At 39.7% G+C, this 144,179-nt stretch overlaps 2 protein-coding genes and 1 long non-coding RNA gene across 12 annotated transcripts; 1 reads left to right on the top strand and 2 right to left on the bottom strand.

The window, feature by feature from the left end:
* Positions 1-11,722: 11,722 nt before the first annotated feature.
* On the bottom strand, positions 11,723-42,772 carry LOC100621260 (phosphatidylcholine transfer protein). The gene is made up of 6 exons (XM_005668954.4): positions 42,602-42,772; positions 29,030-29,147; positions 17,663-17,742; positions 14,615-14,786; positions 13,427-13,494; positions 11,723-12,312 (listed from the first exon to the last, which is right to left on the bottom strand). Exons 1-6 carry the CDS (start codon positions 42,743-42,745, stop codon positions 12,247-12,249), a joined length of 648 nt encoding a protein of 215 aa, XP_005669011.3. The 5' UTR covers positions 42,746-42,772; the 3' UTR covers positions 11,723-12,246.
* A 35,171-nt stretch (positions 42,773-77,943) lies between these two features.
* Positions 77,944-123,863, bottom strand: PCTP (phosphatidylcholine transfer protein). Of its 10 annotated transcripts, none has more exons than XM_021067255.2 (7): positions 123,696-123,863; positions 107,539-107,656; positions 105,051-105,130; positions 101,500-101,671; positions 100,297-100,364; positions 80,640-80,696; positions 77,944-79,710 (listed from the first exon to the last, which is right to left on the bottom strand). In XM_021067255.2, the coding sequence occupies exons 1-6, from the start codon at positions 123,834-123,836 to the stop codon at positions 80,682-80,684; spliced, it is 594 nt and encodes a 197-aa protein (XP_020922914.2). In that variant the 5' UTR covers positions 123,837-123,863; the 3' UTR covers positions 77,944-79,710; positions 80,640-80,681. The 10 variants fall into 10 exon arrangements, 8 of the variants coding, with proteins under 8 accessions (XP_020922914.2, XP_084839250.1, XP_084839254.1 ...); XR_002337189.2 differs by having other exon boundaries at positions 79,571-79,710; positions 80,582-80,696; XM_084983125.1 differs by lacking the exon at positions 77,944-79,710 and adding an exon at positions 80,397-80,523.
* A 176-nt stretch (positions 123,864-124,039) lies between these two features.
* Positions 124,040-130,824, top strand: LOC102166553 (uncharacterized). The gene is made up of 3 exons (XR_306512.4): positions 124,040-124,211; positions 125,044-125,118; positions 126,307-130,824. It is a non-coding gene; the product is annotated as an uncharacterized LOC102166553 (long non-coding RNA).
* Positions 130,825-144,179: the final 13,355 nt, after the last annotated feature.

Raw genomic sequence — 144,179 nt, 5'->3', positions numbered from 1 at the left:
CCTCCCTGGTAGGCCCTCTCCAGGGACCAGGCACCTTGGCTACAGTAACATCTCCTAGTTTGTAATGGAAAATGAACGCTGTTTATAAGAGCTTGAAGTAGCTGGAATGGAACATGAGCCAAGCAGTGCAGTGGAGGGAGAGCTCCTACTTGGATGCATTCAGCCATCCAGTAATTATTCAATGGAGGCCTGAAATAAAGGTTCCTAATGAAGAGTATCATTCATTGTCCCTGGGAAAATGAAACTCCACATTCATTGTGAAGCAGAATCCAGGACCACTTCGAAACAGACCCAGTTCTTCCAAAGCTCTCTGACATAGAACAAAACTGAGCTCTAAGTACTGTTTTTGTCCTGCTTGGATTCCATTGGCTTTTTCTCAGTTTAGGAAGCACTAGACAGGAATTGGGTAAAATAAACATGAGAACAAGGGTGTGGTGGCTTCTCCCACTCCTACCAACCCCCATATCTGACCCTGGGGAATTAAGTTTTTAATCTGGGATCCTGACCTGCAAATGATAAGCTCTACTCTTCTTGCCCTGCTTTCCCTCCTGCCTCTCTTCCCTTTCCCAGCTACATCAATAATAGTTTTTTAGTTTACTGACTTCTAAATGGCCCATAAAAATCCTCCAAATGTGTTGAATCAAGGTAAAAAAAATTTAAAAAATAAGTAATAACATAAAGCAAAAAAACCTAAAAGACAAATAATTCTAGCTCTAAAAAAATTCTAAAAATTCATTTGTTCTTGAAGTTCTCTTTTTTGGTAAGATTTAGGTGGAACACAAGATGAAGTATAAATTTTGTACCCATTTTTCTCCATAGGGTCACATTCATATCCTGGTGTTCCTGTTCTACCACTTGTTCAGTCATTCTTTCAATAAGAAGTCTGAATATTTTGTGTCTTCTCTCTACTGAGTGTATACCTAGAAACAACTCAAAATTCCATGCTGTCTTGGAGTCTTAATATGTATACAAGTGTGAGGATGAAATGATCTAATTTTTGAAAGTGCTCAGTCTGTGTGTGGCATTTAGAAAGCAGTCAATATGTGTTTGTTATTATTAGCTGTTATCCTCATTTGCACATATATATCTACCTCTTAGTCTCCTGCCTCTGTGCTTTGCCTCAAGCTGTTCCTTGTACATCCCTAATTTTTTTTTTAATGGCCACACCTATGGCATATGGAAGTTCCCTGGCTAGGGGTTGAATCAGAACTACAGCTGCTGGCCTACACCACAGCCACAGCAACACCAGATGCAAGCCGCATATGCAAACTACACCATAGCCCATGGCAGCACTGGATCCTTAATCCAGTGAGCAAGGCCAGTGACTGAACCTGCAACCTCATGGATACTAGGCAGGTTCTCAACCCGCTGAGCTACAGTGGAACTCTTCATAGCCCTACCTTTTGAAGGAAATCTTCCCCAAGTTTTGTTAAATTCAAAACTTGTTAGAAGGAATTGGCTTATATGATTATGTAGGCTTCAAAGTCCCTAAACGGTTTTAGGAAATGTTTTTAAACAGATACAGCATGAAACATAACTGTTGTTGAAAACTTTATTTACAAACTTTTATTTTATTTACATCTCTTTAATTTCCTTCTTAACAATTATGTTTAGATCAATCATAAAAATTTTATGAGACACTAAAAAGCTAACCATCAATTTAAGCTATCTTTCTTAGAGTTCCCATCATGGCTTAGTGGTTAATGAATCTGACTAGGAACCATGAGGTTGCAGGTTTGATCCCTGGCCTCGCTCGGAGGGTTAAGGATCCAGCATTGCCATGAGCTGTGGTGTAGGCCTCAGACATGGCTTGGATCCTGCATTGCTGTGGCTCTGGCATAGGCAGGCAGCTACAGCTCCGATTGGACCCCTAGCCTGTGAACCTCCATATGCCGAGGGAGCTGCCCTAGAAAAGGCAAAAAAAAAAAAAAAAAAAAAAAAAAGATATCTTTCTTCGTGATAAACTCTATAATCTGAGATATCATGAGCTTATTTGACTTTTAATAGACATAATAAATATGCTATAATAAATAGGTATAATAAAGGTATAATAAATATGCTATATTTCATGTTAAAACTCTGAAGATACACCTGTTTTAATTAAACCAATAAACTTAAAATAGCTTTTATTTACCAAAATCTCCCTACATCACAAGAACTTGGAACGTATTCAGGTTAGTTTCCATATTTCTGAGAGTATACTTGATTTACACAATGCTTGTTTGTCTTTAAGCCAATTAAATAGAGCACTTTAGGATGTAATTTTGGTAATACCATTTGGAGGAACAACAAAAATCACAAAAGAGTATAAATATATAGACGTACATAAACATACTGATGCAAACTGAGATCTTATAGCCTTCACTTAAAATTTTAACCATAAAACATATGATAATGCAAAATTCAGTAATTTATAAAACATAAGCTGGGTCCATTGTGTTTCTGGCAAAAGGCGTAGTTAAGTTTACCTCCTCAGATAGCTTTTTACTAATATTTATGAAGGAGACTGAAATGGAGCAGGACACTGTGGGCCCCTCCTGGGTACAAATCCTTTCTGTGTCCCCTGTTTCTTGTTTGTAGAAAATAGGCTTCATTCAGCCTCTTTGATCTTCCCTGACTTCCAAAGGGCAGATTCAATCAGTTTCTTATCAGGGAAGGGAGGGAAGGCAAAAAAACAAAAGAGAAGCATTCAAGAAGCAATAGTGCAGCCATGGAGCGTGGTCCTGGTTCCTCTCCAAGGAATGTATATATAACAAAGTACCTCTGATTTCTTCTGCTAGAACTAAGGCCCACACCCAAGTGAAGGACTGTAACTTCAGGCTGAGCACAAGATTCCTGAAGTACTGCTCTGTTACCTCACCACCAATCAGTTGAAATTCTGCGCACAGTTGAAGACAACAAAGACACTGATCCCCTCCCCCAAATTATTCTCCCTTTAAAAACTTTTATGATCAAGCAGGATCTTTGGAACTGGATTTTTGGACATAAGTCTATCACCTCCCTAGATTGCCAGCCTTGAGAATAAAGCAATCTTTCCTTTACAAGCAACACTTCTCTTCTTTCAAGCAGGAATCAGTTGAACCCGAGTTAGGCAACAGATTTTGCTGTCCAATATGGGGCTGTTCTCTTGCTGGGTCTGGCTCCTCCAGGCTTCCTGGAGCAAAGCCACCAACCATAGCTATGTGCTAGTACAATTGTGATGAGCCAGCTGCTTGTGGGTAACAGGCCTTGGAGGGGAAATCTGTGGGGTTGTCCCAGTAGCTGCTGAAACGGTTGTTTCGAGGATACTCCCAGGCTCTTCCCTGCCTGAAACCAGATACCATTTTTGCTTTTGGTTGGTGGGAATGGACACATGCATTTGAGACAACCTTACCAGTTTTAGGACCAGGTGAGTCTGCCGGGCTGCACATGGGCAGCTTTTCTATTGTGGCCAATTGATTCTGATGTGCATCTGCCATTGAAGATCCTTTGTAAGCACCTGGTACTATTTGGACCAGGGTGCTATTTGAGCCATTTGGCTCTGAAGAGCATCTGACATTAAGAGCTATTTGTGTCTTAAGGGAATATCTGTTTCAGACTAGGACACCATATGGATTTGTTTTGGCCATTTGTACTCTCTTGTTTATAAGCACCAGGTAGTATTTGTGACAGCCACTTGTGTCTTGTGTCTTGTGTTTTGTAATTACCTTTCTGTCTTATGAAATGGGAAATTCTGATTCTGTGTGTTTCTGCCTCCATATGATATTTCTGTTGTACCAAGGTTTACTAAAGACCAAATACCACTTTATTATAATGTCTGCTGCAAATTTGTCAACAAGAAACATAACTTGATTTGATGATACTTTAAGTAAGTGTGAGATAAGAAGGGGTTTTGATGGACTCATTAGGAATGATTATGTTTGGGGAATGTCTGCTTTGGGGGTGCCTCTTCAGATTTTGGTAGTTTGAAACTAAACTGTTGAATAGCAAGAACTCATTGACTGTCTAAATCATTTCAAATAGGATAAAATATTGGAATAGTAAATTGGTTGGTGGGTCTAAGTTTACTTGCCTTTACCTTCTTAGGATAGGAGACTAAAGCACATGTTTTCCAGTCTGGAAATGTTGGTATAACAAACCGGCTTCTTGGGTTTGGGGAAGAATTAAGGTTTTTAAGGGTTAAAATTATAATACATATAATTAAAACTACTAAATGAATACACAACATATTTCAGTATGTCAGGAAAGTAAAACGTCTGTTTTCCGGAAAAGAAGTGCATTTATTGGGAAAAGAAAGGTGATTGTGTCCTAGAGATGGTTGTTTCTGAATGGATAAGAAAATAAGGGACAAACTAACCCAGATGCAGAGATTTGCAGAAGGTTTGCAAAAAAAGGAATGCTGAGAAAAGTGTTTTGTGCATAATCAAGATTTTATAAGATTGCATTAAACTTTAAATTAGATAAATGGATTTTGTTAGAAGTATAGCAGGACAGGACTCGATTTAGTTTCTTCGTTAAGAAAACAAAGTTTTGAAGTTGAAGAGAAAATGAATCTGACTAGCATCCATGAGGATGAGGGTTTCATCCCTGGCCTTGTTCAGTGGGTCAGGGATACAGCATTGTCATGAGCTGTGGTGTACATCGAAGATGTGGCTCAGATCCTGCATTGCTGTGGCTGTGGTGTAGGCTGGCCACTGCAGCTTCTGTCCAAGCCCTAGCATGGGAATTTCCATATGCCATGGGTGAGGCCAAAAAAAAGTAAAAAATAATTTTATTGGAATGCTGCTTTTGATAATAGACTGTGTGAGTTCCCTTGCCAATAAGTGATTTATATTTGCTTTTGAAATATTTTGTCACTTTGGTTAAGTAAATAAATATTATTTCACAGTGACCTGTGATCCTATTTGACCAAGTATTTTGGAGCTTTTTTGATATTTTTGACAAACTCCCCAACTATCAAATTCCAACTGAAGTTCTTTTGACCTCCAGCTAACTTTGAGATGCTTCAAAGGAAGCCTGAGGCATCTCAGAGAGATCAAAATTGAATAGGATTATTTGGTATAGGAAAATTCTATCCACTCCATCTGGGATTACTTTTCTATCAAGGAGTGAGCAATCTGGGCTCACTGTGAGCCACCCTGGGAGCCTCAAACTGGGATTGGAAGTAGAATTTTTAGACTATTCCTCCTCTGATTTTCTACCTTCATAACTGTGCCTTATTTATCGTTTGTGTTTTTGTGCATATGTTTTTGGAGTGAACCACTGAGGCTTGTGCAGGCTGCGAATTCTACCCCTTTCATCTGGATTCACTTCCCTTGCAAGGAGTAAGACACTTTGGTCTCATTGCTAGCCAGTCTGGGCCCATTCTCTAGAGAGCTGGGCCAATTTGTTTTGAGGCCTCTGTTTGAGAGTAGAAGTGAAATTTGTCTATGCATTGTCTGACATTTTGTTTGTGGGAACACGTTTCCTGTTTGTGTGTGTGTGTGTGTGAGAGAGAGAGAGAGAGAGAGAGAGAGAGAGAGAGAGAGACTTTGTTTACTATAGGAAATGCGAATCTCTAGCCCACTCCTTAACTGAAAAATGAATGAAAGGAATGGGACTTAGTCTAAGGAAAGAGAAGGACAAAGAAACTATAAAACTTAACAGGACATTTCCAACCCTGAAACCCCTATTGGACAAGGACTGATATAGGTAATTGAGCAAGGCCAATGGGAAAAAACCCACATCTTTCTGGACCCCACAGTGGTGCCCCTCCCCACCTTTAAGAGATAAAAATCCCTAAAGGACAATAAAGAAGGGGACTCTTCTCCTCCCTCCCAGCAGCCCTGAGAGCTATTTGGTTTCCTTTAATAAAGTCTTTGCTTGCTTGATGCCTGTGTGTTCCTGGAGTTCAGTCTTTGACTGCCATGAACAAGAACCCAGAAATCAGTATCAATACCACTTTGGAAGTTAAGACCTACTTAAATAAAATTAGACCACTTACTACATGGCTACAGGTCTCCTTGAAGTGACATGTCTAGATTGGGCTTCAAGCCTATTCTCCTGAGTTCCTCATTGAACGAGATTTATTTTGCCCATTAACATTCAGGTTACCACTCCTTTTGCTTCTACTTTGGTCTATTGCACCAAAAGGGCAGATCAAGGGATTGAGATTTTAATCACGCAAAACTTCAGGACTTGAAACTTGAGAATACTTCCAATTTGGTGTCTATTTCCCAAATTGAGGCAAGGAAGTAGCCATGGCAGTTGTCAACCTGTTCCTTGAAAGATTTGGAAAAAGTTGAAACGGGAGTGGAGATTGAAACTGAGTTCTCCTAAAACTGAGATCCTCTGCCAAGTTTATGATTCACCTATCTATCCAAACCAGTATTCCTTTTCTTGACCTATCCCTGTTCTCCTTAAAAATGAGGAGTATCAAAGAAGAGGGGGATTAAAATATAGCAGGACTCTATGGAGCTCCCTTGATTATAAATACTTTCTTGTGTCCCCTGTTTCCTGTTTGTAGGAAATAGGCATCATTCAGCCTCCTGAACCTTCCCTTAGTCCCAAAGGGCAGACTTATCAGGGAAGGGAGGAAATTCAGAAATGAAGGAGAGGCAGTCAGGAAACAATAGTGTAGCCACAGGGCAGGGTCCTGGCTCTTCCTACGGGGTTGGGGGGGGGCCTTTTTGGTTCCTTCTGCTGGGAACACCAGAGCTGTTAAAATATAAACTGAGACATTTAAAATCCATTCAAATCAGGCAGCATACAACCTATCAGATAGAAAGAAGCTCTGGAAAATGTACAAAATGAGAGACCTTTTTTTTTTTTTTTTTTGGCTTTTTGCCATTTCTTTTTGCCCGCGGCATATGGAGGTTCCCAGGCTAGGGGTCGAATCGAAGCTGTAGCCACTGGCCTACGCCAGAGCCACAGCAACACGGGATCCGAGCCACATCTGCAACCTACACCACAGCTCATGGCAACGCCGGATGCACAACCCACTGAGCAAGGTCAGGGATCAAACCCGCAACCTCATGGTTCCTGGTCAGATTCATTAACCACTGTGCCACGATGGGAACTCCGAAAATGAGAGACCTTTATAGGCAAGAGGGAGCAAGAACAAGGAAGTCATATTAGAAAAAAAGCAGTTGATTATTGCAAGGTTACTTTCCCTTAGGTAGGGAGCTATTGGGCCAATTAACTAGTGCTCATCAGACAACCCCTGATTGCCTAATTTAAGACTCCATTCTGAAAGAGACAAAACTGTTCATAAGTCTCAATTTGGGGATGTAAGGCTTACCACGAGTGACTCCACTTGGGGCATGTTGTCTTATTTTTAATAGCAGTTAGCCACAGGCTTCTAAAATATTGTATGTTTTCCTTCCATATGGTGGTGATCACATTCCCTCATTATCATAAACTGTGCACATAGTCCACATTCTCTATAATCTGCTAAATCATTAAGGGAAGCATTTGTTCACCTTTATGAACTTCATTGCCTAGTGCTGAAAATGGCATATCATGTAGAGAACTTGAACAGTAACTCCATAGCCTGGTGATTAGTTGTTGTGTCATTATTTATCTTACGAAATGGGGCATATATTATACATACCCAAGCAGACTTAACGCAAAATGCATGTAAATAGATTAGCAACATAAACACTTTTTCTGAAGCCTTCCTATTTTGGTGGTTCTAAACTCAGAGGACCTAAGCAAAAAATGTGTGTGTGTTTTTGTTTGTTTGTTTTGCTTGTACTAGGGGAGGAATGTAGAAAAAGGAACCTCAAGGAAAGTAGATCTGCTTATATTTTTTACGCCTTTCCTCTTCCTCTGCTACTTTTGGCTCCTTCAACAGCTCTTCTCTGATGGGCTGCGTGATGTGGTCACACTTGAGGGGACGCTGACAACAACAAGGTCGGGGAGAATCAGGGGTCATGTGCATGGATATTCCCTCCTCATTTTCTCTGGTTAAAGTTCAGAGGTTGATGCTCCACTTTGATCATGAGGTTTGGGTGTGGGCTACTCAGAATGCTGGCTTACAATGGGGGGTATTCAGACTGACGAGGCATCCTTCCACCATCCCCATTGGAGAGCACCCCCATGGGGATGGTAGAAGGATGCTGGAGATAGTGGAGAACCATGCAGACAATGAACAGCTGTTACAAATGAATATGTCTTATCCAGTCATTGCTCAGCCTAAAATCCTCAACTCTTACTGGTATTCTGGGTACAAAGTCCAAAATTCTCGCCATAGCTCTCAGGATCTCCCAAGACCTGACTGCCTCCTTCTTCAGCCACCTGAGAGATGCCCTCCTCCACCTTCATTGCCAAGACATCCTGACCTTTGGTAGTTCCTCAGACCTAACTGGGGTTTAATGATCTGACTGAGGGGTTTTATGGGAATTGTTCCTTCACGTGGATCAGTTTTTTTTTTTTTTTTCCCCAAACTTCATCAAGCCAACTCTAACATGCTCTTCCTGGCTCCTCAAACTTGGTTAGTGGCCCCAGATTTAGACTCTGGCACCCTTCACTTACCCATCCAACATCTCATCAACCTTCCAACAGCTTGTCCACTATGTTCTCTTCAGAGGCTCCTTCAGAGCAGACATCAAACCTGTCTTACCCATCCCAGAACTGCCATGTTGGACACCAGACCATTAAGAAATATCTTCTAAGTGAACAAACATATCTCAAAGCTGTTAAAGATAATTCTCTGAGCTGACTGGGTAGTACTACTGGAAACATGAGAACTGAATGGGCTCTTCCTGCTTCTCTCTCTCAAACCCAGTTGGCAATCAGGCCCTTTGAAGGGCAGACATTAGAGATGGGGTTTCTGGTGAGGAATCTCATCCAGGGAACCAGGCCATCACCCTTGCTGTGAAATAGGAACATTTTCAAGGGAAATGTTCAACATTCTCTGCTGGAATTCCTAAGTTACAAGGTGTTCATTAGCTTTAAACAGTTATGCAGCATGAATTATCTGCCAGTGGAAAAAAGTTAGCACTTACGGTAATGCTACTTTGTGATGAAAATCCTGAAATCCTGACTAATCTCAGTGGCCTCAATCACACTGTACCATTTCTCTAATATTAAAGCATAATCCATAACAACACCAGCAAAGCTACCCCTTAACAAACAAAGGACCGAGTGCTTTCAATGAAAGCCCAATGGGATCCCAAAGAATCTGGAACCCCTAAAATGATGACTTGGGAAAATGATTTGACTTGAACTATACATTAATACATTTAAAGTAATATTTAACATAATCAAATCAAATCTCTGTATCTGAATGGGTTTAGCCTTCTAGGTGTGTGTCATTTAGTCCATCTTCTCAAAACCATTAGAGTCGCCACTGGAGGCCTAGCTACACTCCCTTAGGGGCCAGTAATCAAAGTGAAAGAAGAATTTCTACCCACGAAGAACTTATTATCTATTCAGAAAGACAGACATAGTTAAAAAATGAAAAAAAAAAGAGCTAGATGAAAGTTAATATACTTCTAGCTTTCAAATTCCAAGTGATACTTTCCGCCCATGTGGAGAGGAAGACCCCCCAAAGAATCCAGCACAACTTCCAAAATACCGGTTCTACATTTTTTGGGTCTCTGGCATTTACTATTAGCTCAGGGGTTCTCAGTTTCCCTGGCAACTTCATATATCATTGCTGTGTAAGACTTATTTCTCTGAATTAGCAAACATGAATATGAAAAGGTCTTAATTCTACAAATTATAGCAAGCTTAGTGAGTTTTTAAACTGCTTTACCTAAAAACTAGCATTCTTAGTATTCTTAATATTCTCAGCATATTATCAAACACTGTTTAAAGATATGGTTTGTATGGTACCATTTCATGTCAATTCTCTGCTCAGATTGTCGTCCTAGTGCTTGTGTTTCTATGATTCTATACATAAAATGTCAACACGACTTCTATTACATGAGATTTTTGGGTTTTGTTTACCTAAAATTTCAGCTACATTACTCATAATGATATTCTAATGATCAATTTATGAAGTATTCACTTATTTGCATAGTTCTATCCATGTGCCCACAATGACTGGGGCAGGAATTAACACATGGTTTAAAGGGAATCATGGGATGGTTGGAATCTACTGGAAAGAAATGCTGTCTTTTTTTGACTAGGCATGAACCTAGGAAGATGCAGGTCTGCTTTTTGCTCTTAGAAGCAATCCAGCCACCAAATGCACCCCAATTTCATATATAACTTTAAGAACAGAGCTGATTCCTCATGTCAGTTTGAGTACCTGTATCAACCCCTACTTGAGACCATTCTATACCTGGCCTTGCATGTAAGTGAGCCTAAGATCCCTTCTTATGTTCAAGTCCACGAATAAGACCTCAAGATTCCACCATCCAAGACCATGTCCCAGCTCCACCTCTCACCAAACTTCACCACCTCAGGTGCTGGTGAGAATAATGCAGCCACAAGAGAGCTCAGGCATCAAGGTGGCAACTGAAGCAACTGCTGGTGAACACTTTTCCTCCTTGAATCCTTTTATTTTCTTTAGAGCAAAAAAGGCTAGGAATGAATAGCACCAATTTGAATGAGGAGATCCTAGACGCATCTGAATACCCCATGATGAATGCCATACTGCATGCAGACAGAGATTCTCACAGGAGAGAAATAAACCAAAAAATCCTGTGTACCTCTTATTGAAGCAAAACTCAAATTAATATCTTTTCAATAAAAATAATATGCTACATGCCATATTTTTAAAAAATATGACTTGGATCATGTTTGGACTTGCAAACCAAAGAGGCCTAACAGACTCATTCTCACAGAAGGAAAGGTTAGGAAGGAGACTGTGCACAGGGCAAGTGTAAGTCACTCTGTGTTTGTTTGTTTATTTATTTATTTATTTATTTATTTATTTATTTATTGTCTTTCTGTCTTTTTAGGGCCATACCCGCAGCATACGGAGGTTCCCAAGCCAGGGATCCAATGGGAGCTGTAGCCGCAGGCCACGGCAATGTGGGATCTGAGCCACATCTACAACCTACACCACAGCTCATGGTAACATGGGATCCTTAACCCACTGAGTGAGGCCAGGGATCAAACCTGAGTCTTCATGAGTGTCAGTCAGGTTCATTAACCACTGAGTCACAAAGGGAACTCCTTATTTGGTTTTCAATACACTTTCCTTTCCAGAGAGAAAACGCACAGTTTGAGGTATCCCATTAGAATAAATTCCCTGCTGCTGGCTTTACATCCTGAATTTCTATGCCTATTAGTCAAGTTCCATACCATCATATGCAGTGATTAATATTTTTCCCTGAGATTATAAGGCTGTGCCTTTGGCCGTAGAACCTCTTTCCCTCCAAAACTCAGGAGCAAAGTAGGAAATAAGAAGTCTTTTGGTGATGAAAGAGGCAGGTAACTTAGGTAGGGTTCCTGAGTAAAAGTGTAGAGTCAGTCACCCCTCTAATTAGTATATCCTAGGTTGTGAACGATTATCCCTTCAACATCCCCAAACATTCTAGAAGAGAAAATCATTTATTGCATATAAATAATCTTTATCTCAATGGTATGTGCAAAGCAAGTTGGCGTCTGCTAACTGCCAGAGATATCCTGATGCTCTAGAGTTCAGTAAAATGCAGAGCTAGTGAGTAACCGAAAGTCTTCCTCAGTGACATATGGAAAAGAGAAAAACTGAGACATATATGATGAGAAATACTGTTATCACACTATGTGCTTCATGAGGCCAACAGTATTTTTCAAAATGGTTTGAAATCAAAACAGCTCATGATCCTCCAGAGCAAGAATGGGGATAGATTTATTATTTCAAATTCCAGCCAAATAAAGTCAGCAAAGCAGAAAGCAATTGAACATCAGTATGTGTCTCCTAGTCTAAGTGCACTGAGAGTCAGCCCTGAAGTAAATGCAACTTCAGCAGGAAATCACCCTCCTGGGTTGCAAGAAATCACATGTGGGAGGGAGCCAGCTTGCAGGGATCAGTCACTTCCAGGGGATGTGGTCAGTCATCCAGCCTCCACCCTCTCCCCTCCCCAGAACGGCAGAAGGAATGAGCATGCACCCTATGGAGGACCTCGCTTCTTAAAAACAAACAAGCAAGTGTTCCTCTAATCTGACCTATGTTCAACAGCTGGTCCCAGTGTGGGGAGAGTGGGAGAAGAAGCCAGGCATCAGGCAAACACACTCGGGGACAATGTACTAGTCTCTGAGGATGGGAAAGCAATAGGCAGGCTGAGTTTTGGTGGTCGTGGCACTTCTGGAGACATCATTCCATGGACACATGGCTCCCAGTTCCCTCCACTAGGATCTTCTGGGATAGTTATGGCAGGCATTCACCATGTTTTTCAAGTAGGTAGGAAATCCACTCTGCAAAGGCAAGAAGACTATCACTTCTATGTCCTCAGTGATCACTTCTGATTCTTCGCAATGTGGCGAAGGCAAAGGGAGGTGGCTTTGGGAATAAGAAATACGGCAATAGGATCCAGAACATCGCCACAGGTAATGACGAAAGGTAAGACACGGGGCACAAGTAAGATTAGACTGGGGGCGGGGGGACACTGTTATAAAATATTGTTGTATATTTTGGCTTTTCCTAATAAAAATTAAGATATTACTGAGACACCATTTTTGAAAATAAAAAAAAAAACCAGGAAATGATATTGGGCTAGGCTGTGAGATTCTTGCAAATAAATGAAAGGACTTGCTATACAGAATTTGTACAGAATTAGGAAATGGTAAGGATCAGGGCTAGAGGCATGTATGTCATCCTTTAGTTGGCACTGAGCGTTGCCCAAGACTTTTCCCTTCTCGGCAGGGTGGGAATACCCATCTCCAATTTTAAAAGGGAAGAAATTAATGGCTTCCCTAGATTACAATCAGAAGCAGGACCAGGATTCAAAATACCATGTGTTTGACACGAAGCCTATGTGTTTTTTCACGCTCCCAGGGAACCTGGTGAACCATCCAGTCAGCAAGTAGGATCAAACAAAGCAGGCTGAAGGTCACCGTGATTCCAGGCTCCTAGGAAGTCTCTAGTGATCTGGGCCACTACTGCCATTCCTCGTTGTTCAGAAAAATAAAAACAAAGATAAAATCAGAGGCTTCCCCAGTCTTGGTTGTCTTCTGAGAGGTCAGCCTGACTCTTCTGTAAGCAGATACAGGGTCGACAGACAACACCGTTTGGACAAGGAGAAGACTATTGCCCCAAGGTTCCAGAGAGTAATCCTCAGAGGAGACGGGGGTGGGGGGGGGTGTCTCTGGGAAAAGCAGGGAGGGGCTGGAATTCCAGCTAAAACTTCTTTGTTTTTGGTCCCAGCCTTCATCCTGGGTTTTGGCAACCCCAGTCCTAACCATAGTCACTCAAACAAGCTGCTTCATAAAACGGCCTCATTAGGCCTGAGACAGCACCTGTCTTCAGCCTCACAGCCCCCTGGGCTAAGTCAACATTTGTCTAACACCCTCCTGCCCCTTGAGAGCTCACCTTGGCAGCCCATTTACAGATCCAGTCAGGAACTGGGCAATCCAGATTATCTGAGTAATACATGAAAACTAGAGAGGGAACAAAAAGACAATTCAGGGAAGAAATGTTAGAAAGATACAGCAACAAACCCAGCAAAACTTCCACCTTTATATTCAGGCCCAGGTAGTAAAGAGAGAGGTAAAATGGAATTCAAGCGGACGCCCCCCTCGGCCTTGCCTTATGGGAGACATATACAAATATTCTGGAAAACAGCCAAGGCACATTCTGCTGCTATTTCTTTTTTTTTTTTTTTTTTTTTTTTTTTTGCCATTTCTTGGACCGCTTCCGCGGCATATGGAGGTTCCCAGGCTAGGGGTCGAATCGGAGCTGTAGCCGCCGGCCTACACCAGAGCCACAGCAACGCAGGATCCGAGCCGCGTCTGCAACCTACACTACAGCTCACGGCAACGCCGGATCGTTAACCCACTGAGCAAGGGCAGGGACCGAACCCGCAACCTCATGGTTCCTAGTCGGATTCGTTAACCACTGCGCCACGATGGGAACTCCTGCTGCTATTTCTTAAACACCTGGCAAGGGCTAGACATTTGGATATAGTCTCTCATTTAATTACTTCTCTCATTATTTGTCTTAATCCTAAGGAGTTGATGAAATAAACCTCAGTTTGTAAATGATAAAATGGAGACTCAGAAATGTGGGACGACTCATCCAAGGTGGCAGATCTAACACACAGCAGAACTAAGATCAGATTTTGTCCACCTTCCTAGAGGACAGCAGGGGGCTGCACGGCCCACTCCGAGCTTCTGTCCTGTGGCTGAAACTCAAGGCAGGCAGGTCCTGAGTCCCTGGGCTTTTGCTGAACAGAAGCTGCATTCTCAGAGACAGTCCTGACAGCCTTCCTGCCCACCCTCAGCCCAGCATGTTCAGGACCAGCCTGAAATGAGTTCCTATACCTTCTGGTTCACTGAGCTGTCCTAATTCATCGGGACAATGCAAGAATCAGTAAGGAATGGACTGAGTCAAATATAACATCCACCTTGCACTCTACCTAGTCTCTGAGGGTGAATGGAGTCATTTTTTTATGGCAGCAAGTCCAGTCTCTGACCTCAGGGAATAAGCATCCTGCATTCTACTTGCCTTGCAATCAGGTGGCCCTGGCTGATGCACCAGTATGAGGTACCCTGATTTTACCTTTGCTCCCACGGCCACCATCGCTCTGCACAGCCAGCTTCTGTGTGAATTTCTTCACGCGGATGGCGCTCGACTTCTCAGGAAACTGTGGCGCGGAGGTACTCTCTGCCAGTATCACATGGACCTTCTGCCCTTTAAACTCCAGCTCTCGGTGCTGCTGAACAAAGACGTACTACAACCCCAGTCAAGGCACAACATCAGACCAGTATCTCAGATGGGCAGAAGGAGAGCCCACAAGCCAGAAACACAGGGAGGTGATTTTGCTCCCTTGCACTGTTGCTTCACCTCCTGCCCTGTCTGCCTACCTGCCCTGCCAAACCATGGTCCTCTCACCTGAGTATCTCATTTGAGAATATGCATTACTCCCCACCAGGGAATGTTTCCTTGCTGCTTTTCATTATGTGGGGAACCCATTCCTCCTTTCTCCAAGAAAGCAATGACATCCCAGAGGACTGGTCATTTATCAGCTGTGTGATCCCAGGTTGGTTATTCAGCTTTTCTGAGACTCAGTTGCCCTATGCAGGAAAAGGAGTCACACTGCCTGGCAGGTAGGTTTGGTGGGGGCACCAACTTCTCTGCACAAAGGATGATCAGGCAAGGTTACTTATACCTGGCTGGTGATCAGAGGAAGACATATAAATCCTGGGATAATCTGTAGGCAGATGTCCTCCCTAGTTCTGGTTCACCAAGAATAACAAAGCCGTTTCATCTCAGTAAACACTCTCAGAACAACCACTATGTCTATGGTGCTAGTACAGGGAAATAATTTGACCCAAGAAACAAAAGGAATCACCATTTACTGAGACCTGACCATGTGCAAACATCATGTGCTTTACATTCAGCATCAGTACTGATTCTGAGCAAGCCCCCGTGAGTTTCACATAAGTATCTTCATCTTGTAGATGGCAAAACTGAGGCTCAGAGAAGTAAAGAAATTTGCCAAAGATCCCATAGCCCACCTGAAGGGAAGGAACCCGAGTTTGAACCCAGATCTTGCCCTAAAACCTGGTAAGGCTGTCATAGCTGCACAGAATCAACTATTTAATGTGTTCATTAGACTTTCCAATGTCTGAATTTTAGTATTTTCACTAGAAGGAATTAAAAGCCTAAAACAGTCCCAAAAAATTACTGTAACACAATTACACTTCCCACACCATCCACAGCCACAGTCCCAGGCCACTTCAAAGTCTTTATGACACCCGTAGTGCTGTCCTTCCCCCAGGCACTCTGCAGGATGGCCTATCAACTCCACTCTCTATATACTGGCGAGTAAAATTCTTAAAAGATTCAGGGAAGAAATGATGTTGCTTGAGCTCTGGATGTCCTCTCTCACAAGCCTTTTATTTTATTTTTTCCTCACAGAAAATGTCATCCCACAACTTGCTCAGCTCAAGCGGTAGACATCACCTGAAACTCCACTGAGGAAAAATTCACTTCATGTGTTGGGTACCATTTGGCAGAGGTCTTTGAAGAGGTGGAAGGTCCAGCATGCCACACAGTTTGTGTGTGGAGAATCAACAGTTCACTGAGGCCCAGAGAAGTGAAGGGCCTTTTCCAAGGTCACAAAGCAAACCAGGAAACTAGCCCACACCCAACCAAGTATTCCCTCCAAAACTAATGCTCTTTTCTACTACACTGTTCTTTGTTTTCAAAAACTGAACAGCCTTTATTGGAGAGACATATGAGTACATATGACTAAGAGGTTCTTTATGGGATTGTGTGGCAGTGGAAAGCTAATGAAACCAAACTTCAGGGAACCCCAAGGGTCCACTCCTGAGAACACAGCCCTACAGTGTCCCTGTGAGGTCAGAGGTGGGGTTGCCCTGGTCCAGGTCACCTTCTACAGACACAGCTGGACCTGGGCCCATGCCTGCCTCTGCCACCCACTAGTGGTGTGAACCTGAGGAGAACCTGAGCAAAGCACTCCACTTCCTTTGCCTCAGGTTTCTTCACATCTGATGGGGATCCTGGCACCTGCCCGGCAGAGTTGTTGCCAGGATGAGAGGAAACCACACAAAATCTAAGGGGTTAAGTAACCATGATTTGCTGAAATACAATCTAACTGTATACAAACTATACAGCAGTCTGTGGGAATTGTGACCAGAAGTAAATCCTTATGGAGTTTATACTCTAGCTGGGGCCAGGGTGAACACATATACACAAACAATACCCACAAACACACCCCAAACTCCCTCTCTTTCTAGAGAGCAGTTATTTGGAATATACAGACTTACAGAATGTTAGAGCTAGACAAGATCCCAGCAATCATCCACTTCAGTGGTTTCCCAACTTCAAAAAAAAAAAAATCCTTTGCTGAACAGATCCCTTATGGAAATTTAAAATACTCAGCTGCTATAATTGAAGAGGACAGTAGAATCAAAGTCTCACCTCTCAACCACGCCCAGCAAATGTCTATCAAACCCTCCCAGACTGGTCCTAAGAGGGCTTCATAGGACCTAGGATTGTCACCTGAAACTCCCCACATCCCATTCAACTGCTTCATCTCATAAACGAGGAAACTGAGAGGAGGAAGCATAGTGTTCACATTCAGTAATCAAGGGAGAATCTCCGAGGGGTCATCCAAAAGGAAGGGGTGATGGAGAAAGCGGTAAACATGAGACCCAAGTTCCAACCCACACTCCGCCATGAGCCACCTGTCCCTGTGGCTCTGTCAGTCACTTTACCTCTCTGGGTCCTCACTTCTTCCTCTACAGATTGAGAGAGTGTATTGTACACGCTTTACAAAAATTTATTTTTTCAGGTCGCCACATCTGTGGCCCAGCAATGTCAAACTGTATAAAACTTCTCAGGAAAGTATAAAGTGCCCTCCTGTGACCAAGAGCTGCAAAGTCTGCACACAGTCAGGCCCAGAAAGCACCCTTTGAGGTCTCAGAACACCACACAAGAAGCAACAGCTTTAGCAGATGCCTCTGCAATCATCAACAGCAAAGTTATCCACCCCTGATGGCCGTACCACCATCGCGTGATGACCATGGGGCAGAGAAACACGTAGAAAGGTGAGTGATGGTGCCCCTTTGGAAAGGATACATCTCTGTTGAACCTGGGAGAAGGGCACTGTACTTCCCAGTAGATCACGGTCTCTCCATTGCAATCTCTTGCATACAGTTCTAAAGAGGATTTAAAAAGAAGTGAATGCATCTGGAAGCCTCTTTGGCTTTAATTAATAAGAAGCTTTTGCATGATGGCCTTTTAAGGAATGATGAATCACTAACATATAAGGCACAGAATTCTAGAAAATGACAGATTCATTACCCCGAAAGCTTATTGCCCAGGGACAGTGTCTAGTAGATATAAAAACACAGTAAAAGTAGATTTTTTTAAGACGGTGGAGGAGTAAGACGTCACACTCACTCCCTCACACAAACACATCCAAAAAAAACCAACAACAACAACAACAAAAAAAAAACGTCTATATGTAAAATGACTCACACAGAACATGAACTGAATGCTGGCAGAGGAACTTAAACCTCCAAAAAGGGCAAGAAACTCTTGACATAACTGGGTAGAACAAAAGAAAAAGAGAGAGAGAGAAAAAAAATCAGGACAGGACTAGCATTCCTGAGAGGAAACTGTGAAAGAGAAAAGGAACCCACATCCAGGGAAGCCACCTAACCAACGGGGAGATCAGCTGAGACAGAGGGACCACAAAGTCACCAAGAAAAGCACAGCAGCTGGACTGAAGAGGGCAAAGTAGAGTGAGAACCACTCAGATCATCTGCACTACTGCCCCAGACACCACAGCCTGAGATGCTCAGGCAGGGGCTGGGCACTGAGACTTATGTTCCAGAGGTCAGTTCTGGGGAGAGGACTAGGGTTGGCTGTTTGGTGACAGCCTGAGAGGCTAAGAGAGTGGTGTGCCATGGATGTGGGAGTGGGGGGCTATGGGCTGAGGAGTGGAATGCCACAGAAGAGGAAACCGGGAGAAGGTCTGGGCCCACAGGAAAAGCAAGGCACATTGCTGGTGAGTGTCAGAGGAGGAGGAGGGGTGGACAGCCATAGGAATCTTCCTGTCCACACACGGGCTCTCAGAGGGCAGGGCACCTCTGGTGCAGGCTACCAGTGGTGAGAAGCCACTTGCTTGGGCTACGAGACACTGGGCGCTTCTTGTGCAAGCTACTGGTGGCTGGGCACCTCTTATGTAGGCTAAGGGCAGCAGGGGCATCAGTGCAATGTGGTGCCTCTTGCATGATCTACAGGCAGCAGGGATGGACTGCAGCAGTCATCTCAGAGGTCAGAGGGAGGCGTGACCTGCCATCACTGGGGGCCTGTGAGTGGGCTCCACCTGAGGCCCCAATCATCTCAGGGGCTGGCAAAAAAAAAAAAAAAAAATAGTAGGTACAGCAACCAAGCACCACACCTTGTTGCTCTCACTCCCCTGGGAACACACTTTCCCTGCAGCTGTCACTGCCAAATGCTCTGGGCAAGGCCCAGACTCTCCATCACTTTCCCTTCCCAAGACCCTACAACTAGGAGGAGCTGGTTAGCACCTCCTGTGTGGGCTAAGAGGAACAGGCTGCTCCTTGCATTGTCTGAAGGTGGCAGGGGCAAACCACTGTAGTTATCTGACTCAAGTTGTGGGTGAGGCCCACTGCCACTGGGGATCCCTGAACAAGAACCACTTGCAGCCCAAACCACCTCAGAGGGCACCACAGAGGACAATGTGACAGAATACCACCTGTTTTTGCTCTCACTCCCTGGGAGCACACCTGCCCTTCTGCTACCACTGCCAAATGCTCTAGGCAGCACCCAGATGCTGGATCATTGTCCCTTCCCAGGGACCTACAACCAGGAGCAGCTGATGCAGCACCTCCTGTGGGGGCTAAGCAGGATGAGGTGCTGCTTGTATGGTCTGCACGTGGCTGAGGCAAACCACCACAGTTATCTTTGTTTCCAGAGGTGGGCATGACCCACTACCACTAGGGGTCCATGAACAAGCACTACTTGCAGCCCCAATCACTTCAAGGGCACCACAGAGGAGGGCATTGTGACCAGGCACCATCTGTTGTTGCTTTTGCATGCCTGAGAGTGCACTGGCCCTGGACTGCCACTGCTGAATGCTCTGAGGAGTGCCCACACGCTTAATCTCTGTCACTTCCCAGGATTCTGAAACTAGAAGCAGCCTGTGCAGCATCTCCTCTGTGGGCTGAGATGGGGTGCTTCTTGCATGGTCTGCAGGTGACAGTGCAAACCATTACAGTTATCACTGACTCCAGAGGTGGGTGTGGCCTGCTACCACTAGGGGTCCCTGAACAGGCACCACCTGCAGCTCCAATCACCTCAGAGGAGGGCATTGCAATCAAACACTACATATCTTTGCTCTCAGTCCCATGGGAACACACACACACACACACACACACACACACACACACACACCATGCTGCTGCCACTGTCTAATGCTCTGGGCTCCTTGTAAATCTGCCTAAGGCTAATTACCACTTCCCAGGGCCATGCAACTAGGAGTAGCCTGTGCCAGCTTCTTGCAGGTCCTTGACGCTGTTGAAAGCCCAGCAACCAGGCACTGACTACTAGCCCTACTCATTACCTCTTCTCCCTGGAAACACACTCAGCACCCTGGGGATAACAACCTGCTCACACTGAAGAAAGAGACAGAAAATATTCAAACTCCCATGCTGGAAATAAATAGAAATCACCCACAAAATACAAAGGGTTTCTATTTCATAGAAGTAGCCCTCCAAGACTACAGTTTGGCTTCCCTGAACTCATAGAAAAACATAAGCAAGATGAAGAAACTCAGAAACCATTCCCAGTTAAAGGAACAGAATCCATATGAAGCAGAAAACAAGGAAAAGACCTCTGCAGTCTGACAGACATTGAGTTCAAAAGGGAAATAGTGAAAATACTGAAGGAATTAAGGCTGAATATCAAGGAATTAAGAGAAGATACAAACAGTAATGCAGATTCCTTTAGAAAGGAACTAGAAAATATAAGAAGGAACATAGAAAAATTAGAAAATTAGTTTGCAGAGACACAAACTGAGCTACAGCCACTAAAGAGCAAAATGGATAATGTGGAGGAACGAATTAGTGACTTGGAAGATAGAATAATGGAAATTACCCTATCAGGACAGCAGACAGAAGACCAAATGAAAAAACATGAAAGCAATGTAAGAGATCTATGAGATAGCACAAAGTGGGCCAATCTATGCATAGTAAGAATTCCATAAGAGAAGAAAAAGAAAAGGGGATTGAAGAAATTATGGCTGAATAATTCCCAAACCTAAAGGAAACTGATATCACGATACAGGAAGCACAGAGAGCCCCAAACAAGTTGAACCCAAACAGGCCCGCAACAAGACATATTATAATGACAATGGCAAAAGTTAGTTAAAGATAAAAAGGATTCTAAAGGCAGCAAGAGAAAAACAAAGCATTAATTACAAGGGAACCCCCATAAGGCTATCAGCTGATTTCTCTACAGTAACACTACAAGCCAGAAGGGAGTGGCAAGATATAATTGAAATGCTGAAAGGAAAAAAATTGCAACTTAGGATACTCTATCCAGCAAGGATATCATTTAAAATAGAAGAGGAAATAAATAATTTCTCCAAAAAACAAAAGCTAAAAGAGTACAGCAATAGTAAATCCATTCTAAAAGAAATATTGAGGAGTTCCCGTCATGGTGCAGTGGTTAATGAATCCGACTAGGACCATGAGGTTGCAAGTTTGATCCCTGGCCTTGCTCAGTGGGTTAAGGATCTGGCCTTGGCATGAGCTGTGGTGTAGGTCACAGACATGGCTCAGATCCCGTGTTGCTATGGCTCTGGTGTAGGCCAGTGGCTACAGCTCCAATTCAACCCCTAGCCTGGGAACCTCCATATGCCACAGGAAGTGGCCCTAGAAAAAAAGGAAAAAAGACAAAAATAAAAAAAAAATTACAAAATAAAAGAAATATTGAAAGGGCTTCTCCAAATAAAAAAAGAAGTAAGAAGAAATAGGATGGAGGAAACCATGACTGGAAAGCAATTTACTTTAAATCACTTATTTTATCACTTAAATAAACCAGCATACAGATCTAAAAGAGGAAGAAAAAAAAAAACTACTGTAAAAGCAATGATCAACACAAGGAACAGCAAAAGGACAAACATGAAGATGTTAAAAAAGGACTTCAAAATCATAAAATGTGGGAAAGGAGAATAAGAAAATCTAGACTCTTCTTTTTTTAATAATGTGTTTGAGCCTATATGACTATCAGGCTAAAGCAAGCAGATACAGGAAGAGGTTAACATACTTAAAAAACAGGGCAGCCACAAATCAAAACCAAACATTACATTCACAAAAACTAAAAAGAATAGTACTCAAGCATAAAATAAATGGAAATCATCCAACCAAAAAAGAAAGGAGAAACCTAGAATCAACTGGAAAACAAGATTTAAAATGGCAATAAATACATATCTATCAACAATCACCTTAAATGTCAATGGACTGAATGCTCCAATCCAAAGACACAGAGAGGCAGATAGATAAAAAAGCAAAAACCTACAATCTGCTGTCTACAAGAGACTCACTATAAGGCAAAGGACACATATAGATTGAAAGTGAGGTGATGGGAAAAGATATTTCATGCCAATTGACAAGACAGGAAAGCAGGAGTTGCAATACTCATCAGACAAAATAGACTTTAAAATGAAGGCCATAAAGAAAGACAAAGAAGGACACTATTTAATGGTTAAAGGATCCATTCAAGAAAAGGATATTACACTTGTCAATGTATATGTCCCTAATATAAGAACACCTAGATCCTACAAAAAAAACAAACAGACATAAAAGAAGAAATTGATGGGAAGACAATCATAGTAGGACACTTTAACACCCCACTCACATCAATGGACAGATCTTCTAGACAGAAAATCAATAAAGCAACAGAGATCCTAAAGGACACAATATAAAAGTTAGACTTCATTGACATTTTCAGGGTATTACATCCAAAAATATCAGAATATATATTCTTCTCAAGTGCACATGGAACATTCTCAAGGATCGATCACATACTGGGGCACAAAGCTAACCTCAACAAATTTAAGAGTATAGAAATTGTTTCAAGTATCTTCTCTGACCACAATGGCATGAACCTCAAAATTAACCACAGGAAAAGAAATGAGAAAAAACTAACTGCATGGAGACTAAACAACATGCTACTAAAAAACCAATGGGTCAATGAGGAAATCAAGAAGGAAATTAAAAAATACCTCGACATGAATGATAATGAAGACACAAGTGGTTGTGTCTTCCCAAATCTATGGGATGCCACAAAAGCAGTGCTCAGAGAGAAATTCATAGTGATACAGGCCTTCCTCAAAAAAGAAGAAAAATCTCAAATTGACAACTTAAACCACCACCTAAATGAATTACAAAAGGAAGAACAAACAAATCCTAAAGTCAGCAGAAGGAAGGAAATCATAAAGATCAGAGAGGAAATAAATGAAATAGAGAATCAAAAAACAATAGAAAAAAATTAATAAAACCAAGAGCTGGTTCTTTGAAAAGGTAAACAAAATTGACAAACCTCTGGCCAGACTCACCGAGAAGAAAAGAGAAAAAACCCAAATAAACAAAATAAGAAATGAAAAGCAGAAAACACAACAGATACTTCAGAAATACAAAAAACTGTTAAGAGAATACCATGAACAATTGTATGCCAAGATATTTTACAACCAAGAAGAAATGGACAACTTACAGCCTGCCAAAACTGGATCAAGAAGAAATAGATCAACTGAATAGACTGATCACTAGAAATGAAATTGACCATGTAGTGAAAACCACTCCCTATAAATAAAAGTCCAGGACCAAATGGTTTCATGGGTGAATTCTGCCATAAACACAAAGAAGAATTTATACCCATCCTCCTTAAACTTTTTCAAAAGGTTGAAGAAGAAGGAAAACTCCCAAAGACATTCTATGATGCCACCATCACCCTAATATCAAAACCAGACAAAGACACCGCCAAAAAAGAAAATTATGGGCCAATATCTTTAATGAATATAGACACAAAAATTCTCAAGAAAATATTAGCCAACTGAATCCAACAACATATCAAAAAGATCATATACCATGACCAAGTGGGATTCATCCCAGTTTCACAGGGATGGTTCAACATATGCAAATAAATCAATGTCATACACCACATTAACAAAAGAAAAGTCAAAAACCGCATGGTCATCTCAATAGATGCAGAAAAAGCATTTGACAAAGTCCAACATCCATTCATGATCAAAACACTTACAAAAGTGGGTATAGAGGGAACATACCTTAACATAAGAAAAGCCACTTATGACAAACCCATAGCCAATACAATACTCAATGGAGAAAAGCTGAAAGCCTTCCCACTAAAATCTGGAACAAGACAAGGATGCCCACTCTCACCACTGTTATTCAACTTAGTATTGGAATTCCTAGCCACAGCAAACAGACAAACAAAAGAAATAAATGGCATCCAAATAGGAAGAGAAGAGGTAAAACTGTCACTGTATGCAGATTACATGATACTATATATAGAAAACCCTAAGGACTCAACCCTACAACTACTTGAACTGATCAACAAATTCAGCAAAGTAGCAGGATATAAGATTAAATTTGGAAATCAGTCACATTTCTCTATACTAACAATATAATATTGGAAAAGGAATATAAAAATACAATACCTTTTAAAACCACACCCCCAAAAAATCAAATACCTTGGAATTAACCTGACCAAGGAGGTGAAAAATTTATATGCTAAAAATTATAAAACATTAATCAAGAAAATTAAAGAGGATTCAAAGAAATGGAAAGATATTCCATGCTTCTGAGCTGGAAAAACTAATATTATAAAAATGGCCATACTACCCAAAGCAATCTACAGATTCAATGCAATCCCTATCAAATTACCCATGACATTTTTCACAGATCTAGAATAAACAATCCATAAAGTTACGTGGAACCAAAGACCCATAATTGCCAATGCAATCCTGAGGAACAAAAACCAGGCAGGTGGCATAACTCTCCCAGATTTCAGATAATATTACAAAGCTACAGTAATCAAGGCAGTGTGGTACTGGTACCAAAACAGACATATGGACCAATGGAACAGAATATAGAACCCAGAAATAAATCCAGACACCTACAGTCAATTTATCTTCAACATAGGAGGTAAGAATATAAAATGGGAAAAAGTATTTTCAGCAAGTGGTGCTGGGAAAACTGGACAGCTACTTGTAGGTCAAGGAAACTGTAACACACTCTCACACCATGCACAAAAATAAACTCAAAATGCTTAAAGACTTTAATGTAAGACAAGACACCATCAAACTCCTAGAAGAAAACATAGGCAAAACATTCTCTGATATCAACCTTACAAATGTTTTCTCTAGTCAGTCTCCCAAAGCAACAGAAATAAGAGCAAAAATAAACCAATGGGACCTAATCAAACTGAGAAGTTTTTGCATAGCAAAGGAAATCATAAAAAAAAATACAAAAAGACAACTTAGAGAATGGGAGAAAATAGTTTCAAATGATGCAACTGACAAGGGCTTCATCTCTAAAATATACAACTTGTACAACTCAACAGCAAAAAAGCCAACAACCCAATGGAAAAATGGGCAAAAGACCTGAATACACATTTCTCCAAAGAAGATATACAAATGGCCAACAAGCACATGAAAAAATGCTCAACATCCCTGATTATTAGAGAAATGCAAATCGAAACTACTATGAGGTACCACCTCACGCCCATCAGAATGTCCATCATTAATGAGCCACAAATAATAAATGCTGGAGAGGGTGTGGAGAAAAGGGAACCCTTCTCCACTGTTGGTGGGAATGTAAGCTGGTACAACCACTATGGAAAACACCATGGAGATACCCTAGAAAACTATACATAGTGCTACCATATGACTCAGCAATCCTACTCTTGGGCATATATCCAGACAAAACTTTCCTGAAAAAGATACATGCACCCCTACGTTCATTGCAGCACTATTCGCAATAACAAAGACATGGAAACAACCCAAATGCCTATCAACATATGATTGTATTAAGAAGCTGTGGTTTATATACACAATGGAATACTACTCAGCCATAAAAAAGAACAAAATAATCCATGCAGCAACATGGATGGAACTAGAGACTCTCATACTAAGTGAAATAAGTCAGAAAGAGAAAGAAAATACCACATGATATCACTTATAACTGGAATCTAATATATGGCACAAATGAACATTTCTACAGAAAAGAAAATCATGGACATGGAGAACAGACTGGTGCTTGCCAATGGGAAGGAGGAGGGAGTGGGAAGGACTGGGAATTGGGGGTTAATAGATGCATACTATTGCCTTTGGAAAGGATAAGAAATGGGATCCTGCTGTATAGCACTAGGGACTATGTCTGGTCACTTGTGATGGAGCATGATCATGTGAAAAAAAAGAATGCATACATTTATGTGTAACTGGGTCACCTTGTTGTGCAGTAGAAAACTGACAGAACACTGTAAACCAGCTATAATGGAAAAGAAAAAAATATTAACTAAAAACCCCCAAAGTTATGACTTTTTCTTGTTTGAATGGAAGATATTTTTAAAAATAAATAGTTTTGAGTTCCCGTCGTGGCTCAGTGGTTAACGAATCCGACTAGGAACCATGAAGTTGCGGGTTCAATCCCTGGCCTTGCTCAGTGGGTTAGGGATCCAGCGTTGCCGTGAGCTGTGGTGTGGGTCACAGACAAGGCTCAGATCCCGAGTGGCTGTGGCTCTGGTGTAGGCCGGTGGCTACAGCTTCGATTGGACCCCTAGCCTGGGAACCTCCATATGCAGCGGGAGCAGCCCAAGAAATGGCAAAAAGACAAATAAATAAATAAATAGTTCATAGACATTGCATACTAAAATAATTAAATAAATGAATAAATAAACAGTAAAAGTAAAAGAACCCAACAAAACTCATTCCTTGTATACCACAATCAACATTCTCAGAATGCAGTGAAATGAAATTAATTTTCAAGTTTAAATACCAGAGTAACCACTAGATGTCACTAGAACACCAATAGTTTTGCTGTTGTGCCTTTAGCCACCGCCCCTCAACCCCTTTTAGACTTCCTGCTCTATTACAGGTAGTCTGGGACTGAGTCACCCAGTCTGGTGTATTCAGCCAGGAAATAAAGGTTCAAGAGCGGGCAGTGTCCTTCCTAACAGCTAAAAAATGGCTTGACCGTGTCTCTCTAATTTTCTTGCCTCTTTCCATGTTGCTTTATATCACAGCTACAGGGACCAAATCTGCTTAATATCCATCACACTACTGCATGCAAAAAGCATCGTTCCTGACAGGCACAGCCTCTGCCCTCAAACTCTGCAGGAAGCTTCTATCTAACCATTTTGAGAAGGAGCTACACCAAGGCTGCTGAGGGAACAGAGTCCCTTGAGGAGATACTGAGGGTGGAATTTATTAATTTAGCTTTTGAGAAAGGAAATTCTAGTATAATAGACCCTGGAGTAAAGTTTGCCAGCCCATTTGTACAAGAGGTTTAAGATGCCTTTGAGGAGTTCCCATCATGGCTTAGTGGTTAACGAATCCGACTAGGAACCGTGGGGTTGAGGGTTCAATCCCTGGCCTTGCTCAGGGGGTTGAGGATCTGGGTCACAGAAGCGGCTCAGATCCTGCGTTGCTGTGGCTCTGGCGTAGACCAGAGGCTACAGCTCCGATTGGACCCCTAGCCTGGGAACCTCCATATGCAGTGGGAAGCAGCCCAAGAAATGGCAAAAGAGACCAAATAAAAAAAAAATGCCTTTGAAAGGAAGGGGAGGACTGGACATCTGTTGCTTTTGCCTGCTTAGCTTTGTCTTTCCACTTGTTGGACCAGTATCCCATTGTCCTTCAGGGTGTTATATTTCCCCTCCTTCACTGTGCAGTTTAAGCTGGACTGATGTGGCCTAAATATCAGGATGGAAAATTGGGCCAGACATGGCTGTGGTGATTAGGTCAGGGCTGGCACATCTGGCCAGATTCTTGGCTTGCCATGCTAGCAAATTTAGCTCAAAAAGTGGTTTCGTGAAGGCTCTCAAGTAGCACGTAGGAGATCAAGGAGGATTAGAGTTAAGTTTAAAACATGAAGATTGTTCCAGAGAAGCCAAACTGCTGCTGCCACTGGACTCTACTCCATGGCATGAACTACTGATGCCAAGTCCCACACATCAGAGGTTCTGCCAATAACTATAGCACTCGCCTGAACCACAGCTACCTGGGAGGTGGACAGAGAACATCTACCTTCTCCCTTGAATAGGTAGCATCACAGCTCGCCCAAGATAGGAAGGGTATTTGACAACAGTAAGGGACCCAAAACTATGACATACGTGCCCAGGAAGTAAACACATGGTCCACGCTGAGGTGAGGTGATGAGTGTCAATCCTGGGACCTTGGGGGCATCAGTAGGAAAGTTCTTATTCCTCTAGGTTACATACATGGTCAGAATGTATGCCTGCATCTCTGGTGGCCATCTCTGCTGTGACACAAGAATCTGCCTGAGAAGTAAGTCAACACAGAAGAAATCAGAGTCAAGATGGAGAAATGAAGTATTGAATCCAACCATCCTGGAAGCCAGACCTTCATGTCCTTTTCAATGCCAGTAAAGGCTGGTTTCTTTCTTGTTGTTAGCTTTTGGTTACTTGCAGCCAAGTGTCCTGACCACAGCGAGGGTCTGTCAGAGTCTTTGTGCCCCTGGGCTAGCTGCAGATCTAGTCCACTGTGACTGGCATGGAAGAGACCAGTTTCTGCTCTCTGTGGCTCTACGTGGCAGGAGGATTCCCTAGCTAATGCTGCTTACAACTCCCCATCACCTAGAGGGAAAATCTAAGAACTGTACCTGGTGGCCAGCCTAGGCGCTTAAACAGCTGAACCATCTTCCCACTCTAGTTCCAGATTCTCTCACCCCAATAATTGAAAGGAACCTAATTGCTCACAGTGTTTTTAACATTTCATGTTGTTTCATGCCTTCCTTACTTTACTCATGCTGTTTCCTGTGCTTCAAATGCACTTAAACCACTCACACCCTCACCTCTCAGGTCCTCACATACGTGTGTTCTTGCCGTCTCTAAAGCCTCGATTCAACTTCTAAAACAAAGCTTAGGTACCACCTCCTCCAAGAAGCCTTCCGTGGCCACCTAGGTACACGGGATGACAATGAACTCATAGCAGGGAGTAAGTTAGCCCTCAGAGCAAACTGGAGAGTGAATCTAATAGGATGCAAGGAGCAGGTCTAAGAAGAGCAAAGTCACATTTTAGCCTTGTGCTTTAAAGGCTTATGCCAAAATTTAAAATGAAAAATAGTAGATATTACACTTCTTGCTTTCTAATGGCTAGAATATATAATAGATGCCACTTCTAACTGATTTTTTTAAATTATAGATTTCACTTACCTTTAACAAATTCATCCCAGTTTTTTCTATAGTTGAGGTCCAAATAGACATTTATAACTATATCCGGTGAGCAAGTCTCCAGAACGCCAAAGACCTTATATTCATAATGTCCAGTTGACTATAAAAACACAAGAGACAGAAACAACCTGTTGATTCCCAAGTTGAGATCACACAGCATGCGAAAAACAGCGGTTCATGCAACTGTTGCTGTTGAGCACCTCCTCTGTGGTCTTGGTGACGCAGTGGTGAAAAAGCAGATGAGGATCCTGCTCTCATGGGTTTTAGATGACCTGAGGCATCAATGCTGGTGAGAACTATGTGCTATCCAGGTAATTAATGTAGGATAAAAGAGGGGCTATGTGATAAATGATGCCTGGATTTGGAAGGCAAGGGATTCAATATTATCAAGTGGTCAGGAAAGGCCTCTAAGAAGGATAATATTTATCAGAACAGTTTGTTCTAAATATTAGAAAGACCTTTCCATGGGAAGATGAGGAAAGTCATTCCTGCTGGGGAGAGGGCTTTTGGGTGATGAATAGGCTGGTCCAGAGAACCATGATGGGGGAGAATGATCCCTGGAGCTTTGTAAACCAGAGTTCAGAGAAAAAAGACTTCAAATAGAGGAGATTTTTTTTTTTTTTAGGGCTGCACCTGCAACATGTGGAGGTTCCCAGGCTAGTGGTCCAGTCAGAGATGTAGCCGCCAGCTTACACTAGAGCCACAGCAACGCAGGATCCGAGCTACAGCCAAGGCCTATATCACAGTTACATGGCAACATGGGATCCAAGCACATCTGTGACCTATGCTGTAGCTTGGGGCAATGCCATATCCTTAACCCACTGAGCGAGGCTAGGGATCAAACCAGGATCTTCAGGGACACTATATCAGGTTCTTAACCCACTGAGCCACCACAGAAACTATGGAACTTCCATAAAATTGCATGTAACCCCATAATCCACATTTGACATATTAGTAACATTTGATATATTTCTCTTAAGTAAATATTTTTACATGTTACAAAATGCAAGTAATTTAGTATAAACACAGCTTGTGTTCTTATTTCCAAAAAGATTATTTTGAAACTATGGAGAGATCATACCCAGGTAATTTATTCTTATAATTTATTTCTGTTTCTGTATATTTTTACAATTATAAGCATTGCTGGAACAATTATTCCATATGGACAACTTGGTCCATAATTATAATTTTTTTCATTAGGACAGCAGAAAACTATATTAGAGGTATATTTTAGGGAAAAGGACATTAACATTTTAGGCCCTTTATACTTTCTATACAACTTTAAGAAAGTTTTTACCAATTTATATTCCCACTAGTGGCAAAGGACCATCTCACTAAGACTGGGCACCATTGTTTGTACAAACAATTTAATAGGAAAACACATAAATCTTTGTCTTTGGGGGCAATGTTTTTATTATTGATGTGTACGTCTGTTTGAAATTGGAGCTATAATCCCTTTGCAACATTTGTTGAAGATGTGTGTCCAAGCTCACTAACATTTCAATAAACAGCTCCAAACAATTTGACTCAAGAGGTTCTTGTTTTTTCCTGAAGCTCCTCCAGAAAACCATTTCTAAGAATGATTCAATTTCTCCATATAAATTAAAACACACTGCATGCTTTCTAATTCTTCATTTTTAGGATAGTTAATTTTCTACATTTCAGATAGTAAAAGCTTTATTCAGTGGTGGAGCATCAATCACTATTATGTGTAGAATGCAATTCCCAGAAGACATACATTTGTTATAACATATACTCCTTTTCTTTCCTGCTAAGAGAACCCCTATAAGCACAGCTAATTTCTTTCCTGGTCTCTTATGAATGTAGAAGTGCCTATATGCCACCTCCTTCCTGTTTTGAATATGGACATGATACTTGGAGCTGCCGGCGTTATTTTGTAACTAAGAGACAACAAGGATGAGAAAGCAGAGTGAAGAGACTTAGAGTTTTACTGGAATGGTTGATCAGCTACACCATGCCAGCCACTGCCTGCATCTGAACTATTCCTTATGTGAGAAAAATAAACCCCTCTTTGTTAAGTCATTAGTAATCCAGTTTTCTGTTACTTGCAGCTAAAAGTAACCTTAATTACTAAAAGTGGTTCTTACTGATAATTAATTTTTCTAGAGTCCTGTGATCCTGGAAAACAGTGGAGGTTAAGAAATTCCCCCACCCTTTGTATCGCAGAAAGCAGCTTTAGCACAAAAGAACCACCTTCCCTGCTATGACTTAGACACCCTTGTTTATCACAAGGCCAGATATAGTGCCTCTAAATTCCCTTTCATTGCCTCATAAATGATCAGCTATCCTGCTTATTCCATTGATCAGTAGGAACAAGATAACTTGGTAACCAAACTAGTTAAAAGTCTCTCCTTCCTCCAGGTCTGGAAACTTTGGCCCAGCCTCAGCCTGAGCCAGCATGCAGCCCCTCCTGAGGATAGCCTGGTCTCGGGGTAAAATATTCTCTGCTCTGTTCTCCACTCAGGGCGCATTTCCTCTTCCTTCCCTGCACATGGCTTGTGGCCTTGCTGACTCCTCTCTCTAAAACAAAGACTTTCCTGCCTCACTCCTGAGACACTCATGGACCTTATAGTCAAAGGATTCGCCCTATTACAATAACCCCCAAACCCTGACAATAATCCTTTGGAACAAAGTCTCTCCTTACTAAGTCCAGATCTGGCTTTTATTTGGCATTACTCTAAAGTAGAAAAGGACACTAACAAAATAATGCTGATAAGACTTATGAACATTTACAAGGAAATAGGATTATATGTAAATTCATTAAAATAGTACAGAAATATGTAAGCATTACTAAAATGCATTTTCAAGGAAGAGAAGTAGGGCATAATGGACATTAAATGGAAGTATATTTAATTATGCACAGATATATATGAGACTCCACACACTGTTATAGACAGTTCCACCTCCTTCCAGTATATAACTCAGAAAAAAATGTATGCACTTGCTGGGACCCTCTATGTTCTTGGCCCTGAGGAAACAATCAGGCTTATACTTGGCTTTTCAGCTTGGAATGTACTTCCCCTGATGACCTGTCAGCAGTCATGGCAACCCCCATGTATTCTGCACTTGAAGTCTTCCAATCACTTTGACCTGCTGTTAAGTTCTTTCATTAACACTAGTATTTCTCTAAGCACAGTGTAGGTTCGAGTTTTATATTCAGTATCTCATGTAACCTCAACATAGTCCTGTGATATCCATAGCAACACTGAAGTGATCCCCACTTTATATGAGGAAATTAAGCTAGAGGCTAATGTAGAGGCTGCATTACCTGCCTGGCTCCTACAGTTAGCATGAGAGACAGCCAGAAAAAGGGTGACCCTGGCCCCTTCTTCCCACAGTGTCTCCTAATTTAGCTCTACTCTTTTGGTACATTTGTTACACGCCATTATTCCAAACCACAAGCAATTGATTGCAGTAAAGATGACAGAGGATCCTTAGAACTGGAGTGTTACACCCTTACGTAATCAGCTAAGTTTACCAAGAATCAGTTCTGTTGGTGGCAAAGCCTGGATAGGAACCTGTTCCTTCCAGACCCAAGCCAGAGTCCCTACCCCAGACCACCCAGGATGGACCTCCCACTGAGATGCCCCCCTGAGCCCTGGAGCCTGGTGTGTTTGGCCAATAGGCCTCCAATGGCCAGAAGAGGTACTTTTTAGATGCTGCTTCTGGGGGCTTCACACAAGGACCAAGGATAAGGCACTATTGGAGAAAGGATGAATATTATCACTTTCAATGAACTAGGGTTGTTCTGTCTTTCCATATATTTTTCCAGACTCATCTCTGTCACCTAAAAATACAGCGTAGTGAATATTATCACTTTCAATGAACTAGGGGTGTTCTGTCTTTCCATATATTTTTCCAGACTCATCTCTGTCACCTGAAAATACAGCACAGGCTTGAAGTCACAGCCCAAGTTATGGTCGAAGCTCTTCCACCTACTAGCCTTGCTTTCCTCAGCTGCAAAGTGGGACTATTGAGAGTCTCTACCTAAGGGAATGATTATGAGGATTAAATTAGATAATCCGTCTAAAGTTTCCACTGTGATGCCTGGTATCTAAGTACTTAGTATGAAATATCTTTTCACAAATAAGGTAGATATAATAATATGACCTCCTTTTTCCAGATTGAAGAACTAGGGATGCAGAACTGTAACATAATGCACAATTTAGGGGGAAACTGGCATCTATGGGGTCACTGCTCTAAGCTGGCCACTGTACTTGGCAATTAATACTCCCAATAGTCCTGTGAAATAAGCATCTCATTATTCCACTTTATCTGTAAAGACTTAGAGGGTGTGTGAAGGCAAGCTTCAGCAATTTGCTACTGTCATCACTAACTTCTGATGTGTTCTGCTAGTCTAGCTAACTAGTCTAAAAAATCAAGCTATTATCTTTCTTAGAAATGGTGAATCAAGTGCATTTTAAAAAACTGCCTTATTTTTTTTGTTTCATTCATAGAATTAAAATATTTAGAGAAACATCACTGTCAATAGTACACTTATTTATTCCTAAGCAGAATAAATTCTGTAAGAGCTAATGTGTTTACACATGAGAAATGTCAGAATGGGGAGTGTATACCAAGTCTGCAGGAAGACCACTGATGAAATCTGATTTCATGTTTGAGACCTCTCTAAGAACACAAGGCAAATTCAATCCCGAAGGACTGCAGAGAGCTGGGTAAGATAGCACTGAGAGCTAATACTTACTGAGTGCTCACTGACTACCGAGCCCAAGGCTGAGTGCTTCGAGGGGCCACCCCACTTAATCTAGTCAATGGTATTATGAGATATAGACCACTGGTAAATCCTTTGGTGGGAGTGAAGGGTGAGAGGTGAGTAGGATCCCCATTTCTTTCTCCAAGCATAACCCCATCTTTCACCAGCCTCCTACATAAGGATTTCAGGAGGTGGCTATTAATAAACCAAAGCTTTAATTTTCACTGGGTCTTGGGATGTCTTAAGAAAAAAGATGACTTTTAGGAAGGATGTGGGCTTTCTGAATCTTTGGACATAACACCATAGCAATACTGGGGTGAACCAGGGCCTGAATTAGGGCAACGCCAGGTGGAGGAGGGTTCTTGCTTGGGGTTCCAACCTGCGTTTTATATCAAAATCACCACCTATGGGCAGACTCACAAGCTCACCACTTCATGGCATAATTTTGAGAGGCTATCTCACCCTTCATGGAAAATATGCAAATGAATATATTTTGGTGACGAAGGGAGAATCCTATGAACATGAATCTTAGAATTTTAGCCTGAGACTTATAACGTGTTGTTAAGACACAAAAGAGCTTAGAGATACACATAGCTACGCTCCTTGCCATTCAGTTTTGGAAAAACATCTTTCCATAGTAGCTTTTGGGTTGAGAATATTGCCTGCTGAGAATATTGGTTCATGGACCCATCCAAGCAGTCTTTCAAGACCTCTAGTATGCCTGCATTTTTCTAAGCCCTGGTGACAGCTGATGAATAAGACAAAGGTCACACCTTCCAGAATCTTTAAGAGAATAAAACAGGAGTTCCTGTCGTGCGGCAGTGGGAACGAATCCGACTAGAAACCATGAGGTTGCAGGTTCAATCCCTGGCGTCGCTCATTGGGTCTGGGATCTGGTGTTGCTGTGAGCTGTTGTGTAGGTCACAGACTCGGCTCGGATCTGATGTTGCTGTGGCTGTGGCATAGGCTGGCAGCTACAGCTCCGATTTGACCCCTGGCCTGGGAACCTCCATATGTCACACATGTGGCCCTAAAAAGACAAAACACAAAAGACAAAAAAAAAAAAAAAAAAAAAAAAAAGAATAAAACAGGCCCTTTTATGTTATCTAGATCTGAATTCCTGACCTGTAACATTTTTTTCCCTGAAAAGCTTCTTTTAGCATTTCTTCCAGAGCAGGCCTGCTGCTGCAGAATTCCTTCAGCGTTTATTAGTCTGAAAAAGTTTTTACTTCTTCTTCACTTTCGAAGGATGGTTTCATTAGATATAGAATTCTAGGTCAGTGGCTTATTTCTTTCAAAAGCTTATGTATTTCCATCCACCCTCTTTTTGCAGGGTGGTTTCTGATAGGATGTCTGCTGAGATTCTCATCTGTCTTCCTCTGCAGGTAAAGTGTTCCCCTATCCCTACCCTTCCCCAACCTCCAGCTTCTTTCAAGATTTTTTTTTTCTCTTTGGTTTTCTGAGTTTGAATATGATATATTTAAGATATATTTTTTTGGTATTTATCCTGTATGGTGCATTCAAGTTTGGTAGATTTACTTTAAAGGTTGGTATAAGCTTAAATAGTAAACCCTCATGTGATTCAAAATAAAATACAGTATATTGGGGGCTTATGGCACAAAGACACCCCTCTTACATGTGGAATTGCAATATGACTCTATAGTAATTCAGAGTCACCTGGGCTGCATGTTTTGGAAGTGGTGGTAACAATGATATAAAGCAGGATTCCCCAAATATTTTTCTGTAAGGAGCCAAATAGAAAATATTTTAGGTTCTATGGACTAAGATGCAAAATGGAAGCTACTATGTAGGTACTTTTATAACCACTAAAATATGTAACAACCATTCTTAATTTGCAGACTATGTAAAAATAGCCAGCATGACAGATTCAGCAGCTGCTAAAGTATAGTATCATGTTATCTGCAAAGTGTTAGCTTTACTTACTCCTTTTCAATTTTTATTCCTTTTCTTTCTTTTTTTCCCTCTAATTGCCATGACTAGGACTTCCAAAACCATGTTGACTAGAAGTGGCAAGAAAGGACATCCTTTCTTTTCCTGATCTTAATGGGAATTCTTTCATATTTTCACCATTGAGAATGACGTTATCTGTGGGTTTTTCATATATGGCCTTCATTATCTTGAGGTAGGTTCCATCTATGCCCATTTCCTGGAGGACATTTTTTAAGAAATGGGTGTTGGATTTTGTCAAAGGCTTTTTCTGCATCTATTGAGAGGATCATATGGTTTTTATTCTTCCGTTTGTTCATGTGGTACATCACACTGATTGATTTGAGGATACTGAAAAATCTTTTCATCCCTGGGATATTTCCCACTTGATCATGGTGTATGATCCTTTTAATGAATTGGTGGATTTGGTTTGCTGGATTTTGCTGGTTTGCTTGATTTTCTTGTTGAGAATTTTTGCATCCGTGTTCATCAGTGATATCAGTCTATAGTTTTCTCTTTTTTTGTGGTATGTTTCTCAGGGTGATGTTGGCCTCATAGAATGAGTTGGGAGTATTCCTTCCTCTGCAATTTTTTGAAATAGTTTCAGAAGAATAGGTGTTAACTCTTATCTTAATTTTTGTTAGAATTTGCCTGTAAAGCCATCCAGTCCTGGACTTTTGTTTATTGGAAGGTTTTTATTCACAGTTTCAATTTCAGTATTTGTGATTGGTCCATTCATCTTTTCGATTTCTTCTTGGATTAGTTGTGGAAGATTGTACTTTTCTAAGAATTTATCCATTTCATCTAGGTTGTCCATTTTGTTGGCATATATTTGCTAGTAGTACTCGCTTGTGATCCTTTGTTTTTCTGTGGTGTCCACTGTAACTTTTCCTTTTTCATTTCTAATTTTATTGATTTGAATCCTCTCTCTTTTTCCTTGACTAAGAGTTTATCAATTATGTTGATCTTTTCAAAGAACCAGCTTTTAGTTTCATTTCTTTTGTATGCTTTTCTTCATTTCTATTTCATTTATTTCTGCTCTTATCTTTATTATATCTTTGCTTCTGCTAACTTTGTGTTGCTTGTTCTTCTTTCTCTAGTTGCTTTAGGTGTAAAGTTAGTTTGTTTATTTGAAGTTTTTATGTTTTCTGAGGTGGGCCTATATTGCTATAAACCTCCCTCTTAGAACTGCTTTTGCTGCATCCCATAGGTTTTGGGTTGTTATGTCTTTGTTGTCATTTGCTTCTATGTATTTTTTAATTTCCTCTTTGATTTCTTCAGTGATCATTGTTTGCCTTGTAGCATGTTGTTTGGTCTCCATGTGTTTGTGATTTTTGCAGTTTTTTTCTTGTTGCTGATTTCTAATTTATAGCGTTTTGGTCAGAAAATTTGCTTGTTATGATTTCAATTTTTTAAAATGTATTGAAGCTTGATTTGTATCCCAGAATGTGATTTGTCCTAGAGAATGTTCCATGTGCGCTTGAGAAGAATGTGTATTCTGCTGCTTTTGGATGGAATGTTCTACAAATATCTATTTAAAGTCCATCTGGTCTAATGCATCATTTAAGGCCTGTGTTTCCTTGCTGATTTTCTCTCTGGATGATATATCCATTGTTGTAAGTGGGGTATTAAAGTCCCCCACTATTACCGTGTTATTGTCAATTTCTCCTGGTGGGGTTGTTAGCAGTTGCCTTATATACTGGATGCATAGATATTTACAATTGTTAGATCTTCTTTTTGGATTGACCCTTTGATCATTATGTGATAACCTTCTTTGTCTCTTATTATATTCTTTATTTTAAGGTCTATTTTGTCTGATGTGAGTATTTCTACTCTGGCTTTGTTTTGAATTTGGTAAAGTTGCAGGATACAAAATTAATACACAGAAATCAACTGCATTTCTATACTAGCAATGAAAGATCAGGAAGAGAAATTAGAGAAATCATCCCATCAAAAAGAATAAAGTACCTAGGAATAAACCTACCCAAGAGACAAAAGACTATACTCTGAAAACTATAAGATGCTGATGAAAAAAAGTCAAAGATGACACAAACAGTTAGGAAGATATAACATGCTCTTGGATTGGAAGAATCAATATTGTCAAAATGACTATACTAACCAAGGCAATCTACAGATTCATTGAAATCCCTTTCAAATTACCAGGGACATTTTTCACAGAACTAGAACACTTTACTCTCTTTGTAGTATTTTCAGCTGCCATTTCATTATATACCATGGGTGTATTTTCATCAGTGAATATGTTCGTTGCTCAGGAAGCTCATTCATTGAAGCAGCAACTCCAACTTCCTATTGTCTGCTTATGTTCAATGCCTGCCAAGGCCATACCACATAGGAGGCATTTAATGACTATCTCCTGAATGAAAAAATGAATGATAGTGGGGCAGAGCAGAGATTTTAACCAGGACTCTCTTCCCTCCAAACCCATGCTCCTCACATGATACCATGTGGGATAGCTCACGGCCGCTCTGCTCCAGTTTTGCTTTCTTCCTGAATGAGGATGTAGTTCTGAACTGAAGCAAGCTGTACATTTGGTAATGAGTTGTTAAAGTAGACTGGTTCAAGTCTAGTTACTAGTTAAGAGGTCTCGTGTGGCTCACTTAACTCTGAGTCTTACTGTTATCCATAAAATAGGAAAATAATCCCATTGCTGCTTATCTTTCAGATTTATTGAGACAGATAAATGAAACTTAGATACAACAGTATGTTTGGTATTAAAGCATCATGTAAAGATAAGTCATCACCATTATAACACGGGGAGAAAATAGGCAAGGTGAAAACAAGGAAACTTAAAAAGAAGAAAAGAAAATTGGAAAAAAAAAAGTGAAAGAAAGGGTGATGGAGGAGTTCCCATTGTGGCTCAGCAGGTTATGAACCCGACTAGCATCCATGACGATGCAGGTTCTATCCCTGCCCTTGCTCAGTAGGTTAAGGATCTGGTGTTGCCATAAGCAATGGTGTAGGTCACAGACATGGCTCAGATCCCACACTGCTATAGCTGTGGCTATGGGGTAGGCTGGAAACTGTAGCTCCAATTTCACCCCTAATCTGGGAACTTCATTTGCCCCAGGTGCGGCTCTAAAAAAAACAACAACAACAAAAAAAAAAAAAAAGAAGAAGAAGAAGAAGATGAAGAAAGGTTGATGGTAATTGGATAGTAGAGTTTCAAAAAGACTTTCTAATATTCTGTAACTTACAGAAAAAGAGAAAATGAAAAAGTATCACAGTAATATATCATAAGAAGTCATTTGTTTCTGTTTGATGTTTGTCAACTTAATTTAATATGTCAGATAATAATATTGTTATACTTGCTTTATTTATAGAATACGTGTTTAATTTTAAACTCTAAAAAAAAAGATGCCATTTGTCCAAGAACAATATCCAGAATTACTTGCGTCTACTAAAAAGAAGCCACTGTCTTTATCATTTTTATTGTATTTTTTATTTCTATTTCTGGATGTAGCTCCTAGTCCAGGTATTGGGCCCACACCACAACAGGGACCCAAGACACTGCAGTGACACTGCTGGATCCTTAACTTGCTGTGCCATGAGAGAACTCCTTTATATAATTTATTTGTTACATTACAAATTCTTTCAAGTGTTTCTATACTTATTTCATTCCTTTCAAAACCTTTAAGAGCAACTTTGTTACAGCATCGAGATCATGATTTCAGCTCACTGTGGCTTCTTGGCCAGTCATGGGCAGCTGTACATGATCCAGATTGGTAGCAGTTTATTCCCTAGAGAAAATCCAGCCTGGTTCAACTGGATAAAAGTCACTGTAATGCCTGAGAATTGGAACTGTCAGATTCTACCTATCCTATAAGTACAAAATGGTATATCCTTGAAGAAGCAGTAATATGACTTGTATGAAAGCCATTATGGACTGTCCTTATCATGATAAGAATATTTATCCACTGAATACACTCCTTACCCAGCAAAACTCTGGCAAAAAACTTTGATGAAGAGGGTTCCTGTTTTATGGGTACCGCATGTAGTCTTACTGATGCAAAATTGAGCAATCCAAGAAGCCTTATCCAATTACTTGTCTCAAATGTCCTTTATGAGTCTTACAGATGCCAAGAAACTCTGGGTAATTAACAAGAAATGGAGAGAGACAGTGAGAATCAAGGGACTAATTCCAGCAGAAATCTTTAGGTGGTAATTAAGAAATAAGATAAATGCAATGGCTATTGATGGGGTTGAAGTAATGGTCTTAATGCAGCATTATCAACAGTTGGGTGGCTCAATAGGACCCTGTGCTGGTTCCCCAACATTAAAGAGCCCAAACCAAGCCAACTCTATGTACCCTAGTTGAAGGAATTTAAAAATCCAGAAAGTAAAGACTGCAATGAAAAACCTTGCCTGGAATCACCTGGGCAATGGTCAGGTGTATTAATCAAAGTAAAGACTGACAGAGGGGCAAGGCTCTTCTGGTCTAACATCTAGTCAGGGGCCTGAGGACCCAAGGCCATATGTGCATGTGTAGAGAAAATGGTTCTGAGCAGGGAAGTAGGTGGAGGAGAAAGGGGAGGCACATAATGGTAGCAACATGCATGGTGGATGAAGCAACACTGGCCCACAAGACAGAAATGAGCAAAGGGCTTTAGGAGAGGTAGGTACAGGTCTAGGAAGAGTGTGGGACAAGGTTAATTCACTTCTGATATGGAGTGGTATTCAGAAGACAAGATTTACTAACTGGAGATTAGAGGGAACTCTCTTCCAAGAGGAAAGTCAAGCATGGGCGTCAACCTGGAAAGTAAAGTAAATGAGGCTCCAACAAAATGGATTAGGCAGTAAATAAGGCTGGATATGCTCTAAGGATTTCTAAGATAGGGGTTGTGCCATGATCCAAGAGGGCCTCTTGACACTTAATACAGATTGAGATCCAGGTGGCCTTGGGTCAGTGGACCTTCATCCTAGATACTAAGGCTCAAGGGCAACACCTATGGGAACTGCATGGACTCCAAACTTGCAGAAGTCTTCTGGGAGGACTCTTAACTTAAATCGGGGTAGCCCTCATGCCCAGAACAGGTGGGAATAAGACATACAATAAGGAAACTATTCTGAATATCACTCCCATCATCCCCACAAGAGGGAATTGACCCCTGCTACATGACAACACACAATTGAAATAACACACAAAACAAAGATAGTCACTCTGTCTAAGTTTAGGCACTGGATGGTGTGAAATAAAAGACAAAGAAGCAAAAGAGCACAAGCCCATGGGGAGAGGTGGGGAGGAGTGACTGGAGGACAGGAGGTATGTGGTTGAATCATGGGTGGGAGGTAAAGCAGAACTAGCCTAGTTCTGCATGCATAGCCTACCTGGAAGCACTTGCCTTATTCCAGAATCAATGCAGGAGTATATTAAAGGCATAGGTTTGGAGCTAGACAGCTGAATTCCAGTCCCAGTTTGAGTCTTGAGCAATCAATTTTATCTTTCTGCATATCCATTTCCAAAATCATAAAAAGGTGATAATCATAGCACCTTACATAGTATTTACATATACATGCACAGGACCTTACAACATGGTACATGGTACCTTATAACACACGGTTGATGTGAGCACTGTCAAGGCCTGCAACACACTTAAACAGTGTCTGGAGCCTAAGAGCGCATGCAATGCATTAGCTATTATAGCAGTTATTATTACAAATAATTCTGCAATCAACAGGGCCACTGGAAGGAGACTAATAAGATCATAACCTCTCTTCCTGCTGCTGTCTGGGCTGTAACATATAAGATGGAAGGGATAAGAGAGGTGGAAGGGCAAGAAGCTAGTTAAGAGGTCACAGCAATTGCAGGTGAGAAGTACCACCTAAAGCAGCAAAGGTAAAGGAAAGAAAGGGAAGAGAAATAGGTAGGACATCAGATCCATCTGATCAGTGAACTGACAACAATGCCTGGATGTGGCTGGTGGGGAAAACAAATGGTCAGAAGACACAGGGATATTGTCTGAAAACATGTCCATTTTTGCATCAAGGTAACTGTTGAAATGACATTTGGAAATTAATTCTACCTGCTTTAGACTGTGAACTTCCTGCTCATCCTCTTGTCCCCAGTGGCCCCGGTACTCACAGACATTCAGAGCTCCTCCTTTCTCCAGCACCTCACTACTCTGTCAGAAAACCTTGACTTCACTCACTCTGCCTAAAGGTGACTTTTAATCTACTTTCCAAGCAGCTCCTAGCACACAGAGCATCTGATGACTGGCCATCATTCCACTTGGCTAGCTACCTGGCTCCCAAGGCCTCCAAGCAGGCCCCCAGCGCCATTCCTCCTACTCTTTCAGTTGATCTTTCTCCCAGAAACTTCAGCCTAGAGTTAGGAAAGGGCAGTTTACAAGGGAAGAGGCAGCAGCCAAATGAAGCAAGTTATTAAAGTGACTGGAGAAGACAGTAGGTTCCTTCTCAGCAACACTCCTCCCTCCACACATATCACCCTGCATCCCACTTTCTGAAAAGTCCAGTCTCTCTTCTATCTGTATTTAATATGAGGATACTGTCCACCACACACACAAACCACTGGCATCCACCAGAGATGGGGACTTCATGTCCCTTGCAGGCAAGAGGATATGGCTGAAGATTAGCCCGTCTAAATTTTAACTCTATCACTACCTCCTAAAAAAAATCTCTTCCTTATGGGCCTCAGACTTCTGACTAAATTCAGATGACCTCCCCATTCCTGGTGATCTGTGGGGGCAAAACTTGCTGAAGGTGCCCCCAACGCTCCCTCCTTCAGACTCCAGAAGAACCCAAGGTCGGGACATCTGGCTGCAGCCCCACACTCCCTCCCCAGCAGGGGCCACAGGCACTGCCACCCCAGAGTCCTCCACCAGGCCAACAGCTACCTGTATGTGCCGATAGATGCTGATTCCCATGCTCTCCACCAGCAGTTCCCAGTTAGCCCCGCCTACCGCGGACTGCTGGAGCTCAGAGCAGACACTCCTGAACTGCTTCTCGGAGAAGCGGCTAGCTCCCGCTGCAGAAGCCATCCTTCCTTGCCCCAGCTCTTCGCCTACAGGGGAGGCCAGGGACAGGCTTGAGGTGTGGTGGGTGTGGGTGTGAGAGTGGCCCAGCGTGATTGGCAAAAGCCCAAAGAGAGATAGGATAGAAGGCGGGACTCAATGCTGAGAAGGGGCCTAAAGGGTGGCAGAGGCAGTGCGAGGGTGTGGGACTAGAGGGCTGTCTGGGCTAAGCAAAACCTGAGGGAGGATGGAAAAGAAGTAAAACTGTAGAAAATTTGGACTTGATCTGGGCAAAAATGGAGGGGCTAGAAAATGGGGAGGCTCCTGGACAGAAGGGAAAAGGAAGACAGTGATGTCATCTCAGAAACATCTCCCCAACCTCATACCCTCAAAACTGCTTCGGTGTCTCTCCTTTACTTTTTATGAAGAAGGCTATGCAGATTGTCAGAGCAGTTTGGGGTTTGGTAGAAGTGGGATATGGAATGGGCAAAGCAGAAATGCTTGAAAATCTCAGGGATCAGATGCTAGAACAATTATTTAAAAGTGCAGTGAACTCGGAAGGTAAATGTGTATGTATTTGGTACATTGAGATTTACAACCTTGTCTATCTTATTAAAGCTAGTGAAGGAAAGAATCGTATTATGAAATCATTTTCATATTTTGTGGCAGAAGCCTGGAAAATGTTTGGAAAGGCATCTAAAAAGACCTGTTCTCCTTCAGGACTTGTCTATTTTAACAGGCCAGCCTGTTTTGTGAAAAACACGCTCTAGAGGAACTTCTAGCAACATGGCAGGTGGTGAAGAAAGGAATAATATTATTTAAGTTTCCTAAAATCCAATAGGCAAAGGCTCTAAGGGCTGGAACTGGGGTTCTAATAATTTCTCATGGATTAAAGACATGGTGCTGGGCCGTAGCTAGTAGGAAGCTGGACCAGGGACTCTCTCCTGGATCCTCTAAGAGCTGCCCCTTCCATTCCAAGGAAGCCAAAATATCCCCAGCCTGGAGACCATGGAGCCCTCAAGGAAATTCATGTTTTTCCTAAAGAGTTAGGTAAAAAAGAAAAAAAGGCAACCAGAAGAAAACAATCCTGAGCCTGTGCCAGAGATGGAATTTAAATTGATACCTGCACTATATGGAACCCACAAGGAGGTAAATGAACATAAAATCTGATGCAGAACCACTGAAACATCTGGGACCTGCTAAAACTTGAAACCAGGGACGCTTTCACAACTAGGACACTTGGAATTATCCAAGAGAAAACAATACCCTCAGAATGTGCATGTACACAAAGGGAGTTACCAAGACCTGAAAAAAGACAACTCACCACTTGAAAGAGTTAGTAGATGTACTAACAGAATTACCAAAACCAAAGAACATGATAACAGACCAAAATGAGAGTAGATATTCAACATCTGTTTGTGACCATTTAAGAGGTAAAAGAAAGTCTAGAAATGGAACACTAAGCAAAAGACAAACAAATTTGGAAAATAACCAAACCACCTTCTACAAATGGAAACTGTAATAATCAGTACACTTAGACACACAAAAGAGGAGTAAAACGGCTGTCCTGCCACAGTTCAGGAGGGAATAAGAAGGTGGCTTTGAGGAAAGTCCTCAGAAAGCAATGCAGAAATATAAAGAAATGAAAACTATGAAAGATAAATTGAGACATGAAGGATACATTGAAGCGATAAAACATTTCTGACTGGAGTTCCACAAGAACAGAACAGAGAGGTTAGGAGATGAGGTGGATGGATGGGGAGGAAATAGATAAATGGACATATGAAAACAAAGTGGAACTAAAATTCTAAATAGCAAAGAACAAAACAGGGACATCCAAGGTCAGAGTTTTGTAGAAGATAATTAAGAAATGTTGATTAATTTAGTCTCTCGTGCATGTTAAAAATTTAGTGGAATGAAATCGCAAAACTCAATACTAAGAAAACAAAAAATCCAATAATAATGGGCAAAAGATTTAAACAGACATTTATTCAAAGAATATACATGGATGGCAAATAAGAACATGAAAAGATACTGAAACTCTTTAGTCCTTGGGGTAATATAAATTACAATCACAATGAGGTACAAATATGCACTAAAATTGGTAAAAATTAAATTTCTTGACCAAAGCAAGTGTTTGAAAGGATGTAAAAGCAAAAAACAACTCTCAGACACTGCTGTGGGAGTGGAAAGTGTACAAACACTTTGGGAAAATGTTTGACAGTTTCCTATCTAGTTAAACATACACCCACCATACAATCTAGCCATTCCATTCCTGAGTACCTAAGAGGAAAAATGTAGCATTGTTCATATTTACAAATGTTCATAACATCACAATTTGTAATAGCCAAAAACTGGAAGCAACTTAATGCCCTTTAATAAGTGAATAGATAAAACAAACTGTGATACATCCGTCAATGAATTACTAGTCCACAATAAACTTCTAAGGATTAAAGTGATGCATGCAATAAAGCATAAGTCATTCAATTTAGGAGTGAAGTAGCATGCTATGTGCAATTTACACTCAAGTTATTCAGTAAAAGAATTGTAAATTATAGACAATTGAAAGTGACAAAATATAAACAACTGATGGATTTAGGTTCAGGTAGCAATATTTTCTGTCCTTTTCTTTCAACTTTTAGAACCATAGCAGAGAACTGGCTTGCTAAGGGAACTCAGCCACAATCAGGAAGCTGGGCATTGAGGAAGTGGCCACCAGACCATATATCCTGCCAGTTAAATGGATGCCTCCCTAGGCACTTTTCTCAGTTCCCAATGTACAAATGCATCTTACTAGGAGCCTAAATCATATGTGACTCTAGTACAAAATAGTTTGGGAAAGTGTAAGTGTTCAAGCAGTAAACTAGAAAGCTCTTGGGGCAGACATTGAGTGAGACAGTCCATTAACTCCCTGCACCACAGTCAGGCCTAGTACACAGGTCTGTTTCCTGAAGTTATTTAAGGACTTAAACCATTTATCTTAAGAAATATCTTGAGAGAAAGTGCTCCAGGGAACATGGTTTTGGAAATTCTGATCCCACTTCTCATTGATGAGGAGGGAAACTGATGCTCAGAGTGGCAGCTGCATTAGCAGCGGTCCTTACCCACACTGTATTGCTGTTCTTACCAAGCCACACAAAATTCCCCAGGTTATGAGACCAGACATGCTGGGTTCAGACTTCACCTCTCCCCCTTGCAGTTAACTGTGGGACCACTGGCCAGTTCCCTAACTTTTCCAAACCTCAATTTCCTCATCTTTCACACTGGGATGATCCCACTTGACAGGGTTAAGTGAGGGCCACCAGGAAGGTAAAGCACCCAGTGCAAGGTAGACAAGTGATCATGGCATTTCCCTCCTTCCCCCCTCACCCTCACTCCAGATACCAGGTGAGTGCAAATGGGAGAGAAGGAATGTGCTTGGAATCAGACAGAGGTTTAATGATGCTTCTTGAAGAGTCAAGGCTAAGGATAAGGACAGACACATGGAGGGATGCTCTAGAACTTGGCCTCTGAGCCATGTTAAAGAACATGGAGTCATGTTGAAAGAAGCTAGAACGCATGAAAAAATGTTCAACATCACTAATTATTAGAGAAATGCAAATCGAAACTACTAAGACTAATATGAGAGTCTCTAGTTCCATCCATACTGCTGCAAATGGCATTATTTTGTTCTTTTTATGTCTGAGTAGTATTCCGTTGTGTATATGTACCAAATCTTTTTGTTTGTTTGTTTTTCAGGGAGGCACCCAAGGCATATGGAATTTCCCAGATTAGGAGTCTAATTGGAGCTAGAGCTGCCAGCCTAATCCACAGCCACAGCATCGCAGGATCCGAGCTACATCTGTGACCTACACCACAGCTGACAGCAACTCCAGATACTTAATGCACTGAGGGAGGCCATGGATCGAACATGCATCCTCATGGATACTAGTCAGATTCATTTTCACTGTGCCACAATGGGAACTCCCCACATCTTACTCCATTCATCTGTCTTTGGACATTTAGGTTGCTTCCATGTCTTAGTTATTGGGAATAGTGCTGCAATGAACATGAGGGTGCATGTATCTTTTTCAATGAAAGTTTTGTCCAGATATATGCCCAGGACTGGGATTGCTGGATCATATGGTAGTTCTATATTTAGTTTTCTGAAGGACCCTATACTGTTTTCCAAAGTGGTTATACCAATTTACATTCCCACCAACAATTTAGGAGGGTTCTCCTTCGTCCATGACCTCTCCAGCATTTGTCACTTGTAGACTTACTAATATTGGCCATTCCTACTGGTGTGAAGTGGTACATCATTGTAGTTTTGATTTCAATTTCTATAATAATTAGTGAAGTTGAGCATTTTTTCATGTGCCTGTTGGTCATCCATATGTTTTCGTTGGAGAGATGTCTACTCAGGTCTTCTGCCAATTTTTCAATCAGGTTGTTTGTTTTTTGCTGTGGAGTTGTTTGAGTTGTTTGTATATTTTGGAGATTGAGCCCTTGTCTGTTGCATCATTACAAACTATTTTTTCCCATTCCGTATGTTGTCTTTTCATTTTTTGTTTTTGCTTTATGGTTTCCTTTGCAGTGCAAACGTTTGTAAGTTTGATTAAGTCCCATTGGTTTATTTTTCTTTTTATTTCTTTTGCCTGGAAGTCTGACCTAGGAAAACATTTGTATGGTTGATATCAAAGAATGTTTTGCCTATGTTCTCCTCGAGAAGTTTTATGGTGTCTCGTCTTATGTTTAAGTCTTTAGGCCATTTTGAATTTATTTTTGCATATGGTGTGAGGATGTATTGAAAAGCTGAAAGCCTTCCTGCTAAAATCTGGAATAAGACAAGGATGCCCACTCTCACCACTTTTATTCAACATAGTGTTGGAAGTCCTGGACATAGCAATCACACAAACAAAAGAAAAAAGATATCCTAATTGGAAGAGAAGAGGTAAAAATTATCACACTATGCAAATGACATTATACTCTATATAGAAAACTTTAAGGACTCCACACAAAAAATACTGAAAACCGATCAATGAATTCAGCAAAGTAGCAGGATTCAAGATTAACATTCAGAAATTTGTTGCATTTTTGTATGCTATGAAATATTAGAAAATGAATATAAAAATACAATACCTTTTAAAATCACACCCCCCAAAATTAAATACTTAGGAATGAACCTGACCAAGGAGGTGGAAGACTTACATGCTGAGAACTATAAAACATTAATCAGGATAATTAAAAAGGATTCAAAGAAACAGAAAGATATTCCATGCTCCTGGATGGGAACATTAACATCATTAAAATGACCATACTTCCCAAAGTATCCTACGGATTCAATGCAATTCCTGTCAAATTACCCATGAAATATTTCACAGAACTAGAACAATGCAAAAATTTATGTGGAACTATAAAAGACCCAGAATTGCCAAAGTAATCCTGAGGAACAAAAACCAGGCAGGAGGCATAACTTTCCCAGAATTCAGACAATATTACAAAGCTGTAATAATCAAGACAATGTGGTACTGACACCAAAACAGATCAAGGAACAGAATAGAGAACCCAGAAATAAACCTAGACACCTATGGTCAATTAATCTTCAATAAAGGAGGCAAGAATATAAAATGATAAAAAAGTCTTTTCAGGATTGATACTGGGGAAACGGGGCAGCTGCATGTAAATCAGTGAAACTACAGCAATTGACTTTTTAAAAAAACTTCAGTAATTTAATATGCTCCAGAATGACTGATTTTTTTTTAGCCCATTGCAATGTGAACTCCAAGAGGGCAGGGAATTATGCCTCTTAATAAAAGAGGCATAATACTGCTATCTTTCTAATGCATAGAACATAGTGAACACTCAGAAAAATGAGAGAAACCCATCTTAAAACATTATAGCTATGTATCCACAGCCCCATGCACATTTCAGTGTTGAACGAGGGCTCAGCTGCCCCCATGACATCATTCTTGCTCTCTCCTTCCTTCCACTCAATCTAACAAGGAGGGTTTGGGTTTATGGAAAACCAGAGGACCACTCTCTGATCCTGAACATCCCATTTTGTCATGCTCTGACTCTAAAGAATCCAGTGGAAAAAACAAAGGATGAGATGAGGCCGCAGACATTCCTGGGGACACTTCAGAATGCACAGAAGAAAAGGCTGGGACAGTCATGGAAAGACACAATCAAAGCCTCTGCAGTTAATCACAAGGAGCAGAATGGAAAGATAATTGCTTCCCTTTAGAACTTAAATTCTGTTACTTCAGTTGATTTTCACTTTCTTTCTCAAAAACCCTGTTCTCATAACCATGTTCAGAGCTGACACCCCCACTGCAACTTCCACTGACAGAGGGTACCACTGTGCCACTTCTCACAAAAGGCTAATCATGCCTGTGGCTTCTTTTGGATTTGGATCATTTAAAAGTTTTGGTCACCTTTGTTGAAGAAGGGAGGGGCTCAGTCAAGATACTCATTCTGTCAAGCGCAGTCCCACATCCTGAAGTGTTTTCCAACATTGGGGATTTGACAAGATCCCAAGCACACTTGGCTGAGGTTCCCCTTCCCCCTTAACTGCTGAGCCCAAACAGAAAATGTAAACCATCTGCTTCAGGGTCATTTTCCCAACATGCATCCAAATTTTCCTTGGTGAGAGCTATTTGACGTCTCTGTCTTCGTGGACCCAACACCTTTCTTCTCACGTTTTATTTCTTGGAACTAGGAAGCAGACAGAGCCAAAAGTAACAGGACTCAGTTTCAGCCACAAGATATAATCTGTACAGTCAGGTGCTGGCAGGGCAGGGGTCAAGAGTCTCACTTCCAGAAGTATAGCTGTGACACATCTGAGGGGACAATTAAGAAAGCCTCTAGAACAAATGTATCTTTACAAGGCCAGAGAACACAGCTACCTGAGGACAGATTCCTCTGCACCCCACACCCAGCAGCAACTGGAAGCCAATGCCTCTCACAGTTCTAGGGTGAGAAAGTTGGAATTGGAAATTTCACTTATTCCTGCTGTTTCATTGTTGGTTATATTGTAAACACTAGACTTTCAACACAGGAAGGCTCATAATTTCAACTGAAGACCTTTTAATAAGATTCTGAATCTCAAAGTGAGACAAAAATGATCCAACAATGGCAATACTTAACTAGCTTTGTGACCATGATAAATTTCTTTAACATGTATAAACTTGTTTTTTTTTTCATTGTAAATCAAATCAAGATAGTAAAAACTTCCTGGTGTATTTATTAGATGTATCTTAGGGAAGATCATAGAATTTCAAACAAGGCTTGACATTTGGAAAGCACTCTGTTATTGAAGGCTTTATAGATAACAGTGTCTTTGAAATATAAGTCACATACCCTACAATTTGTGCATTTAAAATGTATTCTTCTGTGGCTTTTGGTATACTCACAGATTTGCACAACCACCACTACAATAATTTTTGGGATATTTTATAACCACAAAAAGAAACGCCATATGTATTAGCAGTCACTCCCTCTTACCTCCTAATCCTAGGCAATCCATGATCTATTCTTTGTCTCTATGGATTTGCCTATTCTGAACATTTCATTTAAAAGGAATGATACAATATATGGCCTTTGGTGAATGATTTCTATCATTTAATGTAATATTTTCATGTTTACTTCAGGACTCAGCATGTATCAGTGTATCATCTGAATATACATATTTTGGAAATATATTCTCCCATTCTGTGGGCTTTTTCAATTTATTTTTTTTTATTTCTTTGAAGAATAAAATTTATTAGTTTTGAGTAAGTCTAATTTATCTCTTTTTTTCTTTTGTTTCTTGTGCTGTGTCATATTTAAGAAATCATTGTGAAATCCAGTGTCATCAAGATTTCCCCCCATGTTTTCTTCTAAGCATTTTACAGTTTTTGATCCATTTTTTAAAATTTTTGTGTAAGTGTGAGGTAGGAATCAATTCATTCTTTTGTATGTGGATATCCAATTGTCCCTGCACTGTTTGTTGAAAAAATTAGACTTTCCCCACTGAATTTTTTTGGCACGTCCTTTGGAAAATCAATTGATCATAGATGAGAATGTTCATTTATGACTCTCAATTCTGATCCATGTTTATCCTCTTGCCAATACCACAATGTCCTGATTAATGCCCATTTGTAATAAGTGTGGAAATCTGAATCTGTGAATCATCCAAATTTTTCTTGTTTTTCAAGATTATTTTTCTCTATTCAAAGTCGCATCATCTGTGAACAGAGCTAGTTGAAATTCTTCCTTTCCAATCTATGCGCCTTTCATTTCTTTTCTTGACCTGATCAGAACCTCCAGTGCATTTTTTTAATAGAAATGGCAAGAGGAGACAAACTTGTCTGGTTCCTGAGCTGAAGGGGAAAACAGCTTTGATCATTAAGGATCATGTTAGCGGCTGGCTGTTCATGGATGGTCTTTATCAGGTTGAGGAAGTTCCCTTCCACTCCTTGTTTACTGAGTGTATCATGAAAGAATGTTATCATTATTATACAAAAAATGCAACTGTTCTGTTTTCCTCATTTTTTTCTCTTTTCCTTTTTTCCTTTTTTGATTCCTTTCCAAAGTCTGCTACAACACCAGGATGACATCAGGAAAGAGGAAGCCACAGGCTGCTGTGCCTCCATTCCCTGAAGTGCCCTGTGAGTAGCATCAGCCACCTCCTCTCTCCTGTCTGCACTCCTGACCCAGTGGGTCCTTGTTGTTCTGGCACAAGCTGCATCCCTCCCGCTTTGCTTTTCTGGCTTACTGTCTTCTTGTTTTGGGTCCCTGGCTTCCTGTCACTCTTCTTCAGGGTTAAGATCCACATTCTGTCTTCCAGATGTGCTAGACTGCTTTGGCAGCTACTGGTGTTTGGAAAGCAAAAGGCTATTTTCCAGATGGTAGAGTTTCCTTTTCACTTCTATGCCCAGTTCAATTCCACACATATTTTATGAGAACTATTTAATGTCAGGCTTGTTTCATTCTGATAATATAATAACTCTGTGATGTTCTATTGTGGTTTGGTCCCATTTTTCAGAATAGAAAATAGAGGCTCCATGTGCCTAATTTGTCTGAGGTTGCATACATAGTAAGTGACAGATCCAGGTCTGATTACAAATCTGCCTGTTTAGGGGAAAGTGGATGAACACTCACAGAGTCAAAATTGTTAAGACTGAACTTAGGACACCAATTGCTATATTGGAAGAGCCAGGAAGAGCTAGGAAAATGCTACATCTCATTTGAAATATAAGGCTTCTATTTTTCTGCCTTTTGCCAATTTGTCCATCCACATTTTTCAAAAAAACAGAAACTCATCCACCCAAGACACACAGAACCATGTCAGGGACTTTCTATCATTGTGCCTTTTCATTCTCCGCCTGTCTTCTACTCAACTGTCAACTTCTAGATGCCTGAAAAACTCCTACTACTACTTCAAGACCCAGTAAAGGAATAACTTCCCCTGGAAAATCTTTTGGACCCAGCCCCGGTGGTGCTCCATCACATTACATACCCACCTATATCATCGTACTCCCCACCTTTATGTCCTTCCCTTCCTCCCCCAGAACCAATCACCCATAAATCATAAGCACCTTGAAGGCAATGGCCATGGTTAGTCCCCCCTCCCCCATCACCCAGGACTCAGGATCACTCCTAGCCCAATATTTCTTGAATAACTTATTTAATCTTCAGAATGAGCTTTCACTGACCAATGTGCTCTTATTATGAGATTTGATTTAATCCATTTCTCTACCAAAGTAGATGAAGGTCTGGGTGAATTTCCTGTATCCTTCCAGTGTGCAGAATCTGAATCCTAAACCCCAGGCTGAAGGCTGTGAAATTTGAAATTAAAACAGTAAAACCTCCATTCTACTCCGCAAAGCAAGCAATTCACAGTGACCAGGTCAGCATGAAGCAGATCTCATGAAATACTGTAAGCCAAGGGAAGAAACCAAGGGCCTCATTTCAGTCCAGGGCAAGAACATCCTAGTGTTCTTGGTCACTCCTCAACATCCATGGATTCAGAGTCCGTGCCAGAGACCATATTTAGTTTGAAAAGTACAAGCCATTCATGTCTTCAGCTATTAAATTAAGTGATCTTTTCACGTCTGACTGAATGCCAACTCAGTGAAAAGAAGCCAGCTGCCAGAAAGAAGCTTTCTGGACTCTTTGCCACAACGCTGAGAGCAAAACTTTTCTGTAGCCACCGTTTGCTTTCTTCTCAAAGAGAAGGCTCTGAGGTCAGACCCAGGATGACAAAGCTTAATGGCCCCTAAAAGGCCCTTGCCAATTTCCCTCCAAGTAAAGCTCTGGCACATTTTGGGCTGAAGGCACATATGTTATTTTCATTTAAGCTGAACTTCTGGGCATTTTTTTCCCCTGGGCTTTCTGATAACGTTGCCTACAAAATGTGGTTTTGAATAGTATTACTCCTAGTCATTTATCTAACAGAGCATACTGTGATCTGTAAAGTCCACCCTTCTTACATTTTTCACATTTTGTAAAATAGGAAATTTAGCCAATTTTTGTTTGTTCCTCCAATTTCCAAAATTTAATAGGAAGGGAAAATATCAGGTATATTTAATACCAATGATTTCAAATAATTTCAAATGGGATAACACTAATTTTTAAAACTGATTGAAATATTATAAATATTTCAATTTCATAGGAAATATTAAACTTTCAAGCAGTGCTATGGATAAGCATTTTAAAGAAAAATTTGTTCAAGAGACTATTTTGCAAGAATGTGAACCTCAGTTCCAGGTTTGGTGTCCTCTGCACCTGGGGACTTCTATTCCTTGCTGTGGCAATGAGGACACACCACAATTTTGTGCTGTTCTCATCTCTACTTTCTTGTGGTTGGAGCCAAGTCTCAGCTGAAAGTTGAATTAAGGAGATAGGGCAGGGAGCCCAGTCTTGCCTCTCCTTGTGAAAAATGCCCGCAGCTGGGTGATAGCTGTGTGGGATTCATACTGGAGGTTCAAGCTATGAGTCAATTAATATGATGTGGTGTCACTCCTGCTTCTCTGATCCCCATCTCCCTGGAAGAACCAAGGAGAAAGAGCTCCCTTCTCCATTGTGTCCCTCCATCTACCTTCCATGGCAATGGATGCATTGCTTTGGGAAGCTGCCAAATTTCTGGTGTGGGACTTGAACCCTTGGCCTCCCATGCAAAGGTAGTGAAGCTACCAACTGAATGACACAGACCTACTTCCTGAGTCAGTGACTAAACATGGCCAAAGGTATGCAAGGCATTTCTTCCCCTACATGCCACCCCTTCACCCCGCCTGGGCTTGGCATGGCTGCTGGCACAGCCTAAGGTGCCCTCCCCTGGGAGCAGCTGCTGGACCACTGCCAAGACCGCAGAGCTGTTTGTCAGCTTGTTTTTGCATTTCTTCACATTTGGCTTTCCTAACTTGAAAATACCAAGAATAAAAACTCATTTTAATAACCTGTTTTGACCTTTTTTTTCTTTCTTCTTTCTAACAGCTGCCTTATTTTTAATAGGAGTCATGAATACATGACAGAGTAGACCACATTACATTTACCTAGATTTTCATTCCTTCTGGACCCAGTGGAATGGATGTGAATAAGCTCACAGTCTAGAATGGAGATACAGATATCAAAGATGTCAATGAAGAGAAGACAGGAAAACGTAATAGCTCTGGCTAGTCCATATATTTAGTCTTCTGATATGACAAGATTTTAAGAATATAGAACAATATGGGAAGAACACTCACTCTAGTCTAAGATCACAGTCACATAAAAATGGACACTAAATAAGCATCATAAAGACCCAAAGCAGAATGTAATTTTGTTGTTAAACTTCTTCTAATGTTACTATAATATTGTTGAAATTATATCTTTCTTTAATAAGGAGGGAAGGAAAACATAACAAATAATGAGCTCACACAAAATAGCCCTGCTCCATTGAGGTTTAGTATGTTAATAAGTGGATACAAAACTAATCTTCAATCTGCCGTTCCCTTTCTTTTCCCTTTTGTCTCTTGCCAAGCATGACTCTTTTTCAATCACTCTACCAGGAGTTTTACTGCCCTCATGGGGAGAAGTGACAACCACCATTGTTGCAGAGACAAGTATCTGAGTCTCTTCCAACCAAAATGCTACTAATCTAAGGGCCATCCCCCACCTCAATGATAGGGTTGTGAATTCTCAAAGGCTTGACAAGACACTAGCATTTTTTCTGTAGTTTACATGCAATCAGATGAGGTGAGGTCTTACTGACACAGGTAACTGGCCTGGGCTTGTTGACATCTAGGCCAGGAGAAGCTGATTGCAGTAATTCCATCATCTTCCCCAGACTCTGCAGTTTTCCTAGGTCAGCCTTAGCACATGAAGGTAAGAGTTGAGAATCGTGACTTTGGTTGTATGAGTTCCACTGGCAATGTTGGCCATTTGACCTATTTTTTTCAAAGTGCCTATCTCACCTCAGTATTGGTGCTCACTCTGAAGATCCAAGGCAGGAGAATTGAATCCCAAACCCCCACAATATATATTGATGTGTAGCTGTTACAAGAAGCCATAGCATTCCAACATGCCTGGGCTCAAATCTTGGCTCTGCCATTTGTTATCTTGGGCTAATGACTTACCATCTGTGAGCTTCATTGTCCTTCTTTGTACCATGAAGTAAGTACTTTAACCACATAAAGCATGATTGTTGTGAAGATGAAATGAAATGTTTGTGAAGTGTTCCCGTGGTACCCGGAGCACCTTGATGTAGCAGCAAGAGCAGGGAACCTGGAATCAGATTCCTTCCATTCTAGTAGCTGAATGACTTTGACAAGGACTTAGCACATCTGAATCTATGACCACATCTGTAAAACGTGGATAGTGACACTCACCCACAGGATCCCAGGATGGTCCACTGTAATAAGATACAGGGAAATGTTTGATGAACACTCAGGGTTCAGTAAATCATGGCTGAGTCAGGATATGGGTTTGTCCCTCACCCAGCTTGTCTCTTTTAGGCTTAGGTTTGCAGCTAAAGGAGAAAGCAGCTCACCCTCCCCTATGCTGCTTCCAGCAAAGAGCAGCAAGACAGGGATCCAAAGCATGAGCCTGATTTTGGCAGGTTCTGGACAAGGAGTGTGATCATAAGACCACCGTGCAGCACTTTAACATCTGAATGTGCAAATAATGCTATTCAAGCTGTAATGTCACCCAAGTGTGTTTTGGAACCACAGCGACCACATCACAGCTAGACTGGGACAGTGAAACAGTCCAGGCAGAGTTCTTTCGTTTAAAAGTGCGAGTCATCAGACAAGCAACCTACTCCATCCAGGTGCCATTTTCAGATTACATATAACATTTACTTCTTTGGCAGCTGAGCCAGGCAAAGTGCCAAGGAGAAATGGTTCTGGGCTTGGGGATATCTCAGAGAGTAATGTATCAGTGGTTTAAGTAAGACATTTTAGGGAATATCACAAATTCTCTAGGACTCTGGTTCCTCATATGTAAAAAAGGGAAGTAATAGGAAATGCTGCATAGGTTGTTGTTATCAAGACCAAACGAGTTGTGTGAAAGGTGCTCAGAGGAGAGCATGGCACATGTGAGAGCTAAATGTGTGTTTGCTATAAAGGTAATGATTATTGATTAAGGCATTTGGGACATTCAGAAAGCATCACGTTCTCACCTCTACTCCAATAATCTTATATTCTTTTTTTCTCAATTGAAGTAGTTGATTTAGTGTTGTGTTAGTTTCTGGTATATGGCAAAGTGATTTAGTTATACATATATATGTGTATGTATAAATGTATTAATATATTTTGTGTTTATTATCAGATTCTTTTCCCTTATAGAGTATTACAAGATGTTGGGTATGGTTCCCTATGCTATACAGGAGGTCCTTATTGATTATGCATTTTATATAGAGCAGTGTGTAAATGTTAATTCCAGACTCCTAATTTATCCCTCCCCCTTTTCCTCTTTGGTAACCATAAGTTTGTGTTCAATGACTGTGAGTTTATTTCTGTTTTTTAGATAGATTTCTGGTATCATTTTTTTTAGATTATACTTATAAGTGAACCATACGGATTTGCCTTTCTCTTTCTGATTTTCTTCACTTAGTATGATCATTTCAAAGTCCATCCATGTTGCTAACATTGCATTACTCTATTCTTTTTATGGCTGAGTATGAATTTAGTTTTTTTAGAAACTTCATACTGTTCTGCCCAATTTACAGTCCCACCAACAGTGTAGGAAAGTTCCCTTTGCTCCATACCCAGTACATTGTTTATTATCTCTACACATTTTTTTGGCCCACACTCATGGCTTATACAATCTGGGGTGTTGTATTTTTACACTTTTTAGCCATGGTCATTCTGATTGGTGCAAGGCAGTACTCCAGTGTAGTTTTAAATTACATTTTCTAATAATTACCAATAAGAAGCATATTTTTCTGTATATATTGGCCATCTCTATGTCTCCTTTGGAACAATGTCTATTTAGGTCTTCTCCCCCTTTTTTGATTGGGTTGTTTGGGGGTTATTTGTTTGTTTGCTTTTGAGTTGTATGAGCTGTTTGTATATTTTGGAAATTAGCCCATGTAGGTGGCATCATTTACAAATATTTTTGCAATCTCTAGGTTGTATTTTTGTTTTATTTATGGTTTCCTTTGTTGTGCAAAAGCTTATAAATTTAATTAGGTCCCACTTGCTTATATTTTCTTTTGTTTCTGTTGCCTTGATAGATTGACCTAACATTTGTACAATTTATGTCAGAGGATGTTTTGCCTACATTCTCTTCCAGAAATTTTATAGTGTCTGGTCTTATATTTAAGTCTTTAAGCCATTTTGAGTTTATTTTTGTGTATGGTGGAAAGTGTATTTTTTTAAGTGTTTTGTGAAATTTTTTTTATAGTTATTTCCTCAACACAATTTTTTTCCTACTGTACAGCATGGTGACCGAGTTACACATACATGTACACATTCTTTTTTCTTCCATTATCATGCTCCATTATAAATGACTAGACATAGATCCCAAAGTTTCACAGCAGGATCTCATCTCTAAGCCATTCTAAAAGCAATAGTTTGTATCTATTAACCCCAAGCTCCCAATCCATTCCCCTTCCTCCCCCTCCCCCCAGGCAACCACAAGTCTCTTCTCCAAGTTCATGATTTCCTTTTCTGTGGAAGGAAACAAAGGTTCATTTGTGTCACATATTAGATACCAGATATAAGTGATGTCATATGGTATTTTTCTTTCTTTTTGTGACTTACTTCACTCAGGATGCGAGTCTCTAGTTCCATCCATGTTGCTGCAAATGGATATTTCTTCTTTTTTCTGGCTGAGTAGTATTCCATTGTGCATATATACCACATCTTCCTAATCCAATCGTCTATTGATGGACATTTGGGTTGTTTCCATGTCTTGGCTATTGTGAATAGAGCTGCAATGAACATGCAGGTGCATATGTCTTTTTTAAGGAAAGTTTTGTCCAGATGTATGCCCAAGAGTGGGATTGTTGGGTCATATGGTAGTTTTATGTATAGTTTTCTAAGATACCTCCATACTGTTCTCCACAGTGGTCGTACCAGCTTACATTCCCCCCAACAGTGCAGAAGGATTCCCTTTTCTCCACAACCCCTCCAGCATTTGTTATTTGTGGACTTATTAGTGATGGCCATTCTGACTGGTGTGAGGTGGAATCTCCTGGTAGTTTTGATTTGCATTTCTCCAATAAGGGATGTTGAGCATTTTTTTCATGTGCTTGTTGGCGATCTGTATCTCTTCCTTGGAGAACAGTCTATTCAGGTCTTTTGCCCATTTTTCCATTGGTCATTGGTTTTTTTTGCTGTTGAGTTGTATCAGTTGCTTGTATATTTTAGAGATGAAACCCTTGTCAGTTGCTTAATTTGAAATTATGTTCTCCCATTCTGTAAGTTGTATTTTTCTTTTCTTTTTAGTTTCCTTTGCTGTGCAAAAGCTTATCAGTTTTGTTTAGGTCCCATTGATTTATTTTTGCTTTTATTTCTGTTGCTTTGGGAGACTGACCTGAGAAAACATTTGTAAGGTTGATGTCAGAGAATGTTTTGCCTATATTCTCTTCCACAAGTTTGATGGTGTCTTGCCTTATATTTAAGTATTTAAGCCATTTTGAGTTTATTTTTGTGCCTGGTGTGAGGGTGTGTTCCAGTTTCATTGATTTTCATGCAGCTGTCCATGTTTGCCAGCAACTCTTGCTGAAAAGAATTTTTCCCATTTTATGCTCTTGCCTCCTTTGTCAAAGATTAATTGACCATAGGCATCTGGGTTTATGTCTGCATTCTCTATTCTGTTCCATTGGTCTGTCTGTCTGTTTTGGTACCAGTACCACACTGTTTTAATGACTGTGTATTTGTAATATTGCCTGAAGTCTGGAAGAGATATGCCTCCTGCTTGGTTTTTGTTTCTCAGAATTGCTTTGGAAATTCTGAGTCTTTTGTGGTTCCATATAAATTTTTGGATTGTTTGTTCTAGATCTGTGAAAAATGTCATGGGTAATTTGGGAGGTATTTCGTTGAATCTGTAGATTGCTTTGTGTAGTATGGCCATTTTTACAATAGTAATTTATCCCACCCACAATCATAGAATATCTTTCCATTTCTTTTCATCTTCTTTAATTTCCTTGATTAGTGTTTTATAGTTCTTGGCATATAAGTGCTTTACCTCCTTGGTCATGTATTTGATTTTTTGTGGAGCAATTTTAAAAGTTATTGTATTTTTGTGTTCCTTTTCTAAAATTTCATTGTTAGTGTACAGAAATACGACTGATTTCTGAATGTTAATCTTATAGCCTGCTACTTTGCTGAATTTGTTGATTAGTTCAAGCAGTCTTTGGGTTGAGTCTTTAGGGTTTTCTACATATAGCATCATGTCATCTCCATACAGTGACAGTTTTATCTCTTCTCTTCCAATTTGGATGCCTTTTATTTCTTTTGTTTGTCTGATTGCTGTGGCTAGGACTTCCAATACTGTGTTGAATAACAATGGTGAGAGTGGGCATCCTTGTCTTGTTCCAGATTTTAGTGGAAAGGCTTTCAGCTTTTCTCCATTGAGTATTATATTGGCTATGGGTTTGTTTTAAATGGCATTGATTATGTTAAGGCATGTTCCCTCTATACCCACTTGATGAGAGTTTTTATCGTGAATGGATGTTGGATTTTGGTTCTTTGAAAAAGTAAACAAAATTGACAAACCTCTGACTAGACTCACCAAGACGAGGAGAGAAAAACACCCAAATAAACAAAATAGGAAATGAAAAAGGAGGAGTTCCCATCGTGGCGCAGTGGTTAACGAATCCGACTAGGAACCATGAGGTTGCGGGTTCGGTCCCTGCCCTTGCTCAGTGGGTTAACGATCCGGCGTTGCCGTGAGCTGTGGTGTAGGTTGCAGACGCAGCTCGGATCCTGCGTTGCTGTGGCTCTGGCATAGGCCGGTGGCTACAGCTCCGATTCAACCCCTAGCCTGGGAACCTCCATATGCCGCGGGAGCGGCCCAAGAAATAGCAACAACAACAACAACAACAACAACAAAAGACAAAAGACAAAAAAAAAAAGAAAAAAAGAAATGAAAAAGGAGAAATCACAACGGATGCTGCAGAAATACAAAAAACCATATGAAAATACTATGAACTATTATATGCCAACAAATTTGACAGCCTAGAAGAAATGGATTACTTTCTAGAGTCTGCAGCCTGCCAAAACTGAATCAAGAAGAAATAGATCAACTGAACAGACGGATCACTAGAAATGAAATTGAATATGTCATAAAAACCTCCCTACGAATAACAGTTCAGGACCAGATGGCTTCACAGGTGAATTCTACCAATCATACAAAGAGGAACTTAGACCCATCCTCCTTAAACTTTTTCAAAAGGTTAAAGAAGAAGGAACACTCCCAAAGACATTCTATGGCACCCACATCACCCTAATTGCAAAACCAGACAAAGATACCACCAAAAAAGAAAACTATCAACCAATATCTTTGATGAATATAGATGCAAAAATTCTCAACAAAATTTTAGCCAACCAAATCCAACAACATATCAAAAAGATTATACACCATGACCAGGTGGGATTCATCCCAGGTTCACAAGGATGGTTCAACATATGCAAATCAGTCAACGTCATACACCACATTAACAAAAGAAAGGTCAAAAACCATATGATCATCTCAATAGATGAAAGTGTATTCTAACTTCACTGATTTATATCAGCTGTCCAACTTTCTCAGGACTACTTGCAAAGAACACTATCTTTTCCCAATTGTATATTTTTGCCCCCCTTTGTCAAAGGCTAATTGACCTTCAGTGTGTGTGTTTTTTTATGGGCTCTATGTTCTATTCCATTGGTTTATATGTCTGCTTTTGAACATGCCAGGCAGTTTTGATTACTGTATCTTTGTAGTATTGTCTGAAGTCTGGGTGTGTTATGCCTGTAGCTTTATTCTTTTTCCAAAGGATTGTTTAGGTAATTCTGGGTCTTTTATGATTCTACATAATTTTTTGGATTATTTTTTCTAGTTCTGTGAAAAGTAGCATGAGTAATTTGATAGGTCACGTTAAATCTGTGGATTGCTTTGGGTAGTATGGATATTTTAACAATATTAAATTCTTCCAATCCAAGAGCATGGAATATTTTTCCATTTTTTAAATTCTCTTCAATTTGATATTGGCCTGTAATTTTCTTTTGATACTAGAGTGGTAGCCATAGAATGACTTTGGGTGTGTTCCCTCCTTTTCAATCACTTGGAATAGTTTGAGAAGGAGTGACATAATTTCTTCACAGTCAAAAAAAATTCATCCAAAGTATTTATCTTTATGTAAACTTCATACATGGTTGCTTTTTATTATATTCACTTATTCTTTAATTTTATTCTGCATTCTCTCTAGAAAGTGTAATTTTCTTCAATTTATTTCACCTTTTAATACTAGTAAAATATTTTTATATTCTGTTCTTTTATTTATGAAAAATTACTCTGTATAATTTTACCCAATATCAATTACATTTTATGATGATTTTGTGATAAGTATGTAAGAAATGAAAAGCAGGAGTATATTTGCTCCTTGGACAATGTATAAGTCATAGAATATCTTCTGAGATATTTTCAGTATTACATTATTATTTAAGAGTAAATTAGTATAGTTCCCTGGTGGCTCAGCGGGTTAAGGATTCTGCCTTGTCATTGCTGTGGCAAGGGTTTAATTCCTGGTCTAGGAACTTCCATGTAACCTGGGTGTGGCAAAAAAAAAAAAAAGTGGATTAGTGTACTGCTAAGTAATTGTTACAAATCTTTAGTATCATTTTATATACCATGTATTTCTGTGCTTGTTTATCAGATCAAAGAATACAGTATAACAAACAATGAAGTAAAAATTGTAGCATAGGAGTTCCTGCTGTGGCACAGTGGGTTAAGAATCCAACTTCAGTGGCTCTGGTTGCTGAAGATGCATGGATTCAATCTCTGGCCTGGTGCAATGGGTTAAAAGATCTGGTGTTGGAGCAGCTGTGGCATAGTTTGCAGCTGCAGCTCAGATTCAGTCCTTGGGCCCAGGAACTACCATATGCCATGGGTGCAGTCTGAAGCCATTAAAAAAATTGTTGGATAAAAATGAAGAGTTAACAGGGAAAATGTACTTACATCATTTCATTGTTTGTAAAATAGATTTTCTTCAATTCTGTAGTCATTATGTATAAGAATTTGAAGCATTCCTGTAACACGTGCTATTGTCTCCCATCTTATTTAAATCTGTAATTTTCATGCCACTGCAGTCAAAAAGATGCTTCAGATAAATTCTATCCTCTTAAATATGTTGAGGTTTGTTTTGTGTCTTAGTATGTGGTCTATTCTAAAGTATTTTCTATTTTCACATGAAAAGGATATGTTTGGGGATTTTTATGTAATGGCTTGAAAATGCCAGTGAAATCTAACTGTTCTATTGCACCATTTAGAACCTATTTTGTATTATTGATTTTCTGTGAATAATATCTTTCAATTAACATGAAAGAGGTGTTAAAGTCCCAAAATAGTATTGTATTCCCAGCAATTTCTCCCTTTGTATCTGTTAATATTTGCTTTATGTATTTATGTTTTCCTTTGTTGGGTGCATAGTTGTTGATGAGTGTAATAGCCTCTCCTTCTATTGATCTTTTTATCATTATATACTGTCCTTCTTTACCTTTCTTTCTGGCCTTTGTTTTAAAGTCTATTTTGCTGGATATGACTATTGCTACTCCTGCTTTCTTATCATTTCCATTTGCGTGAAGTATCTTTTTTCATACCTTCGCTTTCAATCTATCTTCCACAAGTGATTTTAAGCTACTAATGTGATTTACACAGAGTTGGGAAGAGATGTACTCAAAAGACTTTTGGGAACCAGGATAAACCAGTAATTCCAACACAAGACTGTTAATGTCCCTTTCCTGGGGCACTATCTCTGGCATTCTCCTTATGGGATACCTCTCAAGTATGATGTACAAGTATCCAGATCTTTGAGTCTTAGTCTCTTATTTCTCACTTGCATTTCTGAATGGAAAAGCTCTCATTCTGCTCCTATTTTGTAATAATAAGGCTCAGTGGTCTATTTTAAAGAATTCAATGGCCTTTTGAAAAAGAACACAAGTAACTGGCTTCTTTCTTATCCTTCTAGAATGATAAGGAAAATCCTTTCCCTGAAAACACAATAACCTGCCTTCCCTTTACTTGGAGGAGAATAAAAATAGTTTCATTCTTCATAAAGTATTATTCTCTCCAATTAGACCAAAGAAATTTTTCTAAAAATCACACACTATACACACACACAAACACAGAGAGAGAGAGAGAGGGAGGTAGGAAGGGAGGGAAAGAGAGAATGGACTTCTTATATGCTGTCTCAAAAGCAAAACCAAACAGTCAAATCCCAAATATGTTACTAAATTTCCTCATTGTATATTGCAGATTTGTATTCTTATTAAACATATTAGCTTGTTTTTCACCTCCAAAAGAGGTATATTAAAATTTTCCACTATGATGTTAGAGTTGTAATTTTTCCTTTTACTTCTCTCAATTTTTTTCTTTACGAATTTTGAAATGATATTATTGAGTGTGTGAAAATATATGTTTGCACTATGTTTCTGGTGGAATGACCGTTTATCATCATGTAATGTTTTTAAGCATCTCTATTAATGATTTTGTCCTAAGGCCTATTTTCTTTTTTTTTTTTTTTTTTTCTCCTTGGGCCGCTCCGCGGCATATGGAGGTTCCCAGGCTAAGGGTCGAATTGGAGCTGTAGCTGCTGGCCTATGCCATAGCCACAGCAATGTGGGATCTGAGCTGGGTCTGCAACCTACACCAGAGCTCATGGCAATGCTGGATCCTTAGCTCAATGAACAAGGCCAGGGATTGAATTAGCAACCTCATGGTTCCTAGTCGGATTTGTTTCCACTGTGCCACAATGGGAACTCTGACTTTCCTTTAGATTTAAACACAATTTAATCTTCCTGTTGCTACTCTTTATTTTCTTTAGTTTCCTTTTTTAATCTGCAATCATTTTATTTCTAGGCAAAAATACCCTTTTAGTATTCTATCTACTATGAGTTTGATAATTTCCTTCAGATTGTGATTTATGAAAATATTCTTATTATGTCAAAATTTCTGAAGAATATTTTTGGTGTGTAGAATTCTAGTTCAGCAGGGTTTTATTCCTATTATATTTTGAAAATACCATTCAATTATTTCTAGCTTGCATCATTACAAATTCAGCAGAATGTCTTTGGACTTTTTCTTTTCTTTCTTCCTTTCTTCCTCTCTTCCTTTCGTTCTTTCTTTCTATCTTTTTCTTTTTGTCTTTTTAGGCCTGCACCCACAGCACATGTAAGTTCCCAGGCTAGGGGTTGAATCAAAGCTGCAGTTGACAGCCTACACCACAACCACAACAAGGCAGGATCCAAGCCATATCTGTGACCTACACCACAGCTCCTAGCAAAATGCTGGATCCTTAACCCACTGAGAGGGGCCTGGGAGCAAACTCACATGCTCATGGATACTAGTCAAGTTTGTTACTGCAGAGCCATGATGGGAATTCTGATTTTTTTAATCAAAGATGTCTTTATTTCCCTCTTTGATGGCTTTTGATATTTTTTTCATAAGCTAATACTTTGATGAGTTAAAATGTATTTCTTTTGTAGTTTTTCCTGCTTAGTGTTTGTAACAATTCTTGAATCTAGAGTTTTATGTACTTCAGCAATTTTAGAAGTTCTTTCCACCACTGTCTCTTCAATAGTTGTTTCTGCTGTACTATATAATTTTACTCTTATGGTACCAAAATTACACATTTTTCATTTTGATCCATATCTTTCTGTATTTTCCATTCTTCTCTTCTCTCTCTCCATGATTATATCTGTGGATTCTGTCTTATTTTCACATTCATTAATTTTCCCTTTGTTTATATTGAATCTGTTGTTATGATCTCATATCGGGTTGTTAATTTCAGTTTTATTTTTTCAGTTCTGTCATTTGATTTTTAACATATTCTAGTTCTCAGATAAAATTTTTCGTCTGTTTATCTTCCAGTCTAATAATTGGGATGTGGAAATCCTAGTTTTTAAGAAGTCTAAGTTTTATAAATTCTAGATCTGAATCTCTTTCAGATCTACTACACTTGCATGCTTTTATTCTTTTAATCATTCCATTTTATATCCTTGCATACCTAGTAAATTTCTGCATCTTGTCAGAAAAAAAATTGTAATAATATGAACATCTGGATAACATTCTTTTGCTCTAGGAAGGATAAAACTTTTTTTCTATCAGGTAATTACAGTAGAGGCAGGTCACAATACAATTATGGATTGATCTATTTTAGATCTGGCCTTTGTGAAGTAGGATCTAGTTTCGGATTTTGTTTACAACTTGTAGATACCCTTCAAGTGTCCTCAAATAGTCAGGACTAATGTGAGGAAAGCAATGTATGAAGGGCATAGGACTTAAGAAATGAATTCAGCCCAAAATTTTTCTCCAATACACACCTGATTTGCCTCACTTGAGATCTAGCTCTGGTACTAAAATCTGTATTTTACAAGCATCTGTTCTGAATTCTCTATTCTGCTTCACACCTTCCATAAGACTGCCTAAGATCTTATTGCTTCTCAGTTTCTTTGCCTTGACTTATAAATTAGCAAAAACATCAAAAGGAAATATAAAGCCTTAATATCATGTTCATCTAATTGTACTTCTTGGATTTTTTAGCACCTAAGTCATCTTTTCCTTTGTAGTTATCCTATGCTTTCAAACAGATTTTTTTTAAAAATCTGTCTTTTCAGTTATTCTCTTCAGCATTGTTGGTCTGAAAGAAGCAAGTCTATCACAGCCCAAAACAAAAAGCCCTTTGTTTTTCTATGTGTGTATGCTGATGACAGGTTGAGAGATAACATCACATTTTTCTAAAATTGTAAATACAGATTTTGGATGTTTTAAATCATACACATGGATCTTCCCCATTTTTTGTCCATTATTTCAATGTTTGTGTTCATCAGAATTTTTTCTTGAGAGATAACATCCATGCAATGCATGAAATGCTCCCCATATTCTGACAAATTAAAAATTTATAAATCCATCCTAGAACATTTAACTGGGCTTCAACCCCATACTTCAAACACTTTATGGAATACCTCTCTCTGGATATCTTCTGGACTCCTAGAACATATTATGACCAAAACAGAAATCATCATCTTCCTTTTCAATGCCTTACCACTCTAAACTTACTTTCCTGCTCCTCTTCCTTTTCTTACTCAATGATAGTTTTTTTCTGCAGTGTCCTGTCTAAAACTACAAACTTTATAAAGTCATCTTCTATTCTTCTATCTTAAAATTCAAACCCTCTGTATACATGAGTATGTGTGTATGTGTGTATATAGATATATAGACACAATATACATATTATATATATTATAAAATATTTAAATATGTTCCTTTGCCTCCCACTCATACAATGAGTTGCCCTAATTTAGTACTTATGATTTCTCACCTGGACTTTCCTAACATCTTGTTAATTCGGGGATGGCAATTGCTTAGATTATGCCTGCTGCCACTTTCTCTTCTTTCTCTTCTTATAATAAGCATCACTCCTTTATTACTGGAGACTTTCCTGATGAGACCAGATTCAGTCCTGAAGTCCTCAAAACACATTTCATTGACACTCTGCTAGACTTGATAATCAAGTGGAAACTCATTAGTCAACTTCTCTCTATCCTTCTCCACCAGATTGTCTGTAGAAAGAATAGATTGTACCACCAAAGATACATCACTAAGGGAAATCTGATTATGTCACTTCCATGTTTAAAAACCTACAAGAGTCACTTCTTGCTTACAAAAGAAGGTAACACCTCACTGGTTGAGTGTATCAGGCTGTTTACTATCCAATTCTAATGGAAGAGTTCAGAGTTAAATAAAATACAGGTATTTTAATCGTTTATGACAATACACATCCCATTTCTGCAAATATGAAGGTTTTTTATGTTTCTTTTGTTCATGCTATCATTTCTTCCTAAAATTCCCTTCCCCATATACTACAAGTCTGCTTAATTCCTACAGATTATTAATATTTCCTAAACTTCTCTGAGCAGAATTAGTTGATCCTTCTTCTGGATCTCCAGAACACTTTTTAAAACTTTAAAAGAACACAGAGTTTCTTGTTATTATGTTTTCATTATTTTAATTTAATTAAAGTATAATTGATTTACAGTGTTATGCCAATTTCTGCCGTACAATAAAGTGACCCAGTCATATTATATATATTATATATATTATATATATATATACACATTCCCTTTCTCACATTATCTTCCATCATGTTCTATCCCAAGAGATATGCTTCCCTATGCTGTACAATAGGACCTCATTGCTTTACACATATGTCTAGAAGATCACTCCAAGTGACAACTTTGTCCTCACTCAATTCCAAATGCCTATCAGGTGCTCAATTGATATATTGATATATCTCAAAAGAATACATTCAGTTGGCAACCCACTTTTCCTCTTTGTGAACACTGAAAACAGTTTGCTTCTTTTCATTTAGTCGCTTATTCAACAAATACATTTTGAACATCTACTATGTGTTTTTCATGACCAGCATCCATGATAGAATTCTGTCATGTCAGCCAAAGCATCACACTATATCTAAAACAACAGGAACCAAATGAGAACCTCTTTAAGTAGGCTTCACACAAACATTTCAGTTTGTCATGTTCCCTTTCATGGATGAAGGAACTGTAAATGAAGTATTTGGCTGTCAGAGGGTTATGCCACAATTCTTGGCTCACTTTAATAAATATTGATCTTGTATAAATTACTCAGGAGAGGCATTTGATGGTTCTCTGAGCAACACACACATGCAGTCCCCACTCCCTTTTTGCAAAGACATAAATCATTTATGAATAGAGCCCCACATGCTCTATGAATAAGTCTCTTGGATTCCAAGATGTCTGATACTCAAGCATTTTTCACATTTGAGTGCAGACCTAAACTTAAGTAAGCAGTCAGACTACATGGAGTTACATGGCCCTTTTGTTCTCTGAAAGATGAGAGATGCATAATAGATTTCCAAGAGTAAACATTGCATGCTTCCAACTAAACACCATTAAATGTGACTGCACATTCATGCCTTTAATAAAACTGAAGGAAAGGGGGGAGCTCTTTAGAAACATCCCACGTCATGATCAATCAAGTTTAAGTTTTAGTTGCAGGTGGAATGTGGAGAGTTAGTGTGTGTATATGCAATTGTGCAGAATTTGTTTTCTTTGACTATGGTTGAATCGAGCCTTCAGTTTCATCTGGAAAGTTGTGACTAGCACAATGAGGGGTCTTTGTATGGTGAGGAATCATTAAAATAAAAAATGAAAGCACAAGCAAACACTGGTTTTCAGGGATTTTAGTGGTAAGATTACTAATTAGTGTGTTTAATCTTAGGGGAATTCATCACTGAAAAGACAGGAGTAGGGATAAGAGACAGACTGACAAATAGCATGTGGTCAGTTGGCAGGTCCTGGAGTTTGTCATTCAAGCTCATACAAAGGGTCAAACTGCTGAAATTTCTTGGGAGAAATAAAGGAAAGTGACTTATGTTTTTCTGAACATTTATTTATGTGACATTTCCCACTTTGAATATCTTTTGCCCTCCTATGGAAAATTTTCATATTATGTACATTTTTGTAAGTTTTAGTTACAATTTTAAAGGCAGGTAACTCATGACATAAGAAAGCATATATTTCAGAATTGATGGACAGAAACCCTTTAAAGAGGGCTCAGAGATATACAAGAGGATTATTGCAGAATTATTCATAAAGGAGAAAGTAGAAAACCACAAAAATACCTGCAATAGGAGATAGGTTCAACCTGCTAGGGAACATTCCGACAAAGAAATGAAATGCAGAAATTAAAAGAGCAGTAGGTAAATATAAATATACCACATAGAGTTTGTCCAAGTTGTGTTGAATTTTAAGAAAAAATAGGCTGTAAAAGAGCATTTATGCTGTGATTCCTTTTATTTATTTTTTTCTTTTTCGTCTGCACTCTTGGCACATGAAAGTTCCCAGTCCAGGGACTGAATGATTGAATCTAAGCCACAACTGTAGTCTACATCACAGCTGTAGTAATTCTGGATCCCCACTGCACTGAGCCTTGACGGAACATGTGCTGCCTCAGAGACAACATCACATCCTTAACCTACTGTGTCACAGCAGACACTCCTGTGCTTCCTTTTAAAACAAATAAAGCAAAACCACCATATCATGTAGATATACCAGATATGGTGTATGATGGTTTATGTCTTGGTAATTAATTAGAGCTGGAGGGGGAGGAACTTTCACTTTTGTATTACATATGTCTGTATTAGTTGAATTTATTCTAACACATAAGGGTTGCTTGATTAGTTTTGGTAAAGAAAAATAGTCTTTTTTTTAAAAAAAAAAAAAAAAGCTGATTCATCTTCCAGATTCAAGCTCAGATGCTATCTTATCTAGGAGTGATTTTTTTTTACCTTTTCTGAAAAGCAGTAGATTTTTGTACAAATTTTGTGACACTGCTGCATATTGTTGCAACAGTAGGTAGGGAATACTTTTTTTGCTATCCGAAGACTAGAGTTCAGATCCAGTTCTGCCTCTTTTTAACAGAAGAGTACTCTTGGAAAATGCTATAACTTCTAAACCTAAATCTTCCATTCTGCACAATGGAAGAAAGAGCAGTAACTCCACATATTCCTTAGGAATTGTTAGTGAGAAGCATGCATATACTGATCACTTGTTTTCTTGTCTTGTGTATCTTATTACTTTCCAATCCTCATGAGAGCATGGATCCTACACTCATTAATTCATTCAGTAGAATTGTGTCAGGCACTATACTAATCTTTATAGCAATAAACAAGAAAGGTGGCATCTTCTCCCTTAGGAAACTTAACAATTAATTGTAGATAACACACATATAATCAGACTATTGCTCAAGAGTGTCCTAAGTGTTATAATAAGAGAATCAAAAGACTTCTTCTGAAGGAAGGGATATTTTGCACTGAGACCCAGAGGATGAATAAGTTTTAACAGACAAAGAAAGTAGAGGGAATTTGAAGAGTGTGTCAAAGTAGAGGGAGAAGACTAAATGACAGTGTAGAGTGCTGAGAATATAAATATGTTCAGCGTGGCTGGAACATAAAGGGTGAGCAGAGGGGGGTGAATTATGAGACTGTGTACCTCCCTGACATGCTCCCTCATCCTCCCTAGGTGTGGCTGACTCTCCCCAATAATTATTGGGACCTCACAGCATCCTAGGTTAGAATTAGATGTCTTCCAAGCAACTGGACAGAACAATCACTAGAGGATAAAACATTCTGAGACTCAGAAAGCCAGCATCACTTGAATATACATGTAGAGATCCAGCAGCCTCCAGGATACAGTAATCCATTCAACCTTTTTCAGAGTTAGGACACACGACAGGTGAACTGTTCTAAGATACGTAAGAAGGGAGATGGAGGGTGAAGGAGCTGAAGAGATGCTTTTATGTTTGCTTTGAGCAGGGGATATGTCAGGAAGAGGTATACATCAACTTGGCCATATCCTTGGTGCAATTACAAGCAAAGATTCAGAGAGAGAGTGGTTGTATAAACATCCAAATCTAAGTTCCTTAAAAATCAGGAGGCCTCTGACCATACAGAATCTGCTGGCTTTAAGATTAATACTTGAAATTTAAAAAGATACACTGCATTCAAATACCATAGCACAAAGACTAAGAATTATAGCATTTTGGTGCTCAAACAGGCTTTTTAAGGGACCTGGTTTTCTCTTATTTCATAGAGGATGAAACCTGATGTCCAAGGACAATGAACTCTAGCCATTTGCCCATCTACAAATTTTCCCTAATGAGTGCCTACTGGCTATTCTCAGTCCTATATGCTGGGGAGGGAAAGAAGAAGAGTGTCTACCTCTGGGTGCCTGGTGTTTAGCATCTAGTAGTAAACGATGCAAGGCATTTTCAGGTATGACACAATACAGTGGGAAACATTAGAGTAAAAGACGGAGGAAAGGATTCAGGAAGCTTTTATTGGAGGAGGTAGCTCTGAACTTGTTCTGCAGAAGTGCTAGCATTTCCCAGATTTGAAAAGGGAAGAGAACACCGAAGACAAAGCAATCAGGACACACAGACAATGCCATAAACATGCTAAATCAAGAGAGGAGTTGGCAACACAGTATTCATAAAGTAGCTGCAATTTTCCACCACCTGGTCAGAATAAGCATGGCACTTCCTCAACATCAATTGCACACTTGAATTGTAAGAAACTCCAGAGGCTATGGATGAACTCACTTCTTCCAATACCATATTTGCAGACAAACGTATTACAGTTGTTTCTGAGAGGGCTTTCCTCTGGCTGACTTTTCTTTTTCAAAAGGTAAAGAAAGAAATAATCATGAATGGGTATTGACCACATAATTCAGATTTGTATGGAAGGAAATAAATTTTTTCATGCAAGGGGGCTAAGTGGAGAAAGTGGTGGAAGTTGGGCAGATGCATTTTAAATATATTAAGTGATTGTGTGCCTAATTTTACTTATTCTTCACAACAACTTAGGGTGTGAATATTATCCCATCTTAGGAATGAGAAAAAAATCAAGGATCACAGACATTGCTCCAAATTTTTATGAAAAAATTCAAATAAACAGGAAAGTAGAAATAAATGTACAGTGAACAACATGTCTATCCACCAACTAGATTCTGTAATTAACACTGTGTTATTTTTTCTTTATCAAGATTGGTCCTTTAAAAAAATTCTGACTATATAAAAACCAGCAATTGTAAGTATATTAATAAGTCTATAAACAATTATAAAAATGAGAATATCGTACCATAGGTCCCATGAGGTCAAAAACTACATTTGTTTATTTATGTCTGTAGAGCCAGTGCCCAGATTGGTTCTTGGCACAGAGTTGGCCTTTGGTAAATCTTCACCGAATGAATGAATGACGTAGTACCAGTGAATGAAAATGGATTTCAGCTAAAGTAGCTAATGTGGTATACTCTCTGATAGGTTAATAAGAGAGAAACAAATGTTTTATAGATGGAAGGAAACACAATTCATGAGGGATCAATATATCAGAGGGTTGTCAGTTAAGTGAAGACAAAAATAAGCTAGTGTTTCTGCATCACCTGACATACTTCAAGAGAGTGTGAGAGGTTAAAACTAACATATCAAACTCATTGGTTAGTGATCAGTTACACAAGTAGAAGAGGGGGAACAATTGCTTAGTGGAATACATATATTTAAAATGTGAAAGAGTAGAAAGGAAATGGATTATTATGAGCCAGTAGAATAAATATGTGGTTTAAAAAGATAAACCATACTTAGCACTAACAAAAAAAAAAAAATTAATTACAAGAAGCAACTGTCCCAGTGTACTCTGAGTAGTCCTCTTACACAGGAGCCTAATAGTGCTAGTGAGTGAATCTTATGTGTGTACAGGAATAGAGGAGGAAGATTTGAGTGAGAAAAAGTGAGAAAATTATTGGAGATTGGAATAATTTACATTTATAAACTAAGAAAGAGAGAATAGGGGAGAATGTGATAATGACCTTCAAATATTTGAAGGGCTGAAAGAAAATGAAGTGGAGATAATGCTTTCACGATGGCAGCTGGGCTGAGTATATTTACATGTACGTATATATATATATATATATATATATATAAAGTATAAGTATAGTCATATGTTACATGTTTAATGTATAAAATATACACACTCACATGTGAATTAAATCCTAAGGATTTTAATATGAGTTGTTACCCTTCCTACTCCAGAAACAGACAGGAGGTGGATGAGATAAACTTGCAGGGAAAGCTAGCGATCAGGACTCCCATGGAAGAACACAGCTGTAAAACAGGAAAAACAGCACAGATGATCCATGATCAGGGACTGTCTACCTCTGGTGTCTCTTATGAGAGTAGGAAAGTAGCCAGGCCAGTTAAATGCTGTCTGTCACACACGTACACCAGAAACAGAGGAATCTGCCTTGAGATAAGAAGAGTGAATGTGGGAGCTTCAGGAAGACAGGCAGGGCAGTTCCGAGGTGCTGGGATACAGGAGACACTCCCTGGAGGCCTGGCTAATAATGGGAACTGGGGGAGAATGAGTCTCAGCAATAGCACTCACACTTCCTCTAAGGAAGCAGAAAGTCTGACTTGTGAGCTCAACTGCAAAGGCGAACACTAAACATGCAAGAAAATTCTATAGTGTAAAAAGAGATAATAAATTCGACAAGCAAATCTTACACCCAAAGAAAGAGAGTTAATAGAACATTTAGAACTGGGCTTGTGGAAACAGGATGAATATGTTCTTCATTATTCCTGAGAGTAAAGCTAAGGCCAGTAGATAAAGGTAGCAGGAAGTTAAACTTCAGCATAGTTTTCAAACTATGATCTTCTAACACTGGACTTCAATCAAGCGCATACAAACTCCAGCGTGACAAAATCTTGCCATTTTAATTCAATATTCAGTGAACGGTATGGAAACGCTCATGATCAAAACAGAGCCACTTAACAACAACAACGCCATCATTAACCACAACAAGAAAAAGATCTATCTATCTACCTACCTATGTTTAGCCAACAGACTGAAATTAATTGGCCCAGATATCAGGGAACAGGAAGAAAGAACCTGTGGTCACTGGCCCTGGTATATAGTAGTCCTACAATAAGTATTTGTCAAATAGACCTAAGCAACATTGATACAAATATATATTCATAACAGGCCTGGTGCTCACTGACTTTTCATTCTAGTGGGAAAGCCAGCTAATAAATAAATATATAATATAAATGTAAGTAGTGATCATTTCCATAAGGGAAAAATGCAGATGGCTACAGATATGCGGGATTAATTTTGTTGGTTTTGTTGGTTTTGGAGGTGAAAGACTAGACAGGGAGATGAGACATGAATGAAATGAGGTGAAGGAAAATTCGCCTATCATTGTGGACCAAATTATGCCAGGACTTATTGGCTAAAAACAACATTTCTTATCTCAGGGTTTCAGTGTGTTTGGGACCTGGGTGTGGCTGATCTGGTCCCAGAGTCTGGCTCAGTGTCTATCACGAGGATACAGTCAAGGTGTCCCTTGGGACTACAATCCTTGAAAGCCAGACAGGACAGGGAAGGGTTCTCTTCAGTCTCACTCAGGAGATTGTAGGTGGACTCAGTTCCTCCCAGGCTGATGGATAGAGGGTCTTAGCTCCTGACTGATGTTGGCCAAGCGACCACCCTCGGTACTTTGTCAGATCACCCTCTCTGGAGAGCAGCTAACAAATGGCAACTCACTTCATCAGAACAAGTGAGAAGAGCCAGAGAGAGGGAGCGAGCAAGAAGGATGTCACAGTCATTCATAGCCTAATCTCTAGCCGACATCCCATCACTGTTACTCTTCTTTATCGCAAGTATCTTCTAGTCTCTTCTTTACATGCAAGTCACTAGGTCCAGCTGACACACCAGGGAAGGGATCAAACAGATATAAATCCCAGGAGGGAGATCACTGGAAAGCTTCTAACTGCAGGAGTGTGTGGTCCACAGATCTGGGGGAGCACCCCCGATGTTGGAACAGCAAACGCAAAGTCCAAGGCATGTTTGAGGGACAGAGAAAAGGCTGGAGAGAAATAAGAAAAGGAGCAGATGGAGCATGGAAAGTAGGCAGGGGTATGGAACTTTTTAGGTCTCAGTAGTTTGGACTAGATTATGAATATGAAGAAAATTCCCTTGGAGGGATTTGAGTAGGGGAGGTTGAATTAACCTTTCTTCTATGAGTGATAGCAAAGGTTACATTCATCCCACTTCATGTATTTGTTTCTTGATGTACTTTTATTAACCTTCAAGGGGCAGGGGGCAGTTCCAAAGGAAACTTTCCACAGAAAAGAAAATCGTGGACCTGGGGAATGGACTTATGGTTGCCAAGCGGGAGAGGGAGTGGGAGGGACTGGGAACTGGAGTAAATAGAGGCAGCCTGTTGCCTTTGAGATGGATTAGCACTGGGAACTCTGTCTAGTCACTTATGATGGGACATGTAATGTGAGAAAACAGAATGTATACATGTAAGTGTAACTGGGTCACCATGCAGTACAGTAGAAAAAAAATATGTATATAAATAAAAGATTAAAAAAATGTTCTGTTATTTTACTAGTTCTTTAACACTGTGAATCTGACAAGCTAGTGATCTATAAGGAGATGGTTTGAAATCTGAGTTTTTAGGATTTGACCTCCCCTGTATCGTCTGGGGAAGAAGGATTAGTTGATTTATTAGTAATTATTAATATTTCATTACTGTTCATTGAAACCAATTGAGATCGTCCTGCTCAGTCTCAGGAAAAGTCAGGGGCAACGGGAGTGGGGATGAGAGTCAGTACAGTGAACGTGATGCTGACTGTGTCTGTGGAGCCCTGGGGGCGGGTCTCCTACAGCTCATGGATATTCAGGGAGGGAAAGTCTAACCCCTCACGGAGGATAAACACACTGAGATTGCTGATCCCTTCTCCCTGGTTATCTGGGTCAGTTAATCCCAGCACAGAGCTGCCAGCTGAGCTCTCCCCTGGCCAAGCGGCTCCGCTTTGAAATTCCCCCACAGGCTGCCTCACCCAGTGATGTCAGACAGGGTGAGTGCCCGTCAGCCCTCCCCCCTCGCAAGATGCTGTGCATGCTCTCTTTGCTCAGGAAACATCTGGCTGATCTGCGAGTCCCCCAGCAGGTCACTGGCTGTTTCATAAGTTAGTGGAACAGAAGAGGATGGAAGACATGGAGCTTCAGTGGTTACTCAACCCCGCCAGCGAGTTACAAACTAAAATAAGATGTGAGAAAACGGCCTCCCAGGCAGGCCCTCTCCAGGGACCAGGCATCTTGGCTGCACAGTCACATTTCCTAGCTTGTAATGGAAAATGAACGCTGTTTATATGAGCTTGAAGTAGCTGGAATGGAACATGAGCCAAGCAGTGCAGTGGAGGGAGAGCTCCTAATTGGATGCATTCAGCCATCCAGTAATTATTCAACGGAGGTCTGAAATAAAGGTTCCTAATGAAGAGTACTATCCACTGTCCCCGGGAAAATGAAATTCCACATCCATTGTGAAGCAGAATCCAGGACCACTTAGAAACAGACACAGCCCTTCTGAAGCTCTCTGACATAAACAAAACTGTATGCCCTTCTCTGAGCTCTAAGTACTGTTTTTGTCCTGCTTGGATTTCATTGGCTTTTTCTCAGTTTAGGAAGCACTAGACAGGAATTGTGCAAAATAGACATGAGACATGAGAACAAGGCTTGGTGGCTGCCTCCACCCCCAACAACCTCCATATCTGTCCCTAGAGGGATATAGATTTTCTTACCTTCCTGGATCCTGGCCTGTAAAATAATAAAATAAAATAAAAGGAACAAGCTTCTCTTCTCCTCCTGCCCTGCCTCCTACTTCTCTCCTCTCCCTCAATTACATCAATAATACCTTCTACTATGTCAGTTTTAGTCTGTATAAGTCTTCCAAAGTGTTGAATCAGATTGGAAAGGCAAAAAAAAAAAAAAAAAAAAAACCTGAAAGACAAAACAATTCTAGCTTTTAAAAATTCTAAAAAATGTATGTCCTCAAATTTCACTCTTCTGCTAAAAATTAGGTGGAACACAAGATGAAGTGAAATTTTTATACCCATCTTTCTGGCATTGGATCATAGTGTTATCCTGATTCAGTCACTCCTTCAGTAGCGAATTTTGAGTATTTTGTGTGTTATATATATTGAATGTATGTGAATAAGACAAAGTTCCATGCCCTCTTGGAGTCTTTAAGTGTACAGGGTGAGGATGAAATGATCTCATATGTGGGAGTGCTCAGTCTGTGCCTGGCATTTAGAAAGTGATCAATAATGTTTGTTATTATTAGCTATTACCCTCAACAGCACATTATCTTTCTGCCTCTCCATCTCCTGCCTCTGTGCTTTGCCTCAAGCTGTTCCTTTTACCTCTCTACATTTCAAAGGAAATCCTCCCCAAATGTTGTCAGCTTGCTGTCCAAAGTCAAGATTTATCACAAGGCATTGGCTTACATGATTATGTAGACCCCAAAAACGTTTTGGAAACCATTTTGGAAACTATTAAGTACATGTAGCCAGAAACATAAACTTGTTGAAAACTTTATAAATTTTTTTTCCCACTGTACAGCAAGGGGATCAAGTTATCCTTACATTATAAACTTTTATCTATGTCTCTTTACCTTCCTTCTTCTTAGCAATTATTTTATATCACATGAAAATTTCATGAGACATAAAATAGCTAACAATCACTTTCAGTTATCTTTCTTGCTGACAAATTCTGTAATACAGATTGCATGAGTTTATTTGGCTTTTAGCAAACAGTTAAGTGTTTATTGCTGAAAACTCTATAGATATTCTTGTTTTAATTAAACTAAGATACTTAAACTACTTTGGTTTTTTGATAAGTGGGTGCAAGCTTTTATTAGGAATCTTAGTTTTCCTTTAGTGCTGGAGAATTATGAAGCACCCTGTGGCTTACATGAAGTCATACTCTTTTATTTTTCAGAATGACCCTTCATGAAAAGGAGAATCTTAGGTATGCAGAGAACCTTGGAATTGTTTTTGGCCCAACCCTCCTGAGGTGTTGCCTGTGTTGAATGTTGTAGGATAACAGAGACTGGTGGTAAAGCTGCTTATCAAACATGAAGACGTTTTATTTTAAATTTTATTTTGAAGGTATGGACTGGAAAACAAAAAGCAGAACCTGAGAGTTGTAAGTTAAGTTTTATTTGGGGCAAAATGATGACGATAGCCCAGAAGAGAGCTAGCCTCTCAGATAGCTCTTAAGAACTGCTCAGACGAGACGAGGCAGAGGTGAAAGGGGATGCGTGCAATCAAGCACACACTTTGGCAGGGGGTTTCTGCCAGACACCAGAAGGTTGCTGCTAGTCATGAGGAGCAGATGTCTCCAATAACGGTTTAGTGCTTTTCTAGATATGAGAAGATCTTAAAATCTTCTCCTGAAAACATCTATCTGAAGGCCTGTTCAGCCAGATCTTCCCAGAGCACAGAGTGCTTCATTCCTGACCTCCATCCTGAACTCCTTTCAGGGTGTCTTTGAAGGTCAGTGACTGCAGTGGCTAATGACTTCATTCTTGTAGCACCGGATGGCAAGTGACAATTTTTAGTTGGGAATGCCCCTCATGGTCATAAATTGGACCATGGCCTGGGAGGCATTTAATGATCTCTTTGTCCCACAGTACTAGGAATGCTTATTCCTAGGTCAGGGGAATATTTTGTTGATAGGCCACTCAGTGTGCTATTACTAGACTAGGCCCTATTAGCCATAGCCAAAAGTGTCTGACAAGGTAGTCTGTTATGATCAAGAAAATTATTCTTCTTGCTTCTTTCCATATGTAAATTTACCTGATTATCATCACTGATCTTTTATAAAACTATCTCTCTGGTCAACTGCTTCAAGTTGTCTAGTCGTCATTTTGTCAGAGGCTCAGTCACACACTTGGTAACACATGAAACAGCAATCTTATAACATAGGAAGAATACAAGTAATATAGCTAGTAGTGTTTGCAAGGTTATAAGTAAGAATTTAAGCTAGGAACTTCCATTAGGTGTGGACTTGAATATCCCTAGGTCATTTGAGTTAATTTGTTCTATACCAATCCTAACCTTTAAAAGAAATGATATATTGGTGTTGTTCGTAAGGCATCCATCCAAATTCCCTAGTATTATTAGGCTGGCCATCCTTAGTATGTTTTAATTATTCCCAACATAGAGGGAGCCTTAAACTCAAATGATCATAGTCTGGCATTACTCATATAAATCCATCTCCAAACTGGAAATGGAGAGGTTATATTCTTAGGCCGAAATTTTGCATGTTGCTCTGATTGAGCTTGAGAAAATCTCAAAGAACATTTATGTTTATGGTGATGGTCAGAGCAAGTATGGTTGAATGGCCCAGTGAAGGAGTCTCATCCAGTAATATCAATAGTGGCCTAAACAAACCTATAACTTCTTTCTTCTAGAATAATTTCCTAAGGGCCTTGGAGTGGAGAAATCCAACAAGGTAATCCAGAAGTATGAGATATGGATAACTGACCACGAACTCAACAACTGGATTAACTACCTCTGTATAAGACTGTGAAAAACATTTAGCTCGTAAGCCACATATGAGAAATTATCAAAGTAACTGGTGTGTGGGCCAGGCCCCACAGCTTGAGTCAGCTGTCTCCCTCCAATATCATCTTCTTCTCATCTTCGTCTGGTAGTTTTTCCTCTGTTTGAGCATTGTTTCAAGGTGATTTTGACCTCATCAGTCCTCTCTATTGGCCAGTCCAACGCAAGTGTCCTTTCTAAGTGGAAATATTAATTCAAGAGTCAATTCTCTTTAGTTTCAGTTAAGAGTAAGTGGTAAGGGTCGCTCCATCTATGTATCTATGTTGGAGATAATTCTTTAAATGATGTCTTTTCCAGTATTCCATGATCCCCTGGTGGCAGGTCATGGGGCATCTGATCTTCATCCAAAGATAGAGTAATGAGATAAGCTTTAAAAACAAACTAGAGTGTCCTTTTAATAATTCAATTAACCTTTACAATAATGCAACAGCAAGAAGCTATCTGGGAAGTGAGTCTTAGTAAATACAGATCTCCATTAACAAAACTCAAACGTAATATTCACTGAAACATAAACTTTTTCTCTCTAAAATTACCCTCATTTTGGAGCTCCCATCAAGGCTCAGCAATAATGAACCCAACCAGTATCCATGAGGACATGGATTTGATTCCTGGCCTTGCTTAGTGAGTTAAGGATCCAGCATTGCCATGAGGTGTGGTATAGGTCACAGGTGTGGCTAGTATCCTGTGTTGCTGTGGCTATTGTGTAGGCCAGTAGCTACAGCTCTGATTTTACCCCTAGCCTGGGAACTTCTGTGTGCTATGAGTGAGATCCTTAAAAAAAAAAGACAAAAAAAAATTTACCCTCACTTCTATCAGACACAGCCAAATTAAGACTAATTACTTTGCAAAATAATTCTGATTGCAATAAGCTTGTTCTGATGATTTATGTAAGAATAGATGATCACATAGGCTCTTTTAAAATTGGATTTGATGGGGAGTTCCCATTGTGACATAGTGGAAATGAATCTGACTAGTATCTATGAGGATACAGGTTTGATCCCTAGCCTTGCTCAGTTGGTTAAGAATCTGGCCTTGCCATGAGCTGTGGTATAGGTCACATGTGTGGCTTGGGTCCCACATTGCTGTGGCTGTGGTGTAGGCTGGCTGCTGTAGCTTCAATTTGACCCCTAGCCTGGGAACTTTCAGGAGCCCTAAAAAGCAATAAATAAATAAATAAATAATTTCACAGATTTCACCTGAGATACTTACGGATTTGTGTGGATTCATCCCCTTTCAAAATCCCCAAAATACTTTGAGTTTCCTGTACCTGTTGAGAGATGGTCTTCCAATTTCTAAAGTTGCTGGGAACCTAAGATTCCAATCTCTGGAGAGATCAGATAGAAAGAAAAGATAAATGTTTCAGTTTTGCTTACAAAGGTATAATTCACCAAATTCCTGTCATAATTAGCTTGAGAGGAAGGATTTCCTTGTATCTGGAAACACAGATTAAAAGATAGTAATATTTCAGACAGAAATCATAAAAACTATAAGCATATTCATCAGCTCACATAGTCCTGTATAAGCAATCCTTTTTATTAACAGTTTTAAGAAGCCATCAGATTTTCCATTAGAGTTCCATAATTTCTTACTCAGATTAACAGTATAATCTGAAAGTTGTCTGAAACTTGTACTTGTCAAAAAGTCCTTGCCAAAATTTTCTTGAAGGGGAAGCATCCTTTCAAAGGCATTAGAGTGAAAATAATAACTGCCTATGAGTGACAAAAAGCTTAAGAAGCCATGGTTAAAGACCTGCTTACAGTGCAATTAACAAAGAAACTTGGTTACTGCTGTGACATACAGCATATTAATATAATGACTAGAATTATGACTAATAAACTTTTACTAGGACAGACCAGCTTTTTAAGAATTCCATGTGATTTCTAGAATGTCTAGATTGATAGCATTTACCCATACACTCTAACCTAAGAAGATTTATTACTCCCTTGACAATATTTCCCATGTAATTTAACAACCTGAACGAACCTAATTAGTTTAATCTCTCTCTTTGCAATGTTTCAGGCGTTCTTTGAAGCATCCCCAAGTTAACTTTGTTAGCATTTGATTTCAGAAACTTACCAAAAATATCAAAGCCTTTCAAAACACTTGGTCAAATAGAATCATAGATCACCATGAATCAATATTATGCACTTAACAATAAAATATTTCAAGGCCAAAAGAGAGTTATCACAGAGTATTGGTTAAAGGTAAAATAAACTCTACACTCTGTTAGCAAAATAGATCAATATTTTTAGAAAACTTTGTCCTCTTAATAGAGAGAAGAACAAATTCAGATTTTGCATCAGCTTTCTCTTAAATTTTATTTACACAATTAAATTTACTCTGTGCTTAGCCAATCCTGCCTATGCACAAAACTCTTTTCTCAGGGTTCCTTTTCCACAAACCTTCCTTCTACAGATTTTCTGTACCCATATTGTCTCTCACTTTTTTCCATCCAGAAACAACCAGCTCTAAGGCAAAATTACCTTCTTTTCCCTTAATAAAAAGTAATTCCATTCTTCATACCCTCTTTTACTGAAAACACACAGCTTCTCCTGCTGTCATACACTAAAATGTTTTCTTTATTATTTCTAGTATCTTTAACTGTGTATTTAAATTTGAACCCTCCAACTCTTAAAAATCTTAATTTATGTGAAAACTAAGAAATAAGCAATTTTGAACTAGCTTTTACAATAGCATTTTGTAGACTGGCAAACATAAATGCCCAATAATAATTTCTACAAACATTCTTTCTTATAGAAAACACCTCATTGTGGCACCAAACATTTGTTAACAGTCCTGAATATCTTTAGTTACCTTTTAAAAGGAAGCCAATGTTCAATAATTAATGTTTCAGTATCTTATTTTATTTGCAAATGACCTATCCAATAAACTTCTATCATTTCATTTAATTTATTAATTTAGCATAAATCTAAAATTTCAGTTTACCAAAATCTGCAGGATTGTTTTTAAGTATATATTCCTAAAGCATAATTATCCCCACAGAGTTCACCCAAAAGCTCTTATCTCATTTACATATAATTTACCTAAAAAAATTGCATCATACTAAGTTATTTTTCTGGCTGACAAATTTGCAACATATAATAGAATTTTATTTGACTTCTATTAAACCTAATTACAATAAAAGTATTGTACTTAATAATGATGACTCAAAAGACATGTCCATTTCATTAAATCAACAAATTAACTTTAAGACTATGTATTACTTTAATAGTCAATATTTCCTAGTTCACACGAACCTGAAATTCATTCTGGCCAATTTCTTTTTATATTTATGAGAATTTACACAAGTATTTGTTTTCCTTAAAGTCAATTAATTGGAGCTAAGTTATAAATTAATTTTGATAATACCATACACATAGACAAAAAAGAATGACACGACCAGAGATATCAACACTGCATTCTCTAAACTTAGTCATGAATCAGATATTACCATATAAAACTCACTAGTTTATAAATAACAGTTGGAATAATTTAAATTTAAAAGGCCTCCCTTCCCATTTTTCCCCCCTTCAGTGTCAGAAACTAAATATGGTTTATATAAATTGGTGTTCCTGAGAACCCTGATAGAACATTTATTTCTAAAGGGGGAGAAAAGCAAGTTTTAAAAGATGTTTTATCAGGCTAGCTTTCTCCAACAACTGTGTACACAATGGAAAGCCCATATTGTTCATCTTCAGGACAAAAATTTCCTTTAATTCCCAATCAAGTACTTATAATTATACATTTTGTATGTACATAAACTGTGCTATCAGTCAGAGACTGGCTTTCTTATGCCCTTTGTTCCTCTGTATGAGAGGCTCTATTTCCCAGTTTATCTTTTTTTTTTTTTTTTTTTTGTCTTTCCTAGGGTTGCACCCATGGCATATGGAGGTTCCCAGGCTAGGGGTCTAATCAGAGCTGAAGCTCCCGGCCTACACCAGAGTCACAGCAACGTGGGATCCGAGCCACATCTGCAAACTACACCACAGCTCACGGCAACGCCGGATCCATAACCCACTAAGCGAGGCCAGGGATCGAACCCACAACCTCATGGTTCCTAGTCGGATTCATTAACCACTAAGCCACAATGGGAACTCCTCAAAGGCATCTTAAGCCTCTTGTACCAATGGGCTGGCAAACTCTTTACTCCAGGTTCTACTTATAGTAGATTTTCCTTTCTCAAAAGCTAAATTAATAAATTCCACCCTCAGTATCTCCTCAAGGGACTCTTCCCTCAGCAGCCTTGGTGTAGCTCCTTCTCTAAATGGTTAGGTAGAAGCTTCCTGCAGAGTTTGAGGGCAGAGGCTGTGCCTATCCTAGAATTCCTTTGCCTTTTGCCTTCAGGAACGATGCTTTTTGCACGCAGTAGTGTGATGGATATTAAGTAGATTTGGTCCCTGTAGCTGTGATAATAAAGCAACATGGAAAGAGGCAAGAAAATTACAGATAGACACAGTCAAGCCACTTTTTAGCTGTTAGGAAGGACACTGCCCTAAATCCTAGTCAGATTTGTTAACCACGGAGCCACGACAGGAACTCCTATTTCCCAGTTTGAAGGTGAACTCGTCAGGGATAAGACTGATCAGGGATGAAATTGTGTGGTGGGTTAGTGTGCTGCTTATGAACTTAATTCCTCTAGGCATCAACCTAGAGTCTTTTCGACACCTCTTAAGTGTCTCGGTTTCTCCTTTCAGTGGTCTAAGACCACGTGGAAGCTCATGTTACTGGATGTGATGTGGATTCTTATTCATGATCCCTGAATGAGCAAGTCTTTTAATTCATGACTAATTTTCCCTATGGGACTTCTACCTCTGCTTCCGCCACTCCTGTAAATGTCTTGGTTTCCTGGAAAAACCATAGTTGACTGGGAGGTGTCTTGTCACTCTTCTTCAGAGAATCTCTCATCTAATATCTTCACTTTTATCCCAACAAATTCTACTCAAAGCAACGGAATTGAGGAAATGTGTCAGCTTAACCTCCTCCTTAACAACTCAGCCTAGACCTCTCAGCTACTGAGCAAACCCCAGTACCTTTCAACAGGGTGGGAATCTTCTTCAGTGTCTTTCAACTGCCCCCACTTCATATCTTTCAGCTCTGTGGGCACCATCCCAGTATCTTTCACTTGGTGGGGGGGGGGGAGCGGTGTGCATGTACTCAAGATCATCATCTCAAGATCATCAACTCAAGATCAACTCAAGATCAACTCAAGATCAACTCAAGATCATCAACTCAAGATCATCAACAAATATGGGAGATTGAGAATCAGGAGAGACTCACCCAAATTCATCTGGACTCTCAGAGAGGCAGATGGGCACAAGGGATTTCTGCTACCAAGCTCTGGCCCCTCGGGGTTCAGATAAAGCAGAAAAATCTGCTTTGAGCCCCTTTGTTGGTGGCAAAAATTGTCAACAACAACAACAAAAAAAAACCAATAAACAAAAATCCACGGCAGTTCCTGTAGTACCTCAGAAAGTTAAGAACTACCTGACATAGTGTCTGTGAGTATGAGGGTTCAGTCCCTGGCTTTACCCAGTGGGTTAAGGATCCTGCGTTGCCATAGGCTGCAGTGTAGGTCACAGATGTGGCTCGGATCCCGGGTTGCTATGGCTGTGGTATAGGCAGACAGCTGCAGCTCTGATGCTTTGACCCCTAGCCTGGGAACTTCCATATGCTGCGGGTACAGTATCCCCCAAAAAGCACAACATGAGTTGTGACTTAGATTTCACTGGGGGTAAGATAAGGAAAATAGCCCAAGAGACAGCCTCTCAGATATTTCTGAGGAACTACTCTGAAGAGGTAGGGGGGGAGGTCAGGACGCATGTGATTTTAGTGAAGGGGGACACATGCAATCAAGCACACCTTTTGCAGGGGATTTCTCCCTGGCACAGAAAGGTCATTGCCAGTCATGATGTCTCCATGAATGGGTTTCGTGCTTTTCTAGATATGAGAAGATTCAGGAAATTGGACCCATAAAAACTTCTGCAAATATCCAACTCTCTGAGGGCCTGACCTGCCAGATCTTCTTAGAGCACAGAGTGCCTCATGCCTGATCTTCTCCCTGAACTCCTTTCAGGGTATGTTGAAGGTCATTGACTGCAGTGCCTAACAACTTTATTCTTGCAGTACCAGATGGCGAGTGACAATTTTTAGTTGGCAAAGGAAATAAGAACTGCTTTACAGATAAAGGAATGGTTTGTAGTAATTTAATTGGCTTCTATAGCTGAGTGATTTCTTGGTGAGAAATTTGGGCATATAATCAGATTAAAATGCAGGAAGTTTCCATTGTTTTTGTAGCACTGTTCCTCTGTCCCTATAAACTACTTTTTCTTTTTAACTAAGGATTATCCTTAGTGATATGTATCCTTACATGAATTTGGAAAATATTTGAGTTAGTCTCTATATTTCTGACAGTACATGGTTTATATAATGCTTGTTCACTTTTAAGCTAATTAAATAGAGCCTTTAAAAATAATTCTGGAAATACTATTCAGTGGTACAAAAAAAATCACTATCTATATCATACTGATATAAGTATACAAAAATATACAGACAGAGGCAAACAGAGACCTTAGCTATCACTAAAATATTTTATCCATGAAACAGATGTGATAATATGAAACTCATTAATTTGGAAAAGAACAGTTATATCCATTGTGTTTCTGGCAGATGGAATAAATTAAGGTTACCTGATCTGACAGTTTTATTAGTAAAAGAGACATTTAAGATTTTTCATAGTCTTAATTTTTCAAAATAGCTTCTTTCCTCCTTTTCATAAGAATTATCTTTCTTCCTAAAGAAAACTATGTAGACTGTATGCAGATGACATGATACTATATAGAGAAAACCCTAAGGACTCAACCCAAAAACTACTTGAACTGATCAAGAAATTCAGCAAAGTAGCAGGATATAAGATTAACATTCAGAAATCAGTCACATTTCTGTATACTAACAATGAAATATTAAAAAAGGAATACAAAAATACAATACCTTTTAAAATTGCACCCAAAAATATCAAATACCTGGGAATACACCTGACCAAGGAGGTAAAGCACTTATTTGGCAAGAACTATAAAACATTAATCAAGGAAATTAAAGAAGATCAAAAGAAATGGAAAAATATTCCATGCTCCTGGGTTGGAAAGATTAATATTGTAAAAATGGCCATCCTACCCAAAGCAATCTACAGATTCAATGTAATCCCTCTCAAATTACCCATGACATTTTTCACAGATCTTGAACAAACATTCCAAAAATTTATATGGAACCACAAAAGACCCAGAATTGTCAAAGCAATTCTGAGAAACAAAAACCAAGCAGAAGGCATAACTCTCCCAGACTTCAGGCAATATTACAAATACACAGTCATTAAGACAGTGTGGTACTGGTGCCGAAACAGACGTATAGACCAATGGAAGAGAATAGAGAACACAGAAAGAAACCCTGACACCTATGGTCAATTAATCTTTGACAAAGGCGGCAAGAACATAAAATGGGAAAAAGTCTTTTCAGCAAGAGTTGCTGGCAAACATAGACAGTTGCATGCAAATTGATGAAACTGGAACACACCCTCACACCATGCACAAAAATAAACTCAAAATGGCTTAAATACTTAAATATACGACAGGACACCATCAAACCCCTGGAAGAGACATGGGCAAGACATTCTCTGACATCAACCTTACAAATGTTTTCTCAGGTCAGTCTCCCAAAGCAACAGAAATAAAAGCAAAAATAAACCAATGGGACCTAATCAAACTGACAAGCTTTTGCACATCAAAGAAAACCAAAAAGAAAACAGAAAGACAACTCACAGAATGGGAGAAAATAGCCTCAAAAATGCAACTGACAAGGGCTTCATCTCTAGAACATACAAACAACTTCTACAACTCAACAGCAAAAAAACCAACAACCCAATGGAAAAATGGGCAAAAGACCTGAAGAGACATCTCTCCAAGGAAGATATACAGATGGCCAACAAGCACATGAAAAAATGCCCAACATCTCTGATTATCAGAGAAATGCAAATCAAAACTACCATGAGATACCACCTCACACCAGTCAGAATGGCCATCACTAATAAGTCCACAAATAACAAGTGCTAGAGGGGTTGTGGAGAAAAGGGAACCCTCCTGCACTGTTGGGGGGAATGTAAGCTGGTACGACCACTATGGAGAACAGTATGGAGGTACCTTAGAAAACTATACATAGAACTACCATATGATCCTGCAATCCCACTCTTGGGCATATATCCGGACAAAACTTTCCTTGAAAAAGACATGCACCCGCATGTTCATTGCAGCTCTATTCACAATAGCCAAGACATGGAAACAACCCAAATGTCCATCAACAGATGATTGGATTAGGAAGATGTGGTATATATACACAATGGAAAACTACTCAGCCATAAAAAATAATGAAATAATGCCATTTGCAGCAACATGGATGGAGCTAGAGACTCTCATCCTGAGTGAAGTAAGTCACAAAAAGAAAGACAAATACCATATGATACCATATGATATATCTAGAATCTAATATGTGGCACAAATGAAACTTTCCACAGAAAACAAAATCATGGAATTGGAGAATAGTCTTGTGGTTGCCTGGCTGAAGGGGGAGGGAGTGGGATGGATTGTGAGCTTGGGGTTAATAGATGCAAACTATTGCTTTTAGAATGGATTTACAATGAGATCCTTCTGTATAGTACTGGGAACTATGTCTAGTCACTTATGACAGAGCATGATAATGTGAAGAAAAAGAATGTATACATGTGTGGGTAACTGGGTCACCAGGCTGTACAGAAGAAAAACAATTGTATTAGGGAATTAAGAATTAAAAAAAAAGAAAAAATATGAAAACTATGTGGAATGTTTTCATCTGAAAGGAAAGAATGTAAGTTGCACTAAGGACTTTTTTTTTTTTTGTCTTTTTAGGGCATATGGAAGTTCCCAGGCTAGGGGTCAAATAGTGAGCTGTAGCTGTAAGTGTCACCCTATGCCATAGCAACAGCAACGCCAAATCAAAGCTGCATCTGCTACCCAGACCAGAGCTTGTGGCAATGCAGGATCCTTAACCAACTGAGCTAGGTCAGGGATCAAACCTGAGGCCTCATGGATACTAGTTGGGTTCGTTACTGCTGAGCCACAATGGAAACTCCACACCAAGGACATTTATTTCTTAAGACTAGAACTTTTACAATATCTAAAAATTTTTTGATATGAAAAGCATACATTTGGAAATTGATAGAAAGAATAAGTGGACTTTAAATTATTTCTAGAGGCTAATTCCTGTTTTTATAAAGTGTTGATTTGTAAGACAAGTACAGTTATCTTTAATTCCTCAAAGAAATGTGTGGTAACCTGAATGATAGAGATGCTGCCGCATCTATCCAACTACATTATCTTCCTTCTCTATATTTACAAGAGGGAGAAGATCTTCAACGAACACAGAAATCAAATATTTCTATGTTCTAGATTTAGAGCTGTGTGTCTATGGAGTTTTTGAGTAAGTCCATCCACTAGGGCTACAGAGGGTTTTCTGTTTTGTTTTTTGTTTTATTTGTTTGTTTTTTCCCCTCTCATTGTATAGTTTCATTTTATCTTAGCAAAGAAGGTCTTTAAAACATTTTCCATCAGGCTCTCAATACCAATAACTGTTCATTCCCTAAGGGAAGGATTTGTTCACCTTTGTGAACTGCACTGCCTAGCACTGAACTTGGCATATCATGTAGAAAACTTGCAAAGGTCACTCACATAACATTCGATGTAGTTGTTCTTCCATTTCTATGTCTATAAAATGGAGCACACATTATGTGTATCCAAGCACATATACATAAAAATACAAGTAAGTTAGCAATATAAATAATTTTTCTGAAGTCCTCTCATTTGGTTGGTTCTAAAATCTGAGAACCTAAGCAAAGAATGTGTTTCTGTATTATGTACCATAATATGTAATATATTCTCAATTATATATATTCCTCCTTATAGTTGGGGAAGAGTGTGGAAAAAGAAACTTTGGGGAAAATGGACCTGCTTACATGTTTTATGTCCTTCCTTTTCCTCTGCCACTTCTGGCTCTTGTAACAGCTCTGCTCTGATGGGCTATATGATGTGGTCACACTGGAGGGCATGTTGACAACAGCATTTACCAGGAGAAATGGGGGCCATATATATGGTGGTTTCTGGATCCATTTTTTCCTCCAGTTAAATTTCAGAGGCTGATACTCCACCTTCAAAACAAGGTTTGAGTGTGGCAACTCAGCATGCTGGCTAACACTGGGGAGGATTCAGACTGACAAGGCATAGAGCACCTTGGAGAGCACCCCCATGGGGATGCTGAAAGGATGCTGGGGATCATGGAGAACCGTGGGGAAAATGAACGGCTGTTAGGAATGAATATGTATTTTCAGGTCACTGCTCAGATTAAAATCCTTCAAACCTTACTGGTGTTCTGGGCATAATGTCCAAAGTCCCTTCCATAGCTCTCAAGATCTCCCACAGCCTGACTTCCTACCTCTTTCTTCAGCCACAGGTGAGATGCTTTCCTTTACCTTTATTGCCCAGACATCCTGACCTTTGGTAGTTCCTCAGATCTGACTGGGGTTTTATGACTTGACTGAGGGGTTTTACAGAAATGGTTCTTTTCATTGTGGATCAGTTTTCTTCCCCAACCTTCATCCAGCCAATTCCAACAGGCTCTTCCTGACCCCTCAAACTTTGCTAGTGCTCCCAGGTTTAGACTCTAGCACCCTTCACTTCCCCTTTGTCACAACTCATCACCCTTTCAACAGCTTGTCCACTGTGTCCCCTTTGCTAGATCATAAGCTTCTTGAGGGCAGACACCAAATCTATCTCACTCACCCCAGAACTGCTATGCCCATCCCCTTGCCAGACAGACACCAGACCCTTGAGAAATATCTGCTAATTGAACACACATCCCAAAGCTTTTAAAGATAATTCTCTGAACCAACCAGATGGTATTACTAGAAACATGAGAACTCAATCGGCTCTCCAGCTTCCTGTCTCTCCTACCCAGCTGGGAATCAGGCCCTCTGAAAGGCAGGCATTACAGATGGGGATTCTGATGAGGAATCTCAGCCAGGGAACCATGCCCACACTTTCAAGGAAAGAGACCCCCTGCTGGAATTCCTAGCTTACAAGGTGTTCATTAGCTTTAAATTGTTATGCAGCAAGAATTATTTGCCTGTGGAAAAAAAAATAGCACTGATGGTAGTGTTATTTTTGTCAAAAAAATCCTGAAATCCTGACTAATCTCAGCTGGACTCAACTACACTGCACCATTTCCTAATACTAAAGCATAACCCATAACAAGTCCAGCAGATCCACCCCTTAATAAACAAAGGACATGTTCTTTCAAAGAAAGCCCAATGGGAACCTGATGAATCTAGAACCCCTAAAAATGATGACTCAGAGAAATGATTGGGCTTAAATTAAATTAAATTATCAAATATTAAAGTAATACTTAAAGTAATCAAATCAAACCTCTGTATCTGGATGAGTTTAGCCTTCTAGGTATGTGTCATTTGGTCCATCATCTCAAAGCCATTAGAGTCACTCATTTAGTTGCTATTGGAGGCATAGTTACACTCCCTTAGGAGCCAGTAATCAAAGTGAAAGAAGGATTTCTATCCACAATGAACTTATTGTCTAATGATACTTTCATGATAAGTTTATAAAGTATTCGCTTATTTGCAAAATTCCATCCATCTGACCACAGTGATTGGGGCAGGAACTGACACATGAGTTAGAGGGAGACATGGTTTGGGGGATGGTTTGGGACCAACTAGAAAGAAATACTGTCTGTTTTTGACTTGGCATGAGCCTAGGGAGATGCAGGTCTACATTTGCTTTTAGCAGCAATCCTGCCACCAAAACTCAACATCAAAGAAAACTTGAAAAAGAAGAGAGGTCATTCCTACTGTCAATTTTAGCACCTGTATCAACCCCTACCTGAGACCAGCCTATACCTGGCCTTGCATGTAAGTGAGGCTCAAATTCCTTTTGGGGGTTTTGTTTTGTTTTGTTTTTAGGGCCACACTCATGGCATATGGTAGTTCCCAGGCTAGGGGTCAAATCAGAGCTGCAGCTGCCAGCCTACATCACAGCCACAGCAATGCAGGATCTGAGCCATGTCTGCAACCTACATCATAGCTCATGGCAATGTCAGATCCTTAACCCACTGAGCCAGGCCAGGAATTGAATCCTCATCCTCATGGTTTCCAGTTGGGTTTGTTACCACTGAGCTACAACGGGAACTCCCTAAAATTCCTTTTTATGTTCAAGTCCATGAGGTAGGTTGGATATGGCTTACAAGCCAAAGATACCTAACAGGCTCAATCTCACAGAAGGGAGAATGTAGGAAGGAGAAGGCAGACAGGACGAGTATAAGTCACTTGGTATTTATTTGGTATTCAACACACTTCTCTTTCCAGAGAGAAAACATGCAGTTTGAGGTATCCCATTTTAAAAATTCCCTGCTTCCAGCTTTATATTCTGAATTTCTATGCCCATTAATCAAGGTTAGGCACTGTCAAGCAGTTAAAATTTTTCCCTGAGATCATAAGATAGTGCCTTTGGCCACTGAATATCTGTCCCTCTAAAATTCAAGAGAAAAGTAGGACACGGGAAGCCTCCTGGTGGTGGAAGAGGCAGGTAACTTATGTAGGATTCCTGAGAAAAGGTGCAGAGTCAGCCACACCACTAATTAATATTTCCCTGGATGTGAATGATTATCCCTTCAACATCCCCAACATTCTAGAAGGGAAATTCACTTATTCCATAATAAAGAATCTTTATCTCAATGCTGTGTGCAAAGCAGGTTGGCTTCTGCTAAGAGCCAGAGCTGTCTTGATGCCTCAGTGTCCAGTAAAATACAGAACTAGTGAGGTACAGACAGCTTCCTGCAGTGGCATATGGGAGAGAAAAAAAATCCAGATACAGATGAAGAGAAAAAACTGCTGTCACACTATGCACTTAGTGAGGCCGGCAATGTTTTTCAAGATGGTTTGAAATTTAAAAAGTTCATGAACCTCCACAAGTAGGAATGAAGAGAGATTTAGTGGGATCATCTAGATTCCCAAGCAAATCAAGTCAGCAAAGCAGAAGGCAAATGGGCATCAGCATATGTCTCCCAGTTTAGGTACCCTGAGAGTCAGCTCTGAAGGAAAGGCAGGAAATCACCCTCCTGGGTTGCAAGAAACCACATGTGGAAAGGAGCCAGCTTGCAGGGATCAGTCACTCTCAGGGGTTGTTGTCTTCCTGCAGCCAACATCCCCCTAGAATGGCACTATGCACCCTACAGAGGACTTCCCTTCTTAAAAATAAACAAGCAAGGGTTCCCCTAATCTGACCCATGTTCAACAGTGAAAGGAGGCAGCTGGTACAGGAGTGGGGAGAGTGGGAAAGAGAGCTGGGGGTCAGGCAAGCATGCTCAGGAAAAAGGTGCTGGAGAGTGTGCAGGCCTCTGAGGACAGAAAAGTGAAAGGCAGGCTGAGCTTCAGTAGTCGTGGCACTTCCAGAGACATCATTCCATGGACGCAGGGCTCCCCACTCCCTCTCTTAGGTTTTCTTGCGATAGTTCTGACAGGCTTTCGACATGTCTTTCAAGAAGTTAGGAACTCCACTCTGCAAAGGAAAGGAAACTGTCAGTTCTACGTCCTCACAGTGATTACTCCTGATTCTTCAGGGATGTGGCAGAGGTAAAGGAAGATGGCTTTGAGAATAAGAAATATGACAATAGAGGGGATAAGATGGCGGATTAGGAGGACTGGAGCTCAACTTCTCTCCTAAAAACAACAAAATTACAACCAAATGTTGAGCAATCTTCAACCAAATGGACTGGAAACTTTCAAAAAGATATCCGACTACAGGAGACAAAGATGAGGCCACATCAAGAGGTAGGAGGGGCAATTACATGATATAAGCAACTCCATACATCCTTGGTGGGAAGCCCCACAGACTGGAAAGTACCTGTATCACAGAGACTCACCTACAGGAGTTGAGAGTTCTGAGCCCCACATCAAGTCGCCATGCCTGGGAATCTGGCATTGGAAGAATGAACCCCGGGAGCATCTGGCATTGAAAGCCAGTGGGGTTTGTGCACAGGAGTTCCATGGGACTGGAGGAAACAGAGACTCCATTCTTAAAAGGCACACAGAGACTTTCATGTGCACCAGGTCCCAGGGCAAAGCAGAGGCTCCATAGGAATCTGGGTCAGACCTGACTGCAGTTCTTGGAGGATCTCCTGGGAAAATAGGGGGTGACTATGGCACATTGTGGGGGAAGGACATTGGAGGCAAATCTCTCAGGAGTATTCATCAGCATGCATTTCTCTGGAGGTGGCCATTTTGGGAAAATCTGGTCCCACCTATCAGCACTGAGAAGCCCCATGCCAAACAACAATCCAGGTGAGATCAGAGCCCTGCGCATAAAGACCCCTAGGCACACAGCTACCTCTAATCTCACCCAGGAACAAAGCCCTACCCACCAGGGGGATAGGAATCAGACCCACCTACCAGTGGGCAGGCACCAGTCCCTCCCATCAGAAGCCTTAGCAAGCCCCAGAACCAATGGGGATGGGAGGGAAGACAGACATCAGAAGTAAGAAAGGTTACAAGTCTACTGTCTGCAAAAAGGAGACCACACCAAAACTTTAAAAAATGAAAAGGCATAGAACTATAACTCAGATAAAGGAGAAAGCAAAACCTCAGAAAAAACAACTAAGTGATCTAGAGATTCTCAGCCTTCAAGAAAAAGACTTTAGACTGATGATGCTGAAGATGATGCAAGACATTGGAAATAAACTGGAGTCAAAGATGGATAATTTCCAGGAAACAGTGAGCAAAAAAAAAAAATACAAGATTTAAGATTTAAGCAAGCAGAGATGCAAAATACGATAAATAAAATATTCATTAGATATAAAAAATAAAATATTTTTGAAATAAAAAACTCATTAGAATCAGCAAAGAGCAGAATACAAGAGGCAGAAGAATGAACAAGTGAGGTGGAGGACAGACTAGTGGAAATCACTGATGTGGAACAGAAAAGAGAGAAAAGATTGAAAACAAATCAAGAGAGTTTCAGAGAATTCTGGGATGACATTAAACACACCAACATCCACATTATAGGGGTGCCACAAGGAGAAGAGAGAGAGAAAGGGACAAAAAAAATATTTGAAGAGATAATAATCGAAAACTTCCCTAACATGGGAAAGGAACCACTCACCCAAATTCAGGAAGCACATTGAGTGCCATATAAAATAAACCCAAGGAGGAACACCTTGAGACGCATATTGTTCCAACTGACCAAAATTAAAGACAAAGAGAAAATATTGAAAGCATCTAGGGAAAAGAAACAAATAACACACAAGGGAACCCCAATAAGGTTATTGGCATATTTTTCAGCAGAAACTCTGCAGGCCAGAAGGGAGTGGCATGATATACTTAATGTGATGAAAGGAAAAAACCTCCAGCCAAGATTATCTTACCAGGAAGGCTCTCATTCAGATTTGAAGGAGAAATCAAAAGCTTTACAGATAAGCAAAAGGTAAGAGAATTCAGCAACACTAAACCAGCTTTACAACAAATACTAAAGGAACTTCTCTAGGCAGAAAAGAAAAGGTTGAAACCAGAATCAAAAATACCACAAATGACAAGGCTCACCAGTAAAGGTATATATATACAGTAAAGATATGAAATCATCCACACACAATTATGCCACCAGAATCAGAAATCATGAGAAGAGGAGGATACGAATGCAGGGCACTGGAGAGGCACTTGAAATTAGGAGACCAACAACCTAAAACAATCTCATATATATATATATAGACACTTATATCAAAACTTCAGAGTAACTGCAAATCAAAAATCTACAATTGATACGCAAACACATAAGAAAAGTCAACTCAAATACAACACTAAAGAGTCATCAAACAAGAAGAGGAGAGAACAAGAGAAGAAGCAAAGAAAAAAGTGCAACGAAAACAAATCCAAAGCAACTAATAACATGGCAATAAGAACATACGTATCAATAATTACCTTAAATTTTAATGGACTAAATACCCCAACCAAAAGACATAGCCTAGCTGAATGGATACAAAAACAAGACCCATATATATGCTGTCTTCACGAGACCCACTTCACTTCTAGGGACACATACAAATTGAAAGTGAGAGAATGGAAGAAAATACCCCATGCAAACAGGAATCAAAAGAAAGCTCAGTTTCACAGTTAAAAAAAAAAAAGAAAAGAAAGCTCAGTAGCAATTCTTATATCAGGCAAAATAGACTTTAAAATGAAGAATATTTTAAGAGACAAGGAAGGTCACTACATAATGATCAAAGGATCAATCCAAGAAGAAGATATAACAATTTTAAATATCTATGCACTCAACATAGGTTCACCACAATATATAAGGCAACTGCTAAAAACCTTAAAAGGACAAATCAACAATAACAAAATAATAGTGGGGGAATTTAACACCCCACTTATAGCAATGGACAGATCATCCAGATGAAACATCAATAGGGAAACAGAGGCCGTGAATGAAGCATTAGACCAGATGGACCTAATAGATATTTATAGGACATTCCATCCAAAAGCAACAGAATACACATTCTTCTCAAGTCCACATGGAACATTCTCTAAGATTGATCACATCCTGGGCAACAAATCAAGCCTTGCTAACTTTAAGAAAATTGAAATTATGTCAAGCATCTTTTCCAACCACAATGCTATATGACTGGAAATCAACAACAAGAAAAAAACTGCAAAAAAACACAAACACATGGAGACTAAACAACATGCTACTAAACAACCAATGGATCACTGAAGAAATCAAAGAGGAAATTAAAAACTACCTAGAAGCAAATGACAACAAAGATACAAAATTCTAAAACCTATGGGATGCAGCAAAAGCTATTCTAAGAGGAAAGTTTATAGCAATACAAGCCTACCTCATGAAACAAGAAAAAGCTCAAATAAACAAGCTAACTTTACATCTAAAGCAGCTAGAGAGAGAAGAACAGACAAGACCTAAAATTAGTAGAAGGAAAGAAATCATAAAGATGGGAGCAGAAATCAATGAAATAGAAATGAAGAAAACCGTAGAAAAGATCAATGAAACAAAAAGCTGGTTCTTTGAAAAGATCAGCAAAATTGATAAACCCTTAGCCAGACTTAATGAGAAAAAAAAAAGAGGACTCAAATCAATAAAATTACAAAGGAAAAAGGGGAAGTAACAACAGACATCACAAAAATACAAAGGATCATAAGAAACTACTATATGTAAATATACACCAATAAAACAGAAAACCTAGAAGAAATGGACAAATTCTTAGAAAAGCACAATCTTACAAGACTAAACCAGGATGAAATGTAAAAGATGAATGGACCAATCTCAAGTATTGAGATTGAAACCATGATGAAAAAACTTCCTAGAAACAAAAGTCCAGGACCAGAGGGCTTCACAGGTGAATTCTATCAAACATTTAGAGAAGCACTAACACCTACCCTTCTGAAACTATTCCAAAAAATTGTAGAGGAAGGGACACTCCCAACTCATTTTATAAGGCCACCATCACTCTGACACCAAAACCAGACAAAGATACCACAAAAAAAGAAAATTACAGGTCACTTTCACTAATGAACATAGATGCAAAAATCCTCAACAAAATACTAGAAAACCAAATCCAACAATATATTAAAAGGATTGTACATCATGATCAAGTGGGATTTATCCCAGGGATACAAGGATTTTCAATATCCACAAATCCATCACTGTGATACACCACATTAACAAACTGAAGAATAAAAACCATATGATCCTCTCAATATATTCAGAAAAAGCCTTTGACAAAATCCAACACCCATTTCTGATAAAAACTCTTCAGAAAGTGGGCATAGAGGGAATCTACCTCACCATAATAAAGGCCATATATGACAAGCCCAGAGCTAACATCATTCTCAATGGTGAAAAACTGAAAGAATTCCCAATGAGATCAGGAACAAGACAAGGATGTCTGCTCTCACCACTACTATTCAACAAAGTTTTGGAAGTCCTAGCCACAGCAATCAGAGAAGTAAAAGAAATAAAAGGAATCCAAATTGGAAAGGAAGAAGTACAATTATCACTTTTTGCAGATGACATGATACTATACCTATAGAATCCCAAAGACTCTACCAGAAAACTGTTAGAGCTCATCAATGTATTTGGCAAAGTTTCAGGATACAAAATTAATAAACAGAAATTGACTGCATTTCTGTATATACACAATTAAAGATCAGAAAGAGAAATCAGGGAAGCAGTCCATTTACCATCACATCCAAAAGAATAAAATACTTAGGAATAAATCTACCTAAAGAGACAAAAGACCTGTACTCTGAAAACTATGACGTTGATGAAAGAAATCAAATATGACACAAACAGATGGAAAGACCATGCATACCATGCTCTTGGTTTGGAAGAGTCAATATTATCAAAATGACTATACTACCCAATCTACAGATTCAATGTGATCCCTATCACATTATCAAGGACATTTTTCACAGAACTCAAAATATTTTAAAATTTGTTTGGAAGCACAAGAGACCCAGAATAGCCAAAGACATCCTGAAAAAGAAAAATGGAAATGGAGGAATCAGGCTCCTGGACTTAAGACTATACTACAAAGCTACAGTCATCAAAACCATATGGTACTGGCACAAAGACAGAAATATAGATCATTGGAACAGGATAGAAAGCCCAGAATTAAACCCAGGCACCTACAGCCAATTCATCTATGACAAAGGAGGCAAGAAGATACAATGGAGAAAAGACAGTTTGTTCAATAAGTGGTGCTGGGAAAACTGGATAGCCACATGTAAAAGAATGAAATTAGAACACTTCCTAATACCATAAACAAAAATAAACTCAAAATGGATTAAAGACCTAGATATAAGACCAGACACTATAAAACTCTTAGAGGAAAACATAGGCCAAACACTCTCTGACATAAATGACAGCAACATCTTCTGAGATCCACCTCTTAGAGTATTGACAGTAAAAACAAAAATAAACAAATGGGACCTAATCAAACTTAAAAGTTTCTGCGCAGCAAAGTAAACCCTAGACAAAATGAAAAGACAGAATCAGAGAAAAATATTTACAAATGAATCAACTGACAAGGGATTGATCTCCAAAATTTATAAACACCTCTTACAGCTCAATACCCAAAACAAACAAACAAACAAACAAAAAACATCAAAAAATGGGCAGAAGATCTAAACAGATAATTCTACAAAGAAGACATACGGATGGCCAAAAAAATACATGGAAAGATGTTCAACATCACTCATCATTAGAGAAATGCAAATCAAAACCACAATGAGGTACCACCTTACTCCAGCCAGAATGGCCATCATCAAAAAGTCTACAAGCAATAAGTGCTGGAGAGGGTGTGGAGAAAAAGGAACCTTATTACACTGTCGGTGTTGTAAATTGGTGCAACCACTGTGGAAAACAGCATGGAGATTCCTTTGATCCAGCAATCCCACTCCTGGGCATCTATCCAGAGAAAACCATGACTAGAAAAGACACATGTATTCCAATGTTCATTGCAGCACTATTTGCAATAACCAAGAAGTGGAAACTACCAAAATGTCCATCGACAGAGGAGTGGCTAAAGAAGATGTGGTACATATACACAATGGAATATTACTCAGCCATTAAAAGGAAAGAAATAATGGTATTTGCAGCAACATGGATGGACCTAGAAATTATCATGCTAAGTGAAGTCAGTCAGAAAATGAGACACCAGTATCAAATGCTATCACTTACATGTGGAATCTGAAAAAAGGATGTAATGAACTTCTTTGCAGAATAGATACTGACTCACAGACTTTGAAAAACTTATGGTTTCCAAATGAGACAGGTGGAGGGGTGAGGGAGGTGCTGGGGGTTTGGGATGGAAATGCTATAAAATTGGGTTGTGATGATCATTGTATAACTATAAATGTAATAAATTCATTGAGTAATATAAAAAATAAACTTAATAAAATTATCAGATAAGGAAAAAAAAAGAAATATGACAATAGAGGCCTGACCAGATTTCAACAGAACATTGCCACAGATGATGACAAAAGGGAAGACAGAAAGACACAGGGTGACACAATAAGGTTAGACAGCAAGGGCCACTGTTGGAGGATATTGTTGCATAATCTAGCTTTTGCTAATAAAAAGCTAAGGTATTTTTGAGACAAAATTCTTTGAAAACAAAAACAAACCAACACAAAATAACCAGGAAGTGGGATTGGGCCGGGCTGTGGGATTCTTCCAAACAAATGAGAGAAAGGATTTGCTTTACAGAATTAGGAAATGGTAAGGATCAGGGCTAGAGGCATGTATGTCGCCCTTTAGTTGGCACTGAGCATTGCCCAAGACTTTCCCCAAATGTTGTCTCACTTACTCCTTCGTGGCAGGGTGGGAATATCCATCTCCATTTCAAAGGGAAAAAATTGATGGCCTCCCTAGATTACAGTCAGAAGCAGGGCCAGGATTCAAAACACCATGTGTCTGACACAAAGCCTATGTGCTTTTTCACCCTCCCAAGGAACCTGGTGAGCCATCCAGGGGGAAAGCAAGACCACACAAAGCAGGTTGAATGGTCACCATAGCCTGAGGTTCCAGAGAGTGATCCTAACAGAGTCTAGGGACTGGCATTCTGGCTAAAGAGTCTTTGTTTTTGGTCCTAGCCTTCATCCCGGGTGTTGGCAACCCCAGTCCTAACCACAGTCACTCAACCAAGCTGCTTCATAAAAGAGCCTCATTAGGCCTGAGACAGCGCCTGTCTTCAGCCTAACAGCCCCCCTGGGTTAAATCAACATATATCAAACACAATTCCCCCAACCTCCACCCCGCCTCCTGGGAGCTCACCTTGGCAGCCCAGTTAATGAGCCAGGATGGAATTTGGCCACCGGGGTTATCGAAGTAACACATAAAAACTAGAGAGGGGAAAAAAGGGACAATTCAGAAGGAGGAAATGTGTTAGAAAGATACAGCAACAAACCCTGTAAACCTTCCACTTTTATATTCAGGCCCAGATAGTAAGGAGAGAGGTAACATAGAATTCAAGTGGACTCTCCCCTCGGCCTTGCCTTACAGGAGTCTTATGTACAAACATTCTGGAAAACAGCCAAGTTAGGCACCTGGCAAGTGCTAGACATTTGGATATAGTCTCTCTATTTCTCTTATTAATTATCTTAGTCCTAAGGAGTTGATAAAACAAATCCCAGTTCATAAATAATAAAATGGAGACTCAGAAACGTAAGATGACACATTCAGGTGCCAGATCTAACACACGGCAGAACTAAGTTCAGATTTTGCCATAGCTATAGGGCCACATTAACACCAGTCCAGCAGGTGGCTGCACGGCCCACTCCCAGGTTTTGTCCTGTGGCTGGACCTCAAGGCAGGCATGTCCTGAGTCCCTAGGCTTTTGCTGAATAGGAGCTGAGTCCTCAGAGACGATCCTGCCAGCCCTCAGCCCTGCATGTACAGGACCAGTCTGCAATGAGTTTCTAAACCTTCTGGTTCACCTGGATGTTCTAATTCATCAGGAAAGTGCAAGAGTCAGTAAAGAATGGATTGATGTAAACATCCATCTTGCATTCTTGCCCAGTTTCTGGAGGTGAATGGAGTCTCCCACATGTTGACTCCTTGTTCCTTTGTTTCTTACTTTTTTTTTTTTTTTTTTTGTCTTTTTAGGGCCATAAAGATGGCATATGGAGTTTCCTAGGCTACAGATCAAATCGGAGTAATAGCCCAATGGCCACCAGCCTATGACACAGCTTACAGCAATGCCAGATCCAAGCCACATCTGCAACCTATGCTGCAGCTTGTGGCAATGTGGGATCCTTTAACCCCCTGAGCAAGGACAGGGATCGAACCCACATCCTCATGTGGATACTAGTTGGGTTCTTAACCCCGCTGATCCACAACAGGAACTCTGAGTCCTTGTTTCTTCTGCAGCAAGTCCAGTCTCTGACCTGAAGATGCATCCAGCATTCCACATGGTGCCCAGGGTGGCCTTCAAATGTGTGGCCCTGGCCAGTCCACCCACATGTGCCCTGTTTTTACCTTTGCTTCCCTTTTTGCCGTCACTCTGAATTGCCAGGCTTTGCTTGTACTGCTTCACCCGAATCACACCCGACTTCTCTGGAAACTGCAGCACAGAGGTGCTCCGGGCCAGGATCACAAGGACCTTCTTCCCTTCAAAGTCCAGCTCTCGCCGCTGCCGCACATAGACATACCACCCCAGTCAAGGCATAACATCAGGCCAGCATCTCAGATGGGCAGAAGGAAAGTCCACAAGCCAGAAACATAGGGAGACGATTTTGTTCCTCTCACTTGGACTTTGCTCCCTCACACTGTTGCTCCACCTCCTGCCCTGGCTGCCTACCTGCCCTGCCAAACCGTGGTCCTCCCACCTGGGTATCTCATTTGAGAATATGCATTACTCCCCACCTGGGAATGTTTCCTTGCTGCTTTTCATTATGTGGGGAACCCACTCCTCCTTTCTCCAAGAAAGCAATGACATCCCAGAGGACTGGTCATTTATCAGCTGTGTGATCTCAGGTTGGTTATTCAACTTTTCGGAGACTCAGTTGCCCTATGCAGGAAAAGGAGTCGCACTGCCTGGCAGGTAGGTTTGGTGGGGGCACTGGAGAAAGACTAGAGCAGAATAAGCAGCCAGTAAACAATGGGACCGTTTCTCTCTGTCCCTTACACGACCCCAAAGCCTGAACACTAACATCTCTGCACAGAGGACGATCAGGCAAGGTTACTTACACCTGGCTGGTATCAGAGGAAGACACACAAATCCTGGGATACTCGGTAGGCAGATGTCCTCCCTGGTTCTGGTTCACCAAGAATAGCAAAGCCATTTCATCTCAGTAAACACTCTCAGAACAACCACTATGCCTATGGCACTATTATAGGGAGGTAATTTGACCCAAGATACAGCAGGAGTCACTATTTATTGATCCCTGACCATGTGCAAACATCATGTGCTTTACATTCAGCATCAGTACTGATCCTGAGCAAGCCCCTCAGTTTGGCCTAAGTACCCCATCACCCAGATGAGAAAACTGAGGCTCATAGAAGTAAAGAAACTAACTTGCCAAAGATCCATAGCTCAGCTGAAGTGATGGAAGCTGAATATGAACCCAGATCTTTCCCTAAAACCCGGTGAGACTCTAATAGCTGCACAGGGCTCAACACTTTAATGTGTTCATGAGACTTTCCAATGGTTGAATTTTAGGTTTCACACTAGAAGGAATCTAGAGCTTAAAACAGTCCAAAAAATCACTCTAAGCATAACACAATTATACTTTCTACACATCCACAGCCAGAGTTCCAGGGCACCTCAAAGTCTCTGCAGCATCCACAGCAGCCTGCCCCTCCCCCAGGCACCCTGGAGGATGGTCTGCTGCCCCCAGTCTGTATATACTGATGAGTAAAGTTCTTAGAACAGTCAGGGAAGAAATGATGTTGCTTGGGCTCTGGATTTCCTCTCTCCCAAGACTTCCCACAACTTGCTCAGCTCATGCAATAGACATCACCTGAAACTCCATTGAGGAAAAATTCAGTTGATGTGTTGGTTACCATTTGGCAGAGGTTTTTTTTGTTTGTTTGTTTTGTTTTGTTTTTCCAAGTCTGCGTCGGTAAGGCACATGGAAGTTCCCAGGCTAGGGGTTGAATCGGATCTGCCTCTGCAGCTGCTGGCCTATGCCACAGCTACAGCAACATGGGATCTGAGGCATGTGTGCGAAGTACATCACAGCTCAGGGCAATGCCAGATCCTTAACCCACTGAGTGGTGCCAGGGATCAAACCCACATCCTCATGGATACTGGTCGGGTTCGTTACTGTTAAGCCATGATGGGAACTCCCTTGGCAGAGCTCTTTGAAGGGTTAGAAGTTACAGGGTGCCACATAGCCTATGCCTGGAGAGCCAGCAGTTCACTGAGGCCCAGAAAAGTGAAAGACCTCTTCTAAGGTCACACAGCAAACCAAACCAGGAAATGAGCCCACACACAACCTGGGATCTTTCCCTCCAAAACTAACGTTCTTTTCCAATACACTGTTGTTTTCAAAAACTGAACAGCCTTTATTGGGGAGACATATGTATATATACAATGACTAAGAAGCTCATTATGGGATCGTGTGGCATTGGAAAGCCAATGAAACCCAACTTCAAGGAGCCCAAGGGGCCACTCCTGAGAACACAACTCCACAGTATCCCTGTGAGGTCAGAGAGGTGGGGTTGCCCTGGTCCAGGTCACCTTCTGTGGACACAGCTGGACCTGGGTCTACACCGACCTCTGCCGCCCACTAGTGGTGTGAACCTGAGGAGAACCTGAGCAAAGTGCTCCACTTCCTTGCCTCAGTTTTCTTCACATCTGATGGGGATGGTGGCACCTGCCCTGCAGAGTCATTGCCAGGATGAGAGAAAACCTCTCAACACCTAAGGGGTTAAGTAACCACAATTTGCTGAAATGCAATCTAAACGTATACAAACTATCTAGCAGTCTGTGGGAATTGTGATCAGAAATAAATCCTTGTGGAGTTTATTCTCTAGGTGGGGCGAACACATACATACAGCACACACACAAACAATACCCATAGGAGTCCCCTTGTGCCACAGTGGGTTGTGGATCTGATGTTGTACCTGCAGTGGCTGGGGTCACTGCTATGACACAGGTTCAATACCTGGCCAGGGCATGTCTGCATGCCACGAGCACGGCAAAAAACAAAACAAAACAAAACACACACACACAAACACACCAACACGCCCCCACACTCCCTCTCTTTCTAGAGAATACTTATTTAGGCACAAACAGACTTAGAACATGTTAGCACTAGACAAGATCCCAGGGATCATCCAATTCAGTGGTTCCGAACCTTTTTTTTTAATCCTCAAGGATTCTTTGTTAAAAGGATCCTTTATGGAAATTCAGTGTCTAAAACACTCAGCTGCTATGATTGAAGAGGATAGTGGAGTTGAAGTCTGACCTCTCAACACTAGCCACTCGGCTAATGTCCATAAAACCCTCCCAGGCTAGTCCTAAGGGGTGGTCATAGGATCTTGGAGTGTCATCTAAAACTCCCACTCAACTGCTTTATATCGTAATTGAGGGAACTGGGGGAAAAAAAAAAAAAAAACACAGTGTCCAGAGACAACAGTTGTGGGGGAAGGGAGGAGAGCTATGGAAATGTGCAAGCTGAGTTCCAGCCCCCACTCTGCCATGAACACTTGTCCCGAGGCCTTTGAGGCTTTACCTCTCAAGGTCCTCACTTCCTCCCTTATAGATTGAGGGGGTATGTTGTATACTCTTTATAAAATGTTGCTTTCAGGTCCCCACATCTATGGCCCAATAATATCAAACCCTATAAAACTTGTCAGGAAAGTATGAATAGCCCTCCTGTGACCACAGCTGCAAATGCTCCACATAGGCCCTGAAAGCACACTCGGGAAACCATACAAGAAGAAACAGCTTTAGCACATGCCTCTGCAATCAACAACAGCAAAGTTATCCACCCCTGGTGGACGTACCATCATTGTGTGATGGCCACGGGGCAGAGAAACACGTAGAAAGGTGAGTGATGGTGCACCTTTGGAAAGGATACATCTCTGTTGGACATGGGAAAAGGGTACTTTACTTCCCAGTAGACCACTGCCTCTCCGTTGCATTCTTTTTCATAGAGTTCTAAAAAAAAGAAAGAAAGTAAGTAAGGCACTTGGAAGTCTCTTTGGCTTCAATTAATTCGAAGCTTGGGTATGATGACCTTGTAGGGAATGAAAAGCCACTAACGTATAACGCTCAGAATTCTAGAAAAAGTCAGATTCATTACCACTGAAAGCTTGTTGCCCAGAGGATTAGTTTTAGTAGGTATAAAAATACAGCAAAGATAAAAGAACCCCCCCAAAAAAAAAAACTTGTTCATCAAAGAACACGACCACCACCCTCAAACAGAATGCAATGAAACAAAATTAGGCCTTCAAAAATAAACTTCCAAGTTTAAATATATGCATAACCACCAGATGTCACTAGAGCACCAATGGTTTTACTGCTGAGCCTTTATTTCCTTCGACTTCTTGACATATTACAGATAGCCTAGGACTGAGTCACCCCAGTCTAGTGTGTTCAGCTGGGAAATAAAGGTTCAAGAGAGGGCAGTGTCCTTCCTAAGAGCTAGAAAGTGGCTTAACGGTGGTTATCCTTAAATTTCTTGCCTCTCTCCCATGCTACTTTATATCACAGCTACAAGGACAAAATATCTTTAATATATACCATGTTATTGCATGCAAATAGCATAAGTTCCTGGAGGGAGATAGCAGCCTCTGCCTCCAAGCTCTGCAGGAAGCTTCTAACTAACCATTAGAAGAAGCCACCCCAAAGCTGCTGAAAGAACCAAGAGTCTCTTGAGGAGATGCTGACTGTGAGCTTTTAGATTTTCAGAAAAGAAAACCTATGAGAAGTAGGCCCTGGAGTAAAGCGCTTGCCAGCCCACTGGCACAAGAAGCTTAAGATGCCTTTGAAAGAAAGGGGAGGACTGGACATCTGTTGCTTTTGCCCACTCAGCTTTGACTCTCCCCTTGTTGGACCAGCATCTCATTCTTCTTCAGGGCATCATCTTTCCCTCCATCACTGTGTGGTATAAGCAGGACCAACACAGCTGGGAAATTGAGCCAGACATGGCCATGGTGAATAGCTCAGGGCTGGCACATCGGGTCACAGTCTGAACTTGCCACTCTAGTAAGTTTAGCCCCAAACGTGGATTAGTAAGTGCAGTAGTTCACAGAAGATCAAGGAGGATTAAAGTTAAGTTTAAAACATCAAGATTGTTCCAGAGAACCCAAACTGCTGCTGCCACTGGACTCTACTCCAGGGCATGGACTGCTGATGCCAAGTCCCACACATCAGAGGTTCTGCCAATGTCTACAGCACATGCCTGAACCACAGCTACCTGGGAGGTGGACAGAGAATATCTACCTTCTCCCTTGAATAGGTAGCATCACAACTCGCCCAAGATAGGAAGGGTATTTGACAACAGTAAGGGACCCAAAACTGTGACAAATGTCCCCAGGAAGTAAACACATGAGCCATGCTGAAATGATGAGAGCCAATCCTGGGACTCTGAGGGCATCAGTAGGAAAATTCCTATTCCTTTAGGTTTACATGCATGATTAGAATGTAAGCCTATATCTCTGGTGGCCACCTCTTCCATGACACAAGAATGTGCCTGAGAATTCAGTCAACCCAGAAGAAAACAGGGTCAAGACAGAGAAGTTAAGTATTGAATGCAGCTGTCCTGGAAGCCAGACATCCATGCACTTCAATGCCATGAACCAAGAAAGGCTTTTCCTTTCCTCACCCAGGCATTACCTTGGTTATTTGCAGCCAAGTGTCCTGACAACAGCAAGGGTCTGTCAGAGTTTCTGTGCCCCTGGACTAGCTGTGGATCTATTCCACTGTGACTGGGATGGTAGAAGCCGGTTTCTGCTCTATGTTGCAGGAAGATCTCCCATCTAATGTCCCTCATAACTCTCCATCACCTAGAGGGAAAATCTAAGAATTGTACCTGGTGGCCAGCCAAGGCCCCTGGATAGCTGAACCTTCCTCCCACTCCAGTTCCAAATTCTTTTATCCCAACAATAAGATGGCACCTAATTGCTCACATAGTTTTAACATTTCATGTTCTTTCATGCCTTCTTCACTTTGTTCATGCTATTCCCTGTGCCTCAAATGCCCTTAAACTACTCACTCCCTCACTTCTCATTGTCTTATTTTTATTGTCTCTAAAGCTTTGATTCAACTTCTAAAACAAAGCTTAGGTATCACTTCCTCCAAGAAGCCTTCCATGGTCACCCAGGTCCATGGGATGACAAGGAACTTACAGTAAGAGCAAAGTAGCCCTCAGAGCCAACTGGAGAGTGATTCTAAGAGTAAGCAAAGAGAAAGCCCTAAGAATAGTAAAGTCAAAATTCAAGAGGCCAAAATTAAAAATGAAACATAGCATCATAGAAATTAAACCTATTGCTTTCTACTGGCTAGAATAAATAACCAAGATTCTGCTTTGTAATTGTTTTTTTAAAAGTGTAGGTGTCACTCACCTTTAACGTATTCGTCCCACTGTTTCCTATAGTCTAAGTCCATGTAGACATCTGCAAGTAGCTCTGGTGAACAATCCTCCAGAACGCCAAAGACCTTATACTCATAAAGCCCAGTCTGCTGTAAAAACAGAACAGGCAGAGGCAGCCTATTTATTTCCAAGTTGAGATTACACAGCGTGTGAAAAACAGTTATTCATGCAACACCATTATTGAGGACCTCCTCCACTGTCTTGGTGATACAGTGTTTAAAAAAAAAAAAAAAAAGACAGATAAGAATCTTGCTCTCATGGGTCTTAGATTTGGCCTGAGGCATCAGTGGTGGTGAGAGCTATATGCTAACTGGTAATTTAAGTAGGATACAAGAGGGACTATGTGATAAATGATTCCTGGGTTTAGGGTGGTAGTTTCCATATATATATATATATATATCTGGTTTTTAGGAAATGCCTCCAAGAGGAATTTATCAGAATAATTGTCCTAAATATTAGCTTGCCATGGAAGATGAGGAAAGCCCATTCCTGGTGGGGGAGAGGGGCCCTCAGGTTGATGGATTGGCTGATCAAAGAAAAGAAAGACTTGGGGGACACAGAACTTGATGGGGGGTTAGTGAGGGGGGCTGAGTCAGAGAGGTAACCAACGCTGGCCCCAAAGGGCTTTGTAAACCAGAATACAGGGGGAAGGATTTATCCTAACTGCTGGAAAAACCAATGAATGACTTTAAATAGGGGGATGATTTTTCAAAAAATAATTCTTGCTGCTTGACAGAAAATAGATCATATGTGAACAAGGAGTAGGGTAGAAGACCAGATACAGCAATATTCCAAATAAGAGATGACGGTGATTGATCAGGAAGGTAACAGCAGTGATAGGAAGAAGTCAGTGATTTAGGGACATATTTTGGAAGTAATGTCCACAGGAATTGCCAACAGAATGGCTGTGGACACAGGGAAAGCAAATAATTGAAGACAACTCTTTGAATCTATGCTTGAGCAACCAAGTAGAGGAAAGATTCATTTCTAGATAGAGAAAACTTGCAAAGGATGTGGTTTGTGGACTGTTGGATAACTAAGAGTTCTGCTTAGGGCATGTTGAGTTTGAGATGCTTGTTAAACACCCGTGGGGGTTCATCTAGGCAGCTAGCATTCAGAGCACAGACTATTATTCTAAATAGCCATGGGTGTAATGAAAGCTAGCACCTTGTTTTACCAATTCCAAGACAGAATTTTCAAGAACTGCTGCTTCTCCTTTTTATTTTAATAAATGACATGTATAAAAGAATGAAAAGGGGATGAAATGTCAGCTTCAAAATCTACTAGTCCCTTTTATTGAAAAAAGACCATTTCTAGATGCCTACATACAAGAGATTTCCCTGCTTTCAAGCTAAGCCATATCCTCATCTGTGAGGGTTACAGACTAGAGTCAGGCACACTACATACTTCCCTCTCCGTACAATGGCACCTAGCAATTCCTGATCCTTTCACTGCCTAAAAGACCTATTGTAAAGCCTGAACCAATGGTTCTTAGATTAATCTCAGTGCAAAAGCAAACAAACAAAACAAACAAACCAAAATGAAGCTTTCAGACAGACTTCAACTTCCACATACCAATGCAATATTACTAGCTAATTGAATATGAATGAAAATATCTTTTAAGTACAGTTCCTGTGGAGGATTTATGTCAAGTCAAGGGATAAATATGGTGAATTTTTCTACAGACTCTGAGGCTTCAAGGTCTCCAGACTCAAATGACATAACACAAGGATGAGTATTTCCCAGTTTAGGAATCTCAGGTGTATGTGGAAGTACCAGGAAGGGAAGGGAAAGCAAAGTTAAAATTGAATTCATAAGGATGTTTCAGCTCTAAAAATATATGGATTTAGGGAGTTTCCATTGTAGCTCAGCAGGTTACGAACCCGACTAGTGTCCATGAGGATGTGGGTTCAATCACTGGTCTCGATCAGTGAGTTAAGGATCCAGTGTTACCATAAGCTATGGTGTAGGTTGCAGATATGGTTCAGATCTGGTGTTGCTGTGGCATTGCTGTAGCTCTGATGAAAGCTGGGAACTTCTATGTGGCCATAAAAAGAAAAAAAAAGTATATGAATTTATGCCAAGGGTTTCCAACAAGCACATGACAAACTTGGTCTTGACCCCTTACGTGCTGTGCCGCGGATGCCCCACGGAAAGCAGGACCAAGGAGAAACATCTCCTTCCCCCCCGGACCCATCCTGACCCCTCTCCCCATGCTCACAGATGGGAATATTGTAAGGGCTTATACACACCACACATTTACCTACATGTTTTAATCAGCTTTGGGAGACAATCAGCTTATTTTGTGGAATAATGGGGCCCCATTTTCTACACATAACTGAGCAAAAGTATCCCTTTTATGTGTAGAGATAATGATCTCCCCAAGTTCATACGAGTTGGCTCTGGTTATTTGGATGAATTAAGACAAACTGTTTCCTGGAACTGGTTTCCTTCCCTCCTGAGTGTAGTTTCAGCCCTTAGTGACCCCAGTTCTGTACATATCACAGAAAGGAAAAACAGAAAGCCCTCTAGGAAGAGAAAAATAGAGCAATATGATTTATGTGAATACTGAAGAATGAACTATTGTGACAACTTCCTTTAAACATTCCCTCCTTGGCAGAACTGAGAAAGGCCAGAGCCCCAGAGGACAAATGCTGGATGACACCTTTGCTAGACCATCAAGAAAAGGTTCTTTTCAGGAGTTGAGCAGCTCCACCCAAATTCATGGGTCAAAGCACATTTCACCCATCATTTCTTTCCAAAGAAAGTCTCAGCAAACATTCTCACATTTTCATTATGTCTTTTAAAAAATAAGGTGATTTTTTTTATAATTGTAAAAATAATTCATATTCATTAAAGAAAATTAGAAAATGTTGCAAATAATAAAGAAAACTAAAATAACATGTAACTCTAAAATCCACAAGTACCAACTGGTAATATTTGACTTTTTTGTGTAAATAAATACTCTGTATGTTACAAAATGGGTGTCATATGTTATAAATAGCTGGTATTGCTTTTTTAACAACATTATTTAGCAGTTATAGAGCTGAACAATCAGAGCTAATTCAGTGATTCCTGTAAGTTATTTCTGCTTCTGTATGCTTTTACAATTATAAATATTGTAGGAACAATTATTGAATATGGACCAACTTGGTTCATAATTCTAACTTTTGCATTAGGAAAGCAGAATACTTTCATAGAGATAAAATTTAGGATAAAGGACATTAACATTTTAAGGCTCTTTATACTTTTTATAAACTTTTACAAAATTTTTTTTTTGTTTATTCATACTCTTAACAGTGTCAAAGGAGAATCTCACCAGGATGGGGAAGTGTTGTCTCTATAAATAATGGAATAGGAGAAAAAAACATAAATCTTAAGTTTTATCTGGACAATGTTTTTTGTTTTTTATTGATGTGTAGGATTCCTTCAAATTACAGGTTTAATTCCTGTGCAACATTTTTTGCAGATATGTGTCCAAGCATACTAACATTTCAATAAACGATTCCAAACAAGTTTACTCAAGAGGTTCTTGGCTCTTCCTGAGTCCAGAAAACTACTTCTAAGAATAGTTCAGTTTCTTTATCTAAAGTAAACCACACTTCATACTTTTCTAATGCTCCATATATAGGATATTTAATTTCCTATACATCATATAGTAGGATTATTCAGTGGTGAAGAATCAGTCAATATCATGTGTAGACTACAATTCCCAGAAGAAACAAAAGATTAGTTAGAGCGGTATCCTCTTTTTCATGCTAAGAAAATCCTTACAGCCACTTGCACAGCTCAAAACTTTCCTGGTCTCCTTTGTAAGGAGAGGTGGCTATATGATGCTTCCTTCCTATTTTGAATATGGATATGATGTCTGGAATGGCAGCAGCTCTTTTGAGACTAAGAGACAACAAACATAAGAAGGCTCAGTAAAAAGACTCAAAGAGTTTTACTGGTGTCATTGGTCAGATAAACCATTGCCACCAACTGCCGACCTCTCTAAACCACTTGTTAGGTAAGAAAAATAAACCCTTCTTCATTTCAATTATTGTCACTCCAGTCCTCTGTTTCTCTGTAGCTTTTTTTAAAAGCAATCCACATTATTACAAGTGATTCTTACTGAGAATTTCACTTGCTTCTTATGACCCTGCAAAACGGTGGAGGTTAAAAAAATCATGGACTTGGAGAAAAGACTTGTGGCTGCCTGATGGGAGGGGGAGGGAGTGGGAGGGATAGGGAGCTTGGGCTTATCAGTCACAACCTAGAATAGATTTACAAGGAGAGCCTGCTGAATAGCATTGAGAACTTTGTCTAGATACTCATGTTGCAACAGAACAAAGGGTGGGGAAAAAAAATGTAATTGTAAGGTATACATGTAAGGATAACTTGATCCCCTTGCTGTACAGTGGGGAAATAAAAAAAAAAAAAAAAACTCCCCCACCCTTTGTGTTCCCGCCCAAAAAAACCCAAAAAACAAAAAACAAAAAAACAGCTTAAAAGAACCACTTTCCCCCCATGACTTAGATGAGACTCACATACATACCCCTTGTTTACCTATCCCCAGGCCAGACACAATGCCTCTAAATTCCCTTTGACCACCCCATAAAAGATCAGCTAAACCATTTTCTCCACTGATCGATAGGAACAAAATGCTTAATAACCAAACTGGACGTTTTCCTCTTTCCTCCAGACCCCTAAACTTTGGCCCAGCCTCAGCCTGAGCCAGCATGCAGGCCCTCCTGAGAATAGCCTGGTCTCAGGGTAAAATATTCTCTGTTCTGTTCTCCATTCAGGTCACCTTTTCTCTTCCTTCCCTGCACCTGGCTTGTAGCCTTGCTGCCTCCTCTCTCTAAAAGAAAGACCTTCCTGCTTCACTCCTGAGACACTCATGGACCTTATAGTCAAAGTATTCTCCCTTTTACCATAACCCTAGTCTTTGGCAATAATCCCTTTAAATGAAAATCTTTCCTAAGATTTGCTTTTTATTTGACATTTTTTTTCTCATTGATAATGATTTTTATTTTCACCATTATAGCTAGTGGAAAAGTAGACTGACAAAGTAGTGATGATAAGACTTTTGAACATTTACAAGGAAATATGATTGTGTATAAATTCATTAAGAGAGTACAGAAATATACAAATGTTATTGAAATGTCTTGTCAAGGAAGAGAAATAAGCAATAATGAACACTATTAATGGATATTAAATTGAAGTATATTTAGTTATGCACAGAGATGTCTGAAACTCCACACAATCTATTATAGAAAGTTTCACCTCCTTCGACTAAGTGACTCGGAAAAAATTTATGGACTTGCTGGGACCCTCTATGTTCTTGGCCCTGAGAAAACAAACAGGCACAGGCTTATACTTGACTTTTCAGCTTGGAATGTACTTCCCTGGTGATGTGTCAGCAGTCACTGCAACACCCATGTATTCTGCACTTGAAGTCTTCCAATCACTTTGACCTGCTATAAATTCTTTCAATAATACTAGTATCCGTTTTTCTAAACACTGTGCAGTTGCCAATTTTATATGCAGTATCTCGTGTAACCTCCGCATACCCTGTGATACTAATAGTGACATTGGTGCCATCTCCACTTTGTATGAGGAAATGAAGCTCAGAGGAGCTACATCACTTCCCTGAGTCCTACAGTTAGCATGTGCAACAGCCAGAAAGAGGGTGACACTGGCCCCTTCTTCCCACAGTGTCTCCTAATTTAGCTTTACTCTCCCTGCACATTTGCTCCAAGCCATTGTTCCAAATCACAAGCTATTGATTCCAGTAAAGACGACACAGGATTTTAGAGCTTGAAAAAGCCTTACACCCTTTACACCCTTTATGTAAAAGGTGAGAGTGACCTCCAAGAGTCAGCCAATGACACTGTTGGTGGCAAAGCCTGGATGGGAACCTGTTCTTTCCAGTCCCCAAGCCAGCATTCCTGCCCCAGGCCCCCCAGGATGGACCTCCCACTGAGATGCTCCCCTGCACCCTGGAGCCTGGTGTGTTTGGCCAATAGACCTCCAACAGCCAGAAGAGGTACTTTTTAGAAGCTGCTTCTGAGGACTTCACACAATGACCAGGAAAAAGGCAGGAATGAATATTATCACTTTCAATGAACTAGGGCTGTGCTTGCTGTCTTCCCATAAATTATTCCAGACTCATCTCAAAAACACTGTCACCAGGAAATACAGAGTGGTTGGTACAGCACAGACGTGGAATCACAGCCTGGGTTATGGTCGAAGCTCATCCACCTACTACCTTGCTTTCCTCGGCTGCAAATGGGTCTATTGAGAGTTTCTACCTAAAGGAATGATGATGAGGATTAAATTAGATAATCCACCTAAAGCTCCTACTGTGGTGTCTCTATCTAAGTACTAAACATCTTTTCACAAATAAGGCAGGTATAATAATGACCTCCTTTTTCCAGATTAAAAAACTGAGGATTCTGGAGTTCCCGTCGTGGCTAAGCGGTTAACAAATCCAACTAGGAACAATGAGGTTGCATGTTCAAACCCTGGCCTCGATCAGCGGGTTAAGGATCCGGCATTGCTGTGGCTCTGGCATTGGCCGGCAGCTCCAATTGGACCCCTAGCCTGGGAACCTGCATACGCCATGGGAGCAGCCCTAGAAAAGGCAAAAAGACAAAAAAATAAATAAATAAATAAAAACTGAGGATTTGGAACCATAACGCAATGCTCATTTTGGTGGAACTATTTGACTTCTAGCACCTGCCACTGTGCTTAAAGATTAATACAATATTCCTGTGAAATAAGCATCACATTATCTCCACATGATCAGTGAAGCAGTGGCAGGGGTGTGGAGGTAAGCTTCAGCAATTTGCTATTGCCATCACTAATTTTTGAGAGGTTCTGTTATTCTGGCTAACTTGTCTAAACCTCAAGCTTATATATATCTCAGCAATGGTGATTCAAATGCATTTTTAAAAAACTGCAAATTTTTTTCAAATGCATTTATAGGGTTAAAATATTTAGAGAAACATTATTGCTAATAGTACACTTATTTATGCTAAGCAGAATAAATTCTGTTAGAGATAATGTGTTTACAGACGATAAATGTCAGAATGACATAATGTTTCTATTTGACACTTGCAATTCCCACACAAGAGTAATTCCTGCAGAGGAGTAATCGCCACTGTCTTAGACTCTGCCTCCTGACCCAGAGAAAGGCATCACTCATTCTCTTTAATAACTATTATGAATTTTTTAAGTATCTGCATGTACATCATTAACTACAAGACAGCCTTGGTGAATCACATCTCTCTAATCCTGTAAATACACACTGGAGCTTCTCTGCCTCTCACAAAGAGCTCATTTCCATTACTCAGGGACCAGGAAGCCTCCCCAATTTACTACTGAGGAAGCTGTTCCAATGCAAACGTGACTGCAAATGGGCAACAAATTCCTTTCGGAGATAACACAAATATTCTAAAATTAGACTTGGAGAAGAGTTCAAAACTCTCTAAATGTACAAAAAATCATTGAACTGTTCAAATGAACAGATTTTACATTACTTAAATGATATCTCAAGAAAGTTTTTAAAATTAAAAACAAAAGAAGTTACGAAACTCACCCAAGGTCACACAACTAATAAACTTAACTTGAAGTCATTATTTGCAACAGAACGTAGACTTGAAGCCAGTGATAGGACAGCAGAGTTCAAAGTCTATGACACAGCCTGAAATAGTCACTGATCTCTCCAAACATATCATTAGATAAACAATAAGCTTCCATAGTGCACATAGCTATAGACAGGGTGACCTTATAATTTATCATTCCAACCATAACACTTTTGAGTGAAAGGGGTGTTATAAAATGTTTCACCAGGACAAGTGTAAAGCAGGGTATATTGGGACACAGAGTTGCCCTAGGTCAAGACCAAACACCATTTAATTTCCTAGATGCTTCAAAATGTATCCATTGGATTTCTGTGCAAATTTGACAGAACAGGAATTCTATCCAGTTTACAGATAGGGAAGCTGAAATTCAGCGAGGGTCTCAAGTTTATAAATCCTAAAATCCCAGAGCAATTCAGTGTCCAAACTATACTTTAGACCAAGGGTTGCTGAATCTGTCACACTGGCTATTTTTGCACAGTTCACCAGCTAAGAAGTTTTTTTCCATTTTTAAGTGGTTATATAAGTCAATACATAATAACCTCAGATTTGCTTCTTAGCCTGTAAAGCCTAAAATATCTTCTATTTGGCTCTCTATAGGAAAAAAACATATTCATGGTCCCTGTTTTAGACCATTGCCTCCACCATTCTAAAACGTACAACCCAGGAAAGCTGGGTTGACTATGGAGTTGTATAGCAATTACACTTATATCATAAGCCCCCAATTTATAACATTTTATTTTGAATCACATGGGGGTTTAATATGCAAGCTCAGAGTAAAGGTACCAAACTTGAGTACACCATACAGAATAAATACCACAATAAACTTAAATAAATCATATTCAAACTCAGAAAACCAATGATAAAAAGAAAATCTTGAAAAAAAGTTGGTGGGAGGAGGTGAGTATTTTACCTGCAGAGGAATGCAGCTGAGAATTAAAGCAGACAGAAACCACTCTGCAAAAAAAGAGTGGCAAAAATATACATATAATGTTTTGAAAGAAATAAGCCATGGACCTAGAACTCTATATCTAATGAAACTTTCCTTCAAAAGTGAAGAAAAAGCAAAAACTTTTTCAGACTAGTAAACACTGAAGGAATTCAGCAGCAGTAGGGCTACTTTGGAAGAAACACTAAAAGAAAATTTTCAGGGAGAAAAATGGTATAGGTCAGGAACTCAAATCTACATAATCTAAAAGTGCCTGTTTTATTGTCTTAAAGCTTTTGGAAGGCATGAATTTTATCTTATTCATCACTATCACTAAGATCCTGAAAGACTGCTTGGATGGGTACATGAACCAATATTCTCACTAGGGTACAATCAACCCAAAGGCAGCCATGGAAAGATGTCTTTCCTAAACTCAATGGCAAGGCAAGCTTTCTTTTGTGTGTCATAACAACACATTACAAGTCTCAGGATAAAATTCAAAGATTCATATTTACATGGATTCTCCCTTTTTTACAAAAATATATTTGCATAGTTTCCATGAAGGGTTATACCAGCAAGTGGTGAGCTTGGGGAGTAACAAAGTAAAAATTCCAGAGCCTGCTGGAATTCTCCTTCTCACCATAGGTGGTGATTTTGTAATTAAAGACAGGTTGGAAGACCAAGCAAGAACCTTCCTCCACATGGCATTGCCCCAGTTCAGGCCCTCGTTCACTCAGTATTGGTATGGTGCTATGTCCACAGATCTAGAATTTCAAATCCTACCAGTCCCCTCTCCTCTCAAGGATTTCACAAGCCCAGTAAAAATTAAAGTATTGGTTTATTAATTGTCACCTCAAATGATCCTCATGCAGGGACCTGGTGATAGATAGGCTGGGAGCAGAAAATTTGACTTATTCCTGGAGACAGATGTGGCAGGTCCTATTCACCCTTCTCCCTTCATTCATCCAAATCTGTATTTTGGGACAAGCATCCTTTTACTGCTTCATATCACATGTTAATCCTGAGTGAGAAGTGAGGAGATGGAGAGCTGAGGCTCTGACATGCCTATCCAGTTGCTCTGGGAATATGGAAAAGCAGAGAGAGAGAGAAAGAAAGAGACCAAGAAAAGAGGGATGACTTCAATCAGAGGCAGGAAGTAAAAGGAGGCTACACATGGGTGCTCAGCTTGCCCAAACACATCATGGCCCTACCCACTAGTATATGTGGCTCCATTAAGTGTCCTGGGAGCAACAGCTGTCCCATCACTCATGCTGGTGCCTACTCCTCCCTAAGCAGAAAGGCAGAAGGGTGGGAGAATGGAGCAGAATAGTCCTGACATGCAGAAGTAACGAAGCCCCTGATGCAAATGGAATTATGATCCCAGCTGGGGAATGGGAATGGAAGCTTTTCATCTACTGAGGTAAATCTGTTCCCGTGGCAGTTAAATCTCTTCTTCCCTCTGAAAGGGCAAACTTTCTCTCAACCAAGCCTGGCTAACCACAGAGTTTCCCCAGTAATACCAGGCTCTCAGTATTTTAGTAGGTCAACAGCATAGGAAAGAACAGACCCTGGGAAAGTACTGTCTGCTCCTTACCGAACTCATTGATTAGCAGGACAAAGGCACAGTGTGGACAGCCTGTTCTCACAGTGCCAGGCACTTTGTTTAAAAACATACTAGGTCAAGCTATCAGCCAGATCTTTTCAGTCCAACAATTTCTTGGTCCAAATCAGTGATGTGAGCCTCTGTAGGCCAGCTTCACATCACCTATTTTCAAGTCACAGTGTCTACTGGCATGGTAACCAGCCTAAATCGCCCAAGAAACCTGACTGCAGATTACTGGGAAAGCTTTTGTAAGTGACTCACTGCCAGGAAAACTTCTCAGCACTGTTCAGGGAGCCACATTTGCTCCCAAGCAGCCACTAATTTAAAAATCAAGGAGAGAGAGTCTTAAAGTGGATATTGCTTTTGTCTCGGTATTCTTTTTTTCTCGTTCTTACATTCAGTTCCCACTGCCTCTCATCTCTAGGGCCCTCTACTGCCTCTCCATGTCAGCACCCCATTGAGCACCAAGATTCTCACACATCTTACATCAGTGGTTCTCAGAGCATGGGCCCTGGACCAGGAGCTTCAGCACCACTTGGCAATTGGTTAAAAATAAAATGCAGGAGTGACCCAGTGGCCTAGCACTTAAGGATCTAGCATCACTTCTGTGGCTCAGGTCATTGCTATAGAGCAAATCGGATCCCTGGCCCCACACTTTCCACATGCCACAGGCATGGCCAAAAAAAAAAAAAAGAAAAATGTGAAAGAAAAAAGGAAGGAAGGGAGGGCGGGAGGGAGGAAGGAAGGAAGGAAGGAAGGAAGGGGAAGGGAAAAGAAAGGAAAGGGAGATGGAAAAATAAGTAGAGAATATAACACCTACTCTCAGGCCCCACTGAGACCCACTGGATCTGAAATGGAGTGGGGTCTTGATTGTGAATTTCAACAGGCCCTGCAGGTGAGTCTAGTACATGGACAAGATCAAGGATTACCCTGCCATATATCACTTCATTCAATGTTTGTGAGAAGCCAACAATCCTGAAAAGTAACTGTTACACCTGTTTTGCAAGTGAAGCTGATATTTGATTTTCAAATAGAATAGTAACTGCTGATAAGACCTGGCTTGTAAGTGAGATTTGGCTCCTGGTCACTCCCCAACCCTAGCTTCACCCCCGTCCTGTGTCCTTCTGGCTCTTCCTGGAAAAAGAGGCAAACTCAGCTTAGCTCAGGGACTAAGTACTCAGTGTTCCCTCTACTGCAAAAATTTAAAACACAGCATGCTCATTAAAATCTCCTGGAAAGCTGTAACATTAAAAGACAAAAAGAAATGACCATGAAATATTTTATTGTGAAGCATTTCAAACATACACAAAAGTAGAGAGGACAGAAAAATCAACCTCTATGTGATAGGGGAGCTTTTCAAAATGACCACCCAAGCCTCACCCCAGCTCAATTCAATCTGGGACTCTAGGGTAGGGCTTGGTGATGTCCTTAGAGCTCCCCACATGAATCTAATGTACTTGAGTTTTAAGAAACACTCTCTGGTCCATTTATTCTCCAGATATTTGCCCAACAGAATCTCTCATTTCACTTGTAGCTCCATTTAAATGTTACCTCAGGGCAAAGGGACTTTCCAGATTCCTGCTAACTAAAATGCATCACATCAACCTTGGATATCCCCCTGCCTTGCCATGTCTATATCCCTTTATCCCATTTTGCTTTCTTTGCAGCATTTTTCAGCTGCCATTTCATTATATACTATAGCTTTATTCCCATCAGTGAATACAGTACATTGATCAAGAAGCTCATTCATTGAAGCAGAAGCTCCAACTTCCTGTTGTCTGCTTATGTCCAGTGCCTGCCAGGGCAGTACTACATGGGAGGCATTTGATGAATATCTACTGAATGAACAAATGAATAATAGTGGGGCAAAACAGAGATTTTAACCAAGATCATCTGTCCCCCAAACCTATGCTCTCCCATGCTACCACATAAGATAATACAGGGCAGCTCTACTCCAGTTTTGCTTTGCTTACAGAAAGAGAACATAGTTCTGAATTGAAGCAAGCTGTATATCTGGTACTGAGTTTATCAAAGTAGACTGGTCCATGTCTAGTTACTAGTTATGAGATCTTGTGTGGTTTACTTAACAACTCTGGGTCTTAACTGCCATCTATAAAACAGGAAAATAAGCCCATCCCTGACTATCTTCCAGATTTGTTGAGAGGGGATAAATGAAATTTTGTATATTAAGGCACCTTGTAAAAATAAGTTATTAGCATTCCGCATGGAGAGGGGTAAAAAAGAAGGTGAGAAGAAGGAAACAGAATAGGCAAAGAAAGTAGAAATAAAGCAAAAGGAAAAAAAAATGGCTGTATTGGACAGAATGGTTTTGAAAAGGTTTTCTAAGTCTAAAATCTGTGATTTAATAGAAAAAAAAAGAAAGAAAACGAAGTATCACAATATTGCATATCACAAGTAGCCATTTAGCAAAGAATAAGATTCAGAATTTGTGTCTACTTAGAAGAAGTCATAATATTTTAAATTTAAAAATATTTGTTACATTGTAAACTGTTTCAACTGTCTCTACACTTCTTTCAGTATTTTCAAAACATCCAAGAGTAACTTTGTTATAGCATCATTAAGATCATGATCGGAGTTCCTGTCATGGCACAGTGGTTAACAAATTCGACTAGGAACCGTGGGGTTGCAGGTTTGATCCCTGCCCTTGCTCAGCGGGTTAAGGATCCAGCATTGCCATGAGCTGTGGTATAGATTGCAGACACGGCTCGGATCCTGTGTTGCTGTGGCTCTGGCATAGGCCGGTGGCTATAGCTCTGATTCAATCCCTAGCCTGGGAACCTCCATGTGCCACGGGAGCAGCCCAAGAAATGGCAAAAAGACAAAAAAATAAATAAATAAATAAATAAAAAATTCATGATCTAAGGCTCACTGTGGCTTCTTGGCCAATCACTGTTGGCTATATATGATCCAGAAGACTGGTAGCAGGTTATTCCCTAGAGAATACCCAGCCTAGTTGAACTGCATAAAATCCACTGTGAAATCTGAGAAGGAGGACTGTACAATTCACCCTATCCTATAAATTGCAAATGGTATATTCCTGATGAAGCAGCTAATATGATTTGTATACAAGCCATGATGGACTGTCTTTATCATGATCAGGACATTCATCCACTGCATATGCTCCTTACCCAGTTATGGTTAAAACGTTGATGAAGAGGGTCACTTCAGCAGGGGTACCACATGCAACCTTACTGCTACAAAAATCTATTGCGCACTCTAAGAAGCCTTATTGGATTACCTGTCTCAGCTTCCCCTTATGAGTCTTACAGATGCAAGAAAATAAGAATAATTAAAAAGAAAATGGAGAGAGGCAGGGAGAATCAAGGGACTCATTCTAGCAGAGTGGAAATCTTTAGATGGTTATTAAGAAATAAGATGAATGAAGTGGCTATTGATGGGGCTGAAGTAAAGGTCTTAACGCAGCATTATCAAAAGCTGGGTGGCTCAACAATAAAGGGTCTAAAACAAATCCATTCCAAGTACCCAGAAGGCAAATTTGGCCAAGAAGAACTTGACCTGGAATTGCCTGGGCAATAGTCAGGAATGTTAATCAAGTTGAACATGACAAAAGAAACAGGTTCTTATGGTCTGACCTCTAGTCAGGGACTGCAGGACCCAAGTCCATATGCGCATCCATAAGTAAAGTGGGTGACAGAAGAAGAAGAAGCACATAATGGCAGCAACATGCATGACGGATGAAATAATACTGGACCACAAAACAGAAAAGGGCAAAGGGCTTTAGGGCAGGTAGGTACAAGTCTAGGCAGAGTGTGGGACAAGGTGAATTCACATTTGATGGGGAGCAGTATTCAGAAGATAAGACTTACTAACACGGGAGATTAGAGGAAATTCCTTTAGAAGAGGAAAGTCAAGGATGGGGGTCAACCTGGAAAGAAAATGAGGCTCAAATGAAATGGGTCAGGCAGCAAATAATGCTGGATATGCTAGAACCCACTAAGGGTTCTAGGAAAAGGCTTGTACCTGTCCCAATAGGACCTCCACACATTTAATACAGTTGGGGCAGGAGCCTTCCATCCTAGCTGCTGAGGCTCAAGGGCAACACCTGGGAATTGTATGGCCTCCAAAGTTACGGAAGTTTTCTGGAAAGACTTGTAACATATCAATGTAACATGACTGCCCTCATGCCCAGAACATAGAGAAATAAGACATACCTTACAATTTGGTTGGTAGGGATAGGAACTATTCTAAACACCACTCCCATCATCCTCAAAGGAGGGGGCTGGGTCCTGGCACAGGACAACACACAACTGAAACAATACACAAGACAAAGCTAGTCATTCTGTCTCAGCTCACGCAGTGGATGTTGTGAGATAAAAGGCATAGAAACCAAAGAGCACAAGCCCATGGGGTGAGGTGGGGAAAGTAGCTGGGGTTGACTGGAGGACAGAAGGTGTGTGGATGAGTCATGGGGGATAAAGCTGGACCAGTGTAGCTCTACATGCGTACTCCACCTGCAGCACTTGCCCTCTTTCAGAGTCAGTGCAGGAGCATATTTACAGCACAGGTCTGGAGCGAGACAGCCACATTCCAATCCAAGTTTGAGTCTCCAGCAATCAAGTTTTCCACAACTTCATTTCCATATAGGCAAAAAAGTGACAATCTTAGTACGTTACATTAGGGCTGATGTGAGAATTGAGTACATCAATGCCTGCAAAGCATGTAAACAATGCCTGAAACCTAACAGAGCATACAATACATTATCTACTATAGTAGTTATTATTATTAATAATTCTGCAATCAACAGGCCACTGGAAGAGAACTGATAGGATCACAGCCCCTCTCTCTCTGCTGCTTGATTGGACTGTGTTTGTAAGATGGAAGGGATTAGGGAAGTAGACGGCCAAGAAGCTAGTTAAGAGGTCACAGCAATTGTAGGTGAGAGGTGTCACCCAAAGTGGCAAAGGTAAAGAAAAGAAAAGGATGGGAAACAAGTTCAGACACATCTGAGCAGAGAACTGACAACACTTGGCAAATGTCTGGGCATGGCTGGTGCAGAAAATGGAATGGTCAGAAGATACAAGGATGTGGTCTGAAAACATGTCCATTTTTGCATCAAGGTAACTGTTGGAAGGACATTTGGAAATTAATTCTACCTGCTGTACATTATAAGCTTCCTGCTCGTCCGCTTATACACAGCGGCCTTGGTGCTCACAGACATTCAGAGCTCCTCCCTTCTCCAACACTTCAGCACTCTGGTCCCCTGCCAGAAAACCTTGACTTCACTCACTCTGCCCAAAGTTGACTTTTATCCCACTTGCCAAGCAGCTCCTAGCACACAGAGCATCTGGTGACTGGCCATCATTCCTCTTGTCTAGCTACTTGGCTCCAAAGGCCTCCAAGCAGGCCCCCAACACCATTCCTCCTACGCTTTTAGTTAATCTTTCTTCCAGAAGCTTCAGACTAAAGTTAGGAAGGGCCGTTTACAAGGGAGGGGGCAGCAGCCAAATGAAGCAAGTTATTAAAATGACTAGAGCTGACAGTAGATCCCTTCTCAGCAACGCACCTCCCTCCACACATGTAGCCGTGCACACCCACTCTCTGAAAAGTCCAGTCTCTTTTCTACCTGTATTCAGTCCTAAAATATACCCAGCCACACACACCACCAGCATCAACCCAGCTCATGGACTCCACATCCTCTGCAGATAAATGCATGAAGCTAAAAATCAGCTCAACCGCTTTTTTACTCTGTTATTAACTTCTAACAAACCACTTGCCCTGTCTGGCCTCAGACCTGAGACTAAATTCAGATGACCTCCCCAATCACCGCGACTGGGACCGCAGGGGACAAAGTCAGCAGGAGGCACCCCGAGGCTAGCTCCTCCCAACTTCAGAAGACCTTCGGACTGCTGGCTGCAGCCCCTCACTCCCCGCGGACAGTGGGCCCCATGTGCTGGTGCCCCTTAGTCCTCCAGCGGGCTGACAGCTACCTGATCCAGCTGCCGGTAGATGCTGATGCCCAACGTCTCCACCAGCAGCTCCCATTTGGCCCCGGAAAGTGAAGGGTGCTGGAGCTCGGCGCAGGCCTCCCGGAACTGCTCCTCGGAGAAGCAGCCAGCCCCAGGGTCCATTCTTCCGCAGCAGCTGCCCCTCAGCCTGCAGGAAAGGCTGGGGACAGGCTAGGTTCGTGTTCGGGGGCGGGGCGAGAGGGTGACCCAGCCTGATTGGCAGGGAACTGAAAAGTGACTGGAGAAAGGCGGGATTTGGGAGGAGGAACCTAAAAGGAGGCGGGGCCGGTGAGAAGCCTGGCTTGGAAAATTGCACAGGGCTAAGCAAGACTTGGGGGAGGAAGGAAAAGAAGTAAAACTAGAGAAACGATGGACTTGCTCTGGGGAACGATGAAAACGCCAGGAAGTGGAGAGGCTTAGACGAAAGGGAAAAGGAAGACACTAATGTCATCTCAGAAATATCTCCTCCCCAACCCGACACACTCCAATGCTGCTTGGGTATCTCTCCTTTAACTTCTCTGAAGGAAAATCTTTGAACAGTTTGGTAGAAGTGGGAGGTGAGATGGATAGAGCAGAAATACTTGAAAACCTCAGGGATCAGATACAAGAAAAATATTCTATTTTTTTGTTATGCACTTTAAAACATTTTTTCTGAGAAGGGATCCATGAGATTCCCCAGAAGGCCAAAGTCCATGACACCAAAAAAAAAAAAAAAAAAAAAAAAAAAAAAGGATTAAAGGGAGTTCCTTTTGTGGCTCAGCAGTAAAGAGTTAACGGGTCTGGCGTTGCCATAAGCTGTGGTGTAGTATGTGGGGAACTGTTCCTCTAGCCTGGGAACTTCCATATGCCTCGAGTGAAGCCCTAAAAAGAAAAAAAAAAAAAAAAAAAAAAAAACTTCCCAAAAAAGAATTAAAAAATCGAATCCATAGTGGTACATTGGCACCTGGAGGGTGGAAGATGATCTAAGAGGTATCATGATGTCCATCCAGTATTTCTGCAGCTTGCATAATTTAGATCTTTTGCAACCCAAAGACCTTTCTTTGTGTGTTATCTCTGTTACCTTTGGTATCACTGTTTCTTAGCACCAGACTGTACTTTGGTTTAAATAAAGGAAACAGTCCGTTTGACACCACCTGGGTGCCAGCAAACTCTGGCAACCCATGTTTCCTAATCTGTAAAATGGGGTAAGATTTGTGTAAGTAGTTACAATTGACCACATAAAGTAAACATAGAACATGTTTCCACAGTGCCTATCAAAGTAAATGTTTATAAAAGTTTCCACTTGTTTTGCATTATTGTATTGTAATGTTTCTCCTTCTGTACTTGAAAGACTTGAAGTTGATGGAAAACTCTACATTTATGCCAGTTTCCAAGAAGAAAACTAAAGTCAGACTTGGCAGCACAGGTAAGTTTCTGCTTTATTCAGTTTAAAGCTGCTTCTGTTTTGTTTTATGAGGATGGGAGGAGGGATGTGACATTTCCCTATACAAAATGCACAAGAGATTAGAGACTACTGTTTTTATAAATCCTTTTAGTTCTCACTTTTTTTTTTTTTTTTTTTTTTTTGTCTTTTGTCTTTTTTGTTGTTGTTGTTGTTGTTGCTATTTCTTGGGCCGCTCCTGCGGCATATGGAGGTTCCCAGGCTAGGGGTCGAATCGGAGCTGTAGCCACCGGCCTACGCCAGAGCCACAGCAACGCGGGATCCGAGCCGCGTCTGCAACCTACACCACAGCTCACGGCAACGCCGGATCCTTAACCCACTGAGCAAGGGCAGGGACCGAACCCGCAACCTCATGGTTCCTAGTCGGATTCGTTAACCACTGCGCCACGACGGGAACTCCTCTCACTTCTTTATAAAAGTATATTTAAACTAAGAATTCAATCAGTTAAAAAAAAAAGGAATTTCATCAAAAACCATTGGCTATGAAGTATTTTCAAATATTGTCAAGGAATCCCATTTTAAAGGTGTTTTGATGAAGCTGCATCCTTGATACTATATGACAACAGATTATTGAGGACAAACATGAGAGCATAAACAGCATTGTGCAAGATATAAGACATAAGGCAGGAAATTTAAATTGTATTTACATGTTTAAAAGTGTGTTTATGTACTAAACTCAGAAGGTAAATATATACATATATTTACATATATAATAAATATACATAAATATTTATATATATATTTAGGTATGTTCAGATTTACAACCATGTTTATTGTATTAAAGCTAATGATGGGAAGAATCAATGTTAGGAAATAATTATTTTGTGGCAAAGGTCTAGAAAAGGGTTGGAAAGGGATCTAGAAAGATGTGTTCTCCTCCAGGACTTGTCTATTATAATAGGCCACCCTGTTTCTTTTGTGAAAAATACTGTCAAGAGGAATTTCCAGCAACATGGCATGTGGTGAAGAGGGGAATAGTGTATTTGGGTCTTCCCAAAATCCCAACAAACAAAAGCTCTAAGGGCAGGGGTTAGGGTTCTAATACTAAACATGGACTAAAGACATGATACTGGGCCCTAGCTGGTGGGAAGCTGGATCAGGGACTCCCTCAAGAATCCTTGATCCTCTAAGAGATGCCACTTCCATTTCAAGGAAACAAGACAATACCCCGCCTGGAGAACATGGAGCCCTCAAGGAAGCTCATGCTTTTCTGGAAGACTTAGGTAGAAAGAAGCAAAAAGTTAACTGGAAGAAACTAATCCCAAGCCTGTGCCAGAAATGGAATTTAAATTGATATTACCTGCATTGTGTGGGAGCTGCAAGGAAACAAATTAACACAAAGACTGATTCAGTATTATTGGAACCCCTGGGAACCTACCAGAATAAAAACAAACCGTGACACTTTCACAACTAGGACACAGGAATTACTCAAGATAAAATAACACCCACAGAAGGTCCCTGGACACAAAGTGAGTTACAAAGACCTGAGGAAACAACTCACCATTTGAGAGAGTTAGCTGATATACAAACAGGACTGTTAGAACTGAAGAACCATAGTAACAGACCAAAATGAGAGTAATTATTCAATATGTTCTTTGTGATCATTTAAAAGGTAAAAGAAATTCTAGAAATGGAACACTAAGAAGAAGATAAATGAACTTGAAAAAAGAAGAAAGAAAACCAAATCATCTACAAATGAAAATAAGAAACTTAAAATAGGAGATAAAATAGTTGTCCTGCCACAGTTCAGGAGAGGAATAAAAAGGTGGCTTTGAGGAAAGTCCCCAGAAAGCAACATAGAGATATAAAGAAGTGGAAAACATGAAAGCTGAATTGAGACATAAATGATACATTGAAAAATTAAAACATTTCTGAGTGGAGTTCCACAAGAAGAGGACAGAGAGGTTAAGGAGGTGAGGTGGATGGATGAGGGGGAAATAGATAAATGAACATATGGAAACAAAGTGGAACTAAAACTCTAAATAACACAAAACAAAACAGGGATGGCCAAGGTCAGAGTTTTGTTTGGAAAGTGGATAAGAACTATTGATTAATTTAGTCTCTCATACATTTTAAATTTTAATGGAAGGAATTCTCAAAACTCAGTAATAGGAGTTCCCTTTGTGGCGCAGTGGTTAACAAATCCGACTGGGAGCCATGAGGTTGCGGGTTTGATCCCTGGCCTTTCTCAGTGGGTTAAAGATCCAGCGTTGCTGTGAGCTGTGGTGTAGGTTTGCAGACGTGCCTCGGATCCTGCATTGCTGTGGCCCTGGTGTAGGCCAGTGGCTACAGCTCTGATTAGACACCTAGCCTGGGAACCTACATATGCCGCAGAAGCGACCCTAGAAAAGGCAAAAAAAAAAAAAAAAAAAAAACAACTCAGTAATAAGAAAACAAACAATCCAATAATAATGAGCAAAAGATTTAAACAGGTATTTCATCAAAGAATATATACGGATGGCAAATAAGAACATAGAAAGATACACAATATCATTAATCACTAGGGTAATGTAAGTTAAAATTGTGATGAGATGTGAATATACACCTATTAGATAGACAACATCAAAAGGATTGACCAAAGTAAGTGTTGGCAAGGATGTGAAAGAAATAGAATTCTCATGCATTGCTGCTGGGAATGGAAATGGTACAAACACTTTGGAAAACTGACAATTTTTAAAAAAGTTAAAACCATTCCATTCCCACCAACCATTCCATTCCTAGGGATTTATACAAGAGGAAAAAATAACATTGTTCATATATATACACAAATGTTCATAGCATCTTAATTTGTATTAGCCAAAAACTGGAAACAACCAAATGTCCTTCAATGGATGAATGGATAAAACAAATTGTGAACTATCCATCAATGAAGTTTTACCCAGCAATCAACTTTTTTTTTTTTTTTTTTTTTTTGTCTTTTTTGTTGTTGTTGTTGCTATTTCTTGGGCCGCTTCCGAGGCATATGGAGGTTCCCAGGCTAGGGGTTGAATCGGAGCTGTAGCCACCAGCCTACGCCAGAGCCACAGCAACGCGGGATCCGAGCCACGTCTGCAACCTACACCACAGCTCAAGGCAACGCCGGATCGTTAACCGACTGAGCAAGGGCAGGGACCGAACCCGCAACCTCATGGTTCCTAGTCGGATTCGTTAACCACTGCGCCACGATGGGAACTCCAGCAGTCAACTTTTAAACAGTTAGCATATGTGTATATGAATGTGTGTGCATATTTAATACATACAATTTTGCATAAGTCATCAATTTAGGAGTGAAGTTGTATGATACCAGCAATTTACATTCTAATTGTTCGGTTAAAAAAAAGTGTAACATACATAGAAATGCAAAAGAGACAAAATATAAACAACTGATATATTTAGGAAAGGGTAGTAATATTTTCTATTTTATTCCTTCAAATTTTATGCATGTTTGAAATTATTTAAAACATAAACTTTTAGAAAATACAGCTGCATGTGTTTATATGAAACATAAGTAAAATATATACAGAAAATATAGAAGTAAATGTATGGAAAACATACACAAATAAGCCCTAAATCAACAAAAACAAAAAACTGATGTGTCTAAAAATATCAGACAAAATAGACTTTAAGGAAAGAAAAAAATAGTAGAAAGAAGTTTGTGAGTTAAAGGACACAAGTCTTCAGGAATTCTGAATGCTTAAATCTAAATTTACATTCATTTCAAAATATAAGCTCAAATACATAAGACAAAAAAAAATGTCACCAGTACAGTTTTCCCTCATTATCTGGGGGGATTGGTTCCAGGACCCCAGAGGATACCAAAATACACATATCCCTTATATGAAATGATGTAATACTTGCATATAACTTATACACATCCACCCATATGCTTAAAATCATCTCTAGATTGCTTATGATACCTTATACAATGTAAACGCTGTGTAGAGTTGTCTATACATAGCCAATTCAAGTTTTGCTTTTTGGAAATTTCTGAAATTTATTTTTTATATTTTCAACTTGTGGTTGGTTGAAATCAAGGATGCAGAATCTATGGATATAAGGGGTTCACTGAACAAGGAGAAATCAGCAAATTCACAGACACAGTGGAACATTTTAAGTCTCTTTTCTAGGAAATGGATTGATCAAGTAGACAAAAAAATAGTAAAATTATGAAAGACTTGAGTGTATAAGTCATATTCTTGATATATAAAGGACATGTATAGGGCCCTGTATCAAATAAATAGAACATACACACGACTTGCAAGCTCTCATAAAACATTCATTAAAATTGATTCCATAAGACACAAAGGATGTTTTCAACCAACAGGAAATAATCTATGTCATTCTCTGATGACAACAAAAAGCCAAAGGAAAAGAAGAAAAAGAAAACAAAAACAGCCAATCGCTACCCCCATATATTTGCAAATGAAAAAAAAAAAAGCAAAACAAGTAAAACAAATACATACTTATTCTTGGAACTTAGCCAGCAATTAACTCCTTGAATGATATACTTGATGAAAGGAAAAAACCTCTAGCCAAGATTATTTTATCAGCAAGGCTCTCATTCAGATTTGAAGGAGAAATCAAAAGCTTTACAGATAAGCAAAAGCTAAGAGAATTCAGCAACACTAAACCTTACAACAAATACTAAAGGAACTTCTCTAGGCAGAAAAGAAAAGACAACAACAGGAAACCAAAAATTCCACAAATGACAAGGCTCACCAGTAAAGGTATATATACAGTAAAGACTCAAAATCATCCATGCACAATTATACCACCAAAATCAGAAATCATGAGAAGAGGTGGGTACTAATGCAGGACACTGGAGATGAACTTGCAATTAAGAGAACAACAACTTAAAACATACAGACTCTTATATCAAAACTTCAGAATAACTGCAAACCAAAAATCTACAATTGATACACAAACAAGGAATCTCTGGAGAAGAAATATATCTCATAGTAAATAAGTGCATAATCCACCATGAAGGGGGTCATTTGACATCATTCTTGGAAGGCTGAAGTCTTCTTACATACGATTCTGATTTCCTCTCCATCAAAGAATTTATGATAATTATAATTAAATAATGCATCTGTACAATTAAATAATACAGTTCTACAATTGTATTATTAATAACCATTTCTCTCCATGCTACAGTGTAAGATCTATAATGTCTTGTGTATCATATCACCTAGAATGGTGTAATGCCTGTATTGAAGAATTAATAAGATGTAACAAATTGTGAAGACATATTTATATAGTTACACTGTTTTTTTTAACCAGTTTATGCATTTTATATTTTACTTATTTTCACAGGGTATATTATTTTTGTTATTCTTACCAGTTGTTATTCTTTTTATTATGCTATATAAAATATTTAATGATATATAAGGCTTTCTTCTTTATAAATTTAAGTTGCATAATACACACAATTTTAATATAATGCTAATTTTTAAAGAAAAATTGAAATGTAATAGATAATACTAAATAGTAAGATGAAAGCCATACAAAATGGGATAAAGTATAGAATAAATTTCCTATTTGTCTCAGCATATTTTCCATTCCACTTCTCCAGAAGGAGTCACTTAATCTGTTTCTTAAGATCCATGATATAATAATCTGTGTGAATGTAATTATATTTAAATATATGTATTTTATTCTGTTAAAAAAATAAAATTTCAAAAAAAAAAGAAATGGGAACATTTCTCCTTGAAAATAGAGAACTATTACACATTTATGAATTATCTTACGGATTTAGTATTTCCTGTAATTTAAAATGTACTCTCTTAAAGTTTGAATTCAGATTAATTGGTGGGTAAATGCTTTCAAATTTAAACAGAAAACTTTGTAATAGCATAATATTTCTTTCTTCTTATCTTCACTTTTTTAAATTTAGTTTTGTAGTCTCACTTTGTAAGTTTAATTAAAGTCTTGTCTTGTGTTTAAATACTTAAAGAAAAAAAAAGTGATTTGGGAAGAGTAAAAAAAAAAGAAAGAAAACAAAAACAGCCAATCCCTACCCCCATATATTTGCAAATGAAAAAAAAAAAAAAGCAAAACAAACAAAACAAATACATACTTAATTCTTGGAACTTAGCCAGCAATTAACTCCTTGCATCAAATTCCTTTCTACTTGAAATACCTAGAGTTCTTTTTTCTGCACTTACTCCTGATTGTTTCCTACATTAAAAAGCAAGAACTCCTGTTCAGCCCCTACAATAAATAAATTAAACCCAACATATAGAGTAGTAGAAGAAAACACAAAGCCAACCAAGAATTGATACTGATGATACACACAGGACTATGAATCAGTGAGAAAAATCCAAATAATGCAATTGAAACTATGAACAGTGAGAAAAGCCAAATAGCATAATAACACATGAAAAGTTGAAGTTTCCATAGTAACTGGAAAATGCAAAGGAAATATCATTTTCATCTACATTAAACTGGCAAAAATTAAAATTAGGTGTTGGTGAACATAGAGGGAAATGATAGCTCTGCATAAAGTATTCTAGTTAAAATGTAAATGGTAGTTTGAAAAACAACTTATAAGGACCTATTTAATTTGAGACCCAGCAGTTCCATTTCTCTCAGCATACTGAGAAAACTGCTAATAATGGATAAGAATGCATGTTGTTCTATCGGCAAAAATAATTTAAAAAAAAAAAAAACAATCTACCAACCAGAAAATAAATAAATTGTGGTTTATTCATTATATAGCTTTCAAAATTAAAAAAAAAAAAAAAAAGAATCCAGAATTTCCCTTTGTGGCACAGCAGAAACGAATCTGACTGGGAACCATGAGGTTGCAGGTTTGATCCCTGGCCTTGCTCAGTGGGTTAAGGATCCAGCATTGACATGAGCTGTGGTTGTAGGTTGCAGACGTGGCTCAGATCTGGTGTTGCCGTGACTCTGGTGTAGGCGGGCAGCTGTAGCTCCAATTCAACCTCTAGCCTGGGAGCCTCCATATGCTGTGGCTGTGGCCCTGAAAATAAAAGCAAATAAAAAATAAGAGAGAGAGAGGAAGAAAGAAAAAAAGAAAGGAAGGAAGGAAAGAAGGAAGGAAGGAAGGAAGGAAGGAAGGAAGGAAAGAAAGAAAGAAAGAGAAAGAAAGAAAGAAAGAAAGAAAGAAAGAAAGAAAGAAAGAAAGAAAGAGAAAGAAGGAAGGAAGGAAAGAAAGAAAGAAGGAAAGAAAGAAAGAAAGAAAGAAAGAAAGAGAAAGAATCCAGCTGTAAATCATGGATAAATCTTGAAAACACTAATGGATGAAGAAGGCAAGTTGTAGAAGGATGTACGGAGTAAGATACTTTATAGTGTTTACGGACCATACATATGTCCTGAAACTGTGAATATGAGTGGGAAAGATTCCTGTTAACTTCAACAGTAATTGTAACGTTTTATTTCTCTAAAAGATTATGAGGCAATGAAGGCACCATATTAATGTATACCCTGGGTGGTAGGGTTCACTGAACAAGGGTTCATTGAACAAGGGTTCATTGCACAAGGAGAAATCAGCAAATTCACAGTTACAGTGGAACCTTTCAAGTCTCTCTTCTGGGAAATGGATTGATCAAGTAAAGTAAAAATTAGTAAATTTTGACTGTGGGTATGAATGTTATTTTCTATACTTTTCCATTTATCTGAAAATTGTGTAATTTAAACAAAGAAAAGAAATAAGTCTAATAAAGGGGTAATACTATAATTGCCATAGCAGAATAAAAAGAAAAGCACCGTTCTGGGATACTATGAAAAATGAATGAATGAAGTGAATACTCATGAATGCTTAACTTTGCACAGGGAACATGTCAATTACATATTGTGATGGATCACTGTTTTTGTTTTATACTGGGAGACTAAACAGAGTATTTGTTCTTATTTACTAGTGACAGCTACTAGCCACCAAACAACTGAAAAATGAATGATATATGTGGTACCATAAATAAAACATCTATGTAAAGATCAGAGCTTCTCTCTTTCTCCAAATGTGTTTTTCACAGTAAAGAACAAATTTTGCTTGTGAATTCCCCAGATAGAGTCAAGATCCCAAAAACTAGCTTTGCAATCAAAAGATATGAGTCCTAGTCACTTTAACAACCAGGTTAATCACTTCAAATTTTTAACCCCATTTACTCAACAATGATATAAATATAATAATGCAAATGAAAGCCCTCCATCAAGTGAAAGTAAACACTTGTGAAATGTATCATCTCAGTAGTTAACTCTAAATTCTATGCCTGAGCTGTTGTTAATCTGTTTCAAAGGCCATCCAAATCAATTTAGTTCTATTCTACTCAACTTCTCCTGTTGAATGTCTGTTCCTAATAAGGCAAGACAAAAGACACCAATACTTATGTTGATTAATATGACAGTGTGACTCTGAAGTCTGGGGATGACAACCCAGATGAAACCCTAAACTCTTGGTCTGAAACATCCTAGTGCTGAACTTGAATTACCAGAATCCCCTGGTGATTACTCAGGGCAGCGGAAGGGACTTCATAATACAACACTTCCCGCTAGTCTCTGGAATCCCCTTACTGGAAGGAAGGAGGTTGACGACTTTATTCTCCAATCTCTTCCAGGATTCAAACAAACCTAGTTCTATGAACTATCATGTTCATTTAATAAAGTTCATATAAAGTATGTGTTTTAACAGGCAAAACTATAAACTCATGTCTCCTAACACCTGATTTGCATGTCTTATTGTGTTTATATTAGGAGGCGAAATATACCAGGCACCCTTGGTCTTCATGGATATGTGACAAGACTTGACTTTTTTTCCTGTTTAAAATTTATTGCAACTTGTGATTGAAACTGCACCCCAGTGGGGGCAGTAGGGAAACAATGAAAAGTAAACAAATAAGTGCCATTTGCTTCCCAACAATAATCTTGATAAGTTGAGCATCTGTCTTCTCCATCAGAGCATAAACTCAACAGCAGAGATATGTCCATTTCTCTCACCACTGTATCCACAATTATGAGCACACAACTGTATGCAAATATCTGTTGAGTGAATTAATGTAAGAATTCTATTGATCTTCATATATATTCATATATATAGTGTGTATATGTAAATATGTACTATATATGTGTGGGGGGTATATGAGTATATATATATATATATATATATATATATACATGTGTGTGTTTTGCCAGTTCCATTAGTTTTTTAAGTTGTTCTCAATTGTTTACATAAACAATCACATTGTTAAGAGTGAGAAAGATAAATTCATCATAGCTTTTCCAATAGCTATACCAATTCTTTTCCTTTCCCATGTTATTATTTGGGCTGGAACATCTGAGGAGATGCCTCTGGCTTCATCATAAGAGATGGGGTAAACTAGCAGATAGAGCTATAGGCTCCAGACTTGCCTCAAAAATAAGAGCTAAACTTTTTTTGTTTCCGAATTGTCTGCAAAAGAGTTTATGAAGGGGGAGGGTTCTACTCCCCAAAATAGGCTTGAAAGTCATCAGGCTGGAACTTTTGAAGCAATGTAAACAGTGATATCATAGTCATCTTTGTCTTTTTTAAAATGTCCATTTATTGATTCTTTAGTATGAGTCAAGGACTATGCTCACTACACACCCAGTGAAGTGTGTATCAATATTTCCATTTAACAAATAGTTTTTAAAAGACTAAGTGAAATGTCCATAGATGAAAAGAAAGTAAATGTTACAATTAAGGTTCAAATCCAAATCTTTCTAATTCCAGCCATTCTCATAACTACTGAGGTAAATACGGTTGTATAAGTGGAGATTTTAAAATACTTTCTCCCTTTCAGTAATTTGAAGGTAGGAAAATTGTGCTTTCTTAAAAAAATGGCCACAACAGTATCCTTCATCCCACATAACCTCCTATGGTGTGACTAAGACACTCATACCACCAAGAGGTAGCATCTGAGTGTCCTTGCTTTGAATCAGGGTAAGCTTCTGCCCACATAGAAGTGATGTTTTGTGACTCTCAAGACCAGGTCATAGAAGACAATAGTACTTCCTGCTTCTCTCAAAACTCTGTCTCAGGACCTAGACACCATGGCCTGAGAACCAAGCAGCCTGTGAAGAGAATCCATTGGAGGGGATCCAAAGTCCCTGATCCAAGCCCTGGCTGAGTTCCTAGCTGTCAGTTAGTGCTAACTTGCCTGTCATATAAGTGAGTCATCTTGCAAGGAGATCCTCTAGCCCAGCCTTTCCATACTCCACTGAGCTGCCCCAGCTAACACTGCATGGAGCAGAAGTGAGCTGTCCTCACTGAGTCCTGACTAAATTGAAGATACCCAAGCAAAATAAATAACGTGGTTGTTTTAAGCCACTAAGATTTGGGGTGGTTTGTTAGGTAGCAATATATAACTAAAAAGAAATACATTCTATACACCTGTCTGACAAAAGAAGGGAAAAAAATTCTACTAATGGTGAAGTTTCTGTTTTGTTTTGTTTTGTTTTTGTCTTTTTAGAGCCACACCCATGGCATATGGAGGTTCCCAGGCTAGGGGTTGATTTGGAGCTACAGCTGCTGGCCTGCACCACAGCCACAGGAACTTGAGATCCAAGCCGTATCTGTGACCTACACCACAACTCACAGCAATGCTGAATCCTTAACCCACTGAGCAAGGCCTGGGATAGAAGCTGAATCCTCCTGGATACTAGTTGGGTTCATTAATCACGAAGCCACAATGGAAACTCCCTACTAATGGTTAAGTTTTTGAATACACAGATCACATTTATTAGTATCAAAAAATTGCCAGAACAAAAAGACAACCTACTGAATGGAGAAAATATTTGCAAATGATATGATGGATAAGGTGTTAATACCCAACCTATGTAAACAGTTCATACAACTCAATATCAAAAAAAAAAACTCATTGAAAAATGAGCAGAAGAACTGAATAGACATGTTTCCAAAGAGGAAATGCAAATGGCCAACAGACACATGAAAAGACGCTCAGCTTCACTATCATCAGGAAATGCAAATTAAAACCACAATAAAATATCACCTCACAATAGTCAGAGTGTCTATCATCAAAAAGAACACAAATAAATGTTGGCAAGGATGTGGAGAAAAGGGAACCCTCATACACTGTTGGTGGGAATGTAAACTGGTACAACCACTGTAGAAAACAGGACAGACGTTTCTCAAAAAACTAAACATAGAACTACCATTTGACCCAGCAATTCTACCCCAGGTATATATTTATATCTGAAAAAAAGCAAAAATGCTAATTCAAAAACACACATGCACCCCAGTGTTCATAGTAGCATTATTTACAATTGCCAAGAAATGGAGGCAACCTAAATGTCTAAATCTTTATAAGTAAATGAATGTATATAGAAGATATGCTATCTTGCAATAGAATTCTACTCAGCCATAAAAAGAATAAAATATTGCCATTTGCAGCTAGCAGCATGGATGGACTTGGAAAGCATTATTCTAAATGAAATAAGTCAGAATAGAGAAAAGACAAATACTGAATGCTATCACACGCAGAATCTAAAAAATACAACAAACTAGTGAATATAATAAAAAAGAAACAGACTCACAGGTATAGAGAACAAATCAGTATTTACTAGTAGGGAGAGGGAAAGAAGGAGGGGAACTATAGGGGAAGTGGATTAAGAGGTACAAACTGTTAGGTATAAAATAGTTTGGAGTTCCCTGGTGGTTCAGCAGGTTAAGGATCTGGCAGTATCATTGCTGTAGCATGGTCTCAATCGCTGGCCTGGGAACTTCCACATGACACAGGCATGGCCAAAAAAATTAATAAAATGAAATAAAATAAGCTACAATAATATACTGTACAACGTGGGGAATAAAGCCAACCTTTTATAATAAATGGAGTATAACATTTAAAAATTGTGGATCACTATATTTTATACCTGTAATTTACATACGATTGTCTATCAAATATGCTTCAATGAAAATGTTAACCTCAGGAGTTCCCTTCATGGTTCAGCAGTTAATGAACCCGACTAGGATCCATGAGGACACAGGTTCGATCCCTGATCTCACTCAGTGGGTTAGCAATCTGGTGTTGCCATGGGCTGTGGTGTAGGTTACAGATGTGGCTCGGATCTGGCATTGCTGTGGCTGTGGCATAGGCCAACAGCTATAGGTCTGATTTGACCCCTAACCTGGGAACTTCCATATGCTGCAGGTGTGGCTGTAAAAAGCAAAAAAGGAAAGTAAGAAAGAAAGAGAAGGAAGGAAGGAAGGAAGGGAGGAAGGAAGGAGGGAAGGAAGGAAGGAAGGAAGGAAGGAAGGAAGGAAGGAAGGGGGGAGGGAGGGAAGAAAGAAAGAAGGAAAGAAAGAAAGAAAAGAAGGAAGGAAGGAAGGAAGGAAGAAAGAAAGAAAGAAAGGAAGAAAGAAAGAAAGAAAGAAAGAAAGAAAGAAAGAAAGAAAGAAAGAAAGAAAGAGTTAACATTCAATACTATTTTTATATTGCCTTTCACTAACCTTTGCTATTTCTTCAGTTTGCGTATGTTATTTTAGAATGAAAACCTAGGGTATTACTATTATGGTTTACAGCACGCATCTTCTCTTGGAAGAATTATATTTTTTACATTTGCAAAATGCTTCAAAACCATTCACTTTTAGTTATTTTAAACTCTGTCTTTTTTATTCTTAAATTCTTAATTTGACCCATCCTTAAAGTGCCATAAACATTGAGGATTGGCATTTAGCTTTAGGAAGGATAGCTTGACTTGTATTTTCTATTGACATGTATTCTTTAGAATACATGATTTTTTTGTTTTGTTTTGTTTTAAAGACCTCGATTCTTGTAGAAAGTTTAATTTGTCTTTTACCGTCAAGAATTTTGCCTGGGTATACTTAAATGTCTCATTTATATTTAATGAAACTTTTTAAAGCTTCAAACTTAAATATTCCTTTTGCTCAAATATTTCTTCTGTTATTATTTTTTTTTTCTTTTTAGGTCCACACATGTGGCATATGGACGCTCCCAGCCTAGGGTTCAAATCTGAGCTGCTGGCCACAGCAACACCAGATCCTAGCCGCATCTGTGACCTACACCACAGCTCAAAGCAACAGCAATGTTGAATCAGATCCTTTAACTAATTGAGTGAGATCAGGGATCAACCCTCATGCTCATGGATGCTAGTCAGGTTCTTAACCTGCTGAGCCACAATGGTAACTCTACTTTGGAGTTGAATTTTTGCTTGTGTTCTCTTGGTTTCATTTCCTGCTCTGGAATTCCTACTTTGTATAACCATATGTTTTGGATTCATTTATTATCTCTTCTTTCATCATTTTCAATTATTTATTATTTTCCTGTGAGTCAAGAGAATTCTCCAGTCTTTCTTTAGCTTCATTAATTGGATTTTTTTTAGTATAATATAGAATATTAATTCCTTCATTGGGAGTGAACCTGACAAATGTACTTCTAATTTTCACTCAGTCTTTCCAGACCTCAGATTTTTACTTATCAGTAAAAATGTGGAGATGAAATATCTTCTTGGGTCCTATCGAAAAGAATATTTTAAATCTTTTAAAAAGTTTACTCTTTGCTTATAATAAATATATTTTGGTGCGATTTAGTAGAAAAAAGATAAGCAGTTGAGGGAATGGAAAGAGGCAGGAGAAATACTTGACAATATAATGTATTGTGATTTTAAGTACTGGTGTATCTTTTTAGCCTTTGATATTAATTATGGAGTGCTATCACTGTTGGCTCTAGTTTCTAACATATCTTCATGGAGAATAGGAACATAAAAGGAAATTAAAAAAAAAACCTTGAGAAAAGCTGAAGCAGACTAAATGTGTATCAGTAAAGATACTATGGGACATTCTTGCAGTGGAACACTATGTAACCATTTTGATGTTCCACTTATTCACATGAAAAGACATTTGTCATATATGATTAATGCTAAAAGCCAGTTTTAAAAATTATATACAGCATGATTTTATTTTGGTAGAAAAGTAGCATACATATTAGTCATTGTCACAGGCTGGAGACAATTGTGATCTTTTTGTTCAAAACAGTAAAATTGTGAAGTGAGACAGAGAAAGACATATGATATCACTTATATCTGGAATCTAATGTATGGCACAAATGAACATTTCCACAGCAAAAAACATCATGGACATGGAGAAGAGACTTGTGGTTGCCAAGGGGGAGAGGGAAGGAGTGGGAATTTGGGGTTAATATATGCAAACTATTGCCTTTGGAAAGGGTAAGCAATGAGATCCTCCTAAGAAGTACTGGGAACTATATTTCGTCGCTTATGGTGGAGCGTGATAATGTGAGAAAAAGGAATGTATGTGTGTATGTGTGACTGGGTCACCTTTCTGCACAGTATAAAATTGACAGAACACTGTAAACCAGCTACAATTGAAAAAAAATAAAAATCATTTTTTTAAAAAGTTAAATTTTCTTAATCAATACAAACTTTCAATCGGTAGAGGGCGCAAGAGAGATTTAAGGAGGCGAGGTGAAAAAACTGATGCGTGAGTTGGTTGAAAGTTTTCATAACAGATTATTCTGATTTCCTTTCATTTATCTATAAATTTCAAAAAGATCATAGAAGCATAATTGCAGTTTTTCACGTATTGAAAAATGTTTGGCATTATCTAGAGAGTCAAAACGTGTACTTTCAATGGGTAAAGAGAACTGAAAAAAATCAGGTACCTGTTTTGTACCATGCATTGCTGCATACATTACACACCACAGTCTCCTATGCAGAGCATATTTTGATGTTTCATCAGACATTGCAAACAGATCGACATAGCCTTGATAGAGATACTGACAAAATATCACAACTATAGACCACGTTATAGTTTATTAAATGATTTCGGATTTATTAATTGATTTTGTACAATATCCTGTAAAATAGATCCTATATTTAAAGACGAAGGAACAGGAGTTCCCACTGTGGCTCAGCTAGTTAAGAACCCAACGTAGTCTCTGTGAGGATGCAAGTCCGATCCTGGCCTTGCTCTGTGGATTAAGGATCCAGCGTTGTCTCAAGCTGCAGCATAGGTGGAAAATGCAGCTCAAATACACTGTTGCCATGGCTATGGTGTAGGTCTACAGCCACAGCTCTGATTGGAGTCCTAGCCAAGGAACTACCATATGAAACAGGTATGGCCGTAAAAATAATAATAATAATAAATAATAGAGATGAAGGAACAAACAGGCTGAGCAGTTTATGGAGCATGGTAAAGTTAAGACATTCTCTCAGCCAGGCCTGTGTGTCTGGGCATGCTAATCTCCATATGCTGTCTCTCTAATAATGGAGAAATCTTTAGACACAAACACCTTTGCCCTACAAAAGAGCTAGACCTTATAAGCAATAGTTAATACCAGTATAAATCAAAGAATTTTTCTCTTCCATTATTCTTCACAGGATTTGACATTATACCTCACATTTTTGGCTCCTGGTTTAATTAATCTAGATTAAGTGGTATCCAAAAGCCAACTTGGAGACATGAACTTAAAATGTGAAAAAATAAAAGCAATGTGGTGAGATTATATCCCGTTTTTTGTTTTTGCCCTAAAGCACTCTCTCTATTAAGAAATAATCCTGGATAATCATGGTTGTAGATGGTGGGGTTCCTTTTTTAAAATATTTTTAAATTAATTTTTTTTTTTTTTTTTTTGCTAATGTTCTTATTTAGCAAAAGAAAACAACCCCCTTGCCCTTTCATACAAAGAACAGATTGGTGGTTGGGGAGGAGGATTGCATGAATTGAGTTTGTTGTTTCCTTGTTTTTTATTTGTTTTAGTTTAAATAAATTAAATTGTACTTTAAAAAATCACACCATGTTTGCAATATCTGGCACAGCTTAAGAATTCACATAAGCATTAGCTCTGTCTTCAGAGACACCAGCTGGGACTCACGTGTGATCTCTGCCCACGTTCTCCATGATGTGACATTTACTACTTGCTAGTGGCTGGAGGTCCAACTCCCAACCATCATTTTTCTCAGATAATTGGCCCAAAGTGTGTGAGAGGGAAAAGGCTGTAGAAACGCAGTCAGGAGGATTCAGTCCTAAGGCATCTGGATAGAGATTAGCTCTCTTCCTACATGCTTGTCCAAGCAGACTCCAGTTATATACAAAGGGGTGGGACTGAGTTCCTGCGGAAAAACCCAGTTTCTTCAGTTCTGCCTGGTATAAATGGAGCCATTCCTTGATTACCTCCTCTGGGCTTTGTGACTGGTTGGCTGAGGAGAGGGACAAAGGGGAGGAGGAAAAGTCTGCTGCTGATGGAGCTGTAGCATCCCTTAGTCTCAGGCTCTGGGAGGCGGAGGGGGAAAGGAGGGCTGAGTAGGGAAGGGAAGAGCAGGACATTTTTTTCTCTGCTGACTGCAACCTCCTTGTGCACAGCTCACATCTACCCAAAATCCAGAGTCCTCTTTGGCTAGGGACTCCATAATGCTGGATATATTTATTCTGACATTCTTTGCCATCATAGGCCTGTTCATTCTGTCCTACACTGTCTATCTGCTCTTAGGGGCTCTCAGCAGCTTCTTGGAGCCTGCAGAACAGCTCAGGGGGATAGGATGAAACTGGCTGGTCCAGCACTGTTATGGACTCACTCACCTGTAGATTTTTGCTTCTGGTCATTATTTCTGGTATTGATTCAAAAATAAAAATAAAAATAAAAATTACAAGAGATCTTGTTTTCCAAATTATTTTCTCACAGGCACTGATGTAGTATTTCCCAGACCACTCTGAAAAGAATAAGAAATACCAACTTCTTTCTTAGAGACCTAACTTAAAATACTTTAAAATAACTTAAATGAAAAATAAAACTTGCAATGCAAAGGGTTTTTAGGTAGAATGGGTTTGGAATGGTGTACATGGCAGGAATGAGGAGTGAATACTACTTCTTAGTTTTTTCTTCAAGTTAGGTCCTCCAAGAAAAGTTTGAAATCCTATATTGGTCTCTCACTCCTAATATACATTTTTACTGACCTGAGTTCCCACAGAAACACTGTTTTTGATCAACAGTGAACAATCTGGACTCCCAGGCTGCCGCAGGCTGCCAAACTTCTCAATAAAACTGCCCACGAGCTCTTCAGATGAACAATAGAAAGCTGCATCCATTCTACAAGTTCTCCAAAATTTTCAAAATAGAAAAATTTTAGTGGTTAATTAGCAAGCAAATTTTCTCCAGAGCAGTCTTTTTATAAACAAATTGCAGTAATCTGCCTAAGATGTTTTTAAAAAAAACTATACAAAAAAATTTAGAAGAGAATAGTTTTCAATTTGTATGAAAACAGATGCCCTGTTCATTGCTCTAAACTATGTGCTACTGTAAAAATACACAGAACTCACTGTTTTAAAAAAACACCTGGAGTTCCCGTCGTGGCTCCCACTAGGAACCATGAGGTTGCGGGTTTGATCCCTGGCCTTGCTCAGTGGGTTAAGGATCCAGCGTTGCCATGAGCTGTGGTGTAGATTGCAGACGAGGCTCGGATCCTGAGTTGCTGTGGCTGTGGCGTAGACCGGCGGCTACAGCTCAGATTTGACCCCTAGCCTGGGAACCTCCATATGCCATGGGATCGGCCCAAGAAATGGCAAAAAAAAAAAAAAAAAAAAAAAAAAAAAACCTATCATCTCCTTCATGCAATATGTTCCCAAACTCTGTACTGAAAGGAAATTATTATTTTAAGCTTAGAGAGAGTGTCATGAAGTATTAGAAAAAGTTGAGAAACAAAGGCTAGCCATGATGCATTTAAAAAGTAACAGAATGATTCAGGATGATTTTTTGAGATGATCAGAAACTGAATAGAAAATAGTGTGGAGAAGTCAGTTAACCTGTTCAGGTTTCAATATTCTCAAATTTTAAATGGAAGAGCTAGACTAAATGGTTACCAAGCCCTCTTACAGCCCTAACAATATAGGTGTTCAGGACTTTTGGACTTGTTTGTATAGAATTTTGCAGCCTATAGGTTTAGGGGCATGAAATGGTTAATGGGAAAGCCCTAACTGGCTGCAGCTGGAGGGGAGTTGATGGTGATGCATCACACACACACATAAGTATGAGAGTCCATGTGACAGAAGTTTTTCTCAGTTGAACTCATTCTGGAAACTAGTTCATTCTGCTAAAAGGAGGTAAGGAGATATATAAACCAGCCGACCACAGTGATGGGAGAGGCAACAGGGATGGAATGACCAGAATGTAAAGGGAGTCATAAAGTAAGGATCCCATAGGATGTACTAGAGGAAAAGGCTCTTTACAAAGAGACATTTTCCTAATACCATGCATTCTGTTTGGTTGCAGATGCAAAATCTTCTAGTTTCCCACCACTGATATTAAAGGTCAGAGAACAAGGAAACCACAGTGCCAGCACAGAGTAGAATAAGGGTCAAAGAATGGGTTTGGTAACCCCTGCAGGCACGGAACATCAGACAGGCCTAGAGCAGAGAAGACTCCATTTAGCCCAGCTGGGTCTTTTTTTTTTTTTTTTCCCAAATTTATTTCAATCATTCTGATTATACAAAATAAAAATATCTCATTTAATGTTAGTATAACCTTTTTTTAAGTTGAATTATTTTTAAATAGTAAACTTTGTAGTTCCCGTCGTGGCGCATTGGTTAACAAATCTGACTAGGAACCATGAGGGTTCGATCCCTGGCTTTGCTCATTGGGTTAAGGATCCGGCGTTGCTGTGAGCTGTGATGTAGGTCACAGATGCGGCTTGGATCCCGCGTTGCTGTGGCTCTGGCATAGGCAAGCGGCTACAGCTCCGATTAGACCACTAGCCTGGGAAGCTCCGTGTGCCACAGGTGTGGCCCTAGAAAAGGAAAACACACACACACACACACACACACACACACACACACAAATAAATAAATAAATAAATAAATAAACTTTACTTTTTAGAACAGTTTTAGGTTAGCAGCAATGTTGAAAGTTAGAGAGTATTTTTTTTATTAAATTTCAGCAATATCTTTTTGGATCTATCTCCTAGAGTACTGGAAATAAAAATGAAAATAAACAAGTGGGACCTAATTACACTTAAAAGCTTTTAGCACAGCAAAGAAAATCATAAAGAAAATGAAAAGACAACATACAGAATAGGAGAAAATA

The sequence above is a fragment of the Sus scrofa genome, chromosome 12 (assembly GCF_054392235.1).
Source record: "Sus scrofa isolate SSC_HxYL_T2T_F1_AM1 chromosome 12, Sscrofa_HxYL_maternal_Yorkshire_Landrace_v2.0, whole genome shotgun sequence".
Classification (NCBI taxonomy): Eukaryota; Metazoa; Chordata; class Mammalia; order Artiodactyla; family Suidae; genus Sus; species Sus scrofa.
The sequence above is the reverse complement of the archived record's forward strand: the minus strand, read 5'-3'. Positions and strand labels throughout refer to the sequence as shown.

Bases quoted from the DNA above. Each gene is read 5' to 3' on its own strand.
- LOC100621260 (XM_005668954.4), bottom strand. From the start codon at position 42,745: ATGGCTTCTGCAGCGGGAGCTAGCCGCTTCTCCGAGAAGCAGTTCAGG. The intron at 17,743-29,029 runs GTAAGTGAAATC...AATCCTCTTTAG, and splicing joins CTGGGATGAATTTGTTAAAG to AACTGTATGCAAGAGATTGC. The intron at 14,787-17,662 runs GTATCCTTTCCA...CTGGGGTTGTAG, and splicing joins CTCCCAGGTTCAACAGAGAT to TACGTCTTTGTTCAGCAGCA.
- PCTP (XM_021067254.2), bottom strand. From the start codon at position 123,836: ATGGACCCTGGGGCTGGCTGCTTCTCCGAGGAGCAGTTCCGGGAGGCC. The intron at 105,131-107,538 runs GTGAGTGACACC...TCTTTTTTTTAG, and splicing joins GTGGGACGAATACGTTAAAG to AACTCTATGAAAAAGAATGC. The intron at 101,672-105,050 runs GTATCCTTTCCA...TGACTGGGGTGG, and splicing joins TTCCCATGTCCAACAGAGAT to TATGTCTATGTGCGGCAGCG.